The sequence below is a fragment of the Lissotriton vulgaris genome, chromosome 5 (genome assembly GCF_964263255.1).
Source record: "Lissotriton vulgaris chromosome 5, aLisVul1.2, whole genome shotgun sequence".
In the NCBI taxonomy this organism is placed as follows: Eukaryota; Metazoa; Chordata; class Amphibia; order Caudata; family Salamandridae; genus Lissotriton; species Lissotriton vulgaris.
This window is the reverse complement of record NC_141693.1, coordinates 1,304,089,254-1,304,233,432: the sequence shown is the minus strand read 5'-3', so window position 1 is coordinate 1,304,233,432 and position 144,179 is coordinate 1,304,089,254. Positions and strand designations below refer to the sequence as shown.

The window sequence follows — 144,179 nt, the reverse complement described above, 5'->3', positions numbered from 1 at the left end:
ATGTAAGGCGGCAAAGATCCTCCGGGGCTGCGGGCTGCAATGTAAGGCGGCAAAGATCCTCCGGGGCTGCGGGCTGCAAGGTGAGGTGGCAAAGATTCTCCGGGGCTGCGGGCAGCAAGGACGTCGTCACCATGGATACAGGAAGCTTCCCAAAGGTCCTTTAAAAGTCAGCTGTAAAGCGCTAGTTACAGCTGACTTTTAAAGGCCCTGTGCTTCGCGCCGGCCGGGTGCCGCATGTGACGTCACGGATGCAGGCCAATTAGAGGCAAACAGTAAACAGAGACGACGGCCGCAGTCGCAAACGTAGTGAATAGGTATTGTATACGTATTCACTACGTTTGTTCCTGCGGCCATCTTCTCGGTTACTAACTTCTTGGGGAAAACGTTTGTATAATGGGAAAACGGTCCGCGGGCCGCCAAGGAAGGCCAGGCGGGCCGCCACTGGCCCGCGGGCCGTACTTTGAGTACCCCTGTTGTAGAATAATGGGTGTTTACCCTCCCCCGGTAAGTACATTGGTGGCACGGCGGCCCACATCTCCAGCAACATACTCATATTTTTTCACCACTAATTTGAAAAATGCACAGGTCTCTCTCATTGATGGCCAGCACCGACATACACTTTTAGACACACCTCCCGCCATAAATTCTAGAACTGCAAACTTTAGAGCTGGGGAGCTACGTTCGAATCTCGGCATCAGCTCAACATCCTGTGATTCCAGGCAAATCGCTTTTTCTCCCCGTGCCTACCATAAATTAATGTGTTCTTCAGTAATGTAAATTGTGCTCATGCCATGTTGTCGAGTTTGCGCTATATAATATTGCAAGGAAAAATAAAGTAGGGAAACTCGAGTTCACACACTACTGAACGAGCACTCTTAAGTGCATCAGCAGTGCACTGTGAATCGGAGCGTTTCACAGGCCTGTCACAGATAAGAAATGCTATCAAAATGAAATCCTACAAAACAATATACTACTGGCCGGCAGCAATTCATACCCGGACAACGTCGGGACGGGCTGCTAGTATATATATATATATATATATATATATATATATACAGCCCCACAAAAGCCCTCTCCCCTTTTTTTGGGAAGTTTTGTACCTGGGGTCACCCCGGTGCCTCTAATGGCTCAGAGAGTGGCCCACCTACCCCTTAAAATAAACCTTCTGGGCGTGGGGGGGATCTCCAGGGCCATAAAAGGCTTGGGGAGGATATATATATATATATATATATATATATATATATATATATATATATATATATATATATATATATATATATATATATATATATATATATATATATATATATATATATAGCCTAACCAAGCCTTTTATGGCCCTGGAGATCCCCCCCCCCCCCAGAATGTTTATTTTAAAGGGTAGGTGGGCCACTCTCTGAGCCATTAGAGGCACCGGGGTGCCCCCAGGGACAAAACTTCCAAACAAAAGGAGAGAGGGCTTTTGTGGGGCTGTACAGGCCCCCTCCTGTTCCTTACAAACACCCTGGGGACCCCAGGGTGGGTATTTTGCAAGTGGAGGTTTGCCACCCAGCCTGCCTCCCCATTCCTTTTTTGGCCCTGGGAACCCCATCACCTGGGGCCTGACTTTAAAATGAGTGAGTGCCCTGGTGTCACAGGTGGAGACACAGGGCCCCCTCGCCCACAACCAGCTTCCTGCATGCTGCGGGACGGCATTGCTCCTTACCGGAGGGAGTGGCTTGTTATGCTGCTCCCTCTGGTCGGAAGCAGTATCTTAATCTGTTACATAGGCAGGGAAAAAAATCAAAGGTTGCTCCCAGCTGACTGGAGCATTTTTTAAGCTCCTGCGAGTTGGGAGCAGACTTTGTGTTTCCTTCAGTTTGGCAGGAGTTTTCAAAATGCTTCTACCGGACTGGAGCAAACACCAGTTTCCCTGCCCTCCCATCTTCTCCCCTCCCTTGCCCGCCCCTTTTCTTAGCATTTTGGTTCCGGGGGTGGGCTACCAGTGGCCTTCAATGGCTTGCAAGGGGGGCCCTTAGCCCCCCTTCCCAAATTAAAATATTTTGGCATCAATATGGTGTACTCAGGGATTTTAAAGACTTGGGGAGGAGGGCCACCTGGTTCCCAGCCCCTTTATTTGTGGATTCGGCCCCCGGGTGGGCTCTCAGGGCCTTCAATGGCTTCAATGGTTTGTGAGGGGGCCATGTGGCCCCCATCCCCTCATTAAAGTATATCAGCCCCTGGAGATTGGAGCCTTTGAAGGCTCGAGGATTGGGGCTGCACAGCCCTGTCTCCTCTTTTTTTTTCAAACCAGAAGGTGTGTTCCCCAGGGCCTAAAATGGCTATGGATGTGTTTGATAAATATGTATAAATATCAACACCAGAACTGAGAAAAGTAGCCCCCAACGGCATGAAAAGTAGAACAGTAGCCAAGAGAGCAGGTTCTGTAATAAAATAATCACACAAAAAACACCAATCACCATTCAAACACAGGACAGAGATCCTGTGGCTGCCTTGTGTTTAAACGGCAATTGGTGTTTTTTTGTAATCCATATATATCATGAAAATGCACATTCAAGATCGGAGTAGTGCATAAATTATGCAAAAAGTGGAGCAGGGAAGTATAGGAAGTCAAGGAAGTCTAGGTTTAGGTGGAGAGTATATATATGTATGTGTATTGCCTACTGGCGGTCGCCAGTAGGTTGTGATAATTTGGACCTAGTTTTCAGAGGAAAAGCGTTTTTTTGTTTTCCCAATATCTTTGGCGCCGTTTGACGAATCTTCGCAAACTTTTCGAAGAAGATGAGACACTCCGGTCAACTACTGTCCTAAAAGTTTCTGGGCGATTCGTGAAGCGGGGCTGAGAAAAAAGGGGGGTCCCAAAACGCATTTTCTCCATGTTATTCTCATAGGAAACTTTAGACAACGCTACAGCCCCAACTGCTAAATGGAATTACACCAAATTTGGCAGAAAGGTAGCTCTTGGTTCAGAAAGAGCCCTTTTTTTAAATGGTGTAAATCCGTTCAGTAGTTCCTGAGAAATTAAAAAAAGAAAAGTTTCGATATCTGAGCACAGAGGAGGAGTCGCGAACCCTCCTGGGCACGAGCTTCACTGTGATTGGCTGCCAACACTCCAAACCAGGAAGTGTTGACAACCAACTTGTGCCTCAGTAGAACCGAGTCACAAGAAAACAGTGAAAACAATGTGTAAAAACAAGAAAAGTGGGCTAGGTAGAAACACTCAGACCCCCTGGGCCTGCTCAGGGGCTCCCACAAGGACCCTCAGGGCCCATAAAAGCATTTATTTTAATAAAAACAGCAGAATTTGTGCTGGGTGCGCAAATCCTGCTGATAAAATAAAAAAAAACATAGCGCGGGCTCCAGCACTTCGTTATTATTGAGCTCCTATGTGGGCCAGGTCCCAGGGGGCATGTGCCAAAGAAATAGAAGGGGCCACAGGGGCCCTCGCAGCCCCGGGGACTGCCATCTCCCCAGGCCTTTATTTATATTTTGCGGGGCACGCAGTCCCTCCCGCAGCCCCAGGTAACACCACCTCCCCAGGGCTCTCCTTTTAAAAACAATAAACCTGTGGGGGGGGCTAAAGCCCCCCCCACATGCTCCAGGGACCACCACGTCCCCTGGGCTTTATTTTACTTTTGCGGGAGGGGGACACACAGCCCGAGTCGGGGTACCACGCGGGTGGACGGCATCCCCCCACTTATTTCTGAGGGTTTTTCAGGGTGGACACTGTCCACCCTGCTAAATCAAAACCGCGTCCATCATACCATTACAAAATGGGAGCGCGGTGCGCGCAAATTAAACAAAGCATTCCCGGGTCCAAGCACGCCGGTCACCACGCCCCTGCACCTACCAGGTGCACCGTTGCCAGGTTACCCAATAGACGCCAAGTATCCGACCTCAACCAATTAATGGGTGGGTCTGAAACTCGGCAGTCCAGCCCACCCGGAACATGCCCTTTATTTTTCGGGCTTTCCTGCAATTAGCTCATTTGCTTTTTCGGAGCGAGTGACCCCCTTGACTCGGCTGCGATTGTCCTCACACGGCCATCACGCCACGGTGACCCCCATCACCCACACTGAATCCGCACTGCTCTGAAGGGCCGAGGCTCCCTTCTGTTTATTTACTGCTGTGGGAAGCAACTTCCGAGCTAGTGCACTGAAGTTTGAAAAACAGCGCTTTTTCGGAAACTTCTCTTTCGATATCCTATCCTGGGCCAGTGCAGCAGCCTGCTGAGTTAATTTTAGCTTAATGATATGGCTTTCCTTGCTCTCATGCGCTCTAATCTGTACTGCACATCAATTATTTATTTACTTAGTTTTGTGTGTATTTATCTTGGTGTACGTGCAGTTTAAGTCTTTTATGGAGTGTATACCAACTGAGCAATATTTAGCGAGAAAAACCAATGCAGTAAAAAACGCTGGTGTCTTTTTTAGTAGTATTCTATTTGGCAAGATATAACCTACACAGAATTATATCTCTAACATTTTAGAAGTTCTGCATATTATGTGGTCCAAAACAAGGACTTTGCGTACGACTTATTTGATGCCCGTTCAGAAGGAATGTCGTAAATACATGTTTTCAACACTTACATCTCTAAGACTATTTGAAATCCTGCCTAATATGTGGTTCAAAACAATGACTGCGAACCATTTGCTGTATTTAATAATTTACAGAGTAAATGGATGCTGGTAACTCTATTGAGCAATGCCCTCCTCTCAAAAAATTCTCTGCCCCGGCAGCACCCCGTGATGAAGACACCACACAGGGCCACAGGGAAGATGTCCCACAGAATCTCTGACCACACTCACAGAAGTTGTAAATTTACGTTTGAAGTGCATTTCTTTCTGTTATCGAAATTCACTAAGCATTTTATATGTAAACCTGGAAAGCTGCAGCAGTCGCAGGTTCCCAGAAGTAGTTCTGGGGATCTTTTTACAAAGGTGTTTTAACATGCTTAAATGTAACAGGCATAGCTTTACCCACGCATAACCACAACACTATAGTGAAACTGCATTGCAAAACTTTTTTTCTCCATTTGGAAGACATTTTTTTCCTATTGCAAAACTTATTCCTCTAAGCATCAGCTGATTTTGTGTGCATTCACTCCATGCTGGATTAAGATTTACTCCTGTCCTTGCCAGGAGTAAATCTCTAACCATATCCAGAGTGGGAATGTCTTTTGCTAAGTTTGTGAAAATGAAAAAAAACTGGGTGTTCACAAAGTTTGTGGGCATTCCACCTGCTTTCCAAAGCATTCCCTATCATAGAATGCTACGCTGTGACCAGTCTGTATGCAGATGTGCTCACTTATAGGTCTGCATCAGTCTGTAGTCTAATCTCATCTTCAAGATTTCACCAAAAAAGCGCAGGAAATGTATTTTATAGCCCCATGTTCCACGTCGCTCATTTGCAGTAACAGTGTAAGATTATGAGCAAATAAATAGCTTTGTGAATGTAAGTTCATTTTTTGGGGAATATAAATCTATATTTTCAACCATAAATACCAATTTTATCACCAAAGTTTAACATAGCTGTACAAATGTTTTTATGCAGTAAAATCCCTCTGCGCATAATGAGGTCCAGTCTCTAATAGGACAACTGTAAGGCGACGGCCTGGGATGTAAACCCAGCTTCCCAACTTAACAAATTATTGTGTAAGCTTGAGCATATCACTCTCTATCCCATTGTCTGAGTCCCCATGACTGCTAACATTGTGAGTGCTTAGAACCCACCTGCATGTAAGTAAAATCATTAGAAACTGTCCCATTCTGTTCAGCTTCAGAGTAGTTTTCAGTGCTGTGCTACACAAGACTCCTCACTCGCAGAACCCACAATAACATGGTGACCTCACCCTAAGGGACAATCTCCAAAGAGCTTCCAAGAAAAAAGGGATCCGAAAGGATCTCATTCAAGAACCATGCCTCTTAGCACCTTTACAAGCAGTTTCCGAGCAGTGTGGACTCTGCCACACAAAGACCTTTTTGTCATCCTGCCCACCAGCAGCACCCAGACAAACAAGCCACTATGGAAGGGAAATGTGATGCAATGGTTACAATGCTGACTTTGGAAGCAGCAAACCTGGGGTTTAAACCCCTCTTCCATGCTTGTCCAAACTTATTGTGGCCTTTGGCAAATAAATCTTTATTTCTGGCATTAGTTTCCCTATCTCACATATTGGGAGCCCCTAGAAACACGAACTCATGCTTTATGAACAACACAGATATTTCTTTTAAGATTGCAAGATCACATATCTGATTCAGTTCTCAGTGTTACACTTTGCATCACCCATCCTTTTGGCACTGGCAATACTTTTTGCTAATGCTTTTCTGCAACGGCAAAAAGAAAAAAATATGATTGTTTGCTGATATGCAACACTAGCAACAAAAACACAAGAGCACTTACGTGTAAAGATGTTGCAGCTATTTTTTCTTTTCTTTTTACATTTCATTTATTGTTCTAAGATGGAAGACACCAATCTTGGTGGGGTGAATTAAAAAAAAGTCCAGGAGAAAGCATTCTAAAGAAACAAGCATTTGCAATGCAATAGGGCACGCATTCACGCAAGTTTGAGCTTTTGGAATTATAAATGACAATGCCTTTTATTTATGTTTTGGGTTTTAAAACCTAAATAAAAGGCATTGTTATTTACAATACTAATAGCTTAAACTCTCGCAAATGCAAGACCTATTGCATTGCAAATGCTTGTTTCTTTAGAATGCTGATGTCACTTCCTGTCGTGATGTCACTTCCTGTTGTAATGTCACTTCCTGTGACCACGCTTACTTTGGAGAGTCCCCCCACTTCTTTTTTTAGGACTTGTGCCCTGTCTGCAATGTTACTTGACGAATAAAGTCAGCCTTTCTGGAAGTCGGTGTGGGGCTCTTATCTTTCTGTGGCACAATTGCATTTCCAAGATCTCCATTCCTGTTCCAAGAGCCGCCCTGCAGGTCGGTGGCCCCCGGCAAAATGGAGCCCGTTTGTAAGCATTGAATGGAGGGGGCATGATCGCTCTTCAAGCATGCCAGCCAACAAAGGATTTCCGTGGCAATTTGGCAGCGCCTGAGAGAAAGGGACATGAGAGAGGGAATCCTCTCTTTAGAAACGCCGCATGACAGGCAAATCACTCGTGCATTGCTGAACATTTCTGCACTTGGCAGCAATTATTATGAACAGATAGCACCTTGAAGCATGGCAAATTATTGGTGACATTTTGGTGCAAAACATGCTAATTAGCCAAACGGAGTTAGACACCAGTACACCATACGAGTATGAGACAATTGGTGCATTCTGGGGCCTGCAGTACCACACAGGCAGCACGTGACCACTTGGAATATTGAACACACTCACCTGTGAACAAGGCGTCAACATGTCGAAACGCGTAAGGACTTAAATGAGTGTTCCCACTTGACGAATAAAGTCAGCCTTTCTGGAAGTCGGTGTGGGGCTCTTATCTTTCTGTGGCACAATTGCATTTCCAGGATCTCCATTCCTGTTCCAAGAGCCGCCCTGCAGGTCGGTGGCCCCCGGCAATAATGGAGCCCGTTTGTAAGTATATATATATATATATATATATATATATATTTGCTACGTTGAATAAATCCTTTGTCTGACCCGGAGCATGTGTCCCGCTTGCTTTGTAACAAGGTGAGCATTGGAGGTGGATAGTTATCCGGTTTGTTGAGACCGGTTGGGGGCACGCCCTCTCGTTCTGGTGCACCGCATTTGTATCAGCAAACAAACTGTGGATTTAGTACGGCAAGTGCTAAATGCGGCACCCCCCCATGCATAAAAATTGCTATTGGGTGAGAATTATCGCAAGGGGAGAGAGGAGGCGGCATTTTGCAGCCTGATTAAGGGGACAGACAAAGGTTGCAACAGAACCAACTTACTTGGGTGCTGTGTGGTAGGAGCATCGTCCAGCGCCAAACATTGGGGGCATCCTTGAGGTGCTTGGTGGACCAATCACTGTATGTGGCACCACAAGGGACTTCGTTACCCACCATGCAGTTCACCCACAGCTACCAGCAATCAGTACACACCTGCAGCTGAGAGGAGGAGTCGCGGAACTGCTTCACAGGGAGTGGTGACCGATCCAAACCCAGGGATGTGCAGCATTCTGTGAGACCTGCACTGATGACGGCCACACTTGGCCAGAAACGCGTCTGCCTGTAATCTACAGCGTTTCATGGACTGTGTGTTTGCTACGTTGAATAAATCCTTTGTCTGACCCGGAGCATGTGTCCCGCTTGCTTTGTAACAAGGTGAGCATTGGAGGTGGATATATATATATATATATATATATATATATATATATATATACTAATATAATAAAGAGAGAGCCCAAACCTTTGAGGCGGGTAATCTCAGGAACCACAACACCAATCACAACACCCAATACAGCAGTGGAAAGGGCAGTTGCAGCAGAAGGACATAGGCTATGCAGATGCCCACCATATACATCTAAAAGGTAAAAGAACCATGCCAGTAAAGTAGTCCCTTGTGGGCGTGTCTGCGTTGTGCTGTGGGGGTGTACTGGGGCGTGACAAACACATGCATGTGGTACGTTCAGCCCTTCATGCCATGTCTCATATAGTGTGCTGTGGGCATGTGCTGGGGGCGTGGGCGTGTGCGGGGCGCGGGATTACTGGAAAAAAAAGCAAGCATTGTGCCCAATATTTCATTGTTTTTTCTTCCCAGGTTCTGTACATTCCAGCTCCTAGTGTACACCCTGCTCCCTTTAAATACCCCTGCACCCCATAATCATAATCCACCCTTACTCCTTAAAATACCCCAACACCCTTAAACACTAACCCATCTTAACCCTATCAATATACCCCGTACCCCAAACCCAAACCTATCCCTAAACCCTAAAAATACCACTGTACCCCAAAACCCAAACCTACCCCTGAACCCTAAAATACCCCTGTACCCCAAAACCCAAACCTACCCCTGAACCCTAAAATACCCCTGTACCCCAAACCTAGCCCTGAACCATAAAAATAACCCTGTACCCCCAAACCCAAACTTAGCCCTGAACCCTTAAAATACCCCTGTACCCCAAAACCCAAATCTACCCCTGAACCCTAAAATACCCCTGTACCCCAAAACCCAAACCTAGCCCTGAACCCAAAAAATACCCCTGTACCCCAAAACCCAAACCTACCTCTGAACCCTAAAAATACCCATGTACCCCAAAACCCAAACCTAGCCCTGAACCCTAAAAATACCCATGTACCCCAAAACCCAAACCTAGCCATGTACCCTAAAATACCAATGTACCCAAAAACCGAAACCTACCCCTGAACCCTACAAGTACCCCTGTACCCCAAAACCCAAACCTAGCCCTGAACCCTAAAAATACCCCTGTACCCCAAAACCCAAACCTACCCCTGAACCCTAAAATACCCCTGTACCCCAAACCTAGCCCTGAACCATAAAAATAACCCTGTACCCCCAAAACCCAAACTTAGCCCTGAACCTTTAAAATACCTCTGTACCCCAAAACCCAAACCTACCCCTGAACCCTAAAACTACCCCTGTACCCCAAAACCCATACCTATCCCTAAACCCTAAAACTACCCCTGTACCCCATAAACCAAAACTATATCTGAACCCTAAAAATACCCAAACACCCCAAAACATATACCTCAGTACCCCAAAATATATACCCCTATACCCATACTTACCTTATCCAAACATTAAAAAAAAACATGCTTTTACCATTCATGCATTTACAACGAATTTTGTTGTAAATGTATGCTCGTTAAAAGCATATAAAATGTAATACCAAGCGTTATAATGGCATTGCGGAGTCATGGTACTTTCGTAATGAAAGTATGCAGAAAGAAAGTTGTAGAATAATGGGTGTTTACCCTCCCCCGGTAAGTACATTGGTGGCACGGCGGCCCACATCTCCAGCAACATACTCATATTTTTTCACCACTAATTTGAAAAATGCACAGGTCTCTCTCATTGATGGCCAGCACCGACATACACTTTTAGACACACCTCCCGCCATAAATTCTAGAACTGCAAACTTTAGAGCTGGGGAGCTACGTTCGAATCTCGGCATCAGCTCAACATCCTGTGATTCCAGGCAAATCGCTTTTTCTCCCCGTGCCTACCATAAATTAATGTGTTCTTCAGTAATGTAAATTGTGCTCATGCCATGTTGTCGAGTTTGCGCTATATAATATTGCAAGGAAAAATAAAGTAGGGAAACTCGAGTTCACACACTACTGAACGAGCACTCTTAAGTGCATCAGCAGTGCACTGTGAATCGGAGCGTTTCACAGGCCTGTCACAGATAAGAAATGCTATCAAAATGAAATCCTACAAAACAATATACTACTGGCCGGCAGCAATTCATACCCGGACAACGTCGGGACGGGCTGCTAGTATATATATATATATATGTATATATATATATATATATATATACAGCCCCACAAAAGCCCTCTCCCCTTTTTTTGGGAAGTTTTGTACCTGGGGGCACCCCGGTGCCTCTAATGGCTCAGAGAGTGGCCCACCTACCCCTTAAAATAAACCTTCCGGGTTGGGGGGGGGGGGATCTCCAGGGCCATAAAAGGCTTGGGGAGGATATATATATATATATATATATATATATATATATATATAGCCTAACCAAGCCTTTTATGGCCCTGGAGATCCCCCCCCCCCCCAGAATGTTTATTTTAAAGGGTAGGTGGGCCACTCTCTGAGCCATTAGAGGCACCGGGGTGCCCCCAGGGACAAAACTTCCAAAAAAAAGGAGAGAGGGCTTTTGTGGGGCTGTACAGGCCCCCTCCCGTTCCTTACAAACACCCTGGGGACCCCAGGGCGGGTATTTTGCAAGTGGTGGTTTGCCACCCAGCCTGCCTCCCCATTCCTTTTTTGGCCCTGGGAACCCCATCACCTGGGGCCTGACTTTAAAATGAGTGAGTGCCCTGGTGTCACAGGTGGAGACACAGGGCCCCCTCGCCCACAACCAGCTTCCTGCATGCTGCGGGACGGCATTGCTCCTTACCGGAGGGAGTGGCTTGTTATGCTGCTCCCTCTGGTCGGAAGCAGTATCTTAATCTGTTACATAGGCAGGGAAAAAAATCAAAGGTTGCTCCCAGCTGACTGGAGCATTTTTTAAGCTCCTGCGAGTTGGGAGCAGACTTTGTGTTTCCTTCAGTTTGGCAGGAGTTTTCAAAATGCTTCTACTGGACTGGAGCAAACACCAGTTTCCCTGCCCTCACTTTTCTTCTCCCCTCCCTTGCCCGCCCCTTTTTTTAGCATTTTGGTTCCGGGGGTGGGCTACCAGTGGCCTTCAATGGCTTGCAAGGGGGGCCCTTAGCCCCCCTTCCCACATTAAAATATTTTGGCATCAATATGGTGTACTCAGGGATTTTAAAGACTTGGGGAGGAGGGCCACCTGGTCCCCAGCCCCTTTATTTGTGGATTCGGCCCCCGGGTGGGCTCTCAGGGCCTTCAATGGCTTCAATGGTTTGTGAGGGGGCCATGTGGCCCCCATCCCCTCATTAAAGTATATCAGCCCCTGGAGATTGGAGCCTTTGAAGGCTTGAGGATTGGGGCTGCACAGCCCTGTCTCCTCTTTTTTTTTCAAACCAGAAGGTGTGTTCCCCAGGGCCTAAAATGGCTATGGATGTGTTTGATAAATATGCATAAATATCAACACCAGAACTGAGAAAAGTAGCCCCCAACGGCATGAAAAGTAGAACAGTAGCCAAGAGAGCCTTTTCTGTAATAAAATAATCACACAAAAAACACCAATCACCATTCAAACACAGGACAGAGATCCTGTGGCTGCCTTGTGTTTAAACGGCAATTGGTGTTTTTTTGTAATCTATATATATCATGAAAATGCACATTCAAGATCGGAGTAGTGCATCAATTATGCAAAAAGTGGAGCAGGGAAGTATAGGAAGTCAAGGAAGTCTAGGTTTAGGTGGAGAGTATATATATGTATGTGTATTGCCTACTGGCGGTCGCCAGTAGGTAGTGATAATTTGGACCTAGTTTTCAGAGGAAAAGCGTTTTTTTTGTTTTCCCAATATCTTTGGCGCCGTTTGACGAATCTTCGCAAACTTTTCAAAGAAGATGAGACACTCCGGTCAAATACTGTCCTAAAAGTTTCTGTGTGATTCGTGAAGCGGGGCTGAGAAAAAAGGGGAGTCCCAAAACGCATTTTCTCCATGTTATTTTCATAGGAAACTTTAGACAACGCTACAGCCCCAACTGCTAAACGGAATTACACCAAATTTGGCAGAAAGGTAGCTCTTGGTTCAGAAAGAGCCCTTTTTTTAAATGGTGTAAATCCGTTCAGTAGTTCCTGAGAAATTAAAAAAAGAAAAGTTTCGATATCTGAGCACAGAGGAGGAGTCGCGAACCCTCCTGGGCACGAGCTTCACTGTGATTGGCTGCCAACACTCCAAACCAGGAAGTGTTGACAACCAACTTGTGCCTCAGTAGAACCGAGTCACAAGAAAACAGTAAAAACAATGTGTAAAAACAAGAAAAGGGGGCTAGGTAGAAACACTCAGACCCCCTGGGCCTGCTCAGGGGCTCCCACAAGGACCCTCAGGGCCCATAAAAGCATTTATTTTAATAAAAACAGCAGAATTTGTGCTGGGTGCGCAAATCCTGCTGATAAAATAAAAAAAAACATAGCGCGGGCTCCAGCACTTTGTTATTATTGAGCTCCTATGTGGGCCAGGTCCCAGGGGGCATGTGCCAAAGAAATAGAGGGGGCCACAGGGGCCCTCGCAGCCCCGGGGACTGCCATCTCCCCAGGCCTTTATTTATATTTTGCGGGGGGCACGCAGTCCCTCCCGCAGCCCCAGGTACCACCACCTCCCCAGGGCTCTCCTTTTAAAAACAATAAACCTGTGGGGGGGGCTAAAGCCCCCCTCCACATGCTCCAGGGACCACCACGTCCCCTGGGCTTTATTTTACTTTTGCGGGAGGGGGACACACAGCCCCCCCACAGCCCCGGGGAGCGCCACGACCCCGGGGCACTAAGTATGCAAATAAAGGGACCAGCCCCTCCCCAGGGTTTGCACACATTGGGAGGGGGGGCCGCGCAACCCCCCTCCAGGAGCCCTTGATGGCCCTGGGGACGCCAACACCCAGGGCCGGCTCCTGCAGTGTCCTAGGGTGCCTACCCCAGGACACTGCTGTTTGCTTTGGCAGGATGGGATCCGTGCGGCCCATCCCCACATTTATTTTTTTAAAAGGAACCAGCAAATCACCAGAGAGAGGTGGTCCGAGGCCACTCCCCTTTTTACACCTCTCTGCAACGCAACTGTGTGCCGCTTACTGGAGGTGCCTGGTGGGCTAGTTGGACCCCAGGGACCCTTAGGATTCAAGGGGACTTAATCCCCCAACTTAAAAAGCGCCACAGGGTGCGTTTGCACAGGGGATGAAGGGAGGGGCAGTGCCTAATGTGACATGTGTGCAAACACGTCCTGTGGTGTTTTTTAACTTGGGGGATTAAGTCCCCTTGAATCCTGATAGTCCCTGGGAGTCAACTAGCCCAGCAGGTGCCTCAAGTAAGCGCTACAGTGTTGTGTTGCAGAGAGGTGTAAAAAGGGGCCTGGCTTCGGATCACCTCTCCGCAACACTGCCTGTGGCACTTACTGGAGGTTCCTGGTGGTCTAGTTGCCCCACAGGGCCACTCAGGATTCAAGAGGACTTAATTAACCCTGGGCTTAGTTTGCGTAGCTAGGTGAACTGTACTTCACAAGCTATGCGTAGCTACGCGAACTGCATAGTGCACTGTGCAAAATGCTGTTCGCACTGATTGCACAGTGCCGGATGCTTGTCCGCACTGTGCAATCAGTGCAAACCGCATCTTGCACAGTGCAAGCAGTCATTTTCTGCTGCTCAAGTAGATTTCAACTCGAGCAGCAGCTTTCTCAACACGGTCTGGTAGTTTCTCATCGTGAGCGGTCGCGAGCACACCCGACCCCTCGCAATGAGAAACCTGATCTCCCCATGTTGAGAATCTCACGGGGAGGTTTATTTTCCACGCTCGCAATCGGTGATTGATGTTGTTGATGGTAAATGAGGTAGAAGTCTCTCCAGGATGTCATTTTGCTCGCTCGCGGTCCCCAACTTGCCGTTGAGGCCTGCGAGCAAGCAAAAAATTACCGCTGCACTATGCTACGTGTGTGTGCACTGTGCTACGTGCAATTTGCGTAGTGCGAAGTAATGCAAACTTTGCAAACTACGCTAGCGTAGTGCTTCGCCCAGGTTTAGAATTAATCCCCCAACTTACAACGTGCTAGGGGGCACGTTTGCACTGTGGTGCAGGGAGGGGGCGGAGCCCGATATTAGAAGTTAGCAATCCTGCTGTGTGGGACTCACTGGTGGTAAAAAAAAAGGCATGGTTGTCCCCCAAGGTTGATGTTGGGGGCTACCTACTCCTCCTTTTACCACCAGTAAATCCCACACACTGGGATTGCTAAGAGATGTTTCGGAGGCCACGCTCACCTTTCTCCACCTCTCTGGAAATGCAATTGGTATGTTATAGTTAAAAATAAGCCTTTAAAAACCTTTGAAATTCACTGAAAAAAACATAGGTTTCAGGCATGTTATAGTTAGAAATGAGCATTTAAGAAACCTTAGAAATTCACTGAAAAAAACACAGGTTTCATTGACGTTATAGTTAGTTGCACATTTCACTTATACAAAACCAGAGAAATTTAGTTCAGCTAACTATAACTCCTGCCCCACAATGCACTGCTGATGACGTCACATATTACATCCTTCATGACATGGTCAGTGACATCACTGATGACATCTCAAATGACATCAGTGATGACATCAGTGATGACATCATCCATGTGAAAATCTGATGCACCTCCTCACATTCTAATATAACCTTTGATACTCCCACTGTAAAATACAGATTACCATTTTCAAAACCATCGACACACCAATACCAGTTACTACATATGCACTCACTGATTTCTAGTTCTACACACACATCCACTCATTCACCCATACAATCACACATCAATACAACACTATCATATGCACTCATACACCTATACAGACACTCACACATCGCCACTCATCCATGAAGTTACTCACACACCTAGTCAGTCACAGCAAAGAATCAATCACACTCCCATTTACTCACCTTTACAGTTATACACACACCATCTCACTTATTTATACAGATTCTATTGCATACTTACTCTCTTATATAATCACTGATACAAGTACACACTCATCCATACAGCCACTCTCACAATCACTGACTCTCACGTATACTAATTTACATACTCCAACTCTCACATACACTGCAATTTACATATGTAGTTACATGCACCACTGTGACATCCATTCACTCAACAACACACCCATACACACACTCACCCACCCATATAGCTGTTTCCAAATGCATTCTTGAACCCAAACACCCAGTGAATCAATCATTCACACATCATCACACACCTCCAACCCACCCACTCGGTCTCCCATACAAATACGCAGGGAACCAATCAATAACCCATATAGACACTCATGTAGCTACTGACCAACCCATTCAGCAGCTTACACAACAACAGACAGACTAATACAGACATTCAAACAGTTTAGTCACTAACCCACGCATTCATTAAGGCACATTTAATCACTCACTTATAAAGTCAGTCACGCACCTACTAAATACTCCATCCAGACACTTATACACCCACTCATTCTTCAATACACCTTGGCATATATATAAAACCTGTGTTTTTTTCAGTAAATTTTATATATATATATATATATATATATATATATATATATATATATATATATATATATATATATATATATATATATATATATATATATATATATATATATATATACTAGCAGCCCGTCCCGACGTTGTCCGGGTATGAATTGCTGCCGGCCAGTAGTATATTGTTTTGTAGGATTTCATTTTGATAGCATTTCTTATCTGTGACAGGCCTGTGAAACGCTCCGATTCACAGTGCACTGCTGATGCACTTAAGAGTGCTCGTTCAGTAGTGTGTGAACTCGAGTTTCCCTACTTTATTTTTCCTTGCAATATTATATAGCGCAAACTCAACAACATGGCATGAGCACAATTTACATTACTGAAGAACACATTAATTTATGGTAGGCACGGGGAGAAAAAGCGTTTTGCCTGGAATCACAGGATGTTGAGCTGATGCCGAGATTCGAACGTAGCTCCCCAGCTCTAAAGTTTGCAGTTCTAGAATTTATGGCGGGAGGTGTGTCTAAAAGTGTATGTCGGTGCTGGCCATCAATGAGAGAGACCTGTGCATTTTTCAAATTAGTGGTGAAAAAATATGAGTATGTTGCTACATATTTATATATTTATATATATATCCTATCCAACAAAAAGGGTAGGCCCGATGAAAGGAAGCCAGCCGGCAGATGGTTTCACAACAGCCACTTGCACAACTGCAGCGACCCACATGAGTTTTACTTTGTTTTTAATATTGCCCTGTAAGACTGACTCACTTGAGATTACTCTCTCGTACTACAGGAACCACAATGCCTGGTCGGCTACGCCCACTGGTGCAGGACCCTGGAACTTAATAAGTGCGGAGAATACAGTTGTGCAAGTGGCTGTTGTGAAGCCATTGAGGAAGGGAACGAAATTCCCGAAACGCGTTTGGCTGGATTTGTATGCTGATGCTTTTTCTACGCTGCTACCGGTTGGCAAGTTGTTCCAAAAAAAAGATGAAACACGCATCTGCCGGCTGGCTTCCTTTCATCGGGGCTACCCTTTTTGTTGGTGATATAATATATATATATATACAACGTTATCTTTGGTGGATTTTTTCACAATACCGGCCAGTAGCGCGTGTAAGAGGACCCATCTCAAAAGTAGCTCACAGCAATATTGGCAACGTGGCAGTTATCTCCAAGGGATTGGATACTGCGAGCCCGCCTCGGAAACAGACCAAGCTAGAGGCCACTGCTGACAGCAGTCCGTGATTGCACGGAGACTCGTGATTATTGAATCTATGTGTTACGGCCCGATTTGTAACCTGGATTTGGTGCTGAGGTGTTGGGGACCCAAGGCAGCTATGGACACTTATTTTGGGACACATTCAGCTTTTACAAAGCCCTCTCCCCCCTTTGCAAGGCACAAAAGTGCTCACTGAAGCACGTACTGATCCCGCGATCGACACTGACCGTTGAAAGGTATGTTGGGATCTGAAGTCTTCCAATGGCAGACTGCAGCTGAAAGCAATCAGAAGCGGAGCCAGCTGTACTTACACCAATGGGAGGACTGTGGAATACTCAATAGGAGAGAGCAAGTGTGAACCAGTGCAAGTGGCATCAGGAGAAGACTAACGTTGAAATGCATCATGCCAAGCAAGGTGAATATATGGTCGCCCTGTAATCCCCGCTGTGTCTTCTGGTCATTTTTAGGAAGGGTTCTTTGTTGGAAATACATAAATATATATCTATATATATATATATATATCCAGCTCTCGGTTTCTGCCAGACTTGTCCAAAGGAAAGAAACCACGCACTCCGGGGGTCGTTTTCAGTTGTTTATTTTGCAGTTTGTAACAGATGCGTTTCGGCGCTCCGCCTTCCTCAATGTCACAAACATTGATGGTGAGCGCCATGTTTTTGTTAACGTACACACGTGATCTTTGGGCGAAACAAACAAGGGACAAACAATCATTCCTCCATATTGGAGATATTAACAGTAAACGACATGTTGCGAGTCACATTACACTCCAAGGGCTGTCCTACTTGATTAAGCCCCAGAAAATGCTAACTTTAAATCCAAGCATGTTATTGACATTTGTGGTTTGAATACAGCTTGAATTACGCGCTGGTTCACTCTCGTGTTTTATAGTATCTAGCCGTGAATCGGCGAAGAGCCTCTTTGTACTGGCACCTTTCATGCCATATTGGAGTACCATAATTAAATCACAATGTCAATAATTGGCAAATTAATGTACTGAACCGCAAACGTTGCCGAGTAAAAAACCATATTGCCGTGGATCGGCAAGTCACCCTTGAATCATTTTATGTTCCGTCCCACTATTTACACTATAATCATCAGTATCATTTCTTATTTTCAAAATTTTCAAAATTCACACTCCTGAAGTTCCACAAAAAAGCAAAGTTTAACGAAACAGAATACTAATAAGCGAACCCATTATCAGTGACTTGTAAATCATAACCATAACTGCACTTATTCTTCTAATCCACATCTCATTATCACTACCCTATTGTACCTAATTTTAAAACATGTTATACATGTTGATTCAACATACACATTTGGTATCTCAGATTCATTCATTTGTATGACATTTAGCTATATTTATACATATATACATATTCGTAGTTCTTAATTCATCATAGATATGCATATTATAATAGCTTTTTTCTCTGCTACTGGCCAATGTGAGAAGCCAGTTCTTCACCCGCATTCAGACCTTTAGGGTATTTAGTCATTAAATCGATAATGTATCGAGACCCCAGTCTTCTCAACCTTTGCAGTCTATCGCCACCTCTTGGATTTTCCGGTATGTGGTCAAGCCCAAAATATTGCAGTTGGTTTCTATTGCTTGAGTGTTCCTGCTGGAAATGTCGAGCCACGGGATATGACTGGTCATTTTTGTCGATCGCTCGTAAATGTTCTAAAATCCTCAATTTCAAGGGTTTGATTGTACTCCCGATGTACATTAATCCACACGGGCACTTAAGACAATATACTGCGTAGGGTGTATTACATGTGAGGTATTTATTGATTGTTTTTGTTATCCCTATATCCGGAATCTCATAAGTTTTTACCCTTTTGCTATGTGCACAGGCTTTGCAATGGTAGCACGGGTGGAAACCCTTTAGGTCTGCGAGTCTATTGGTTTTCTTCTCGATTTTCTTTAGATGACTTTGAACCAACATGTCTTTCAATGATTTTGATTTCTTGAAAGTTACCAAAGGGTACTCTGGGATATCATCCTTGATGCAACTGTCGGTTTTTAAAATGTGCCAGTTCTTTCTCAGCATGCGTTTTAAATAATTTGCTTCCGCCGAATAGGGGGTTACCAGCCGGAATTTACCCTGTTCCTTCTTGTTATCCATGGCAGAATGATCTTGCTCTATCAGTAGATTTGATCTATTCATTGCATTCACCTTTTGCAATGCACTCTGTAGCGTTGACATTGCATACCCTCTTTGTGAGAATCTACTGATGCATGCTGCTGCTGCAATCTTGAAATCTGAATCTCTAGAGCTGTTCCGCCTCAGCCTGAGTAACTCTCCATAAGGTATGCTTTGTATTAATGCCGGTGGATGGTTACTCGTGGCATATAATATTGAGTTACCCGCTGTACTTTTGCGGAAGAGAGCTGTTTCTATGTTGTTGTTCACAATGAATACTTTTAAATCTAAGTATTCTACACAGGTGTTACTTATAGTGCCACTAAACTTGAGATTCATATCGTTAGTGTTGAGGACATCTATGTAGGCCTTTGCGGTGTGTTCCGATCCTTGCCATATTATAAACAGATCGTCGATGTAACGACACCACTTGATCACACTGCCTTTTTCACCGTCGATCTCCAGCGACTGGGTACTTGCTCCTCCCACCAGCCCACGAATAAATTCGCGTAGCTGGGGGCAAAGCAAGTACCCATCGCAGTTCCAGACACTTGTCTGTAGTAGACGTCCTCGAATAAGAAGATGTTATTTTTTAAACAGAATTCTACAAAGATTGCCAGCATCTGATTGTGCTCTAAAAACCTCAGTTGTCGTTTTTTCAAGTAGTGTTCCACTGCTCTGATGCCTTTCTCGTGACTGATGCAAGTATACAGGCTTGCTATGTCTAATACTAGCATCCTGTAATTGGAGTCCCATTTAATTTTCTCAAGTTTAGATAAAAAATCCTTAGTGTCTTTTACATAGGAATCCAATTGCTCCACTAGCGGATGAAGGAAGTGATCTGTGAAAGTAGAGAGATGTTCGGTTAGGCTATTTTGGGATGAAATGATCGGTCTGCCCGGTGGGTTATTGCAGTTTTTGTGAATCTTTGGAATGTGATAAAAGGTTGGAATAGTTGGGTTGTTGCTCCTTAGGAATAAATATTCCTCCTTACCCAGCATGTCTTTGCGGTACCACTCCGAAATCATTGTATCATATTCCTGTATGCTTGTCATATACATTTCTTTGGAGGACCGTTCATAGTTTACTGCATTGCTTAGTTGTTGCATTGCTTCTTTACAGTAATTATCTCTGGTTTGAAGAACAACGTTCCCACCTTTATCTGAAGGCTTGATTATCACGTTCTTGTCCTGCATTAAATCAAGCATTGCCTTTCGTTCATCCGCATTCATATTGCCGCTTCCTTTGTTCTTAATACCTTTACTACTTTTCACTCTGAATTTTAATAGATCATTGGTCATTGCCTCAGAGAATATGTCTATCGCATCCAATGTTAATTGCGGATTAAAATGTGATCTAAGTTTATATCCGCTTTCCTCCCTTTCTTGTGGAATGCCAGTAGTTAATGCTCTGGTTACTTCCTCCTCGGAGGTGGATGGGAGTTGGCTACCATATTCTTCCAAGGCTAGGCTCTGTGCTATTTCCACCGCTGGTAGATCTGTGCCTCTTAATGCATCAGTCACGGACGCTCTTATTTGTGGTCTTAATACATTTTGCAGGGATGGTCGTGTCTTAAAATACTTGTGCAGTTTCAATCTTCGAACGAAGTTGAAAAGATCAATACGCGTTTGCGTGTATTCCAGATGGCTTGTGGGGCAGAAACTAAGACCTAGGCTTAGAACTTTCTTCTCGGTGTCATTGAGGATTCTTGGTGTTAAATTTATAACAGTTATACCTTCTACTGTGCTTTCTTGCGATTCACCCAGTTCGATCTCTTGGGTCTCCCGCGTCCTCTTCCGCCTACTGCCCCCTCCTCCTCGTCTTGTCTTTCTTCTTCTTGTTCCGGGGGTTTGTTCTTTCCTCCCCGTAGCCATGTGTACTGTATTACTTGATATTCGCCCTGAAAAGGTGTCAGCCCAGATGTGCTTGCTTGGCCTCTCTCCCTCGTTGTTGTTTCATCCGCGGACTCATTTTCTGTCGCGCTGGATTCCGAGGTTTCTATTCTCCGTGTCTGAGCCTGTCCTCTCTTCTTGTTGAGCTCTTTTCTTGGAACATCAAATTTTCTAGCAAACGTGAGAACCCGGCCCATGGAGTAGTCTCTTTGATCGCGGTCAAATTTTTCCTGTTTCCGCGTTCTTATTTTTTGTTCATATTTGCCAAGTCTTATTTTCATCTGTGTTCGCATAGTATCAATCGTTTCTTTGCTCTCCTCCATTTTAGCCATATCTTCCTCAATGCTCCGTATCTCCAGTAACGCCTTTTCCCGATCACTCCAGGCGTACTTAATGAGAAGACTTAAGGTTCCTTTACAGTAGTGTGAGGTCAGCTCTTCCCAATCTGTTAGTAATTGCGGGTCGGGATTCTCATAAGAGGGCACCGTATACACCCTCAGTCCCCTCGGTACCATCTTCTCATCGCAATAGTGTTGAAGGCTGGTTGCCTCCCACCATTTTCTCACCTCTCTTTCATAGAGTCTTTCCAGAGATAACATGCGATCAGTTATTTTGTTAGGTGGGCTAACTTTGGAGGGCTGTGGTCCTTCCGTGTGCTTTTTGAACATTCCTTTTATGGCTTCATGCCGTGACGCTTCACAGAACATGGCGCCATCCATTATTGAGCTTGCGTTTGTAAATCTTGTGTTGAAAACGTATTACCCCTTTGTCTTGCCTGGTATGCTTAATATAATAGGAAAACCGATGTCTCCTCACCACTCTGTTGTCCGTCGACAGCCCTCTCTCCGAAGCGCTGCTCCGATCCAACCAGTCGCGAAGAAGTCGGTGTTTTAAATCCTTTACTCAGCGTGACGGTGCTCCCGAGGTTAAATCGAGCTCGAGTCCCTGCAGGTATTCAGGAGCACTCGCAGACGGGTGCGTGATGCGGTCGCAGGACCCACATAGTATCCAGCTCTCGGTTTCTGCCAGACTTGTCCAAAGGAAAGAAACCACGCACTCCGGGGGTCGTTTTCAGTTGTTTATTTTGCAGTTTGTAACAGACGCGTTTCGGCGCTCCGCCTTCCTCAATGTCACAAACATTGATGGTGAGCGCCATGTTTTTGTTAACGTACACACGTGATCTTTGGGCGAAACAAACAAGGGACAAACAATCATTCCTCCATATTGGAGATATTAACAGTAAACGACATGTTGCGAGTCACATTACACTACAAGGGCTGTCCTACTTGATTAAGCCCCAGAAAATGCTAACTTTAAATCCAAGCATGTTATTGACATTTGTGGTTTGAATACAGCTTGAATTACGCGCTGGTTCACTCTCGTGTTTGTGACATTGAGGAAGGCGGAGCGCCGAAACGCGTCTGTTACAAACTGCAAAATAAACAACTGAAAACGACCCCCGGAGTGCGTGGTTTCTTTCCTTTGGACAAGTCTGGCAGAAACCGAGAGCTGGATACTATGTGGGTCCTGCGACCGCATCACGCACCCGTCTGCGAGTGCTCCTGAATACCTGCAGGGACTCGAGCTCGATATATATATATATATATATATATATATATATATATATATATATATATATATATATATCGAGAAAAATTGCTTAGGCAGAGGGAAACCCATTTCATCCTGTCTCTTGACACAAGAATCCCCAATGGACTCAACATGAATGAGGACCTACATAATTTTCTATAGGGCCTGCCTTATTTTAGCTGGAACTATATCTTTCAGATGCAGTGGGCATCTTTTCCATCTGTGCCTGTTTATGACTCTTTGACTGTATAGCAGATACTGTTAATTTAGGCTATATATTTCATGTCTATAACTTCAGTCACTGTTTGCCCCTCCTTTTTCTTCTTTTTGAACTATTTCAGGAAGTCTGTTCATTCAGCAACCTCTACCTTGCTGCTCTTTCACTTATGCACTTTTTTGCTCTATTTTTGCACATTTTCAAAAAAACTATTTCAGAACTGATGCAGTTTAGACTATTATATTGGCGCAATGTAATTATTTGTCTATTATGAAGTTTTTTGCACTTGAGCATTAATGTATGATTAACAACCCTTTTTGATCGCGTATCAAGAGAGAGGGAGAGGACCAGAAAGCTAGTCCATAGCCCCGGGTTTATATATGGTTAATCAAAAAGAGACTAGCTTATGTATAGGAGGTTTAACAAATGTTTAAGGACTCAAATATATTTTGTCAGGGGGTAGGAGCACCTGGTGAGTGTGCTCGTGAAGCCCTCACCCACCAACCTAGTTGGTGGCATGCTTCATCATCGGGCCCACCTAGTGACACCTAGCGTGTCCCGGGTGTGCTTCGACGCCTGATTACAGCGGAGCAGGTATGTCGCTGAGTGTGCGGTGAAGAGTGTTGTGAATGTGAATTTAAAACGGCTTGGCGGGGTTCCCAGTACCCGTAGGTGAATTAAACTTTAATACCTGGGCCACCATCAGCGGTTAAAAATAAGGCTGTTGGATGTTAGAGGCGAGTTACGACCTCCCACATCCTTTGGTGGGTCAACATGTTTCAGCCAGTGCCTTATGAATATGCTGGCTTTCTTCAGGACGAAATTAAAATAAGTGTGTGTGATTAAACTAGTGGGTGTGTAATTCAGACTATGTGTATACACGCCCTAAAGTGTTTTTCTCTGTGTGAGAGGGGGATTCCCTTCTCAACCGGTTCTGCGAAGGAGGCACTACAGTTCCAGAGCCGGCTCTGCCCAGAAAAGCTGGTCAACCCCTTGCCACTTCACAACCTTGGAGAAGAATACTGCTTAAACTAGCGTGTTTTGAGAAGGGAATCCCCCTCTCACACATAGAAAAACACTTTAGGGCGGTTTCTCATTTACAAATTCATAAAGGGGTTCAAAAGGAGTTCAAAAAGGTTCAAAAAAGAATTAAAAAAAAGGGGGGGGAATTAGACCATGGGCTGAATTTGATCATTGAATATGAATTGTCTAATTTCCCCCCCCTTTTTTTTCTTATCCATTTTTTTTAACCTTTTTGCTATGCACCACCAACAAAGAGCGCCGTGACTGTCCCGCAACTGAACCACTTCTGCAGACCGTATAAAAGTGAACAGGGACAGTGGTTGCCGCCAAAGACCGTCTTTGGTATGGACTCTGTGATTTCTTGAAAGTGGAAATGTGACGGAGCAGCGGTGAGCAATAACAAATAAATTATGAAACAATGAGGCTTCACCCACGGAGGGTTTGATTACGAGGGAGCGCACCAGCATGCAGTGGGAAAGGGTCCCATCTGGGCGTCCACTAGAGGACAAAAACTATTAAATGGAAGCATGTTACTGAAGGGTGTGTTTCCTCACAGATGCCAAGGCTTACCTTCGAAAAAGGTCCTGTAGACCAAAACGCGTCAGGAATACCCACATCTTAAATAATAAAAATGGAATGGAACTTCATCGTTGTGAATGCGGCAGTGTCCTTTCCATGAGGAGGGAGTGTGAGAGATATGTATAGATATGTATATATATATATATATCTATCTATACTAATATAATAAAGAGAGAGCCCAAACCTTTAAGGAGGGTAATCTCAGGAACCACAGCACCAATCACAACACCCAATACAGCGTTGGAAAGGGCAGTTGCAGCAGAAGGACATAGGCTATGCAGACGCCCACCATATACATTTAAAAGGTAAAAGAACCATGCCAGTAAAGTAGTCCCTTGTGGGCGTGTCTGCGTTGTGCTGTGGGGGTGTGCTGGGGCATGACAAACACCGGGGGAATGTGGTACGTTCCGCCCTTCATGCCATGTCTCATATAGTGTGCTGTGGGCATGTGCTGGGGCGTGGGCGTGCGCGGGGCGCGGGATTACTGGAAAAAAAAGCGAGCATTGTGCCCAATATTTCATTGTTTTTTCTTCCCAGGTTCTGTACATTCCACCTCCGGGTGTACACCCTGCTCCCTTTAAATACCCCTGCAGCCCATAATCATAATCCACCCTTACTCCTTAAAATACCCCAACACCCTTAAACACTAACCCATCTTATCCCTATCAATATACCCTGTACCCCAAAACCCAAACCTATCCCTAAACCCTAAAAATACCACTGTACCCCAAAACCCAAACCTAGCCCTGAACCCTAAAATACCCCTGCACCCCAAAACCCAAACCTACCCCGAACCCTAAAAGTACCCCTGTACCCCAAAACCCAAACATAGCCCTGAACCCTAAAAATAACCCTGTACCCCAAAACCCAAACCTACCCCTGAACCCTTAAATACCCCTGTACCCCAAAGCCCAAACCTACCCCTGAACCCTAAAATACCCCGGTACCCCAAACCTAGCCCTGAACCATAAAAATAGCCCTGTACCCCCAAACCCAAACTTAGCCCTGAACCCTTAAAATACCCCTGTACCCCAAAACCCAAATCTACCCCTGAACCCTAAAATACCCCTGTACCCCAAAACCCAAACCTAGCCCTGAACCCAAAAAATACCCTTGTACCCCAAAACCCAAACCTACCCCTGAACCCTAAAAATACCCATGTACCCCAAAACCCAAACCTAGCCCTGAACCCTAAAAATACCCATGTACCCCAAAACCCAAACCTAGCCATGAACCCTAAAATACCAATGTACCCAAAAACCCAAACCTACCCGTGAACCCTACAAGTACCCCTGTACCCCAAAACCCAAACCTAGCCCTGAACCCTAAAAATACCCCTGTACCCCAAAACCCAAACCTACCCCTGAACCCTAAAATACCCCTGTACCCCAAACCTAGCCCTGAACCATAAAAAGAACCCTGTACCCCCAAAACCCAAACTTAGCCCTGAACCCTTAAAATACCTCTGTGCCCCAAAACCCAAACCTACCCCATAACCCTAAAAATACCCCTGTACCCCAAAACCCATACCTATCCCTAAACCCTAAAACTACCCCTGTACCCCATAAACCAAAACTATATCTGAACCCTAAAAATACCAAAACACCCCAAAACATATACCTCGGTACCCCAAAATATATACCCCTATACCCATACTTACCTTATCCAAACATTAAAAAAAACATGCTTTTACCATTCATGCATTTACAACGAATTTTGTTGTAAATGTATGCTCGGTAAAAGCATATAAAATGTAATGCCATGCGTTATAATGGCATTGCGGAGTCATGGTACTTTCGTAATGAAAGTATGCGGAGTGATGGTATGCAGAAAGAAAGTTGCGGAATAATGGGTGTTTACCCTCCCCCGGTAAGTACATTGGTGGCACGGCGGCCCACATCTCCAGCAACATACTCATATTTTTTCACCACTGATTTGAAAAATGCACAGGTCTCTCTCATTGATGGCCAGCACCGACATACACTTTTAGACACACCTCCCGCCATAAATTCTAGAACTGCGAACTTTAGAGCTGGGGAGCTACGTTTGAATCTCGGCATCAGCTCAACATCCTGTGATTCCCGGCAAATCGCTTTTTCTCCCCGTGCCTACCATAAATTAATGTGTTCTTCTGTAATGTAAATTGTGCTCATGCCATGTTGTCGAGTTTGCGCTATATAATATTGCAAGGAAAAATAAAGTAGGGAAACTCGAGTTCACACACTACTGAACGAGCACTCTTAAGTGCATCAGCATTGCACTGTGAATCGGAGCGTTTCACAGGCCTGTCACAGATAAGAAATGCTATCAAAATGAAATCCTACAAACCAATATACTACTGGCCGGCAGCAATTCATACCCGGACAACGTCGGGACGGGCTGCTAGTATATATATATATATATCTATACTACTATTATAAAGAGAGAACTGTGCCCTTTGAGCCAGGTAAACTCAAAAAGTACACCACCAATCAAAACACCCAAGACATCTTTGAAAACCTCAGGGCAAGCAGAAGGACATAGGCTATTAAAAATAAAAAATATACGTTGTTTAAAAAATGAAGAAATAAAAATAAAGTAGTCCCTTGCAAGTAGCGCCGGACGCGACGTCTGCGTGATGACATCATTTGCGCTCCCAACACTTCCTGAACACTTCCTGAAATGGCGGCGAAGATCGCGACCTGCTGGGAGGACTGCCGCGGCCCTGCTTGCTGCTGGGCGAAGTGGCGGCCTGTGCGGGCTGGGCGCCTGGATCGGGACCGGCGGCTGAGGTAAGATTGCATTGTCATGGAGTAGAGTGCGGGCGGGGCGCCTGGATCGGGACCGGCGGCTGAGGTAAGGATTAGGCTCTCCGGGACACGGGCGGGAGGGGGCCGGGCCGGGGTGGGAAGGGGTGGGGGGCGGCAGGTTGGCTGAGGTAAGGTGCAGGCTCCGGGACACAGACGATGTCGTGGCAGGCGGGGGCCGGGGCGGGAGTGCACGCAAGCCTCAAATGCTGCCCCCAGCCCCTTTCTGCCCCAGGCAACGCTGGGGCGGGCTGCTAGTATATATATAAATGAACAAATTGTCCTGTTGGAGCGGGAGCGCAATACAGTGGGTGCCAGCGTTGAGACCAGGGCAGTGTCTCAAGTTAATTCCATACAAAAAATACAGTCGCGGCACACTTCTTGGTTTTCAAGCAGTTATTTTAATCCAAACGTGACACAAAACTCCTACCCGTTTTGAACCGTAGTTCCTGTTCACGGCAGTGTTTGTCAATTGTCCCTTTTCGATTTCTGTATTTATACCAATGCACGCCCATGTGGTCCCTGGAGCATGCTGGACCATGTAGTTTTCAAGGTTTTACAGCCAAAATGCAAATATCATGCATTGCACATTGGGGGTCGTGTATGTCAGCAGGGTTTTTTTATGTTACAACACTGAAAGCGTTCCTAAGATTATAGGACACGGGCGCTTTCTTACATTCGTGTGTTACATGAGCGTTTTTGATCACGAATCAGTGTGCTTCATAACTGATCAAGTGTGTAACTTGAGACTTAATGTCATTTGACAATAACGGGCTGAGTAAATAAATATATGGAAAAGATTACGCAAAAAACAAGATCAGAGATCTTAATGCAACAACCAAAAGTGGCAAAGAACACGCATGAAACACCGAGATATATGTATATATATTTATATATATATATATATATTCACAGAACTTCGTTTCAAAATCCTGGACCCAAGCCGGGGATTTGCAATCTTCTTTTATTTTATTTTGCGTACATTCCCATGACTGCCATGACGCGTTCCGGGCCTTATATATATTTTGATATAGATATCTATATATATATATATATAAATATATATATATATATATATATGAGGAAAAGCAATGGCGGTTAGAGCTGGAGCGCTCTTCAGCGGGTGCGTGCGTGGGACCAACCACAGGTCCAATAATATTTTTGTCGCAAAGTTAGACGCCGCAACCTGGGAGTACAACAACGGAGGTATCTGATGAGGTTACCGCCGAAACGCGTCATGCCGTACACCATAGAAGAATCCTGTGAAGCCCTGCCGCGTCCCCTCATCTTTTTCTAACTGGGAAAGGAAGTTTTGGACATAATAGAGTGAGACCAATGACACGCAGAGGGGACCCTTCCTTAAGTGGCCTTCCAGTAGTGTTCAGGGTTCATTGGCGTAACCCAGACCACCCCGCACCCGACGAAAGCGAAGGCGTTGCTGCCAGTTGATAGTCCGTGACACACACGGAGAGAACACGTTACTTTAACGATGTCTCCAAGCCGAGCCAATGGAGGAACTGCGAGGATGGAAGCGCAGGAGCAGGAATATACAATCACTCTATACAGTTCTACTATCCCAAGCCGACAGCCCTCTAAACTCAGCCTCTCACCTTGAGAATAGAAAACACTCCGGCTGTGTAGTGAGCACTCCTCCATGCTGAGATCCAATTGCATGCTGGAGCATGCAGTCCTTAACCATGAACTGGGAGGAGCGCTCAGGTACGAGATGCGGTGCAGGTGAGCCCCTCACTACTTCAGAGGAGGGGCATAACGAATAAAACAAGAAAAGACAACCTTGGGAGTACAACAACGGAGGCATCTGATGAGTCTACCGCCAAAACGCGTAATGCCGTACACCATAGAAGAATCCCGTGAAGCCCTGCCACGTCCCCTCATCTTTTTCTAACTGGGAAAGGAAGTTTTGGACATAATAGCATGAGACCAATGACATGCAGAGGGGAGCCTTCCTTAAGTGGTCTTCCAGTAGTGTTCAGGGTTCATTGGCGAAACCCAGACCACCCCGCACCCGACGGAAGCGAAGGCGTTGTTGCCAGATGACAGTCCGTGACACACACGAAGAGAACACGTTACTTTAACGATGTCTCCAAGCCGAGCCAACGGACGAACTGCGAGGCTGGAAGCGCAGGGGCAGAAATCTACAATCACTCGATACAGTTCTACTATCCCAAGCCGACCGCCCTCTAAACTCAGCCTCCCACCTTGAGAATGGAAAACACTCCGGCTGTGTAGTGAGCACTCCTCCATGCTGAGAACCAATAGCATGCTGGAGCATGCAGTCCTTAACCATGAACTGGGAGGAAAGCTCAGGTACGAGATGCGGTGCAGGTGAGCCCCTCACTACTTCAGAGGAGGAAGTTTTGGACATAGATATATATATATGATCAAGGCAGGGATCTGCCGAAACGCGTTGTGACGATATGGCAAGCACAGAAAATAAATAATTAAAATTTGCACCGAATTTGGGTCTTCCTCGTCTTTTTCGTTCTCCTGAAGGCGAGCCTCGCAGCATATATATATATATATGTGTATATATATATATATACATATATATATATATATATATATATATATATATATATATATATATATATATATATATATATATATATATATATATATATATATATATATATATATATATATATATATATATATATATATATATATATATATGCAAGAAAACCAGAGTTCCGGTAAATAACCAGTCACGCTCACGGATGGGTCAGAGTAGGGCTTCCAGTCACCCACTGTATCCACAAAAGTACTCCCTTCATCCGAATAGACGTCTCCGACACTCAGAAATTGCTGTGCACGTAATTTAGCAAAAGTTTAAAAGTGTGATTCGTTTTAATTAAATGCAGTATTAATTTTTAAAATAATGTAACATTTAATAATACATGTAACTTAAGAAAAATAATTACATTTTTAAATGTTTGCTAAGAATTAAACATAATTTAAATTAGTTAAAAACAGTTTTTGACTTAAAAAAAAATATATACATATATTTCATTGTGTAAACACATTTAATTTGATGAACTATTGTGCTGTAATAATGTATTTGTTCTAGATTCAAAATACAGGTTTATACTTAATATTTGGTTTATACTTAATATTTAACATTGTTAAATGTTATGTTTTTTCAAAGAATAAACTTTTTAAAATAATGTTCCCTATACTCTCCCATGGGTAGGTCTGTATACAAAGTTTGTATCTTCTTTACACTTGTAAATCCTGTTGTAGGAGACCCCACCATCTGATTTGAGAGCTGAAGACATATATGTCTACCCCTAAATGTAAATGTATACTGGAAAATGGTGATTAGCAAAACAATGTAGTTACACCTATGTGTAGTAGTAAATATTCACATGAGTGTACACGTGTAAATTCAGGAAAAACCTTCAGGACAAAGGGTAAGTTTTAATACACATTAGAGGACGTTGCACAATTGTATAAAAGTAAGTAAATAGACAACCACTCGAGTAGAAGTCAAAATAAGTTTATATTAGGTTGAGATAATCGTGCACCTCACGTTCTTTTGGTATGCGCGCAGCTTTGAGCAACTGTACAGGTCTTTTTGTGGTATTACATATGATGATAATCTATTGATAGGGTTAGTGCACTGGGTTGTCCAGTCTGATATTTTGCTTACAACTCATGGTCCCGAGCAGGCATGTTAGGTGAGAGAAGTGGTCAGAAAGATCTGATATAGACATTTTTACTAGCATCTCATAACTGAGTTCCATTGTTATATGTAAAGCGAAACACATAGGTGAACTAAAGGGAAGTTTGCTGTGATGAACCCACTATAGGTAACGCATTATTGGTGTTTCAGCAAGTTGAACTTAAAATATGGTATCTGACTTTGCTTATGGGGGCTTGGCAAAGAGTTGCACTAGCTGACGGAAGTCACAAAAGTGCTTTTTCCTGCAGATTTTTTAAAGAAGGCACTGTCGATTTGTGATTCCTTGCCTATTGCTACAAACACAATATACATCTCAAGTACAGCTCATAGCTCTATGAGGCTCTCCCTAAAACCGTACACCTAAAACAAAACATGCACACATTTACAATTACTAGTGTAACATTCAACTAGCAGCTAGGTGTCAATCAAAATGTCATATGCATGATGTAAAGATCCCACACATAAGCACACAGCAAATATAGAATACATAGGCAATGGAGGAACCAGAACATGTAAATACCTCCCACTTTGAACTAACGCTCTTATGGCACCAAGAATTTGGAATTTGGAATTTAAATTTACTTATCCATCCAATGATTTACCCTTTAACCCAAACCATCCTTTCTCTCATCAATCCACTATTCCACCCATCCATCCCTTCACTCATCCATCCAACCATTTACCCTTTCACCCATCCAGCTATCCTTTCACTTACTAATCCATCCACCCATTCACTCATGCGACGACCCATTCAACTTTTCACTCATCCATCCTTTATTCCAGCTCAGCACCCTCCCTTTCACTCGTATGCATTCTTTCACTAATCCATCTTTACATTCTTCTTTTCACTCATCCATGCACCCAGTCGCCCATCCAATCTGCCAATCAATCACCCATGCTTTCACTCATCTATCCATCCATCCATCCATTCTCCCTTTCTCTTCTCCATTCCCCTTTCACTTAGCCACCCATCCTTCTATCCACCCTTCTCCCATACGCCCACTCATCCATTTACTCATTTAGACATGAATCCATCCATTGACCCTATCACTCATCCATTCATTGACCCTATCACTCATCCATCCTTGCACTCCTCCATCCATCCTTTCCCTCATTCAACACCCTTTAACTCATCTATCCATCCTTTTATCCATCTACCCTCCCTTTTACTCAGACGTCAATCCTTACATCCACCCTTTCACTCAACCATCAATCCATTCATTCACCCTTTCACTTATCATTTCATCAATCCATCCATAATTTCTCTCATCCATCCACCCAGTCACTCGCCCATCATCCACCCTTTCACTCATCCATCTATCCTTTTACTGATCTGTAGTTCCGTAGTTTGAGGGTCTGAGGTTCGGTGGTTCTGAACCCGTTCAATAAAGATCGTCGGAAATAGACGATTTTGGTGTCAGCGGACCGCAAATCACGAGTGCGGTGTGTACGAGTGTTTTCGCATTAATTGACCAATGAGAACACTACGTATTCAGGGATTTCGTTTGAACCCTCGGGTTCCATTTTGTATACGGCAGCCATTTTGTGTGGTTGCCCTCACATAGGCCGATGACTGCGGCCAAGCGAGTCCTTGGGACACGTACACCTTAGCTGACTTCTGAATGACCTGGCCGAACTGACTCCCTTGCCCGAGGCTGGCCTCACTGAGCCAGTTCCTTGTTAAGCAGCTGGTAAGATAAAGATCAAAGAGCAGGACATATCGAATTTACAGTACACTGCACCCACCTTTCTAATTTGCTTGCAATCTGTTTCTGCTCCTTCCTTTATGACATAATCACTGATTTGGGTTAAGGTTTTATGATGGGTTTGTCCGGCCTGATCGAACAGGAAAGTTGGAATTTGCTTGGTCATTTTTGGTGGGCTGGACAACGGAAAATGGGATTGTCGTCATGCCTACTTTTGAAATGTCACATTGTGGTTGATTAGTTTGTGTGTAACCGATGCTACTTTGGAATGTGATTTTTGGCATAAAAGACCATGCTCCGGTCATTGAAATTATGCAGTCTCTAGCGAACCACCCGTGTTGTGCTTCGTAGATCTCTGTTCCTGGTTGCAGCCAATAAACTTTGGTCTTTGACGTCATCAAGAAGTGTCCCGTGTCTCTGTTTGCCGAGGCAGGGGAATCCGAAGACATCGGGCATTCTCCCTGGCGTCGCTTGGTACTAAAACCCGGTTCTTCAGTTGGTGCCCAACGTGGGGCGACTTCAGCGGTACCGGTCCAAGCCCGAAGATCGTGGGGAGCTTTGTGTGGAAATTCTGGAGGAAGGCCTGCCACTTCATCGACCCCTGTATGTCGTCGTGGTCCGAAAGTCTTTGCTGCGAGGTTCCCCGCTTTCCGATGGCTACGAAGGACTCCTGTCCTGACTGTCGCCCTGTCTTGGAGCCATAGACGATTTGTAGAGCGAGACGATAGACGGGTCTTCTGGTGACGCCATCGACATTTCAGTTAAGTATGAGTGGAGCATCTCCCAGTCCTTAGTTTGTTTGGTATCCCTTCGTGGATCGCTTTGATTTGGTACCTGCAGGCCCCAAAGCCAAGGGACTCGTGTATTCGCGAGGCTATCGTTTTGAGATGTCCCTTGAAGTTTGAAGCTAGACTGGTGAGCGAAAATGCCTGGTCTTAGCAGACTTGGAAAGATATTTGGGTGTGGTTGTTCTAAGGATTCCCGGTTAGAGGATTCGTGTCCGGTTCCTCCGATTGGAACTTCAACATATGAGCTTTACGTGAAGCATGGTGTGGGTCCCATTGGTTATAATGACATCTGGGTAAAATATACGAAGAAAGACGGTGTCCTACAGTGGCCCCGTTATGGTAGCTTTGAAACAGAGATTTTAGGCAATGTTTGACTCTTTCCGCATATGGCGCAAAGAAGCCAAACAGAAAGAAATTAAATTAGCGAAGAAGAATAAACGAGAACGAGGTTTGTCAATGGTGCAAGCTGCTATAGCGTATAGCGATAATGAGGAAGAGCAAGAGAGCGAACAGATGCTTAGGGTTAGGAAGTTAGGGAGGCAACAAAATCAGAATAGGGTATAATAACCTTCTACAAGAACTTGAGGATGATATGGAGAAGACAGAAACTACCCTAGCTCATAAAATTGAGGACCCAGATGTGGATTTAGATTTAGCCCTAGTACTGAATAAGAAGATCTTTCGGTCCTCAAATTTGAAGGCTCAGCACTATATGACCCTTTTTAACCTGTATTTCACTCCAGCAAAATTGTTCGCCTGGGGCGTAAGAGATAATGACAGGTGCCCTAGGTGCAATACGGGTCCAGCAGACTTACTCCATATGTTTTATAACTGCCCGAATCTAACGCTGACTATTATGGAGATACAGTTATTTTTGGAGGGGCTGCTAGAACAAAAGATCGTTCTATCCCCTAATGTGGTTTTAGGAGGCACGGATGGCAAACTGAAGGCAGAAGGTGAAGCCGAAGCCCTGGTCTTTATATCTGTGGCTATATTGCGCTTGTTAATCTCCGCTGGATGGAAAGATACCACAGCACCCACATTTCAACAGTGGTTAACAAGACTTTTAGGAATGCATAATATTGAGGAGTGCCTGTATGATTTTAAGGGAAAGAAAACACGCGAATTGGGTAGAAACATATGGGCTCCTGTCAGAAAATGGAGGGAAACTAGGTACTGAAAAAACAAGCGGAATTGTGTATAAGATTGGATGGTTTTTATGTCTACCCATGCCTATCCCAGTGGTTTTTTTTTTAATCCTGCTTTTTAACCTCTTGTATTTCCTATTTATTGTTGCCAATGTATTATTTATTCTGATTGTGTAATGAATTGTGTAATGAATTGATATATGTAATGAATTTTTTACCTCAATATACCGAAACATCTCAATAAAAATATCTAAAAAAAAAAAAAGGGTTAGGTAGTTAGCGGTAGATAAGTGCTACCCAGTTTTGCCGCCTAAAGAGCAGAAAGACAAGAAAGATCTTGTGAAAGATCCTTTAATGTCGCATCTATTGAGTTTGCCACCCCCTTATGCACAGAATGCTATGGCACCACCGCCACCAGTTGTAGTTGCGCAACCTCCGGTTGTTGTGCCACCTGCAATTCCTCCACAGCCAGCTCCTCCTCCGTTGGCTACTATTCCTTTGGCGCAGCCTCCTCAGGGGCCGCCAACTTTGCCTCCCCCTTCGTCTGCTAGTCCTACGCATATCTATAATACTCCTTCTGTTCTGACTTTGGATTCTTCTACTATTGTTCCGTCTTCTCTTATTCTTTCACCTTCTCTTTCTACTAGACAGAAAATGACTGCTGCAGTTTCTAGTTTCTTTTGTCCTTTATTGGGACAATTGGGTATGTCTCCTGTTAATGAGCGAAGACAGTCACGTAGTCAGTTGCCTGATGCTAATGAGCGTACAGTTTTGGATCACATGGCGCGTAAATGGGTTACGTACGCTACACAGTATGATCTTGAGGGTGTTATGGATGTTTTCCTTCAATGGGAAGCACCAAAGCAACTGTACGTCTTTAAGATGATGTGTGTGTTCCTCCATGAACAATGGGTTGAAGAAGTAGGTCAAGCTCCTTCTGAGTTGTACCGAATACGTTCCGAATTTGCGAAAGGGACCGATGTGGGTCCTCAGGATGTTGAGAAAGCAGTTGCGACTTTATTGTCCTTTCGTAGTGACACTCCTTCTGAGTGACTGTTTGAGCCTGATTCGTCAGTTAGGAGAGCAGCGCGTGAATATCCGATGCGGGAGGTTCCTCCAGTTTGAAGACCTGCTGATCCTAATGCTGCTCCACCTGTTGTTGCACATTTTCAGCGTGTCTGGGTACATGTTCCTTGGAAGCGTGTTGAAGTTTTGGCTATTAAGCAGTCTTTGCCTGATCCGCGCAAAAATCCGGCGGGATATTATAAAGAGCTCACTCAGACTGTGGGTTCGTGTATCATGAATTTGGTGGACATAGATATGTTGTTTGGAAATGTTGTTCCACAGCCTATTTGGGGTACGATTCGTCACACGGATCATCCACGAGAATTGGGCGATACATGGAATAATCTTAGTGCTGCGAATGATAGACAAGTAGGCGGTGCTAAGCCTGAGGATATAATTACTAAACTTCCTGGTAGGATAATTACTTATATGAAGACTTTGATGCCTGAAGTGCGTGTTAATTGGGACAAGTTGTCTGCGTGTAAGCAGAAGAAAGATGAGACGGTGTCTGACTTTTTCACGCGGTTTGAAGAGACCTTTGTAGACCACAGTGGTCAGGACATGGCTACTGAGGGTGGCCAGAGATTGTTTGTCCACAAATTTGTACATAATCTGCTTCCTGAGTTGCGTAATAAGTTGAAAGATTCTGAGAGTGCTTGGGCTGTTTCCACGTCAGCGCAAATTTTAGCTGCGGCCCAGTACTATGAAAATAGGCATATAGATGAGATAGAGAAATTGGATAAGAAGACTAAGGAATTGAGGACTAAAGTTCTTCTACAACAAGCTTATCCACCCCGTACTAATATTCAACGCGATTATCAACAGACTCAGCAATATTCGAGAAACTCGCTAAGGAACGAGTCTTCTTAACAACGTTTTCCGTATGGGCCTAATCAGTGTGCGTATTGCAAAGAAGAGAGCCATTTCAAGAATAGTTGTCCGGTTTTGTTACAGCGCATGAATGGTGCTTCTGGTGTGAGAGGACGAAGTGCTCAACAAGCGCCTAGAGGTAGAGGTCGCGGACAGAATGTGCGTTGTTTGCGTCCACAGAACTCGATGAATAGTTTTGATCAGCAGCAGGGTTCATCTGGTAGGACAACTCAGTACTATACGGACGATTACTACGTGGAAGGTGAGGGAGTGGATGGTAATGATTGCTAGGACAGCCATGGACAAAGAGAGGGAGTTGTTTCAGTTTCAGTAGATCAGAGTGGACTTTACGTTGAAGTGATTGCATCAGGTGTGTCAGAGCCTTTTCTGTTAGATACTGGTGCTACGAAGAGTTCTATAATGCACTCTAACCTCCCTGGCACACCTTTGTCTGGCTTTGAGAATGTTTCTGTAGGTTTTTTCTGGCGCCCCGGTTACGAATCCGATTTCTACTCCGTTGCCTCTTTCTGTTAGACCTCGTAGATTCGAAGCACCCCTCATTTTGACTACAGGTTGTGGTGAGAACTTGTTGGGATTGGATTTGTTGAAGAGATTGTTCTCCGTCAGGAGTACATCTTACGTTGGGTGAGAGAGTGATTTCTCCGATGTACATATCTAAAGATGGACTTCCACCTGAATTGTCTTCTTTACCCGATTCATTGTGGGCTACTGGTCTGAATGATGTAGGTCTCTTGGAGATTCCGCCCTATGTTGTGACACTGAAAGCGAATGCTAAGTTACCGCGCATTCCACAGTACCGTATCTCAAGTGATGGCAAGCGAGCACTTTTAGCGATCATTTATGATCTGATTGAAAAGGGTGTGATTGAGGAAACGAGAGATAATGTGTGCAATAGTCCCGTTTTGCCTGTTCTGAAGAGGACTGATTCTTCACAGCCTCCTGTATATAGGTTTGTGATCAATCTTCGTGAAGTAAACAAGATCGTTGTTCCGCAATTTCCTGTTGTGCCTGATATCACAGCTTTGTTGACTTTGATTCCGGCTACAGCCACATGGTTTTCGGTGATTGACTTGAAGAATGCTTTCTTCAGCATCCCGATTGCCGTGGAGAGTAGAGATATCTTTGGATTCTCTTTAGGAGGACAAAGTTTCCGCTTTAAGCGTGCTCCTCAAGGCTATTGCGAGAGTCCATCGATCTATAGCCAAGCTTTGAAAACGCAACTTGATCTGTTGGTTTTACCAGATTGTGCTGCCCTTATTCAATATGTTGACGACTTGCTAGTTGCTGCTGACAATGAAGAGATATGTAGAGAGGGTACTTTGTCGTTGTTATGCCACTTGTCTGATTTTCATCACAAAGTTTCTCTCTCCAAGTTGCAATATTGTCAACAAGAAGTAACCTACTTAGGTCACCTCTTATCGAAGGAGGGAAGGAAACTGACCCCAGAAAGAAGTCAAGCTATTGCGAAAATGAGTGTGCCTACGACACAGAGAGAAGTACGTGCGTTTTTGGGTATTACGTCGTACTGTAGACAGTGGATCCCTAATTTTTCTTTGCTAGCAAAGCCTTTGATAGCTCTTACTGTTAAGGATACTCCAAATCCTATTCCTTGGACTGACGAATGTCAAAAGAGCTTTTCCGAATTACGCAATGCGTTGTGTTCGGCTCCTGTGTTGGGTACCCCCGACTACAGTAAGCCTTTCACATTGTATGTCCATGAGAGAGAGGGATGTGCATTGTCAGTGTTGACTCAACAGTTCGGCGATAAGCAACGTCCATGTGCGTATTTTTCTTCGACTTTACATCCGGTAGCTAGAGCGTTGCCGAGTTGCTTGAGAGCAACAGCAGCAGCGGCTGTTTCAATTCGACAGTCTGCTGGTTTGGTTATGGACAATACATTAATTGTAATGGTTCCACATGCAGTGGATACCTTGTTGAATTGTACCAAGACACAGCACTTAACTAGTGCTCGGTTGTCGGGTTACGAGTTAACCTTGTTAGCGAGTCATGTGCACATTAAACGATGCAACATGTTGAATCCAGCCACGTTGTTGCCGATTTCAGCTGAGACAGATAATGTTGAAGAACAGCATGATTGTTTCCTTAGGACTGAGGAAGAAACGAAAGGGAGGATAGACCTTAGGGATATTCCTCTTCAAGAGTGTGATGGTACTTTGTGGGTTGATGGTTCGTGTTTTAAGCTGCCGAATGGTGATACGACTGCGGCATATGCTGTTACCACTTTGCATACGATTGTTGAAGCTGCGCATATCCCACACAATTCAGCGCAAGCAGCAGAGTTGATTGCATTAACAAGAGCATGTGTGTTGGCAAAAGGAAAGCGAGTAAATGTGTACACTGACAGTCAGTATGCGTTTGGTGTGGCTCATAGTTTTGGACCTTTGTGGCGTGAACGTGGGTTCTTGACTTCGCATGGGACGAAGATTCAGCATGGGCAGTTGGTGGATGAACTTCTTGAATCACTTACTTTGCCATAACAAGTAGCGATTGTGAAATGCAGTGCCCATAGGAAAGTTACGGATGATGTTGGTCGCGGAAATGCGTTTGCGGATGAAGTTGCGAATAAAACTGCGAGAAATGTGATGAGCCAAATGTATGTTGCAGGTCCGGCGAGATGGGTTCCAGAGAAAAGTATGTGTGAAGATACGATTGAAAGTGTGAAATCCATCCAAGCTGAAGCTACAGAGAAAGAGTTGAATGAATGGAGAGAAAGTAAGGGTAGACTGGACTCGAATGGTTGTTGGACTGATTTGTCTGAGCATCAAAGATGGTTGTTACCCGACACGCATGTGCTTCCAGTTGTTGCAATGGTTCATGGGATGGCACATATCAGCGTGAAAGGGATTTGCAAGTTGTTGGCTCCGGTTTGGCAGAATGCGGGAATCCCCAAATGTACAGAGAATTTGGTTAAGAACTGTATGGCGTGTTTGATGTACAATCCTGGTAAGGGAACTCCAACACCAGCTGCTCATTTTGCTCCTCCTACGTATCCGTTCGAGGCTTTGCAGCTAGATTCCATCCACATGGAGAGGTGCAACAACCTGAAATATGTTTTGGTGGTTGTTTGCTCCTTTTCTAGATGGGTGGAAGCTTACCCTTTGAAGGACAATACTGCCTTGTCCACAGCAAAAGCCCTAATCAAAGAGTTTTTCCCGAGGTTTGGTTTGCCGAGAATTATCTGGAGTGACAATGGTAGTGAATTTGTGGGACAAGAGATGAAGAAAGTATGTGAGGGATTAGGTATCCGGCAGATGTTCCACGCTGCAAATCACCCCCAATGAGCTGGGTTAGTCGAGTGCTATAATGGCACTTTGAAATTAAAGTTGGCCAAAATCCAAGCAAGCTCTGGTTTGCAATGGCCAGATGCTTTGCCTTTAGCGCTCTTGTCCACAAGAATGACTGTGCATTCACGAATGGGTTTGAGTCCGTATGAGGTTGTGTTTGGTCGCCCGGCGAATATTTGGGGCGTACCAACACCAACAAAGTTCAGTGAGATCGAATACCCTGTGCTGCTTGATTACTTGCACGAACTGACGGCTAAACTGCGTGTTTTACACCAACAGGTTTATGATAGCCTGCCACAGGCTTCCGAAGATCCAGGTCACACCATTGAACCCGGTGATTGGATTTTCGTGAAGATCTTCTGCAAGAAGCTGTGCCTTCTTTGAATCGATTGAACACTACTGAGCCTGAACTTTTATTTAAGGAACAGACATTGCCTGGGAAAGATCGTTATAATTTGCGACCAAGAGTCGTGGGACTAATAAAGAATAAATGAAGTTTTTATGATTTTGCTGTTTACAGGTTAACTCTCCTCCGAGGAACTACTTATTTTTGTTTTTTGAACCGCCATCCGGGTTCAGCTGTAGGGTCGCGGTAGACAAGTCTTTGGAGTGCAAGCCCGAGACACTAGGTCGAAGGTCTGGTTGGCGTAAGGGAGTTGCCCTGGGTTGACAGAGGCATTCCTTAGCATAGAACACCCTACCACCGCGAGCAGCATATTTAGTGAGAATGGATTTCTTCGAGTTGGAGAGACCTGTAGAGACAATGAATTTTAAAAGTAAGATACACAAACTGATCACACGAAAAAGATTTTTAATATTGTGCTTATTTATGCTACTGAGTTTAATGATATTTTTAATTGGTTATGTGACATTCTCTTTTAAAGTGACGTTTATTCCCACTGTGCAACCTACACTTCCACCTACTATTTCTTCTCATTCTTTTCACCCTTTGCCTGAACATGAAGTAGTTAGATTTGTGGCCTAATGCCCCATACGACCGATAAAGGTATTCCGTACTTGGTTTTGCCTTTCAGCCTTAATGGTTCTATTTGGGCATACAGAATGATGTCCATCTATGCCCATAGTGTCTATCCCCTACGTTCACCGAAAGACAATCCGAAGAATCGTCGGAAATAGACAATTTTGGTGTCAGCGGGCCGCAAATCACGAGTGCGGTGTGTACGAGTGTTTTTGCATTAATTGACCAATGAGAACACTACGTATTCAGGGATTTCGTTTGAGCCCTCGGGTTCCATTTTGTGTACGGCAGCCATTTTGTGTGGTTGCCCTCACATAGGCCGATGACTGCGGCCAAGCGAGTCCTTGGGACACGTACACCTTAGCTGACTTCTGAATGACCTGGCCGAACTGACTCCCTTGCCCTAGGCTGACCTCGCTGAGCCAGTTCCTTATTAAGCAGCTGGTCAGATAAAGATCAAAGAGCAGGACATGTCGAATTTACAATACACTGCACCCACCTTTCTGTCTTGCTTCCAATCTGTTTCTGCTCCTTCCTTTACGACATAATCACTGATTTGGGTTAAGGTTTTATGATGGGTTTGTCCGGCCTGATCGAACAGGAAAGTTGGAATTTGCTTGGTCATTTTTGGTGGGCTGGACAACGGAAAATGGGATTGTCGTCATGCGCTACTATTGAAATGTCACATTGTGATTGGTTGGTTTGTGTGTAACCGATGCTACTTTGGAATGTGATTTTTGGCATAAAAGACCATGCTCCGCTCATTGAAATTGTGCAGTCTCTAGCGAACCACCTGTGTTGTGCTTCGTAGATCTCTGTTCCTGGTTGCAGCCAATAAACTTTGGTCTTTGTTGCCATCAAGAAGTGTCCCGTGTCTCTGTTTGCCGAGGCAGGGGAATCCGAAGACATCAGGCGTTTTCCCTGGCGCCGCTGGGTTCTAAAACCCGGTTCTTCAGATCCATCCACCCTTTTACCCATCCATCTACCCTTCCATCCATAACATCCATCTATTTACCCTCCTCCATCCGTCCACTCTTGCATCCATCTATCCTTTCTCTCATTATCCATCCATTTACCCTTTCACTCATCCATTCATCCTTTCACTAATCCATCAAGTAATTTACCCATTCCTTCACCTATTCACTCACCCACCTTTTCACATTAATTATGAGCTGAGCATTTGTCTACTGAGTTGCAGACAGAAGAGGCCCATAAAGAACTTCACACTTGCTGTAGTTCCTAAAGCAAGGGGTGGGGTGGGGGATGGTTCACTATGCCCCTGTACATATGCTATCTGAAAACTTGGAAGCCATGAGTCTTGCATGATGCACAGTGCCAGGACGTGAGGTGACTGTGACATGGTGTTGTTTCTAGGGCTTTAAGTTGGGTGAAAAAAACTGGGGGTCTCTCCAAGTGGTATGTCTGATGTAATAAGGGGCGCAGCTTAAAGCACCTAAGCTAAAAATATGTGCTCAGCATAATGTGCCACCGACTGGTATTTTGCTGTTTTTATCATTGCATCCAGTAACATTAGACAAACAACAAGCCATGACTATTGGCTTTGTCAATGGATGTTGGTTGCATAAAATAAATAAAAAAGCAGCAACTATGGCTTCGTTTTATATAATATTAAAAATGTTCAAGCTCTGAAATGATGAGACTGTGTAAGGACTATAACCTCTTCTTTTTAACTTTTTTCGCCAGCTTCTTTTCATGCAATGGCACATAGCAGCATGGACGTTTTTGTACATTTGTTTTGTACATTTCTTCCATCTAACCCTAACCGAATGCCCTGCCCTAGACAACAGCAGGAGGAGGCCACCACATGCTGTAACAGCTCAAACTGGCCCATTGTTCTTCTGCAGTGACAATCAGCCACAGACAGAATGACAAAAGGCAGGGTGGGGCTCTGCTCTTGTGCTCAGATGATGAGTGTGAGGCGGCCCCATCAGGAAGCTGCGGCCTCTAACAAAAGGCGTCTGTAAAAGGGATCTCACGGAAAACGGAGGAGAGGTCCAATTTATGGAAGGTCCGTGAAATATACTTACGGTTGGTCACTCTATTGTGAATAGGCGGGCCCCTTTGTGTCTAACCTGATATAACCATACTGGCTTTCTTTTGACAAATGCTTCTTATAAAGGGCAGCAAGTATAAACTATAAGGATGTGCACCACAACATCCCTACTTATTTAATGCAAAACGTCATACCCTAAGGAAAAAAGAAATTCCAGAGCGGTACACCGAATCACATGCCATTCCTATATGAAATATTAAGAGCCCCTTTGAAGTACTCTTCTGTTCCAATCCATCCTCTGTGATAAATAGTATCTGTATGATTGGCTTTCAAAATGTGCACAAAATTTGCTTTTGCATTTAAGTATTATGTGTCCTCCTTGCCTAGCACCAATGTGCAGTGCTCCTACGTCGACTTGATGTTGTCCACGCGAGATACAACCTCAATTAAATAAATAAATTAAATAGCAGCATTCCCTTGCTAGTCCCAGCCAGTATTACCTCAGAGAGAGTGAGGTCAGCGTCGAGGTGTCGGCGCATGCAGCCGCCGCCGCCGCCTGCTAATTCCCACCGAAGCGTGGCTGGCAGCCTCCATGCAGAGCTGCCCCATTAGTGCAGTGCGCGCGTGTTCACGGGGAGACTGGAGGCCGCTAATGGAGGCGCGCAGGTACAGCACAGAGCAGGGTAATTACATCAAATATTAACTACCCGCTTCCAGGCAGCGCTGCGACTCCGACCGGAGAAGCGGGCGAGAGGTGAGCGCAACGACGGCAGTGGAGGGAGAAAGAATACGAGGGAAACAGGACGGAGAGAAAAAAACAGGAGGCAGGGAAAGACAGAAGGCGAAAAAGGAACGTACGTGCGGGAAATGGAAAGTCGAAGTTTAAAAGTGGGGAATGGTGCAGAGGAAATAAAAGATTGGCGAGAGAGAATGCTGGTGCAAACTAAACAGAGCTCAGATAAAAAGGATGGGACAGAGAGGACAGGTATATAAACAGGGCGAAACGGCCTAAAATGGAGGGGTATTGGGAGAAGAAAGGGAACCGAGATGGGGCAGTGGGTTTATGACAAAGCACAAGGAATGCGTAGCATAAAAACAGAAGGAAAGAAAAACAAAGTAAAGTGATGGGGGTTTAAGAAGGAAATTAAAGAATGTTGGAGAGAAAGAGAAGTATAGAAAGTTGAAGATACGTTAAAAGATGTAAACCAAGGTAAGAGAAAATGAAATGCTGGTTATGGATGAATTGTTAGGGCAGTGGGAACCACACTCCTTTTTGGAGAAAGTAATTTAATTTCCCATTATCAGACTTTAAACCTAGAACAAACTAGAGAGAGGCAGAAAAGGAAGAGGAGGGGAAAGGTGAGAATACAGAGACAAAGGAAGAAATTGGGGATGAAAATGAACCTGCAAGAGTGAAATAGCTAGACACAAAGTGGAGAAAAGAGACATGAGGTGGAATCAAGACAAGGAGGCCTTGGTATTCATGAACTTCAGCATTCAGAGGCAACCAAAGCTTTGGATCTTTGTATTTATTTCTGTATTTTAATGAAGAAATGGAGACAAGTAAGAAACAAATAGAGAGTTGTAAGTAGATGGAAATCAAGAATTATATAGAATTGGCGAGAATGCCCACAGTCCGTGCCCTTGACAAGAAATCTATGAGTTTGAGACACATTCCTAACCTTCCCAAACACATGTATGTATCTAGCTATGCATGCACAGCAAGGAGCTCAGGTATGTCTATGTGAATAATTGCACTAATATCCGTTTTATTGTACTCGTTGTTACTGCCCGAAGGAGACTTTTGAGCGACCTTAGAATAATGAAAAACTGAGGAAAAACAGTAATGTTCTACACCTACTCTTTGCAGTTTGCATAAAGCTCCTTGTAGGTTAAAAACTTACTAGGCAGTATTGCAAAGATCATAACTTGTGAAGGGCAGGGAACCTTAACAAATGAGAAATTTAGAATGTAGTCTATGACTAATTAAGTATTTCAGAAGGCCCGAACATATTTACTAGCAAATGTGTCCTTGTTGCCAATTTCTTTGTGGTAGAGTGTTTAAAAAATGACTGTGTAAGTTCTGTCAGATGCCTCGCCTCATGACTGCGCCCCCATAGCACCACCCATTTCCGCTTCCACTCCATGATCCCCATTTTGTTGGATCCTGGAGTAATGTTTTCCCATTTCGTCACTGCTCATCACCCTCACATTCCTAGGCGGCCAGGCAGTGAGGCTGCCCTCCGGGATGGTAGTCCCTACAGTGCCTCGGTGGCACTCCCTCTCTGGCATGTGCAGGGCACCAAGCCTGGCAGGAGGTTGCTTCACATGCTTCCAGATGGCCCACATTTGAGACCCTCTTTGCGAGCCATTTCTTCAGATGACTTTCTGCTTGGCAACGCATAAGAAAAATCTGTGCCTTTGTTTATTATTTTTTCCACATTTGTGATTCCGTGATGCTGCTTGTAGCTTTAGTGGTGTTTAAGGGAAATGAGAAAAATAATACTTGAATGCGGGTTAATAGTGAAGAATGAAAGAGTCAGCAAATGTCCTACCTGCATTAGCCACATTAGGCGGGAGGCTGGTGTTCTTCATTCTCCTGGAGGTTGAATCAAATTATCTGGTGCTTGCGGAGTTGTACACATAGAGGGCTGGACTGGAAACCGAAATCAAAATGTTCAAACCAACCCCACTCACCGAGGAGACTGTGACTAGAACAAGTTGTGGACAAGTGGTGTAACTCAAAATGATGGAGCACTCCTGAAGAATGGGCTCAGTGGGAGCTTTCTGAATGGTTGGGCCCCCTTACTGCACAGGCCTGATCAGTAAAGCGGCTTTCCCTAGCATTTAACTATTTCTTTTTCCATGCAATTGCACACATTCTGCAAGGCATGCAATGACTTGGAGGGTGAGGGGACCCCCTTCAAAACAAGAAACCCAGTAGGGTACCCACGGCATCACAGGGGCAGCAGGGTCCTCCGTTACTCCCTTGTCACGGGCCTTCATGGTTGAGTCATATCCAGCAACGAAGTAGCCCCCACCCTGCAGCCCACTGGAAAAGTGGCAGAATGCCACTCCTGCCCCATAGACATACACTTCCTAACATATTCATTCTAAGCTGAGCCAATGGAATTATGTGGCTGGGGAGGACCAAATTATGCAGCAGGATTGACTAAATTATGCAGCACGAAATGGCAATGTATGCAGCATAATGTGGCACATCTTGCAATAGTATTGCGTCATTATTTTGTCATTTTTACACATTAACAGTGGACAAATATTTAACCTCATTGTTACTAGTTTAACTCCCAAATACAGTAATGAGACACAGAAAAGGGACAAGTCAACCTTTGCAAAGGGCCTTTCATTGTGTAGCCCCACATGTCCTGTTTTTAGTAACTTTTAATCCGTTTAAGGTAGAAACTATTTTGTTTGTTAAAATCTGCAGATTTTGCAGCAGATGATGAATTATTTGGCAAATGTGGCAAACCAACAATTCATATAGAAAATGCCTATGCTGCAAAAACACATAATTCCACCAGCCCTGATTACAAGCCACAATGGTTAACAGAAAGATCGAAAAAGGGCGCAGGGAAATTGGTAGAGTGAAAAATGAACAAGTAAGCTAACTCAGTAGGTTTTGTCTCTTTAGCAAGTAAATGTGAGAAACCTGTAGGTCACAAAATAGGGGTGAATAATCCTTTTGGTCTATGGCTAAAACAAAGAGACTGTAACATCTATTGTTAAAGTAAAGTTCTAATGTGAACAATATAAATGGTCATTTCCAGTGGTCATTTACTCACACACATTTTCCTCAGCCCCACTGATACTTTTTTAATAACATGGCTGTATTTTGGGTGTCCGTGGACCCTTACTTAAGGCTCAGCTGCAGGAGGTTTACCAGACTTCGGGTTGTGAAAATTGAAATGCAGCCAGGGATATAACACAAGCCCCTGCCTTGCAGGGAGATGGCCAGCCATTCAGAGCCCCCCAACCTTTGAAGTCACTCTGGTGGTCCTGGGTTCAAAAGATTCAGGTCCAGTCCTTCTTAAAAGCAGCAAGTCAGCACAGCAGGGGTGCTGTCCTTCAGAGCAGAGGTTCAGCAGAGTCTCAGTCCTTTCAGCAGCACAGCAGTCTTGTTCCTGGCAGAATATTCACAGGTGCAGACGTGTACTGAAAAGTTGGTGTATGAGGTCCAGTATTTATACCCAGTTGCGCCTTTGAAGTGGGGAGAAGCTTTTGGAGGCATGCATTTGAAGTGCACAGGTGCCCTGCCTTTTTTGCCCTGGCTCCAGACTAACTACATGGGGATGTGCAGCCTTTGATGTGGCGGCAGTACACAGCCTATTCAAAAGTAAGTGGGGCTGTGCCCAGCTTCTCCCTCCCATCCTGTCAGTAATGGGCTATCTGAGCACACCTAAACTTCCTATGGTGTGTGGCTGTCTAAGAGGAATATACAAAGCCCAACAGTCAACTATTTCCAGTCATGTGACCCAGAGACGTGGTGCAGGCACCAAATGCTGAGACAGGAAAATGCTAACTTTCTAAAAGTGGCATTTTCAAAATTGTAATTTAAAATTTGACTTCACCAGAAGTTAGGATTTTTATAAAAATTCCAAAGACACCTACATGGTTACCTGTTGTCATTTGGAAATTACAGCCTATTAAATGTAATAAGATAACCCCTATGTGATCCTATGGAAAAGTGTTAGAAATTGGGTTACTAGTTGGCTGGGGTATGAATCCTGGTCAAGTAGCAACTACAATCTTAGTCAGGGCAAGGCACAAGCAAACGCCAAATTATCCTGTGTTCACCCTCTGGTAGCTTGGCTTCAGAGCAGTAAGGGTTAACTTGAAGACAATGTCTAAAGTATTTCTGCAACACTTCAAACAGTAAAACAGTGAAGAACAGTATCACACAAAAAGGTTCCTCAGCAGGTTTAGAAAAATAGAGTGACTTTTAGTAAATAAAAGAAGACTAAAACAACAAAAAAACAATTATTAAAACAAGATATATTCTATTATAAAGTTTTAGGTTGAATTAGCGCCAAAAAGCACAAAGCGCCAACAAGGGACAAAGTGCAAAGTTCAGGGCTGGACAGACTACAGGGACCCAGTTAGGCCCACTGAACAAAGTACATTAAATCCTGGTTGCAGACTGTTGTGTGGATCCGAGGCAAAGAAGCTTTGCACAGCCGGAGCGATGCATCGGTTCTGAGATGCAGCGAGGCTGCAGTGCGAGGGATCATGTTGCCTCATCGTCGAAGATCCTACCATTGGGGTTTTGAGATGTAAAGTCTTGAAATGGAGATTCGGTACCCAGCTGGAGATGCATTGGTTTCGAGGAGCTGCAAGGCTGCTTTGTGGAGTCCGTCATTGTTGTCAAGGCCGCCGTTGACAAGAGATGCAGCGGCCTAGGCTGGAGATGCACCGCGCCTTCGGCAATGCATCAGTTCCGAGAACTGTAGGGGTGATACAGACATTCTGTGCTGGGTCCATTCTATGCAGCAGTGGTGATGCGTTGGTTCTGCTTGAGGATGCACTGCTCAGCCAAGAGGATGCATCAGGTTGGCTCAAGGATGCACCACTTGGCAGAGAAGATGTGCTGGTTTGGCTGGTAAGCACCTTAGGCACACTTCCAAGAGTCCAGGACGGAGTGGCACAACTTGGCAGGGAAGACTCACAGATGGCAGAGTCCAGGTGACGATGTAGAGGTGCTGGAAGCCCGTTATGTCCCTGAGACTTCAGATAAAGAGGCCATCCAACTAGCCCTTGGAGTCACTCTGGGTTTTGGAGTCAAGAAGAGTTGCAGGTCCAGTCCTTCTCACCCAGGCAAGAGGGCAGCAGGCAGAATGTCAGCATAGCAAAGCAGAAGTCCAGTAGAGTAGCAGTCCAGAGTGGCAGGCCTTTCAGCAGCATAGCAGTTCTTCTTATTGGCAGAGTATCCAGAGGTTCCGATGTTTACTGAGGTGGTGGTGTCTGAGGCTCTTCTTTTATACTTAGTTGTTCTTTTTGATGTGGTGAAATCCTTCTAAAGGCATGCCTTTGACATGCACAGATGCCCTGCCCTGCCAGGCATATCGCCAGTCTAACTACAGGGAATATGCAGACTTTGGTGTGGGGACAGGACAAAGCTTATTCAGGTGCTACTGAGGCTGGGTACAGCTCTTCCCATCCCATCCTGCCAGTGAAAGCTAACTCAGCCACATCTAAGCTCCCATTGTGTGTGGCTGTTTAGTAGAAATAAATTAAGCCCAACTGCCAACCACACCCAGTCATTTGACCAGAGACAGGCTGGGGACACCAAAAAGCTAAGGGCCTGATTACAAGTATGGTGGTCCTACAGCGGACGGTGCAATGTGCCGTCTGCTGTAGGACCGCAAAACCTGTGTTGTGACCCCCCACCCAGATCAGAAATGTATTCCTGGTCTGGCAAGTAGTTTGTGGCTGTCTGACAGCAGTCATCTGGTAGGCTCATAAAACAGCCTACCATACAGACCGCTGCTCTCAGAGCACCACCGACACCTTCCTGGATGGTGTGGTATACATACCACACCATGCAGGAACTGGGGAGCAAATTTAGGGGGGCACTATATGTGCCCACGCATGCATCCCCTGGGCACTGATGCAGCAGGGGACTCTATTAATGCTCGCTTTAGTTGCCTCACCATAACCTTTTTCCTGGCAGGCTCACCACCATGAAAAGTGTGGTGGTGAGGTAACTAGAATATGCTCAGTGGTGCCACTGAGGCACAGCCAGCATATTTCTTAGCAATTTACCACTACTTACCAGTGCTAAAGCGCATGTCCTATCTCTCCCCTAAACATGGCAATATTGACTCAGTCCCAATTGGCACGTTCAATTTACATATAAGTCCCTATTAAAGTGCACTTCACATGCCCAGGGCCTGTAAATTAAATGTTACTAGTAGGCCTGCAGTTCTGATTCTGTCACCAACTTAATTAGTTCCTCTAACCATTTTCAGGCCTGCCATTGCAGAGTCTGTGTGTGTGCAGTTCACACTGCCACTTCGACCTGGCAAAATAAACATCTGTCCAGGCCCAAACCTCTTCTTTTTATACCTACAAGTCACCCCTAAGGTAGGCCCTGGACAACCCAGAGGGCAGGGTGCAAAGTATTTAAAAGGCAGGACATGTACTTTGAAGTTTTACAAATCCTGGTAGTGTAAAACTCCCAAAGTCATTTTTCACTACTGCAATGCCTATCTCCCCTATAGGATAACATTAGGATTACCATATTACATCCTATAAGTGTACTTCACAATCTTGAAGAGATTAACTTTTCAAGTTTGGTGTCTCTGGAATCACAATTTAGAGGTAATAACTTACGGTGGAGTCATTTTTAAATAGAAATTCTGAAAACGCTGCTTTCAGAAAGTTTGGTGCCTGCTACCTGTCTCTCATCATTTGTCTGGGGTGGTTGACAGCTCAGCTTTGTGTACTCCCCTAGACAACAGCACACAATAGGTGCTTAGGTATGAATTGATGAGCCATCCTGGAAGGATGGGAGGGAGGAGCTGGTCCCGGCCTCACTTTCACCGGATTAGGTTGCACAAAGGTTTGCATCGCAAGAGACGTCAACAGATCTTCGATGTTGACCCACCAGAATCTCGCACTGCCACCTCGCTGGGTCTTGGAACCCGAGTATCATCTCCGCTGCGCATCGAACACTCGACCCAAACACACACAACGCTCTGCAACCACAGATTAAGGAACTTTTGGTCATACAGCCTAACTGGGTCACTGTATCCAGCTAGCGCTCCATCGTGGTTAGCCAGTACTTTTGACTTTGTCCTGGTCTGGTGCAACCAGATGTCCCACTTTAGTTCTTTACTCTTCTTAGCGCTATTTTTACTTAAAACCTTTAAAAACAATATCTCAAGTTCTATTTATAAGATATTTTGTGGTTTTGCTCTTATTTCTTTGCCAAAGTCAGGCCAAATTTTTTTTACTTGGTATGGTATCTTTTTGTTTGGTGTTTTAAGTGTTGCGCAAATACTTTACACACTGCCTCTAAATTAAGCCTGACTGCTGTGTGCCAAGCCACCAGAGGGTCTGCAAAAGGTTAATTTAGGGTTTGCTTGAAATCTACCCTTACTAGGATTGTGGTTACTGTTTGACTAATATTTACACCCCAGTTAACCAACAACCCAATTTCTAACATAAGTTAGGATTTTAAATTAGGATTCCAGAGACACCAGTCATGAATCAGCCATATCTTCCCATTTTGAAATTAATCTTATAAAATGTAATAAGGTAAACCCAATGTTATCCTATGGGAGATATAAGCCTTGCAGCAGTGAAAAACGAATTTAAGAGTTTTTCACTACCAGGACATGCCTTCCATAGAGATACACAACCTGATGTAGGAGGATATGTTTACACCTGTACCTACCATAAATCTTAATTCAGACTTCAAATTTCATAATTTATTTTTCTTCAACTTAATATTCAGAGTTTACTTACTTATAGCCCTTTTATGTTCCTGATCACTCAGTGCCCAGTATCAAATATGTAAACAACCTGATGATGACCTCCTTTTATTTAATCCCATTGCAAAGAAATTAGAAAAAGCATCAGTCGCAAAAATGAGGGAGCTTGGACGAATGTCTGACACTTGACAAAGATCTACCCGTGTATGTGGTATCTCCAATTAAAAGTATTTTCCCACAAATGTGTGTGACATTCTTCATCATCAGGTCTGCTTACAATACGCCCCCGCGTAGCCACGCAGGGGGCAGAGCATAGGGAGGGGGAACACTAAACACACATCACAACACACATAAGGACAAACACAAAAATGACTCACAATAATCACAAAGTGTTACCCTTACAAGACTGGGTTACAGATAGACAAACTAAGGAAGTGCTCATTAAAACTGGCTCGTGGATACCTAGACAAACCCTTTATTAGTAGGTTCCCCGGCCAGGATTAAAAATAAAGTGAAGGATGGACAGTGTTTAGGCAGGAAATTAAGATCCTAAAGCAGTCCTCCCTTAAACTGCGGTAGTCAACATGTTTCGACCGTCTTGATGCGCCCGCTATTTAGTGGGTCACTGCGGTCTTCGCCAGGACAATCAACCTGTCCCAGTCCAAATCCACCTCTTACCTCAATTAGGCCTATTTAGAGGCAGTCCACGTGGAGAGACTTCCACCAACATGGAACAATATTACGAGTCTATATAGTTATAAGGCTCGTACTGGCGTCAGGCGGGGGGTCTCCCAAAGAACACAACTGTTCCGTCGGGTAAGACCGTCTCCTCTCGTGCCCGCTTTCTCAGATGCCGCGACGTCTTTGTGTGTTGTGATGTGTGTTTAGTGTTCCCCCTCCCTATGCTCCGCCCCCTGAGTGTGTATTGTAAGCAGACCCGATGATGAAGCATGTCACACACATTTGTGTGTGAGTGAGGGCAGTTTTTTTAATACTAATTATTTTTCATTGTCTTCATTAGGTTTTGTTTGTTTTCTTCCCACCCCTCAGTGTGTTTGAATGTGATGAATAGGGGTTCGGGGTGGCGGAGTGTAATGATTGACCCTCTCCCCTTCTTTGAGAAGCGTGACATATGTTTATTTGTGTCTTTTTATTTGTTGTAATGTTTTTATTTGTAAACATTCATTTTGTGCAATGTACATATATTGTCAAATCTTCTTGTTTAAATGTCAAATATATGTAGAGTGCTTATACCTCCTCAAATAACTCTGAAATATGTGAAAATAATACATATGTATGCACATGATTAACATTTTCTTGTGCTGATTTGTTATTAATACTTTGAATTTGTGGTGGCTGGGGAATTTTCTCCTCATATGCTTATATATTGACCCCTCCCTTTAAGTTGTACCGGATCAAACCCTGTACACTCTAAACCACTGAAATTATTCAACGTTATTACTGGAGGTGAGGAATCTTTCAGCTCTTTCTTCTCTGATTATTTAATTTGAGATTGGTTTATACTGTGTCACATGGCAAGAATGTTCTGAAAGTGGCAAGCAAATCACCACCAAGAAACATCTATTTCCCACTATCTAAATATTTTAATTCAGCTTTTTGTTGAAAATCTTTTCCCTGTTCAGAAAAAGTGAAAACAAATTCTCTCATATCTCCTTTTTTAACTCTTAATTACTTCTTGATGATTGACACCAGGTTTTCTCCTGCACTTTAGAACCCAACCCACAGGCAAATAATGGTCTGGTATTTATTCTGTATGATTAAATCACACTAGGCCAGTGTTTACTTACATCTGTGCTTTGTCTCTTCAGTGAGAAAAACAAATGAGTGATGGGTGGGATGCTTGGATTAATCTCAACTACTATTTGGAATTACTCTGAATTTCATGCCTTGTTTAGCTCAGTGTGCCACAACGGACGGGGAACCAAATATATGCAGATTAGGCTTGGTGCTACCCCAGGAGGAAGAGATCAGACTGAACAGCCTGGCCACAATCGCTCTAACTCTGAACATGAGCGATCCCATACTGTCTTGACATCACTCAATTTGATGACTACAGGGAAGAAATCTCAGAGCTATTATAAGTTTAGCTTTACATTAACATAGTTTTCATATAGTGCTATCTTCCGTGCCTGAGCTAAAAGCAACAAGCATTTACAATGCAATGGTCTCGGCATTGTTAAAGTTAGAGCTATTGGCATTGCTTATGACATTATTTATGTTTTTGTTTTTAAAACATAAATAAATGGCTTTGTCATTTACAATGCAAATAGCTTAATCTCTCGCAAATGCAAGACCTATTGCATTTGCACACACTTAGAGCCACACACACACAAAGCCACCCACACACATACAGAGTCACCCACACAGTCACCCACACACACACAGAGCCACCCACCCGCACCCACCCACACACACACAGAGTCACACACACACAGAGCCACACACAACTCTCTGCCCAGTAACGCCCTAGGGAACAGAGGAACGAAAAACTGGATCACAAGCAGGGCACAGAGGCACAAAAACTGGATCACAAGCAAGCGCAACCAACAAGGGGGGGGCAGGAGAGCAAGCACAACCAACGAGGGGGGGGGGGCAGGACAGCAAGCACAACCGACAAGGGGGTAGGGGAGCAACACTGAAAGCGCAACCAACAAGGGGGCAGGGGAGCAACACAGCAAGCACAACCAACGAGGGGGCAGGGGAGCAACACAGCAAGCACAACCAACGAGGGGGCAGGGGAGCAACACAAAAACCGGATCACAAGCAGGGAACAGAGGCGCAAGCAGGGAACAGAGGCACAAAAACTGGATCACAAGTAAGCACACGAGGGGGGGGCAGGACAGCAAGCACAACCAACGAGGGGGGGGGCAAGACAGCAAGCACAACCAACGAGGGGGCAGGGGAGCAACACAAAAACCTTAGCGTTTAAATGCTCCCGTACCGTGAAGTGGGGTACTGGAGGATTTTTGTGGACGAGACTATTGATTTTGTCTTCCATTAGCTCAAGTAACTCTGAGTTCAGGCTTAACCTCCTTGTAGGCCTGCTGAATAATAATCCCTATGAGAATAGCAAAGATGTGCCTCCAGTTAGCACCATCGACACATAAGGACAGTTGTGCATAATGTGCCCCACACTGATTTTCTGAAGTGAAAGTCTTTTAAATTGCAAACCTGTTCTGAACCCTAGCAGGTCACAATATTATAGCAGCTCTGACTTCACCTTCCAGGTAACGCAGATGGTATAGGCCAATTATCACTGGTGTAGGTTGTGCCTTGTGTAGTGTGACTTATGCATGACTATAGTGTGTACCACACAAAGGGTGTGGATGCTAAGAAGACGAAAACTCTGGCGGAATTTCAACAACTGCGCCAGCTTCTGCAAGAAGAGGAAGACGCCACTCTCGCGAGACTGGAAGAGATTCAGAAAAAAATCACTAGGACATAAAAAGCAAATACAATTAAACGACTTCAGGAAATTTCATACCTCGATGCCCTGATCAGAGAGGTAGATTCGAAGTGTGCGCAACCGGCAGAGGAGCTGCTAAAGGACGTCAGGAGCACCCTGAGAAAGTGTGAAAATGAAACGTTTAAAGAACAAGAAACCAGATGGATTGGGGAAAGAGGCATGTGACTCACTGGATCGCAGACTGGGGAGGGGTGTCTGCAGCTGCACAGTAAGAAGAAGGGAAAATGAACGAACATGCAGAGAATGACGGATGGGCTATGGGCAGTTCTCCAACATGGTACACAGGGAAAGGTCGTGCCGATGTGCCCTGGTGGTTGAAGTGAACAGGGTGTGACTCGCCAACCCATGCAGCTTTTTTCCACGGGTGGCTGTACCTGAGCAGTTGATCCCCTTGCCGCCCTGGCCTGCTAACTAGAGGCTAACCATGTGTCCACAACAACCAGTTCCCTCGGCGCTGAAGAGCGTGCTGCTAATGGAAGAAATGAGAAGAACACCCAGGCGTGCTAGGCCTAGCCGCTACACTGCCTCTAGGTGCTAGGTGCAGAGCTTAAATGCCACTAACCCTGGGACTTCTAGCTGTTCCTTCCAGTCTGGATCGGAAGGTCGAGTACACACAGCAAGAGAAGAAAGGTCGACTGTGTGCCTGTAATATGTCATGCGCAGGTACGGGGTGGGAGTGATGTCGGCATGGCGTGTACAACTCTCATCAGCCCAGCCAATGCTGCTTCCTGGAATTGTGCACTCAAGGCCCTTGACGAGTCTGACACAGGCTTTCATTTCCAATCCTGTGAAAGGCTCCCAGGCCAAAAGTTGAGTTTCCGGCACTATACCTCACCCTGGCATTCCAGCCGTTTTAATCAAAGGTGTTGTGGCATTCGTTGTTGGACGCCAGGCTGATGGACACGCAGGACACGGCCAGCACCAGAAGCACCCAGGTGAGGCACATCGGTGCCTCCGCCATGGTGGCCCGGAGGTTGGGGCGGGGCTGTGGGCCTGGGGTCTCAAGCTGAGCACAGAGCACCACCGCCTGTCTCCTCCTGCACAGGGTGGCCCTCCAGTATGCCCGGCCCACCCAACATCCTGTGTCAAGGTCTGCCCTGAGCACCCAGTGCCTCTCAAGGGCATGTTGGTCACCGCAGCTGCAGATTTCCTGTCCCCGTCTGGGAGCCGAGGTTTGGGACGCAGAGTCCTGGCACCGCTTTGATACTGTCACAGTGAGCGAGTGCAAATGAGCGGAATTCCCAAACTCTTGTTTTTGCCGCCCTCTCCCTTCTGCCGCCCTAGGCGACCGCCTAGTCTGGCCTAATGGTGGAAACGGCCCGTGCTTTGAAGTGGTAAAATAAAACCAGCCTCACAGAACACCCACGCAGGTACACATAATATGGGTGGCTTGCAACATTAACCACACAGACCTGATTGGCGAGAACACGCACATGCGGAAGACAGGCACCACCCAAGTCTGTCTCCGTATAAAATGAACTTATGTTCTGCTGAAATGCAAAAAGGAGGAATCCTCAAGGAGAAGTGGACGCACTATCTAGTGTAGCCCCAAAAGTGAGAAAAAGACCAGTGGGGTTACTACAATGGAGTATCAAAAGAAAGCACATTATTTTCACATGTAAATAGATTTTTAATACATTCAGAGCGCTTTACATAGCACCAATTACGTTACACAAGGACACACATTCATTTTGTGAGGCACGGGGATTTGCCCAGAATCACAGGAGGTTTTCGCGATATTCCCGAGACTCGAACCGTGTTCCCCAGGTCTGAGGTCAAGCGCCCTAGCCGTTAGGCCAACTCCTCTCTTCTTACCACTGAATGCAGGAGCAGGTTAACTGAGTCATGCCTTTCGTTGCAGAAGCAGCATGTACTATCTATGTTTGGGTGATGCTACAATGACCCATTCTTATCACATGTGGTGTACTTGTAGGAAGAGAAAATAAACTTAAGCACTTTCCCTCCCTCGATGCTTCGATGCACCAGAAAGGCTTTAATATCAACGGGAGGCAGGCACGCGTGGGTGAAATAAAAGAACCAGCGTTTGTCGGGCGATCCGCCCATCCTGCATTAAGTGAAGACTGCGACCTATGTACTTTTGAGAAGAGGGAGGAACACTACAAGCTGCTCTCCCAAGTCGCACAGATGAGAGAGTGCGTGCCCTGGGAGCAGGCGTGAGCACGAGCAGCGTTCTGAGTTGTGGAAGGCTGCTTTCCAGGAGGACAGCACCTGGCCACTGCGAGCACGTTCACACGCGCGTGGCCGGCGTAAATCACCTCCTTCGGCAGAAATGCACGCGGCCAGGTGCTGTACTCCTCGGAAGCTGAGCCGATAACTATAGGTCTCTGGCGAGAGCGAGCTTCGCTCGCTTCTAGCCGAGACCTAAAAAGGAATTAAATCAAATGGCAATTAGGTGCTCATCAGTGGCATTATTCAATCTAATGACTGGAGTCAAGAAATCTTTCAGCTCTTGTGCCTTTACGAGGTTTTGACGCACAGCATTGCCGCAAGGAATCTTGCTGTGCTGCCCTGTGTCAAATGAAAAGGGCGGGAATGTGCTGTATATAAGAAATTCTGTGCATTCCTGTCCTTTTCCACTGCACTGGTGCACAGAGGGCTGCCATGCACCAACGCAGGCATCCTTGCGCCATGATACAAGGGTGTATTGTAGGGGTGACTGTTTTGTGCATCTTCCTACACAGAAACAATCACAAGAGGGGTCTTCCTGTTTCTATGCATGATTCACAATGCAGCACACATAGAAGGAGAAACAAGCATTTGCAATGCAATAGGTCTCGCATTAGGAAAGTTTGAGCTATTGGTATTGTAAATGACACATTTTTTATTTATGTGTTGGTTTTGAAAATAGCAAAATTAATAGCTTTGTCATTTACAATGCCAATAGTTATATCTTTTGCAAATGTGACACCTATAGCATTTGTAATGCAACATGTTTTGTATTTACGTGACTTAGATGTATTGATATTACAAATAACAATGGCTTTTATTTATTTTTTATAATCAATACTTAAATAAAAGTTATTGTAATTTTTAATGGCAATACCTTAAACTTTTGTAAATAACTTTTGTGAAGATTATGTTCAGTGTATTTTATTGTGACGAAAATCCAAGAACAGAAGTGAAATATTAACATATTTTTGTGACATTTGTAATAAAGCTTGAAAGATTGAGAGAACATATTTGAACCAGTTGTTGTTGAATGGTTGTGCAGCTGAGCCCCCCTCACCAAAAAAAACAAATAAGGCAACAGTCCACCACAATTAATCAACAGTGGGAGAAGCTTAACAGCAGCAACCCAAACAATGGGAACAACTCAAGCCAAAATGAAGGACTGTGGAAAAAGCTAAACAGCTGGGGTGGCTATAGCGACAGATGGGGGATGGGGCAAAGCTCCCAACTAACACATATGGGAGGACCTAAGAACCAATAGTTGCCTGGGATGAGGTCACAGGCCAAAAGTCGATAGCCAGGGAGGGCTCAACTAGAGTAATAGAGGCTGAAGACAGACTACAGAGAGAAGAGAAGTGCCACGAAAATAATTCAAGCTGGGATACATACCCGGTAGTTTATTAGTGAGGCTGATGGTGGTCAAAGATGAGGTTAAAGCAGCCATCTCCTTGTAAACAGAAGCACCAACACGCAGGAAGCCTAGCAATCAAAATACTGTTTCTTTTGTAAACCTTTATTTCAGTTTTGGTGGGGTTTCTGTGTTCACACAGTGGGTCTTTCCAAGTAACTCTAAGGAGTATGTTACTGTTCATCTATATCACGTTCAAGTGTCTTATCAGGTGACGTTTCTGTATTTAAAACAAACCGAAGAGACACAACATGTTTGGGATTCTTCGTGTGCCCTCTTGAAATAAGTACAGCTTTGAGAAGAAAGTCTGATATAGTTTCTGCTTTCACCAGTGTTTCTGTGAAACTAAAACAACCATTTTCATGTCAAAGGAGGACTCGTTTTCCCGCCTATTCCAGTTTCTTTAAGTATGCCAGGGTTTTGTTTCCTGATCCCGTGTTCATAGGCGAAATGTAAACACTTTCTAGGACAAGTTCATATTATAGGGTGCCGCCGCGCTGCCTGCGGCGACCCGGAAGCTCTTGGCCGGCCGGCCAATCCGCTCGCGGCCGACCGGAAGTCCCGCCTCCCGAGGTCCGCGAGCTGCCGGCGCATGGAGCGCCCTGCCGGTCCGGGGTAGCCCGGGTCCCCAGGAGGGGGCCGGGGAGAAGGAGGAGTGTGGCGCCTGTTGCGGGGCTCCTCTGACCTGAGGGAGCCCCGATTTAGAAGAGGAGACGCGAGGAGCGGAGTGCGAGAGGAGCCCCGCCGGAAGAGCGCAGTGGTGAGTGGGGCCCACGGCTGATGTGAAGTCCGTGCGTGCCTGTGTGTATGCCTGTGGGGGAGGGGAGGGAAGGGGGGGAGTGTGTGCGTGCGTGTGTGCGCGAGGGAATGTGTGTGCGCATGCATGACTGTGTGTGATTGAGAGAGAATGCGAGGCGGGGGATAGTGTGCCGTGTGCCTGTATGTGTGCCGTGTGCCTGCGTGTGCATGCGCGCGCCTGTGTGTGTGTGTGCGTGCGTGCATGCAGAGGGGTGGGGGCTGCCTGTGTCTGTGTGTGAGCAAGGGCTTTGCTCCGCGCAAGCGCAGCTCTGACGCACCCTCCCGAGGTGAAATCTGACAATGGGAAAGCGCGCGTCTGATTGCTGTCCACTTTCCTAAATACGGGCAGCATAAGTTGTCGAGCTGATGCATTCATGCTTTGCATGAATGCCACAACAGCTCCACCTAAAAACGAGAAGAAATAAGGATAGTTCTCCTTGTTGCGCCTTCGTGTCGTTAGAGTCTGACACATTCCCAAGTTTACAGTACCTTGCAAATCTCAGAATGCTTCAGAGTCCATGGGTGTTGAGTGGGAACACCCACAGTTACACCCATGCAACACCCCTTTTACAAGGCCATGAAAAGCCTCGCAAAGTGGCTTTATGTGGCCTTGTAAATATGCTGCTGCACATTGTGCTTCTGGAGCATCAAAAAAGTGATGCTCCGGTAGTGCAAAAGTGCAGCGTGGGGCCTTATAAATGAGGTGCTGAGTTTAAGTTTAATTTGCCTGGAGCTAAATATCAACAGTGCCCTGAGAGTGGTAAGGAAGGAAGACAGACCACCGCTAAGATGTGTGTATTTACAGCTAGCTTAAAATGTTTGTGTTCATCTTTTTGTGAACTATATTTTCCGTTTGATAGGACTTGTGAATAATCTTTTCTCTCATGTCTCTATTTGTTTTGCTTACATCAGTCTCCCCGTACACTTTACAACCCAGTCAATAAACATCCATTAGTCTGTTATTTTTTGCATTACAACTAAAATGTCGCCATCCAGTGTTTACTTACCAGCTGTGCCTTGTCTCTGTAGTCTATGGAAGGAAAATATAAGCCTTGACAGCATGGTCAGTAAACCATGTGGCAAAAGGTGGATCTTTCATTTCTAGCCAAGTATCAGTCTAAGCTGAAGCTAACTGCACCTTTAAAAATAGTGTGTTCCCTTGGTGTTAGAGAGACAAAGGTCTTTGCACTGCGAAAGCTGCCCTGCCATTCTGAACTTTCTACACCTTTCTGGCTAACCTTGTCTGCTTCACCCAGTCAACTCTACTACATATGTGAGTTCAGCAGTGGTAGACTCACAGAGTGCATTGCACTAGCCTTATTTCTTGTACCCTTGGCTTATGTAGTATTGGGGTTTTCTCTGTCTTTATTTGTAGTCAGATCTTGTTCGTACTGTTCTGATTATTGGGAATTATGAATCAGAACAGTCCTCAGTATTTCCTGTATTTATAATGTTGTGGTGGAATGTTGGGGCGGGGGGGGGGGGTCACAGGTTGCTGGAGTTTGCTGTGCTTGCATGGCCGCGCTCTGGGTTGTCTCAATAAAGATTCTTTACTACAGATCATCCTGCTTCCATCGCAATCACTTCAGCCTAAAAACACTCTGTATAAAATCCATCAAGTTCTCACAAGTGTGGTGCTGCGTCCCTCATGTAGAGTGTTAGGTATTTGGGATCGTGTGTGGTGTGCTATCAGCCATGATAAGAATGGTGCTCTTGGCTGAGAAATATTGCACAGCAGGAGATAATGATTTCCTGAAAAAGATAAGCCTATTCCACCTTTCATGTTCTTGGAAAAGCCCCTGGGTCAGTATCTAAAAGACCCTGTTACAGCCTCTCCCATGCCTGATTTCTGGCTGCAAAGTATTTTCTCCCGAGAACCCTGCTCGGTGCCATCTGGGCAGATCAGTTTGCAGAACTGCCCTTAGGCCGCCTACACTCACATATGGCGTACAATTTGTGTAAAGGCCATTCCATTTCTTGTGGCCGCCTGTGGCCTCCCCTTTTACTCTCTGTCAGGGATTCTCTGGAACATGCACTGAGGGAGGTTACACACCTGTGAACACATATATATTTGACCAATTGGATCCAGTCCTTCCACTCTTTAGATTGTGATACAAAGAAAGCCCACACAAACGGTCAATGCTATGCTTGAGTGGCGTTGTGATGCACTTCCTCACTCCACACGCGCTCCCCTCCAAAGATTACATCCTTCTGGGAGACCTCAACTTTCACCTTGAAAAGAACAACGACCGCAACTCCACCACCCTGCTGGACAACCTCGCCAACCTCGGACTTAAACAACTGGTCACCTCCCCCACCCACATCGCAGGTCACACTCTCGACCCTATCTTCACCTCCAGCAATCATGTCTCCTTCAGCCACACCACGAATCTCCTTTGGACTGACCACAGCTGTGTTCACTTTACCTACAACACGCCCAAACCCAACAACCACCCCCAACCAACTCTACAAAGAAACTGGAACAAAATCACCATCGACCAGATCTCCTCATCGCTTCTTCTAAACCCCCCAGCCCACTCCTCAAACCCCGACCAAGCCGCCACCAACCTCACCCTATGGCTATCCAACAGCGCCGACATCCTAGCACCACTGAAAAAACGACAAAGCAAACTTGGCAGCAAGAAGGCCTCATGGTTCAACGATGATCTTAAGAAATCCAAGAAACTCTGCCGCTCCCTTGAGAAGGCCTGGAAAAAAGACACAACCACCAGCACCAAGGACGCCTTCAAAAACGCCACCCACATACACCACCAACTGATCCGAAAGGCCAAGAAAACCGCCTTCAAGGAACGACTGGATAACAACGCCCACAACAGCAAGGAACTTTTCAACATCGTCAAGGAATTTACCAATCCCTCGGCCAACTCTAACGACATCACCCCCTCTCAAGCCCTCTGCGACTCCCTAGCCTCATTCTTCCACAACAAAATTGCAGACATCCACAACAGCTTCGACAACCAACCCGGAGATCAACTCACCCAACCATCTGCTGGACCTTCACCCCCCTCAAACATCCTTAATGACTGGAACACAATCTCCACTGAGGACACCATCCGCCTGATGAACTCCATCCACTCAGGATCCCCCACAGACCCTTGCCCTCACCACATCTTCAACAAAGCAGACTCCATCATAGCACCGCACCTCCGAGACGTCATCAACTGCTCCTTCAAATCCGCCACCTTCCCGGAAAGCTGGAAACACGCCGAACTCAGCGCCCTTCTGAAAAACCCACAGCGGACCCCACCGAACTCAAAAATTACCGCCCCATCTCGCTCCTTCCATTCCCGGCCAAAGTCATCGAGAAAGCTGTCAACAACCAGCTCGCCGCCTTCCTCGAAGCCAAGAAATCCCTCGACTCCTCACAGTCCGGCTTCCGAGCAAAACACAGCACTGAAACCGCCCTCATCGCAGCAACAGACGACATTCGAACTCTACTGGACAATGGAGACACAGTCGCCCTCATCCTCCTCGACCTTTCCGCAGCCTTCGACACAGTCTGCCACAGCACCCTTCTTCAGCGCCTCAGAAACATCGGAATCCAAGGAAAAGCACTGGAATGGATCACCTCGTTCCTCACCGGAACAACCCAGAAAGTCCGCCTCCCACCATTCAAGTCAGAGGCCACTGAAGTCATCTGCGGCGTACCACAAGGATCTTCACTCAGCCCCACCATTTTCAACATATACATGAGCCCCCTCGCGGCCATCGCCCGCCAACACAACCTCAACATCATCTCCTACACGGATGACACTCAACTGATCCTATCACTCACCAATGACCCTAGCACCGCCAAAACTAACCTACACGAAGGAATGAAAGAAGTAGCCGAATGGATGAAACACGGCCGTCTGAAACTGAACTCAGATAAAACAGAAGTCCTCATCTTAGGTACCTCCCCCTCCGCATGGGACAACTCTTGGTGGCCAGAAGCCCTTGGAAAAGCACCCATCCCAACAGACCACGCACGGAACCTGGGCGCCGTCCTGGATTCCTCACTTTCAATGAACAGACAAGTCAACGCCGTCTCCTCATCCTGCTTCAACATTCTTCGCATGCTCAAAAAACATTTCGCTGGATCCCCACCGAAACTAGGAAAACGGTCACCCACGCTCTGGTCACGAGCCGACTGGACTATGGAAACACCCTCTACGCCGGGACTACCGCTAAACTCCAGCAAAAACTCCAACGAATCCAAAACGCCTCAGCCAGGCTCATATTAGACATCCCGCGTAAAGAACATATCTCTGGTCACCTGAAAAACCTCCACTGGCTTCCCGTCAATAAGAGGATCACTTTCCGGCTCCTAACCCACGCACACAAAGCACTTTACGAAATCGGACCAGAATGCCTCAACACACGACTGTCCTTCTACACCCCCTCCCGCCAGCTTCGATCTTCCAACCAAGCCCTTGCCACTGTACCTCGCATCAACAAGACCACCATGGGAGGTAGATCCTTCTCCTACCTGGCAGCTAAAACCTGGAACTAACTTCCCACTTACCTTCGCCTTACCCAGAACCACCTAGCATTCAGAAAGCAACTTAAAACGTGGATATTTGACAAGTAATTCCCCACCCCCCCCTTAAGCGCCTTGAGACCCTCTGGGTATGTAGTGCGCTATATAAATCCTCTGACTTGACTTGACTTGACTTCCGCTTGACCAGCAACAGATAGAATCGTCGACTAGTGGATCGAATGTCACCCATTCATCATGGAGAGTCCTATATATCGGCTAGTCTATGGCAAATATACACAAACTATACATCTGAAACACACGCACAAACATCTGCATGCTACCACAGGGGAGGGACTGTATGGCCAGCAGACGCTGTAATTGTAAACAAGCATTGAAAAGGGTGGCGGTGGGGTGCTCTGCGTCGATTTATTATTTTGTGGTTAAGGTTCACTTTGTTTGCTCTGACTTCGTCAACTATATGGTTATCCCCAATGGGCTCTTAATGGACCTGGTGAACCCTAAAATGACGCAACGGCCTGTGTGTCTTGATCAGCAGTGATCTATTTGCATTCGCGACAACAACTGAGATGTACAACGTATATAAAATGCCTACTGTGTTGAAAGTATGTAAAAAAAGGAGTTTGGCCCAGGCGGACAGAAGTGGGGAAAGGGCCCAAGATACTTTGCTATAAAGAAGGTAACCCACACTTCAAATTGTATTACACCATTCTGTTTTGGGTGAAAAGATAAACAAAACTTAATATGTTTATCAAGGCGATTATTTGCGCCGTTTTTATTTTTCAAATTTTGTAGAAAAAATGTTTGTGTGTACAGAGAAATCACACTGCCATTTACGTAGTAACCAACCAAGTTTAGCTACACAAATCATCAATTTACAAACATAAACAATATGAAAACAGTGTGTGAAAAAGTTTTTTGTATACAACAAAGTGAACATATATCATGAACGTGGGGAGGGAAAGATGTCAAATTGTTTTTTCAAAAATATCAACAAACGCAATTAAGCAAACATTTTTCAAACCATAAAGAAATAATTGCCCAAGGAGCAGCCTTTCAATGAATCTGCATGAAAACAAAATAACCTCTCGGAGACAATGTTTGTAAGGTTATAGATTCCCAAGTATTTTAACGTGTTTCCAAACTTAGGACGTAATCCTGTTCGCCTACGCGTTTCGAGTTTGCGGGGTATCTTCACAAACTCTCTTCAGGGCCAAGTGAATTCTTTCCCCTGTTTCTCAACCTATTAGTGAAAACACAAATGATTGCGGACACTCATTATAAATTGCTCTCCTCAGCCAACTCATACCTTCTCCTATGTACAACTTAAAAGTAGGGAAACGTACCTCAGGGGACTTGAGGTAAGATCGATTTGTCCAGAGTATAAAAACAGGATTTTTCGAGTCTGTGCGTGTTCTAAAAATACACAAGTGGTTGTGTCAGAAACTGTGCTATTTGAGATTATTAGCCAGCTCGTTATGCCAGTAGAAGTAACCAAACAATTCCTACCTGGATACGTGACTCAGGAGGAATCAAGTGGATTCTTCAATTCTGTGGTCAGTGTTTGGCGTTAATTCACTTCTCAAACTTTTTTGTTGAGGGAGGGTCCTGAAGCGGACCGGTTCCCCTTTACTGATCCTTATCTTTATCTGTAAGTGAGAAAAGAAAGACCGAGCGCCCTTGTTTAGAAACGCACCCGTTTGGTAGTCTGTGGGTTGCGCGGCTCGTCTTGTGACAGCACGTACCTGCTAGTGTGTCAGCATGTTCTACTTCCTCATTCCATCAGTTAGAGTGAACGGCATACAGCTCCAACAGTCTCTCTAAGAGGCTCGCTGTTATGTAGCCAATCACGGGAGGACAATTTTGAAAACCAATCGTGGTGCATTATGGGACCTGTAGTTAAATTACCTCTGAGTGAACTTCAAAGTCTAGAAATTTCACTCATTGAGTTAAGGCCCGTGTTAATGGTGTCAAAGCGGAGTATCAGGTACGCCTCTTTGCGCAAAAGTGCCTGCTCTATATTGGGCGATCTATGTTGTGGATCTAATCCAGACAAGACCGTCCATTTAAAGTCCGTTTCTTTATGGCTGGCAGCTAGAAAGTGCTCCACCATTGGGGCATTCTGCACCTTTTTCTTTAGTCTCGAGCGGTGTTGCGTTATTCTGACATTTACTTGTTGACAAGTTTTACCTATGTACAATTTGTTGCACGCACACAAAATCCCGTAGATCACATTTTTACTCTTACAGTTGGTATGTAAACTGTGTCTCCATTTGATGCCATTGAGGCAGAATTCATCTCCTTCTACAACATTATGGCAGGCCACACAAGTACCACATTTATGATGGCCTGTCACAGGTTTCAGATTCCATTTGGATCTGACGTCACTCTTTGGTTTGTCTAGAGAGCTATCAGCTCTGATGATTTGTTGTCCGACGCTTGGATTTTTCCTCATTGCAAAAATAGGTTTTTGCAAAGGGAATTCCATCCCCTCCAGTAAGTGCCAATTGCGTAGGATGATTTGGCGAAACTTGTTCGTGTGCGCCCCATAGGTAGTCACACAGACCAGTTTCAAGATTCACCACTTTCTCTTCGACCTCGTCGTCAGGGTCTTCTAGTGATTCTAACCAAGGTCCACAAAACAAAAAGGGCTCAAATCAACCTTTTTTAGCAAGGGGCGGACAGCAAAACGTCCGCTTCAAAGAACCATGGGAAATGCGAACAAGGAACAGGTATTACAAGAGTTAGACACATCCACAATAATCAACCTCTCAGATAGAACCCTCACTGCAGACGAGAGTACCATCCTAAACTTGGGTTTAAAATTTGTACCTAACCGACAAACTGATTTCACCAAACTCAAACTTGAGGCGCTGGACTTTTGTCGTAAGATTAGACTAAAAACTTATTTCGCTAATGCAGAGGCCACCACAAGTAGCGAGACCACAGGTCTCAGAGTTAAATCGAAATTCCTGCCCACTACAAATATACCTAAACAGGTGTATGCTTTTGAACAGGCTGTCTTGTCATCTTTAACGAAATTGGAGAAGAGCAAAACATACATTCATCACAATATCAGTAAGGGTCAGCTCAAGGCTATAAAAGATTTGAAATCAGATCCATCAATCATAATTAAACAGGCTGATAAGGGTGGTTTGGCCTCGTCCCATGTATCTCTCAGAAGGAAGGACCCACGTGGATAACCAAGAATGGTACCTAGTGGTCAAAGATGACCCAGTAATAGAAATCCAAGAAAAAATTGCCCGAATTACCACTGAGGCACCAGAGAATGGATTTCTTGGTCCAAAGGAGTACGAATTCTTAAACAAAAAGTCTCCCAGAACACCAGTCCTTTACTTCTTACCGAAGGTTCACAAAAACAGCACAACACCACCGGGGAGACCAATCGTCTCCGGCTGTGACTCAGCCCTGGAGCCTGCGTCAAAGTACATAGATTTCTTTTTGAAGCCTTTTTTGCCTGAAGTCAAATCATATTTGAGAGACACTATTGACTTCATCAATAAAATCCAGGACATGACCTTCGACTCTGACACGCAATTGATGGTGACGTTAGACGTCACTTCATTATATACCCAAATTCCTCAAGATGAGGCTCTTGAGGTGATGGAATTGTATCTAGAACAACGCGTAAGACCACATAGAGTCCCAACTGCCTTTGTCTTAGCTCTGGCCCACATCACTCTGAAAAACAACTATTTTAAATTTGAGAATGAATTCTTCATCCAAATCAAAGGTACAGCCATGGGATGTCCATACGCACCAGAAATGGCTGTGCTGTACATGTCCCAATATGAAGAAAAGTTCATTCATAAAGACAACCCCTACAGCACAAACATCATACAATGGTTGAGGTATATTGACGATGTCTGGCTCCTGTGGCAGGGGAGCCAGACGGAGCTCATAGCCTTCCACAAGTGGCTAAACTCGAGACACCCCGACATTAAATTTTCTATCAACCACAGTAATCAAAAAATGACGTTTCTTGATGTGGCCGTCTGCATTCAGGGAAATAGGTTAACCACTACTCTGTTCAAAAAGGCAACAGACAAAAACACCATTTTACACTACAAGAGTGCCCATCCACAGTGTTTAAAACAGAACCTCCCTTATGGCCAACTATTGCGAATCAGGCGCAATTGCTCTGAACTTGAGGAGTTTGATACCCATGCGGACAACTTCTGCCAAGAACTAACCAAAAGGGGATATCCTCACAAACTCCTAAAACACTCTAAGAAAAGAGCACGATACACTCCCAGAGAAGAGTTACTGAAAATCAAGGAGAAAAAGGAATTGGAGAAACTGGTCTGTGTGACTACCTATGGGGCGCACACGAACAAGTTTCGCCAAATCATCCTACGCAATTGGCACTTACTGGAGGGGATGGAATTCCCTTTGCAAAAACCTATTTTTGCAATGAGGAAAAATCCAAGCGTCGGACAACAAATCATCAGAGCTGATAGCTCTCTACACAAACCAAAGAGTGACCTCAGATCCAAATGGAATCTGAAACCTGTGACAGGCCATCATAAATGTGGTACTTGTGTGGCCTGCCATAATGTTGTAGAAGGAGATGAATTCTGCCACAATGGCATCAAATGGAGACACAGTTTACATACCAACTGTAAGAGTAAAAACGTGATCTACGGGATTTTGTGTGCGTGCAACAAATTGTACATAGGTAAAACTTGTCAACAAGTAAATGTCAGAATAACGCAACACCGCTCGAGACTAAAGAAAAAGGTGCAGAATGCCCCAATGGTGGAGCACTTTCTAGCTGCCAGCCATAAAGAAACGGACTTTAAATGGACGGTCTTGTCTGGATTAGATCCACAACATAGATCGCCCAATATAGAGCAGGCACTTTTGCGCAAAGAGGCGTACCTGATACTCCGCTTTGACACCATTAACACGGGCCTTAACTCAATGAGTGAAATTTCTAGACTTTGAAGTTCACTCAGAGGTAATTCAACTACAGGTCCCATAATGCACCACGATTGGTTTTCAAAATTGTCCTCCCGTGATTGGCTACATAACAGCGAGCCTCTTAGAGAGACTGTTGGAGCTGTATGCCGTTCACTCTAACTGATGGAATGAGGAAGTAGAACATGCTGACACACTAGCAGGTACGTGCTGTCACAAGACGAGCCGCGCAACCCACAGACTACCAAACGGGTGCGTTTCTAAACAAGGGCGCTCGGTCTTTCTTTTCTCACTTACAGATAAAGATAAGGATCAGTAAAGGGGAACCGGTCCGCTTCAGGACCCTCCCTCAACAAAAAAGTTTGAGAAGTGAATTAACGCCAAACACTGACCACAGAATTGAAGAATCCACTTGATTCCTCCTGAGTCACGTATCCAGGTAGGAATTGTTTGGTTACTTCTACTGGCATAACGAGCTGGCTAATAATCTCAAATAGCACAGTTTCTGACACAACCACTTGTGTATTTTTAGAACACGCACAGACTCGAAAAATCCTGTTTTTATACTCTGGACAAATCGATCTTACCTCAAGTCCCCTGAGGTACGTTTCCCTACTTTTAAGTTGTACATAGGAGAAGGTATGAGTTGGCTGAGGAGAGCAATTTATAATGAGTGTCCACAATCATTTGTGTTTTCACTAATAGGTTGAGAAACAGGGGAAAGAATTCACTTGGCCCTGAAGAGAGTTTGTGAAGATACCCCGCAAACTCGAAACGCGTAGGCGAACAGGATTACGTCCTAAGTTTGGAAACACGTTAAAATACTTGGGAATCTATAACCTTACAAACATTGTCTCCGAGAGGTTATTTTGTTTTCATGCAGATTCATTGAAAGGCTGCTCCTTGGGCAATTATTTCTTTATGGTTTGAAAAATGTTTGCTTAATTGCGTTTGTTGATGTTTTTGAAAAAACAATTTGACATCTTTCCCTCCCCACGTTCATGATATATGTTCACTTTGTTGTATACAAAAAACTTTTTCACACACTGTTTTCATATTGGTTATGTTTGTAAATTGATGATTTGTGTAGCTAAACTTGGTTGGTTACTACGTAAATGGCAGTGTGATTTCTCTGTACACACAAACATTTTTTCTACAAAATTTGAAAAATAAAAACGGCGCAAATAATCGCCTTGATAAACATATTAAGTTTTGTTTATCTTTTCACCCAAAACAGAATGGTGTAATACAATTTGAAGTGTGGGTTACCTTCTTTATAGCAAAGTACTGTGTTGAAAGGACATTACTATTTTATGCTGTGACGATTCTGTAAAGTCCTCCGGCTCATAAAATGTAACAATCGTGTTCCCCAAAAAAATAAAAATAACAATCATAGTACAAAAATGTATTCACAAAGTTGAAAAGTTCAATAAAATGTATCTAAAAAAAGGAGGAAGTCCTATATACAGACTGCAGTAGTCCTCACCCACCTAGGTGGCCGGCTTTATTGTTGGGATAGCTGCTCATTGGATGGCACTGCAATACCCAGCAGGCTCTTGGGTCTCTTTCCCAGAGAACTCTTCTTCTCCTGCCCTGGCATTTGACAAAGCTCAGGTCACTGCCCTTGTAGAATGAACTAGGAAGGGAAGGTAAGGGCGCAGTTAAAATTGGCCATGGGCTCTCCCTTGACAGTATTTATTCCTGGCAAGTGTCCGTGCCAAGATTAACAAGCATTTTCAATGCAATAGGTCTCGCATTTACTTGAGTTTGAGCTGTTGGCATTGTAAATGACAATGCCTTTTATTTATGTTTTATTTTTTTTAAAACAGATAAATAAAAAAGGCATTGTCATTTACAATGCCAATAGCTTAAACTAGCGTAAATGCAAGACATATTGCATTGCAAATGCTTGCTCTCTTCTGCACACACAAAACATCAATCCTCATAGTGATGGCCAGGGACAGCTTTAGTGTGGTGGGGCACAATTGGGTTGCAGCTGAAGGCAGTGTGAGTTTCTCTCAGTGGGGCAGTATGGTGTTCAGTGGGGGAGAGGATGTGGCACTCTGCCGATGACAAAAACTGCAAGGCTTTGAGACAAATGGATTTGTGATAGCACTTTTAAACATATTTGGGACATTTTGCAAGTGGCAAAGTTTTCAGATGAATGTATAGTGTTGACCAATGACAACTGAGCGCATGTGTGGATTGTCAATTTAAATATATGCGGAAAGATGTGGATAAATGCAGACGGAAATGGAAAAAAAAATACCATAAAACCGGGAGCACTATACATAACCTGTCCTTAACGTGACAGAGGAACCCATTTTATGGCGCTGCACCTACCCCGCAGAGTGGACTGCCTTTCTGGAGAATGGGAAATCTATGGCCATCATAAGTGAATAGCGATGCACACTGCCACGATCATCTGACATCCCCGTGACCCAACCCATGCCCGGCCAGTCTTTAAGTAGTCCCAGCCTCACGTGAACTCTCCCTCTCTCGCTAGTCAGCCCATCTCTTTACATGCAAACTCATCCCCCTTCATACGGTAAACCATCACAGTACTCCAAAGCTAATCTAAAAAGTGTTAACAAAGGACACTTCTTAATAGTGTCGGAAGTGGACATAATATGCAAGGACGGCCAGCTATCCACCTACGCTCGAACAGGTATCGTGATAAACAGCGTACTGTTAAAAACGTAGGCCTTCAGTATTCTCAAAATGGCCCTTCTGAATTTGTCATGATGGCTGTAATCTGGATTGACCATGCAAATCATATTCTGACCATGGAAATCATATTCTAAAGATAAAATATTTCACTATATTCTCCTTAATCTGTTACAAACTGTTGAGCGGGGCTGGTGGGACAATATCTCAGAACGAAGCCTTTCATATACTGTTGCCATTCGTGCCTCACCTTCCTCCATGGTCACCCAGTCAGGACTTAAAAATAAATATTCTATGGATGGAGGGTTACTCTCTTTGAGGCAGTCGCCATCCTAGTGATGCAAAACTACGTGCCAGCATGTGTAGGAGAGCACTGACACACTGGCTGGAAAGGTGTTCCGACCCTCCAGGAATAGACTGTGGCAGGGGCACTGCGAAGCACCCACCCTGGTTTATCCCAAGACCATGGTGGTCAGCAGCTACATGTGCATACAATTGGCCAGATTCTTTTAAGGACTCACTTGTGTCCACCAATCTCTGACAATTGCTTCCGTCCCTAGAGTCAAGTCAAGTCAAGTCAGAGAATTTGTATAGCGCACTACATACCCAGAGGGTTTCAAGGCGCTTAGGAAAGGGGGAGGATTACTTGTCAAATATCCAAGTTTTAAGTTGCTTTCTGAATGCTAGATGGTTCTGGGTAAGGCGAAGGTAAGCGGGGAGTGAGTTCCATGTTCTAGCAGCCAGGTATGAAAAGGATCTGCCTCCCATGGTGGTCTTGTTGATGCGAGGTACAGTGGCGAGGGCTTGGCTGGAAGAACGTAGTTGGCGGGAGGGGGTGTAGAAGGACAGTCGTGAGTTGAGGCATTCTGGACCGATGTCGTAGAGTGATTTGTGTGCGTGGGTAAGCAGTCTGAAAGTGATCCTCTTATTAACGGGTAACCAGTGGAGGTCTTTAAGGTGACCAGAGATGTGTTCGTTGCGTGGGATGTCTAATATGAGTCTGGCTGAGGCGTTTTGGATTCGTTGGAGTTTCTTCTGGAGTTTTGCGGTAGTACCTGCGTAGAGGGTGTTTCCATAGTCCAGACGGCTCGTGACCAGAGCGTGGGTGACTGTTTTCCTTGTGTCGGAGGGGATCCAGCGAAATGTTTTTTTGAGCATGCGAAGAATGTTGAAGCAGGAAGAGGATACGGCGCTGACTTGTCTGTTCATTGAAAGTGAAGAGTCCAGGATGACGCCTAGGTTCCGTGCGTGGTCTGTCGGGATGGGTGCTTTTCCGAGGGCTTCCGGCCACCAGGAGTCGTCCCATGTAGATGGGGATGTACCTAGGATGAGGACTTCTGTTTTGTCTGAGTTCAGTTTCAGGCGGCTTAGTTTCATCCATTCGGCAACTTCTTTCATTCCTTCGTGTAGGTTAGTTTTGGCGGTGCAGGGGTCATTGGTGAGAGAAAGGATCAGTTGCGTGTCATCCGCGTAGGAGATGATGTTGAGGTTGTGTTGGCGTGCGATGGCCGCAAGGGGGCTCATGTATACGTTGAAGAGGGTGGGGCTGAGTGAGGATCCTTGTGGTACGCCGCAGATGACTTCAGAGGCCTCTGACGTGAATGGTGGAAGACGGACTCTCTGGGTTCTTCCGGTGAGGAACGAGGTGATCCATTCAAGTGCTTTTCCTTGGATTCCGATGTTATTGAGGCGTTGTAAAAGTGTTTTGTGGCATACTGTGTCGAATGCTGCAGAGAGGTCAAGGAGGATGAGGGCGACAGTGTCACCATTGTCCAGTAGAGTTCGAATGTCGTCTGTAGCTGCGATGAGGGCGGTCTCAGTGCTGTGTTTAGCTCGGAATCCGGATTGTGAGGGGTCGAGGGATTTGTTGGCTTCGAGGAAGGCGGCGAGCTGGTTGTTGACAGCTTTCTCGATGACTTTGGCCGGGAATGGAAGAAGTGAGATGGGGCGGTAATTTTTGAGTTCGGTGGGGTCCGCTGTGGGTTTTTTCAGAAGGGCGGTGAGTTCAGCGTGTTTCCAGTCGTCCGGGAAGGTGGCGGAGTTGAAGGAGCAGTTGATGACGTCTCGGAGGTGCGGTGCTATGACGGAGTCTGCTTTGTTGAAGATGTGGTGAGGACATGGGTCTGTGGGAGATCCTGAGTGGATGGAGTTCATCAGGCGGATGGTGTCCTCAGTGGAGATTGGGTTCCAGTCGTTAAGGGTGTTCGCGGGGGGAGGATGATCAGCAATTGGTAGGGTGGGTTGGTTTCCGGGTTGGTTGTCAAAGCTGTTATGGATGTCTGCAATCTTGTTGTGGAAAAATGAGGCTAGGGAGTCGCAGAGGGTTTGAGAGGGGGTGATGTCGTTGGAGTTGGCCGAGGGATTGGAAAATTCCTTGACGATGTTGAAAAGTTCCTTGCTGTTGTGAGCGTTGTTGTCAAGTCGATCCTTGAATGCTGTTTTCTTGGCTGTTCGGATTAGTTGGTGGTGAATGCGGGTGGCGTTTTTGAAGGCGTCCTTGGTGCTGGTGGTTGGGTCTTTTTTCCATGTCTTTTCAAGGGTGCGGCAGAGTTTCTTGGACTTCTTAAGATCATCGTTGAACCATGAGGCCTTCTTGCTGCCAGGTTTGTTTTGACGTTTTTTCAGTGGCGCTAGGGTGTCAGCGGTTTTGGATAGCCAAATGGTGAGGTTGGCAGCGGCTTCGTTAGTGTTGGAGGAGAGGGCTGGGGTGTTTTGAAGGAGCGAAGTGGAGATTTGGTCCGTGGTGATTTTGTTCCAGTTTCTTTGCAGGGTAGGTTGGAGGTGGATGCTGGGTTTTGGTTTGTTGTAGGTGAAGTGAACGCAGCTGTGGTCAGTCCAGAGGAGGTCTGTGGTGTGGCTGAAGGAGACGTGGTTGCTGGAAGTGAAGATGGGGTCGAGTGTGTGACCTGCGATGTGGGTGGAGGTGGTGACAAGTTGTTTAAGTCCGAGGTTGGCGAGGTTGTCCAAAAGGGTGGCGGTGTTGCGGTCGTTGTTCTTTTCAAGGTGAAAGTTGAGGTCTCCCAGAAGGATGTAGTCTTTGGAGGGGAGCGCGTGTGGGGTGATGAAGTCCGTGATGTCTTCACTGAATTTTGCGCAAGGTCCTGGTGGCCTGTAGAGGAGAGTGCCTCGGAGTGTGGTTTTGGGGTCGATGTGGATCTGGAAGTGAAGGTATTCGGAGTTGGCGAGGTTGGCGTCCGAGCTGGTTGATATGCGGATTGATTTCTTATGGACGATAGCGATTCCTCCTCCTGTGTGGCTGGTACGGTCTTTTCGAGTGATCTTATAGTCTTCAGGGATGGCAATGGTGATGTCTGGGGCGGAGGAAGCGTTCATCCATGTTTCCGTAAGGAAGGCGACGTCTGGAGAGATGGTGTCTAGTAGGTTCCATAGGTCAATGGCGTGCCTGTGGACCGATCGGGTGTTGAGAAGGATGCATTGTAGGTGGTTGGGGTCGGGAGTCTGTGGTGTGGTCGTAGTGGTGATGTTGTCTGTGCCGCAGAATTTGCAGGAGTAGCAGGAGAAAGGTCCATGGGTTTGTCCAGGGGCGGCTTGGACGCAGGTAGGGGCGCGACCGGAGTTAAGGGCTAGGAGGGATGCGGCATCGTAGGTAATGCGGGGGGGCTGGGTGGCACGAGGGGCAGGGGGTCTGGCGCTGGGCGCGGTCCAGGCGCGGACGGGCGTAGACGGGCTCACCTTTGGCGCACCGTATTTGGGTCCTGGTGCGGACAGGCCTGAGATGCTTTGCAAGAGGAGGAGACCCGAGTATCATGACAGGGATGAGATTTAGTACAAGTGGGTGTGTCGTGGTCCTGATGCTGCGAGGGCAGAGATACCCTGCTAGAAATGTGTGTGCTGGTGGACTGATGAAGCAATAAGTTCTCCTCCAAGCTGCAGTAGCCGTGGTCCTGGCAGGTGTTGGAAGCTGGTCGAACTTACTGAGCTGCTGCAGGAAGTCCAGGCGCTTTATGCGGATCAGTTGCAGCTCTGGGATCGCCTGCTATGTGGCATCACAGTCCAAGGTCAGAGATCCAGGGCCTTCTGTCACAGCCTGGGGAGGGCATGCCCGGGGAGGGGTTTCATATTGTGTTACAAGGGACAGTGGGACATGATCAGAGCTAGATAGCTGTAGATCGGTAAGCAGGACAGGAGGGTCTAATCCACTGATATCACTCAGAAACACCTATGTTCGACTGTATTTGGTCTCTGGCATCTATAAAGTGCTGTTCCCAAGCAGTCACGGCAGGCTGTAACTTCTGGTCGGCATATGTCAAGGGGTCTGTTCTGCTGCTGGATTCGTGGAGCTCGGCCTTTTTATTTCCCATCATTGGCGATTCCGTTCACTGGCAGGCTGGTCTGTGGGGCTGAGTCCTTTTATTGACACATTCTATTGACTCTGACAACTTACTGGAAGGTTTGGGGAGCTCAGCTCTTCTGCTGACAAACTCTGTGGGATCTGTCCACTTTTTGTCCGTTTCTGAACCTAGTTTGGCAGTAGAAGTGTGCAGCTCTCTGTCTAGGCTTTGCCACAGACTTGGTTTGCCACAACCCGCTTCCTTACATTCCTCTTCCTGGCTATATGCCTTGGGAAAGGCACCGGTGTCTTTACCGCATGCCTGATACTCTGTCCAATGCACTCCCAGCATCCACGACACTAGGCCGAAACTGGGGAAGGTCTGGATCTGCAGCGGTCCCTCATCGGCCCCAATCATTTTCAGGTGACAGTGCATCAACTCGGCGGGTAGCCCCCCCCAGGAGTTCAGTGGGGATCTCTTCCAGAAGCTCGGGAGGAAGCCCCTCCAAGACATCTGCTGACATGCCCTTACCCCCGGACTCCCAGAGCAGAGGTGCCCAGGTAGAGACCCTGAACATGCTTCCCCCTCCGCCCAAGGCCTGAAGCATCTCCTGCCACTCGTTCTCCTCCTCAGCATGCAGCAGCAACCGGTCCCTGCCCAGCAAGGCCCCCCTGGCTAGGGCAACTAGCTGCAACCAGCGGGCGGGCAAACCAAGCAACAAGTCGGGTAATGGCTGAAAAAGCTGGGCCAGAGATTGGAACCAGGCCCCAGGGTGCCCAGGAGAAGTGCTGGGGCCATCCATTCTGTCACCTCTCGGAGCACGTCCAAGCCGGCACGCCTCAGACCCGATAGCCTGGAACTTCGGGATTTTGCTGTGGCCCAGCCGGGCACTGGGGAGTCTCGGGAGAGAGGACGAACAAGGTGCTTAAACGGGTGCCCTCCATGCTAAGGCGACCTCAATGCGCCTTCTGCGTAACCATAGGCCTTTCTCAGGAAAATGAACGTGAGGCACCTCCGAGGAGCGCTGCTTCCGATTGGTCAATTTATGGGCTTGAGGCGACTTATCCTCAAGTTCCGTAGCGGTCGCGAGGCTAACTGTCACCAACAGCAGGGGAGCCAAAAACACTATGTTCCGAAGATGCGAGTCCAATTACTGAGAGCAGCAGTTTGGAGGTCAGCATACTCCCATGACAAGGGTGTAGGGCAGCTTTCTTCCTTGTTGCTCTGTAGGTTGCTTAAATAGCCGCGTTCCAGTATTTTGAGGGACTTAGATGGCGCCTCCTTGTAGCGTGGCGGGCGGCTACCCAGGCTCTAGGACAGATGTATCCGACAGCTGCTGGGCCGGTGCGAAGAGGAAGATGGCGTCGCAGCTGAGATAGGCTGTCGGGAAGGGCCAAGGAGTGTTGTGGGCGGAACTGGTGCCTATCAGTTAAAGCGAGAGAATGCGGCTCAGCAAAGAAACGAACATCGACATAGTACACATTTCACTGTGATATAATAGTGATGTTTGTTAGCATAAAAGCCCATTCACTTTCTCTGAACGAATGCGAATTTACCTTGATGTTATTTCTTATCTTTTTGAAACAACCTATCCCTGTGAGGTAATTTCAGGTAGCCCGCCAACCACACGCTCAGTCAGGTCGACCTATTCAGGCTTTTGCGCAGCATTTGAAAGTCCATTTGTAGCTGTGTACATTGTGTATTTGGCTGTCCACACTTGGCTATTCCAGAGGGGAGTAATCCCAAGCCATAAAACTCCACTTTCAAACTTCAAACAAGCTCGCGCGGCAGCAGAGGGGAGGAGTGGGGCCTGCACGATTCACTTGCGGGAGCGATAATTGCTACCATATCGTGGCGCTCGCTCCCGCAAGTGAATCTCCACACGTGCACGCGTTGCCATTGAAGGCAATGGAACGCGTGCACGGTTGTGGGTGAAAAAGGGAACCGATGGCTACAGGTCTCCTCCTATGCAGCGCATGTGCGCTGCATAGGCGAGACCTAAAAAACAGAAGTTGACCAACCAGGCATTGTGATATGCCCTTAGCTTTAGGGTGTGGTCGACGTGTTTCATGCCCTAGTCACCTGCTGCTCAGGGTCGCGTGGCAACGAACGGTAGCACCTTTATGTAGGCCTACAATATAAATGCCGGTAAATGTGCCTCTTACCTCATTTAATGTTATATACCCCGCCTCTCTCCTGTCTCACAAATCCCTCTAGTGCTGAAGTACGAACTCCACGTGCAGAGCTTTACACTGATACCGTTAAAGAAATGAATTTAACACTTCTCTAGTACATAAGATGTAGGTAAAACCTGCACTAGGACACCTGGGCACTAGGACACACTAGGACACGTGGACACTAGGGGCCCGATTTACAAAGGTAAAGTTAGACGAAAGGGCATTTACTACTCGTATGTGACCAGTGCGCATGAAAGCCAATGGTTCCTATCACAATAAAACACTTCCAGTTTCAAAGTTCATTCACAAAGGTGATATTTCATCTACTATGTGATCTTACACCATGAAAGCTCTGACCATTTTGATTGTGTTAGGGTCATATCAATAATAAAGGGCACTGTCTCTCTGCCAGCTCACTATGGTTAGGACACGTTTGGGGCTCCTGATAACTGACTAATACAGTCCTTTCAAACTTTGGCACTGGCCCAGAAAAGGTTTGATATTTTAATCCTCTCCCAGCACTATGCACATCCGAGCTAGATCACAATAGCAAGCAGGAGACGGCTGGGCTGTCTCAAGAGTTTGTGCACTTATGACAATGCTACTTCGCCATGCCAGTCTTCGTGATATTGAACCCATATTATCTGTTCTTGGAGTAGTGACACTATACCAGCTCAAGGAAGGTCGGGATCATTGATTCATTCCTATCTGACTTTCAGTCTTAGTGACTTGGAGTGTGGGGGGAGTGACTGCATTGTGCCGCAGCCAGCCAATCACGGAAGTGCTTCACTATTTAATTGAGATTTGATAGTGATGTGATAGTGAACAACCACGTGAATGCGTTCAGGTCGAACATGACCATTGATGCATCAAACAACGACTCTCTCCATCCAGGCGCATCTTTGCAGGGAGACTTTGAACCTTGTTGATTTGGGAAGGTTCTAAGAATTGCTGTGTGTGACTTTCCCTGTGGGGGTGGCGCCAAAGTTGATCCTGTGCTTGATTTACCCTCTGCGGAGGACTTTTAAAAATTGTCGGTATTTGTGATTATTCCCTAGTGAGAGTGATGCTAAACCAGAAGGTGTACAAGGGTCTCCAGTGTTGCTCGGCACTAACATTTTTGGTGCATGACTCTCCTTTGTCGAGGGTCACTAAGCACACTTGTGCTTGGTATTTCCATGTGAGAGAGCCGCCAGATATTTCTGATGCACACGAATCCCCCCGCTGGAAGTGCCACTGGGCATTGCTGGTTTGAGTGACTCACGTGAACCTCAGGCAGAGCAAGTTGGAGTTTATCGTACGATCTCGAAGTGATAAACTCAGAATAGTGAAATAAACTGTAGCATATTGTAGATTTGAAGATTTAAGATTATAATTTGAATTGTGCTCTTGACCCTTTGAACATTATCATTTCTTCTTCAGTTTCAAAGGTATTGCACTTTGTGAACACAGCACTGGTGAACACCACCACGTCACTGCAATGCTGACCACCACTCATTTGAGATATAGATCGTCTCTGAATGCAGCTCTTCAGGCTCCTGGGTCCTGATGTTGCAAGCATCAGTGATTTGTCGTCTACCTGTGAGGCATGGTGCTCACTTATTACTGAACGTTGGTCTTCCAAGCCAATAGCACAAGCAGCACAAAAAGCCCGAGGGGACTGCACACTAGTCACTGGACAGATCTTTCAGTGAACACACAGAGGGTTGATGCTGGCACACAGACTGTGTAGAGAACTCATAATGCATGTGTTTTTGCACAGAAAGGTTTTTCGTCTGGGGCTCTGTGGGCACACCCGCTGCTACAGGCTGCTGCCAGAAACTTTGGGAGGGCCAGACTCTGGTTGTGGGCTCCACATGGGTCCATGTCTGACTTTCATACCTGCTTTGTGGCTTCTGCTGGATTTGACGCTGTTGGAACTGAGAATAATTAATGAACAGAGAGCAGAATCACTTCCGGGGTTCAGGTGTTGAAGTTCATATGTGTGTGCTCTGTGGGTCACTGCCCATACCAGTGCACGCACACACACTGTAATCATGTCTTCACGTGTCCAGTCACTGCTACCACCAAACAATCACGTTCAACTTAGAGTGGGCATAACAGCAACAGATATATTCAATGTTTTCTTTCAAGCTAAAATGAGACTATGTTATTGACAACCGTTGTCTCGCCAGCTGCACAAAGTCCCACACAGAAAAGGTTGGCATACCACTCTTTTATTTTGGATAGACTCACTATTCGACCAGAACCCCAGTAAGGGGCTCCTTAGCAGATAATATTGGGCCATACTGGGGTCTGAATTACAGAATCCATCCAGTATCTCTCCACTAACAGTGGGCAATCTGAGTTTAAGTAGAGGCCCTGGATTATCTGGTCCTTGCCCACAACATTTGCCACATTTTGGTGACTATTCCACTAAAAATTACCACTGTACAGGTTAACGAAGAACATAGTACCCATGATGAGAAAATGTGTGAATTCTAAACTTGCGCCGTGTGATCTCACGACACTGCCCCTCTTCCACACTAAGAATATCTTTCTCATATGTTGAGCATCGGAGATGCCAGTCAGCCCTTTCCCCTTTGATGGGACATCTGCTGTCCCTAAATATTGCTTGCTGTTTAGAAATGAACGAGACTAAAATTAGGCATTTTACCAATTATTGTCTTTTGGAAAGCTGGAACTACTTATAATTAAGCGTGCTGCTCTCCTGTGTTGCTGTGACACATTATGGGGCTTATTTTCAAGCCCATTGCTCCTGCGGCGCAGTGTGCCTGCCCATATTTACAACACCACTCAAAGCCACTTTGTGTGGCTTTTCATGGCCTTGGATATATGGCCCCATTTCAAACATTACTCTGCGTGAAAGGGGCGTTCCATGGGTGTTGCTGTGGGTGTTCCCGCACAACATCCATGGAACCTGATATATTCCCAGATTTACAAGGTTTTGTAAATCTGGGAATACATTAGTTTGCTAGACATAGGGAGGTGCAACACGGACAAATACCTTTATTTCTCCTCGATTTTCCTTTTTCTATGTGTGCTGCATTCTGCGGCACACATAGAAAGAGGAAAACACTTCTTGGTTTTGTTTTTGCACAGGAAGATGTCCCTTTGTGCACAAAACAATCACCCCTACCAAGCAGACATCCTTGCACCATGGCGCAAGGGTGTCTGCGTTGGGGCGTGGCAGCCCATTGTGCGCCAGTGCAGGGGAAAAGGACAGGAATGCACTTGTTGATAAAGGCACATTCCTGCCCTTTTCCTTTGATGCATGGCAGCGCAGCAGAAAGAATTACCCCTCTGCCATGATTCAAAATATTGTAAAGGTCTCAAAAATGGGAAATAGTATAGAAATGTATAAGGGGTAAGCTTTTTTTGGCAAAGGCAGAGGTGGTTATGAGGTTCTCAGTTCTAAGTTTTAAGCTGTTGGCTCAAAGTGCTAGGTTCAAAGTTCTAGACTCAAAGAGCTGCACTCAAAGCGCTCAGTTCAAAGTGCTATGTTCAAAGCATTGCGTTTGAGCTTCTGACTTCTATGGGTCCTAAGGTACAGTGCGTCAGGTATGAGTTAGGGTACAGCATGTAAATATAAAATACATAGGGGCCTATTAGGATGGCGGGCGGATCGCCCCCGACAGGCAGGCGGGGCGAAACACCCGCAAACCGTCCCGGAATGACCCCCCACCATATTAGTATGGCTGGGGGGTCCGTGGCGGACGGAAAGACCGTCCGCCGCTTTTCCGCCCCGGTGGCCTTGCGACCGGGGCAGAAAAGGGTTTCTATGGTGACGGTGTCTATCAGACACCGCCAGCCATATTAGGATGGGCTTTTTTAATTGCCTTTCCGTGGGGGCAATGCCACCACGGAAAGGCATGCGGAGTCTGCATATGCACCCCCCCACGCCCCCGGAGTCCATAGGGGCCAGATGCGGGCCCCTATGGACTCCGGGGGCATGGGGGGTGCATATGGGGGTACCCATGGCACCCCCCAGCAGTTCCTGCCATGCTGTGCATGGAAGTGCACTACATGCCTTCCTGCGATTGTGGCGGGCGGTGCTGAGTGCACCGCCAGCCACAATGGTAGGAATGCAGGATGCGCCTGCCAATGTGGCGGGCGCATCCTAATGCAAGGCATGGACCCCCGCCCTTATGGCGGGGGGTCCTTGATACCGTGAGGATGGTGGGTGGGCAAAGTCCGCCCGCCATCCTAATGGGGGCCATAGTGTCAGGTATGAATTGTGAGTTCTGAAAGTGTATGAATCAGACATTAATTGAGGATAAACCCAATTACCAGTCTGAGCATCGAGTTCAGTCACGTGTTCTCACAGGAGGTTTGGTTAATATTCGACCCTATGGAGGAAATTTATGTTTAATCCTAAAGCTCCAATATTCTTATTTTCTTTCTTCTTTTTCGTCCCACAATGAACCGTGTTTGTGCCTTAACTCTAGAGTGATACTTAATGGATCAGTGTAATGCTATTTAGCAAGAAACATCACACCTTTCTTGTAGACCTGCCTCACCTGACTCGCGGCGTAGAGGGGTGGGTGGGGGATTGGCGTGGGGGTTGACTCGCGGGGAGTTGAAAAAATGTAAAAAATGTACCTTACCTGGTCCTGCGCTGCCTCTGCTCCTGGCTGGGTCCCGCTGTCAGCAGAAACAGAAAGCATGCATCCTCCCTTCCCTGCCCTAAGCCAATCAAAATACTGTAATGGCAGCGCTGTGATTGGTGTGGACAGCGCCCAGCCGGGTGCCTATAGGGAGGCCATTTTCTCTATATAGGCTACATGCAGCCTACATAGAGAAAATGTAGAGTGTGCATGACTGGTTTGGTCGGCCCCCGAGGGCCGACCAAACGGTTCAGTGACTTAATATCGAGGGACATAATATAGAATGCCCAAAATATCGAAGTACAGAATATAGAATCCCTATCTACAAACAGGTAAGTACTAAAATATCGAATCCAAAATATCGAATGCTAAAATATCTATTTCCAGTGGCGTCACTAGGGTTGGTGTCACCCGGTGCGGGTAACTCATGGTGTCACCCCCTCACGACTTACCGCATCGAACTCCTCCGCTCCGAGTCCGCCAGTGGACACAGTTGGCAAATAACAGGACCATGCCACCCTATCAAAAATTATGCCACATTACACCAGGTGATTTCCCTTTTCTTTCTGCATAATTTAGTCAACCCTCCCACATAATGTGGCTCACCTCTGCTGCATAATTCCAGTGGCCCTAGCTACGAGTGGCATTAGGATACTAAATGGCCACAGCCAAGGTGAAAGGCAGTCAAGGTACTGGGGAGTTGCTTGGTAATGACTAGCAGCTCCAGCTGGTGTGAAACTAATTTCTAGTTCTATTAATTTTAAGGATGTTTACCTTATGTGGATAGCCTGGAAATCTCCTAGACGTTAGTTTGAAAACCTCTGAAATATAGGCATTTAATTTATTCCATCTTCTAGTCTGTATGAATCCCTGAAATTGGAGGAGTTGGCATAAGCACTTCACGTTGAGCATTGTATAGCCCTATACAAATATATTTTTCATTAGATGTCATAATCTGTGGGGGACATGAAAGCTGAAGCCTGGTTCTCACTCATCATTAATAAGCAAATATACATTTCTTGATAAAGCTGGTTCGTTTATCATAGCTCAGATCGCAACGTGTCGGAATATTGCCTCAAATCTACAAAACAGAATGTGAAAACTATTGGTAAAGAAATTAATAATGAAACTCTCAAAATAGTTTGAGCAGACAGAGTTGAATTGTTATGGAATAGAATGCACGTTACTCAGCCCAGAGTGCTTCTAACGACACCCTCAACTTCCTACTACATTTTGACTAGTAGAGATGCTCCTAACACATAAGCAAATTAAAGGCTATTTCCTCTTGCATCCATCTTTCTTGTTTTGGCATTCTCTTCCCAACTTTTCTTGCTCCTTTTCCAATCCTGCTTTTAAACTTCCTGCTGCTCCTTCCCTCTTGCAAGCTCCCATCTCTACCTTTCCTCACCTCCCCTTACTCTCACGGCTCCTAATTTTGACATCATGTCTACACATTCACATCCTGTCTATGTGCCCCGTCATCCACTTGCAATAAATTACTCCAAAATCGGAAATTACAACTTTTAGAACATTCCTGTGCCTGCAGAATTAAAAAGGAAAGACATTTTAATTGGCCTTTAACATGTTTCATGCAATGTTTCCATTTTTGCGTGCTCCAGCAGCTAAATTACAAGATGTGGGAACAGGATACTTTAGGGCAGATTTACAATAACTGGCGCATCCCTGCATATCAGCAGGGATGCACCAGTAATTGTGCCTCACGGCTCCGCCACCATGGATACAGCGCATTTACAATGTGGCGCACCATGGGGCAAAAATGGACAGATGCGTAACACATCTGCTGCCGTAAGGCGGTGCATTGCTGGACGCAGCTCCAGCAAGGCTCGGGGGTACCCTAAACTGAAAATACTGCGTTAATCCTTACGCCTGCTTCAAGCAGGCGCAGGGTTTTGACGCAGGATGGCCTTAAAAGTGGCTGAGTGAAATCCTGTAGATTTTACTTAGTGACTTTTAGGAGGCGTTCCTGCTCCGGAGCACCCCCCCCCCCCTGCAATGGAACGCTTCCCTCTGGCGCAGGGCTTTACAACGTGATGCATCTTGGAGATGCGTCAAGTTGTAAATACCCTGCACCATGGCACATCTTTTGCGCCGCCGCTGCCTCACAAAAGTGACGCAACAGTGGCGTAAAAGAGGCGCAAGGGGCTTGTAAATCTGCCCCTTAGTTCCTAATCCCAATTTCACCAAATTGTGTGATTCTGGGAGAACTGCATAATTCCCTTATCTGCCCAAAGTTCGATCCCTGTTTCCATTTATTTGTAAACGCTGAAAAATACTGGACTATGTTATTGTTGCGATACGCTTGACGGATGGCCGGCCGATAGCTGCGCATAAGGGAGATTAAAAAGAGATTTCCAAATGAAGTTTACATAGCTGCACGTGTGGGGATCTGTTAGTACTGTTATGCTAATATTTTCCTGTATGTGCACTGTTGCACTCGGATTAAAAATAACCAGGGTTATGCTAATATTTGCAGGCGAATATATGTGCCATCGTGCAAGGAGGGAACCTTCACTTCAACTAGCTGTGCACTTTTCTCCCATCTCCAAGTGCAGGTTCCAATCTCTCAGCCGCACTCTCTTACATCACACTGCTCCTCATAACTTCCTGCTCCCCACCAGAATGTGCACTGTTGCTTTATCCCCCTGATGGGCCACAAAAAACAACAAACAAGGTTATGTAAACCATCCTCCACTCGGATTAAAAATAACCAGGGTTATGCTAATATTTTCAGGCGAATATATACTTTATTGTATGTGTCTCCTTAACACACTAAGACACCTGTACACGTTTATCACTCAAATAAAAGTGAAAATATACTACTTCCAACTTAATTTCTTCACCACTGAAAAATATGGATAAATGCCAATTGGAGAAAAATAAATGCGACCGAATCCAGTCTGAAATGTCAAACATCCATACTTTAGAAGCTGGGTCTCTACTTATAACGAGAAAAGGAAAACTGCAAGAGCCAGAATGTAAATAAACCATTAAAGCTGGAGGAGGGGGGGGGGGGGTCGGGGCGGCTGTGCGTGTGTCTGACTGTGTGTGCCCGTGTGTCCTGACCCCTGCATCCTTTGTCTGTTTCCAAGCTGTGTGGGTGGGGGCTCTAGCAGTGCACGGGCCGACTCTGTCAGGGAAGCCGAGCTTAGGGCACACTGCAATATTTTCTAAGCAGGTGCGCTTGCAGAGTAGAGGCGAGGCTGCAGAGCTGTGTTACACAGCGTAACCAGTCAGATTGGTGTCACCCTATGTATGGTGTCACCCGGTGCGGTCCGCACCCCCCGCACCCCCCTAGTGACGCCGCTGTCTATTTCCACTCCAGAGAGTGCAACAGTAGGGAAAGCAGTGGATGGCGGGGGGTACAAATTACTATTCCCACTCTAAAGAGTGCAACAGTAGCGAAAGCGTTGGATAGCTTGGGGCTAAAAATGACTATTCCCACTCCAGTGAGTGCAACAGTAGGGAAAGCGTTGGATAGCATAGGGGTAAAAATTACTATTCTCACTGCAGAGAGTGCCACAGTAGGGGAAACATTGGATAGCGGGAGGGTAAAAATTACTATTCCCACTCCAAAGAGTGCAACTGTAGGGAACGCGTTGGATAGCAGGTGGGGTAAAAATTACTATTCCCACTCCAGAGAGTGCAACAGTAGGGAAAGCGTTGGATAGCGTAGGGGTAAAAATTACTATTCCCACTCCAGTGAGTGCAACAGTTGGGAAAACGTTGGATAGCGTAGGGGTAAAAATAACTATTCCCACTCCAGAGAGTGCAACAGTAGGGAAAGTAATGATTTAATATTAAAATTAATTAATTATCAATACCCCCCCAAAAAAATTGCAAATAATTACCAATTATTAAAAATGAATTAACAATTGAAAAAATGTATTACCAATTAAAAATATTAATTGCCAATTAACACAAATTAATTACCAATCAATAATTACTTTTCAAATATTTAGCAATTCATATAAATAAAAATAGATATTAACTTTATTAAAATTAAATTAATTCCCACCCTATTCCCCTATAAACCCACAGCCCGCTCAAAATAAATAATACAATTAACATAATTATCAATGAATTAATTAATAAAAATGAATTACCACTTAATGAAAATTAATGACCCATTAATAATTAATTATCAATCAATTAATTATCAATACATATACATAAAAATGTATATTTAAATTACTATAATTAAATTATTTCCCACCATATTCCCCTATAAACCCACAACCCGCTACGGAATTAAATTATGCACAGTTTTGGTTAAATGGCACTGAGTATGAAACTAGATCCCTCCAAACGATTTTCAGCAGAGCAAACCTTTGACCTGAGTAAAATAGTGGACTTAAGAAGAGCCTTATGGGCAGTGAAAAGAGGGGCCCAGCGGATTGCAAATCTTGTTGGCATGAAGAGACCTTAAAGAGATTGCTGGAGTCTTAAGTACAAAGTCTTATGAACTTACAGGTAAAAATTAAATGAATGGGTGAAATATGAAAAAGAAAAATGCAAAAGAGACTTGACTGATGACAATGTAACAGAGAGAAACAACAACAGCTTGAGAGTTAGGCCCACTGCCCTGAGGTATCCACAGCTTAAAGAAGCCCCTCTGCCTGATAATGAGGCCCCTGAAGATGTTGATTTCTTCACAGGGTTACCTCCTCGTCCTACAACCATTTCTTACTTGCACTCCGGAAATCTCAGCTCCCCATAGGAGCCAACCCAGGCCTCTTTCTGAGGATGCCAAGGCCATTACAACCCGCATGGTGCAATTCCAAATTCCCCCATCTTGTGCCAAAGTACAGATGATTTGTAAGTCATAAAAGATTCCTGCCTTATCTCTACTTTCCAGGCCCCACTAAGGTATTTTGATTGACTGATGCAAATCATGCCTTAGTGATGGTCTATGCCCTTTGAGTTCCAGGGGGTAGCAGGAATGTTAGGAAAGAACCTCAAAGGTTCCAAGAGTAACTAGTGACTGTCTTCAGCTATTACAATCCTACTTGGACAAACGTATATCAACTACTGAGAACTGTCTTGTCTCCAAGAGTGCCCCAAAGACTTGTGACTGCAGACCCCAGAGTATGGCTAAACGAAGCACACACAAAAAAGAGGAATGTGAAGCCACTGTTTACCCTCCAAAACACACTTGGTAAGAATGGCAGGAGGTGCAGGCTAGGGGAGAGGAGGCAGATGAGGCAGAGAGGGACAGAAAGAGGAGTGTTAGACAAAGAGCTCGGAACAACTGCAGTGGCATAATGAAACTTTGTCATGAAAACATAAAGAGAGTAAGGAGTTACGTCCGTAGTTACTGGACGGGGAATACTCCTGATTCCCTGGTCAAGGATTAGAAAAGAACAAATGAAGGAGTATTACCCGATGAAGAGGATGAAGGCTTTATCCAAAGTGAGGAAGCACTGTTCCTTTGTTAGTAAACCCCTCACTCACCACCTAGTGGTGACTTGCTTCATCATCGGGGCCCACCCAAGTGGCCTAGCGTCACTTGGGTGTGCTTCAACACCTGTGTTACAGTGGAGCAGGTAGTGAAGTGTGGGATGTAAACAAAAAAAGGTGTAAGTGTTAAAATTGTCCTGGTTAATGCTTTTGTATAGATTTTAATAAAAAAGTAACTGGACAATGTTAAAAATATTGGTGAGATAGTAGTAGGAGGGTTACGGCCTACGTATCTCAACTTATGTGTTGGTCAACATGTTTCTACCTTGTGGGGCAATCCCCGGTATTCTTCAGGACCAAAACAAGGAAGTGGGAGGTGTGCGCCCCCTAAAAGACGCACCCTGTCCTAACTCCTTGGTCATCCAGAAGGAAAATATACTTCTGGGCAGACACTCCTAAAATGTAGGGTGTCAATAAAAACCTATGGAAAAGAAAGAAAGTAAATGAAATAGTTACTATCCTGTAACGTAGTGCAGAATTAGGGTGCAGAGTACGTGCCGTTATTCTTGCTTTCCACAGGGGTGAATGAAACAGTGCCTTCATCAGTCGAGAGCGTGTCTACCAGTGATGTGGAAAACGTGCTCATTATTGTGGGAGTAAAAAATGCAGCATGGTATATCTGGCTAAGGGATCTAGATTGGCGTCCTCAGTGCGTGTCTGAAATAGCATGCTTCAGGGTGGTGGTAGACCCCATATCTGTGTCAATGTTGGGTCACTGGTGGTGATGTTGTTTTTGGGTCTAGTGTTGACCAAGGTGTTTTTCAAACTGCTCGCTTTCCTGTATGAAAAAAGAGGTTTCTCCCAGTTGAATGATCCAGAATTAATTATTGACCAGTGCTTTCTGATGCTTTTGCTCACTTCGTTGGAAATCACATTGTATGTAGTCACACAGGTCAGTGGTATAGTGTCACTGTTTTTTGCGGTTTCTTCCAAGAGAGCTTGGCGTGGTTGATTTCTTGCTCGTCGTTGGCACTTCTTAGTGATTTTTGTTGGGTACCCTTGTTGCGATAATTTTTCGGTGAGGTCTTCAGCCTGTTCTTTGAAGTGCGTGAGGTTGCCGCAATTCCTACGGTTGTCTTTATATGTGTATCACTGATCCTGATTAGGACAACCTCGAGCCTTTATAAAATACAAGGTAACTACCCAGTTGGCACAATATGCTCCACAACGGTAATATTATGAGCACTCCAGTTCAGTGCACCTTTATGTACGGCTGAAGCATGCTATTTCAGGCACGCACTGAGGACGCCAATCTAGATCCCTTAGCCAGATATACCATGCTGCATTTTTTACTCTAATTTCTAATTCTAATTTAAAACATTTGTAGAGCGCGGCGTGCACCTGACGGTTTCTTGGCGCTGGTGGAGGGTATTGGCTACAGAGACAAAAGTGAGACCGGTAATAGAGCCGGGAAGGGAGGGTTACACAGGGAAAGCCTGTTTAAAAAGAAACGTTTTCAATTCCTTGCGGAAGGATACGTAATGGGTGGAAGCACGAAGGTGGTCAGGAAGGGAGTTCCAGAAAGTGGGGGCCAAGGTGGAAAAGTTGGACCCACCCCACTTTTTGCGTCTGAAGCGTGGGATTTGAAGAAGGGACTTGGTGGAGGATCGAAGTTCTCTTGGGGGAACGTATTCTTTTATAAGTGAAGAAATGAAGGCAGGGGCGGTGCCTTGACGGGCCTGGAAAACCATACAGGCGGTTTTGAACAGAGAACGTTCCTTGACAGGTAGCCAATGAAGCTCCCTGAGGAGGGGTGTGGAATGGTGAAAGCGTGGGAGACCAAAAACCAGCCGAGCAGCTTGGTTTTGAACCAGCTGTAGCCTTCTTAGGCTGTATGCTGGTATGCCATTATAGACGGCGTTGGCATAGTCCAGCCGTGATATCACGAGAGCGGCCATGATCATTTTGAGTGCCTGGGGGGTGAAGAAACGGGCGACAGTGCGGATAGTTCGAAGGGTAAGGAAGCAGGAGGAAACTACAGAGCTGATTTGAGAGTGAAGGGTGAGCTGATTATTCATTTTAACCCCCAGTGTTTTCACCGTGGTTGAGGGGGTGGGGGCGGGGCCAAGGGTTTGGGGCCAGAAGAGGGAGTTCCAGGGACTGGAAGAACCACAATACTCCCACAATAATGAGCACGTTTTCCACATCACTGGTAGACACGCTCTCTACTGATGAAGGCACTGTTTCATTCACCACTGTGGAAAGCAAGAATAACTGCACGTACTCTGCACCCTAATTCTGCACTACGTTACAGGATAGTAACTATTTTATTTACTTTCTTTCTTTTCCATAGGTTTTTATTGACACCCTACATTTTAGGAGTGTCTGCCCAGAAGTATATTTTCCTTCTGGATGACCAAGGAGTTAGGACAGGGTGCGTCTTTTAGGGGGCGCACACCTCCCACTTCCTTGTTTTGGTCCTGAAGAATACCGGGGATTGCCCCACAAGGTAGAAACATGTTGACCAACACATAAGTTGAGATACGTAGGCCGTAACCCTCCTACTACCATCTCACCAATATTTTTAACATTGTCCAGTTACTTTTTTATTAAAATCTATACAAAAGCATTAACCAGGACAATTTTAACACTTACACCTTTTTTTGTTTACATCCCACACTTCACTACCTGCTCCACTGTAACACAGGTGTTGAAGCACACCCAAGTGACGCTAGGCCACTTGGGTGGGCCCCGATGATGAAGCAAGTCACCACTAGGTGGTGAGTGAGGGGTTTACTAACAAAGGAACAGTGCTTCCTCACTTTGGATAAAGCCTTCATCCTCTTCATCGGGTAATACTCCTTCATTTGTTCTTTTCTAATAATGAAACTTTGTTGCAGGGGTTAATGTTACACCACTGAGCAGGTAGTGAGTGTGAGTGGTAGCTGGGTGTCTTGGACTGGTGCCTTTATGAAAGAGAAGTGTCCACTAAGTACGTGTACTGAAGGTCATATCAGGTAGATCATGCTCTCCGCAAGGGAAAGTGGATTGACACTAAAGAAGCTTTGCCTGTTCATTTCTCATGTGGAAAACTACAGGAAATGCAGCCCTTGTACATTCTGTCTGGAAAGCTCCCCTACTCATTATCAGATACAAAAGCACTGACAAAGCTTGGATCGGAACTTAGAACCTGATTTCGAGTCTAGTGGTCCATGGACTGCCAAACCCACGTTGGCAGTCTGGCCACCACTGCACCGGTGGTTCAATCACCGTATTACAACTTGAGTGGTTGGACTGCCCTGGGACTGCCACAACTGCCAGGGATCAGAGATCCTTCACAGAGGCACAGGGTCTTGAGGCCACAATGTGCTTGGTGGTGCCCTGCTGCACTGCCAAGCATATTCAGACCTTCCTCATCACCAGTGGTCTATTGGAGGTTCTAACTGCTAGTGGTGAGGAAAGGAAGGGTGCCCCCTCTTGGCCCTCTGCATGGGGCACTTGCATGGCATGAACTTAACAGTACATGCCGTGCTGGAACATGGACTGGTGGTCCCGCGGTGGTGTAGTTTAAGGCTCACATATATGCCTGTAAACTGCACTGCCACAGGACTGTTGTGCCGCCCGCCCACCCGCCAGACCACATAAATACTCGTAATCTGGCGGGTGGGCGGTGGTGCAGTTTGGCATCCTGGAGCGGGCAGTGATGTGGCGGCCTGCTCCAGGATGGCCGAACTCGAAATCAGGCCCTTATGATTTTCTGAAATTTTGCACACACACAGCACAGGCTAACATGTAAATGAAGGTGATCCTATAAATAAGCAACCTATTGGTACATGCTTTAGGTTGGCATAATTTTCATTTTTGCAAATTAAAGTATTGGTAAAGACATCCCCAACTTCAATGTTGTTAGACATAAAACCGGTGGGTATGTTTTCAGATCAAAACATCTATATGTAAATTTTCCATATTTAAACAATCATTTTATAGCTTCTTAATTTCATAGGGTGCTCCCATGGTGCTGCAATACCCACCCACCTTGGGTATAAGTCCACTAGTACTGCACACTGAAGTCTAGAACAAATTGTCCAACATATGCATCAAAGCACACCAAAACACTGCCACTTTTATCCCCAATCAGCAGTTTAGCGAAGGAAAAAAAAAACAGTTTTTGAAGTCCCGTTGGCAAACTTCCAATAAATGATCCACAGAAGGTGATGTATCAGGTCACTCTATTTCATTCCAATCATAGACACAAACCCAGCATCAGACGCGCGGAAAATATCCAGCGATAGCCAGCGATAAAAAAAAAGCTCTAAGCGCATTTAGCGATAAATACCTCTATTTGTTGCTAATATGTCCCTACGAGTCTCCCTCAACAGTGACCTCTCACTGAAAACTCAGGTTGGTGCGGTCATCTCTAAATGCCTTTTCAACTCCAAAATATCAGGAAGATACATCGCCTTCTCACTCAGGAAGCTCTGATCCATGTCATAATAGCCATCGTCCTGTCGCAAACGCTGTGTACTTGGGCATGCCACTCTATTTGCTCACACAGTTGCAGATGGCCCAAAATCATACAGCCTGATTAGTTTTTCGCCAACCTAGGTGGCAAACAGCAGCCCCGTGGCTGAGGAAACTGAGTTGGCTCCCCATTCCTCAATGCTGCGCCTTTAAAACAAATGCAAAAATAACCGGTGATGGACAGAATGCAGAACAATGTCATACATTCACCCCGGTAAAGAGATCTGGGCCTAAATCCATCGTTTTTTTGCTCACCATGCCTTTCCAGTTTGAACCCAGCAATATGCAAATCAGTCTTGACCCTGTGCCCCATGGGAACAGTCCAGCCGAACTGCCAAGCCAGGTCCTCCCTCGACTGGAAACAAGCATCCAAGGACCGGTTTCGGGCTTTCAGCCCTCATCAGCCTGGATAGCTTGATTCCAGTGGCATGGGGAGCACGGGACTCACGTCTGAGCATACCCGTCCCACTCAGGGTGACAAATGCAAAAATAACCGGTGATGGACAGAATGCAGAACAATGTCATACATTCACCCCAGTACAGAGATCTGGGCCTAAATCCATTGTTCTTTTGCTCACCATGCCTTTCCAGTTTGAACCCAACCATATGCAAATCAGTCTTGACCCTGTGCCCCATGGGAACAGTCCAGCCCGAACTGCCAAGGCAGGTCCTCCCTGGACTGGAAACAAGCATCCAAGGACCGGTTTCGGGCTTTCAGCCCTCATCAGCCTGGATAGCTTAATTCCAGTGGCATGGAGAGCACGGGACTCACGTCTGAGCATACCCGTCCCACTCGGGGTGACAAATGCAAAACTAACCGGTGATGGACAGAATGCAGAACAATGTCATACATTCACCCCAGTACAGAGATCTGGGCCTAAATCCATCATTTTTTGCTCACCATGCCTTTCCAGTTTGAACCCAGCCATATGCAAATCAGTCTTGACCCTGTGCCCCATGGGAACAGTCCAGCCCGAACTGCCACGCCAGGTCCTCCCTGGACTGGAAACAAGCATCCAAGGACCGGTTTCGGGCTTTCAGCCCTCATCAGCCTGGATAGCTTGATTCCAGTGGCATGGAGAGCATGGGACTCACGTCTGAGCATACCCGTCCCACTCGGGCGCCTTTCAAAGCAATACCAAATGGGATGATGGATGGAGCGTTTGAACAAACCAAACACTCACCCCCAGTCAACTCATCTGGGTTTAATCCATCACCATACTTTAGCTCACACCACCACCCAAATTCAGACATGGCCATTTCAAATCAGTCGGACCCTTTACCTCATAGGAACAGTCCAGCCCGAACTGCCAAGCCATCTCATCCCTGGACCCTGAACAAGCATCCTGGGACTGGTTTTGGATTCATAATCCTCATCAGCCAGGCTATCTTGAATCCAGTGGTAGAGTGGGCAAGGGACCCACTTCTGGGCATACCCTGCCAACTTAGGGCGAACAAAGCAATACCAAAGTGGATGATGGACGGGGCATTTGAGCAAATCAAACTGTAGTGTAGTTCCTATATTCCCAATAGGCTCTGCACATTGGAATAACGTAAACAGCAGTTTAGACGTAGGACTGAGGTCGACTAGGTCTCTACTGAATATGTTAGACTAAATTAGGTATGCCAGCTAGCTCAGAGGTCACTAGAAACTTTCTCGAATGAACAGGGAGGAGTTAACTTCCCTGATTAGACAAGAAGGGACTAGCTTCTGACAACCGCATAAACATGACAACTTTGCTCCCCAAGAATAAGGAGTATATCTCCAGAGTCGTGTGAAAACAATAGATATCTATTTCACTCAGTCAACCGTGCATACTTAGTTTCACCAGAGTGCAGAGAAATAGAGAGACAGGTGTTTTCAATAAAAGGTGTTATTTATTGAGCAGTCTTCTTTCTCATGCAAAAGAAATGAATTGCCACAATTGCAATACTTGTTATAAAGTAAAGTGCGTACAGTAAAAGGAGTATTATGAAATAATACTGTAAAAGCATTGATATGGTTTCTGAGCCATATGATACTTAAAACAGATAAAATATATACAATTACATACAATTGTAAAAGTTGACTAAACGTACTCAACTGGTGCTTCTAAATACGCCTACCCCAGTGTACCTAACCTAAGCCTAGTACGTGGGAAGGAGTAAGGAAGTTGCAGTTTGAGTTAAGTTAGTTTTGCCAAGAATCTGAATAAAGAATTCTCTAAGGGTCTAATCAGCTCTGTACCTTGGTTTTAGAATAAAGGAGGTCTTGTATCTCGTTCTCAGGACTCGATCTCCCAGTAACCCGCAAAGGTGACTGGAAACACTGGAGCTGGATTTTCTCGGCCGGAGAAAAAGACAGCGTCTTTCTCAGTGCGTCAAATGGGAGGGACGGCTTCCTTCGGCACTCGCATCAGCTGGACTTCGAATAAGTAGATAGCATCTCTACTCCAAACCACCGTGTGTTGATTAAGGCAAACACTGGTATATTTATACCTGGAAGGTGCCATGTTTGACGTAAGGTTGGGCATAAGACGTCAATAAAAGATGTCACTAAAAACTGGCCGTTCTTTCGGACTCGCAGGAGTTCTATGACAAATCAAAACAAAAGCATGGGGAATTCCCAGGTTGCTGGAGGTTTGGTTTGTTTAAAGAACTGGTTGTGCTTTCTAGGAGTCTAAGGAAGTAGCCTTGCCATATTTGGACTGCATTGGCTATTACTAAATATGGATATGATTCTTATGCCTTTATAAGGATTTGATTTGTTATAACCACATAAGGGCATAAATCGGGAATATTTAATTAGGGTCCTACATACGTTCACAACAAAACACTCACCCCCAGTCAACTGATCTGGATTTATTCCATCACCATTCTTTAGCTCACTCCACCACCCCAGTTCAGACATGGCCATATGCAAATCAGTCTGACACTGTGCCTCATGGGAACAGTCCAGCCCGAACTGCCAAGCCATGTCGTCCCTGGACCGAAAACAAGCATCCTGGGACCGGTTTCGGATTCATAATCCTCATCAGCCAGGCTATCTTGAATCCAGTGGTACAGTGAGCAAGGGATCCAAGTCTGGGCATACCCCGCCAACTTAGGGCAAACAAAGCGATACCAAAGGGGATGATGGACGGAGCGTTTGAGCAAATCAAACACTAACCCCCAGTAAACTGATTTGGGTTTAATCCATCACAATTCTTTAGCTCACTCCACCACCCCAGATCAGACATGGCCATATGCAAATCAGTCTGACCCTGTGCCTCATGGGAACAGTCCAGCCCGAACTGCCAAGCCATGTCTTCCCTGGACCGGAAACAAGCATCCTGGGACTGGTTTCGGATTCATAATCATCCTCAGCCAGGCTATCTTAAATCCAGTGGTAGAGTGAGCAAGGGACCCACGTCTGGGCATACCCTGCCAACTTAGGGTGAACAAAGCGATACCAAAGGGGATGATGGACGGAGCGTTTGAGCAAATCAAACACTCACCCCCAGTCAACTAATCTGGGTTTAATCCATCACCATTCTTTAGCTCACTCCACCACCCCAGTTCAGACAGGGCCATATGCAAATCAGTCTGACCCTGTGCCTCATGGGAACAGTTCTGCCCGAACTGCCAAGTCATGTCTTCCCTGGACCGGAAACAAGCATCCTGGGACTGGTTTCGGATTCATTATCCTCATCAGCCACGCTATCTTGAATCAAGTGGTAGAGTGAGCAAGGGACGTATGTCTGGGCATACCCTGCCAACTTAGGGCGAACAAAGCGACACCAAAAGGGGATGATGGACGGAGCGTTTGAGCAAAATCAAATACTAACCCCCAGTTAACTAATCTGGGTTTAAATATTCACTATTCTTTAGCTCACTCCACCACCCCAGTTCAGACATGGCCATATGCAAATCAGTCTGACCCTGTGCCTCATGGGAACAGGGCAGCCCGAACTGCCATACCATGTCTTCCCTGGACCAGAAACAAGCATCCTGGGACCGGTTTCGGATTCATAATCCTGATCAGCTAGGCTATTGTGAATCCAGTGGTAGAGTGAGCAAGGGACCCAAGTCTGGGCATACCCTGCCAACTTAGGGTGAATAAAGCGATACCAAAAGTGATGATGGACAGACCGTTTGAGCAAATCAAACACTCACCCCCAGTCAACTAATCTGGGTTTAATGATAATCCATCACCATTCTTTAGCTCACTCAACTACCCCAGTTCAGACAGGGCCATATGCAAATCAGTCTGACCCTGTGCCTCATGGGAACAGTTCTGCCCGAACTGCCAAGCCATGTCTTCCCTGGACCGGAAACAAGCATCCTGGGACTGGTTTCGGAATTCATTATCCTCATCAGCCACGCTATCTTGAATCAAGTGGTAGAGTGAGCAAGGGACACATGTCTGGGCATACCCTGCCAACTTAGGGCGAACAAAGTGACACCAAAAGGGGATGATGGACGGAGCGTTTGAGCAAAATCAAATACTCACCCCCAGTCAACTAATCTGGGTTTAAATAATCACTATTCTTTAGCTCACTCCACCACCCCAGTTCAGACATGGCCATATGCAAATCAGTCTGACCCTGTGCCTCATGGGAACAGGGCAGTCCGAACTGCCAAACCATGTCTTCCCTGGACCAGAAACAAGCATCCTGGGACCGGTTTCGGATTCATAATCCTGATCAGCCAGGCTATTGTGAATCTAGTGGTAGAGTGAGCAAGGGACCCACGTCTGGGCATACCCTGCCAACTTAGGGTGAACAAAGCGATACCAAAAGGGATGATGGACAGACCGTTTGTGCAAATCAAACACTCACCCCAGTCAACTGATCTGGGTTTAATCCATCACCATTCTTTATCTCACTCCACCACCTCAGTACAGATATGGTCATATGCAAATCAGTCTGACCCTGTGCCTCATGGGAACAGTCCTGTACGAACTGCCAAGCCATGTCTTCCCTGGACCAGAAACAAGCATCCTGGGACCATTTTCGGATTCATAATCCTCATCATCCAGGCTACCTTGAATCCAGTGGTAGAGTGAGCAAGGGACCAAATCTGGTCATACCCAGCCAACTTAGGGCGAACAAAGCAATACCAAAGGGGATGATGGATGGAGCGTTTGAGTAAATCAAACACTCACCCCCAGTCAACTGATCTGGGTTTAATCCATCACCATTTTTAAGCTCACTCCACCACCCCAGTTCAGACAGGGCCATATGCACATCAGTCTGACCCTGTGCCTCATGGAAACAGTCCAGCCCGAACTGCCAAGCCATGTCTGCCCTGGACTGAAAAACAAGCATCCTGGGACCGGTTTCGGATTCATAATCCTCATCAGCCAGGCTATCTTGAATCCAGTGTTAGAGTGAGCAGGGGACTCACGTCTGAGCATACCCTGCCAACTTAGGGCAAACAAAGTGATACAAAAGGGGATGATGGACGGAGCGTTTGATCAAATCAAACACTCACCCCCAGTACACTGATCTGGGTTTAATCCATCACCATTCTTTAGCTCACTCCAGCACCCCAGTTCCGACATGGCCATATGCAAATCAGTCTGACCCTGTGCCTCATGGGAACAGTCCAGCCCGAACTGCCAAGCCATGTCTTCCCTGGACCTGAAACAAGCCTCCTGGGTCCGTTTTCGGATTCAGAATCCTCATCATCCAGGCTATCTTGAATCCAGTGGTAGAGTGAGTAAGGGACCCACCTCCGTCCATCACCCCCTTTGGTATCGCTTTGTTCACCTTTAAACAGGCTGCCTCTCCTTCAAATCCCTGCATGGCAATAGTCCCGAATTCATTAACAACCTGATATTCAGATACACTCCCTTACTTAACCTCCACTCTGCTCACCTCTCACTCCTTTTGCTACCCTCGCCCTCAAATTGTGAAACTCCCTCCCATTGGACATACAGCCCTGCACAGACCTTCTGCAATTCAGGAAGTCCCTTAAAACATGGCTATTTGCACATGCCTACAATTAATGTCTTTGCCAATAGCATATAGAGCCTTTACAGCTCATGAAACCACCCGGTGTATGCGCGCTTTATAAATCATTTTTAGCATTAACATTAACATTAACCTCTAGTGATATATAGTGCCTTATAAAATACCCATGCAAAGGATGTTCCATTTGCACAAAAATCATCAGTAATCCACGTGTACTACACATGCGATTTATCATCCAGTATGTTAGTTCTGTGAGGGGAGGAATGTTTCATGGAAGTGGGCCAAATGGTTTCACCCATCCACTAATTAAAACCCTGTTTCAGTGAAGGTGTTAAACACATAAAATGTGGCCTCACCTTCTCTCAGTATTCAAAAAGCAGTCATTCTTGATGTGTAACATAAATCGTTCATGGGAAAAAGTATCACAATGAGTAAATTGTATATGACTCTCTTGATTCTGTATATAAAACATGAATAAAAGGAAACAAGAGCAGGGGGGAGAGATAGACAAGTCTCTTTATTTGAAAGACTAAGGGGCATATTATCAAGCCCAATTTCGCTGCGGCCGTTTTTGGCCAAAAAGCTGCGATTTAAATATTTCTCTAATAACAAGGACACTCTAATGCGTGTTTCCTTGAGTTAGAAGCCGTCTTTTCTCCACTTTGAATGTCAGCGATATATATCGCTAAGCACATGCAAAGTGGGGGTTCCTCCCTAAACCGACATAGAAACAGTCGCAGACACACCAACTCACTATTTACAATGTGGCCCTGGACCCGCGACGCGATAAAAAAACTCATGCTAACTGGGTTATCGCAGGATTTTAACACCTGCTTTATTCTTGACTTAACCATCATTTGCATGGGAGTTGGATTGAATGGTTAAGTGCACACTTGCCTATTAGCAAGCTGTTCAGTAGCGATGTACAATTATCGCTGCATTTCCAATGTTATTGCTGGTTGTCGCAGTCTATCGCAGGATTTTACATCGCCTGTGAGCTAAGCGTTGCTGATACGCCGCTAACACGGCGATGTATTCCAGTAATGGACAGCGATAATGAAAAATGCGCTAAGCACGTTTAGCGATAATTATTACTTGTCCTTGTTAATATGCCCCAGAGTCAATAATCTGATTCCTAGTTAGGAGAAACTTGAATGACAACACCTTCCCCTTTGTTTACGATTATAACTTACCTAAAGCAAAAAGCTCTTATAACCGGGGTAGACTTAATGACATTCGTTTTGCAATTGTGTGTCATTCCAGTTCCACGGGCCATGTATTGTTCAGAGTAACCCTTCTATCCATATAATGAGCTCTTCCATCGTGATAAGTCAGCTGAGTACATGGAGAAGCAAACACAATAGGAATATAAATTCACCCATACTGTGTCAAGAGTTGCCTCTAAAGCAACTCAAAAGATTACGGAACGAAATGCAAATTAAAACAGGCTAAACCGTTAGCTTAGAGAGAATGTAAAAACAGGAGCTCTCTAGGTGGTGGGATGCAACAGTCCTGGCAAATATATTGAAAAGGAACAAGTACCAAGGGGGTTGTGAATACTTATTTTTCCATCTTTTGAGGATTTGGATAAGTGTCACTTAAAAGAGTGGTCAAAATTATTGTTCAATTTATCCATTGGTATGATGGACATATTAATAAGGGATGCCGATTTTAAACGAAACAAACTATTAATGGAAATTGCCATCTTAGAGAAAGAACTCAATCTTGCAATTTTGAAGGAAGAAATACACAAACACCAACTATACTTAAGAGAGAAAAAGTCACAAAAGTTCAGGCGGAGAGTCTATCCGTTTGCAAAGAAATGGACAACATCAAAGCAGACACACATTCAGAAATGACAGAAACGACAGAACGTACTTCACATAGACCTGACTTAACCAGTGTCTGATACATCAAGTGTCAGTAGCATAATGAATGAACAGGGTAAAGCATCAGGAAGCATCTCTGATCGTTTTTTTTTTAGAATTACAAAGATTCAGAAAGGGGAACACACAGGCGTACTAAAAAGAGCTGGGTTCAAAAAGACAAGGAGGGGTAAATCAAGATTCAGATCCAAAAACAAAGGTAAAAGTGGGTGTGACGACCAGGTCAAGGTCATGGAATCAAAATGTGAACGAAAGAAATACTACTGATATGTCTGACAATATCATTATTGTGAATTTATCGAGCCAGGATTTGACCAATGTAGAAATAAAACTGTTAAACAAGGGATTGGGTTTTTGTCCTAGTTCATTGCCCAATTTCACATTGTTACATGTCAGTTGCTTTAAGTTTACTAGGAAACTTAAACTACACAAATTATTTCAAGACAAACAACACTGAGTTCCCTACACCAGAGCACCAGTGAGCATAGATACAACCCCCACCATCAGGGACATAAAAAATAAATGTACAACTATTATTTTCCCTGGAGGATCAGGAGGAATCTCCGTATATACAGACTGTTGTAGCAGATCTAGATCTAGACACATTTTTTGATGTGGACAGTGGACTGAGGAATAAATCAAGATTCACTCCTTGCCTTCCAGGAATTGGTGTATCAAGACTTGTGTAAACTGGAGGATAGATTCCTCTCAAATAATAGGAACATCAAACATAACATTACCATTGAGGAAAGAAAGGCGTTTAATAATCTTAAAAATGACAACTCCCTTTTCATCAGAGAACCTGACAAGGGAGGGAACGTAGTGCTCATGGATAAACTGGCCTATCTTCAAGAAATAGCAGACACTACTGCTTATATGAAACTCAGCAGAAACCCCATGAAAGCAACAATTGAAACAGTAGAGAACAGATTAAGACATTGGAAGGATTTATGTCTCATGTGGGACCATGAATGTAAATATCTTTTGAATAAGAACCCAACAAGTGCCTGTGTTTACACCTTACCAAAAATACACAAGTGGGTGGGTTTCCCTCCGGGGAGACCCATCATTTCAGTAATTGGGTCTTCCGCAGAGAGAATATCTGAATACATGGACCTGTTTTTCCAGCTTTTGATCACAAATTTACCATTTTATATCAAGGACACTTGTGACATTATGAGTAAAATTGTGGATGTGGAGTGAGTGGAAGGACATCAATCGGTAACTCTTGATGTATGCTCATTATACACCAGCATACCAGGAGGGCTGGGTCTGAATGCTGTTCAACATCTTTTGGATACACGACCAGTGAATATGTTTGAACATACCAACATGTTATTGGACCTGATTGAACTGGTACTGAACAACAATGTGTTTACACACAATAATGGTGACTGGTTCCGACAGATGATGGGGTAGCCATGGGGGCGAAATTTTTCCTGTTGTTTACAAACTTCTACATGGGGATGTTTGAACATATGCATTTATGGCTAAAAGGCCTAGTGCCCTATTGGAGAACATACTATACTGAGGACGTTTCATTGATGATATCATCATGTTCTGGGCAGGGACCAGTGATGCCCTAGAACAATTCTTCACACACATAAATGACAACCCCTTTAATTTTGCCTTCACTAAAGAACAGAGTACCACTCAGATATTTTTTTTCAGATATCACCATTCAAGTGGACAGTAACAGATTAATAACAATGCTGTTTAGAAAACCAATGGCATGCAATGCCACACTACATGCAAGTAGTTCTCATCCTCCCTCACAGGTTAGGACAATCCCCTATGGGGAGATGTTAAGAACCAAAAGAAATTGCAGTGATGAAACAAGACTGGAACAGGAACTTAGGGCCAGGTGTAGGTAAATCACATTTACCGATTTTGAAATACCGAATTTTACCGATTCGGTATTATAAAATCGGTAAATGGGATGTAGGTACCAACATCTGGATTTGTTACCGAATCCTTAAAAATTCGGTATTTACCGATTCGGTAAATACCGAATCAGTATTTGCTATTGAATCCTATGGGCCTTGAAGCCCATAGGATTCAATTTAAATACCGATTCGGTATTTAACGAATCGGTAAATACCGATTTTGTCAAGGGTGCAGGGGGTGTCACTTTGACACCCTCTAGCACCCCCAAAACAGGCATGTGTGCAATGTGGCACACAGACATGCCCTAAGGGCACGTCTGTCTGTCACATGGCACATGTGTACATGCACAGATGTGCATGTACACAGGAATCGGTATTTTACCATGGATTTGTATTCCATGGTAAAATACCGATTCTGAAAGCCATGTGCCAATGGAAAATTGGCTACCCACATATCAATCTAGCATTTTCGGTAATTTTACCGAATCGGTAAATATTACCGATTCGGTAAAATTACCAATTCGGTAACAATACCGAATCGGTAAAATTACCGAATATGTGCACCTACATCTCCATAGCCCTTTACCGATCGGAAACGGCCGAAAATCGGTATTTTCGGCCGATTCCGATCGGTAAAGGGCTACCTACTTCTGGCCCTTAATATGTTAGAAAACAGGTTTAGGGCCACAGGTTATACAAAAGAAACCATAAGAGAGGGTCGATACAAGGCCAATAGAGTAAAAAGAGAAAGTCTTTTGGCCACTATCACTAAAAAGAAAAAAAAGAAAATAGGAGAAAAACTCCCTTTACCACACCATATACAACTCTAAGGGGCATATTACCAAGCAATAGCGATAATTATCGCTATTGCTTGGTTAGAGACAAACATTTACCGCTAAGCTGGTAAACCAAGGTTTATCGCAAATGCGATAAAAAACAGCCGCAATGCATGAATATCGCTGAAAAGTCAGCGATATTCATGCATTACCGAGCTAATGCTCTTAGCCATGTTATCCACCTCCCATTGGATAACATGGCTAAGATCTGCTCAGGGCAGGTGTTAGCTTTTGGAGATATTTGCGCTTAGCGCGAATATCTCCAAAAGTTGGTAATAGGAGATAGCAATGTTAGCGACTGTTTCCAGTTGCTAACTTCTTGGCACGCCCACTTTGCATGTCATTAGTGATAAATATCACTGACATGCAAAGTGGGGCCCAAGATGGTCGCTATATCCTACTAGCTGTCGCTAACTGGTGTTTTAGCGACAGCTAGGTAATAGGGAGATAATTTTACCTCCGGTTTCTTGGCTTTTAAAGCCAAAAAAGCGGAGATAAACCCCCTTGATAATATGCCCCTAAGTTCGGATGTTTATAAGATTCTTAGTAAACACTGGCATTTGCTTACACATAATGTCACTCTACACGAGGTGGTTAGATCCAAACCAATAATCACCTATGAGAGAGGTAGAATAATGAGACAACATTTGAGTCCCAGTTTTATACCACCAACAGTTAACACAACATGGTTACCATCTCCTCCTACTGTTGTTTTCAAATGTGGATCATGCAATATTTGTTGATTTGCTATACTCAAGACCAGACATTTAAGTATAACACAGAGAAATTGTATACAATGCGTAGCCTTTTTAACTGTAATACGAAATATGTTATCTATTGTATCAAATGTATCAGTGGGAAAATCTACATTGGCAGTACAGTGAGACAGTTAAAGGAAAGAATACAAGAGCATGTAAGAGCCATTAGGAACAACAATGAACACTATCCTTTGGCCATTCAGTTCAATACAGTACACAAATCTAATGAAATTCTGAAGTTAGGCTTCCATGGTGTTGATGTGCTACGTCCTGGATTAAGGGGTGGTAATAGAATGACTAGACTTCGGAAAACTGAAAGTGAATGGATCATCAAACTTAGAGCTTTAGAAGAAGACATAAATATTGATAAAGAGATGTTTGAGTTCCTTTGAACATAACAGTGTTTGTACCCATGGGTCATACCAGTCTTAGGAAGAAGCTGTCTCATGCTCTTGAATACTCCTTCTATTCCTAGCACATTATTTCCAAGACTAACAATTTCCCTGGTCCAAAATGATGTTTAGGTAACTGTGTTTACTAACTCAGGCTTCTGGTGAAAGGAACAGGTTCTGTTATAACAACACATTTTCTGCATAGATAGATTTCTCATCTTCGCATTCATATAATTTTTTCCTCTTAATTGAGAATGGAACGAAATTATCAGCCTTTCATTGCTTTGAAAACTTAGTCATCATACAAGGAGCAAAAGAACTTGTGACTAAGCTAGTATGGCCGCCACGTAAATCATCAAGGAGCGTTATTTCTTTTAGTCTGGGTTTTAATCGCTTTCAACAATCTCTGCCTTAATATGGATGTTGTCCCCTACACTTATTGCAATTGATGGAGCGAGCTTTAGAAAATATTTTATTCTAGCTCGTGATGTCATACTCTCATAACTTGAAATAACATATTAATGAGTGTTTGCATGATTTGTTTGATTAACTCAACCTAGATTAAGTTTGCACCACACATGAACACGCGGGAAACTAATTACATGTGCTCTTGTTGCATTTGCAAGTTTGTTTTTGTAACACATGATTAATATTGTCTTGTTTGTTATGTCTGTCCTATTGTCTTTGCCACTATTAATATGCGGCTGATCATTCATGGCATGTGCTTTTTATATGTGCTTACATGTTTGTCCTATGTTGTGATTGTCTGTTTGTGTATCATTTAATCATCTTTTACTCTTTCAGAAACATAGAACTGGACTATATGAAGAATGGTAGATATTATATGTGTTGCTTTATTTGTTTGCTTCTGCTAGTTGTCATTTATTAATGGGTTAATTACTAGCAGGGAAAGGGTGGGTAAGAGAAGGATTTATTTTACCTGAATTAATTATTCTTTTGTGTTTGTTTAAATAATAGTTTTTCTGGAAAGTGACGCAAGCTAAAAGTGGCGCAGTGACACAATCAGAAGCGGCGCAGAAAAGGCCTGCTGTTGTTGAAAGCCACATGAGACAACTTTATTTTGAAGTGGAAGAAAAGCCTTTTATTGTGAAATGGTTTAAAAAGAACCGCAAAAGGCACTTTGTGGAGTGGTTTGGTTGTGCCACGGAAAGCTCAGAACGGACAGGCTCAAGGTTGTATGGAAGAGACGTGATTGCTTGAACATCTTTGCTACAAAATGTAGCAGACTAAGGAACTGTCGTCAGGATTCTGTGCATGAACAATGGCTCTGTGTAAATCCTGGTCTCGTGGTGGAAGATGTCACAGTTTACTGTGGCGTGAGGTGATTCAGCCAATGGGGAGCAATAATTCAGCTGCTGGAATGTGAAATTAGATAGATTAGCTGTAGTTTTAGGGTATAAGAATGAGCTCAAGGAGCAAACTTTTGGCTTACGCTTCTTGATTCCAGAGGGACGTTCTGCTGTCCGATGATTACACGTAAGGAAATGTAACTTTTTAAGACTTTGTTTTCAGGCGATGAGGGTAGAGACAGAGAGTTAGTTAGGTTTTGGAAATGCTCTTTTTCACTTATTTCCGCTAATGAATAATATTATCTTGAATTAAGCTCTCTTTATAAAATGCTGAATAAAACTTTCTTATGACTTTTTCTAATCCTTGCTTAATAAAGTTCAAAACCTAAGATTTCCTGAATATGTTTAAGTAAACTTTTAAAATGACAAGCTGGTCTTGTTAATTGTGAGAGTTCAATTTCAACATATATTGATCTATTCACCTCATGATTTCTTATGGGCCTGGTATTGATTGGTAGGTGTAAGTGTGATAGTGGATTATGACATCATTTATAAAGAATTTTAGTTGCTGCGCTGCATCAATTTGGTAGCTTCAGACGGTTATATGTTGTTTTGGACATGCATGTTACATATATGTTGGTATAGACATAGGATAGATGTTTAACAACTGTTAAGTTTTTTTGATTATGTCAGATTGTGATATGTAGTTTTAATGAATTTTTCCAGTAGTGTGAAAAGTTCCTGGTTAATTGTCGGCAAGGTAGTGTGACTAGAAGAGTTACACAGTGCATTTGTCTGTTTCAAAATTGTGGTATAGAATATATCACGTGTTGTGGATGTACAACACAAGTTTAGGGACCTTAGATTGCATGGTTAAATGTATAGTGAGGATTGCCTATGAAATTGTAGCATTAAGCAGAGGGACCTGGTGAGCCTGTTTTAAAACTTTCTGTGTAGAGAGTATTAGGATTTATCCAAGCTTGAGAGAAGGGTGAGATAGCGTTGTCTATTCTTATCAACGCTTGACGTATTCTGTGGTTGGTTCAAGTCCTGCCAAGAATTCTTGTGTGTGTATGATCAGGGTTTTCTTGTTTGAAAGTGTGTGAATGGTTAGTAAAACTGAAGGGTAGGGTAAGAATTACTCTATTAGAATTTGAAACTATTCTGTGAGAATAGCGTCGCCTATTCCACACTGAGAATACTTGAATGAATGTGTAAAACTATCCCTTTGTTTCCATGTTGTTATTAATTGCGTTTTTAAAGAAGTAATTGGAAAGTGTTTTAAACCCTTCTGGGTAAAGTAAAAGTATTAAAAAGGTGTTTGCGCTATTTAAATACCTTCAAAAAGCATTGCGCGTTATTTATTTATTTATTTTTATTTTTTTCAGTTTAGTAAAGTTTTATTTTGTTTAAGAAGAATAGTACAGCATAATATAACAGTATGGCAAAAAACAGAACCAATATGAGAGAACCATGAGAGATAAATGGAGATGAAAAATGGTTCAGATAAAATATGAAAAGGAAGAAAATGGATGAAAGAAAGAAAGAGAAAAAAAGAAAGAAAAAAGAGGGAGAAAGAGAAAGAGGAAGGGAGGGTTAGGGAGGGGGATAGGAGGATAAGAAGGTAGAGAAAGGTAGCCAGATAAGGTCAGATTTAATTTTCAAAGAGACAGAAGAAGAAGATGCAATTGCAATTCTGTGCTCATCACATATGAAGTTCCACCATGTATGCACAGACAATTTAGTGTTATCCTTCCAGCAAGACAAAATTACTTTGAAAGCTGTTGCAATGAAAAGATCAAATAATTTAGCATTATACGAGTGTAAGTCCAGAACATCAGATAGAGAACCTAAAAAAGTATACAACGGTGAAAACGGTTCAGAAAAATGAAAAATAGGCATTCAATAATCCCAAACTGAGCTCCAAAAAGTAAGAACAGAGGGGCAATCAAACAAGAGGTGTTTGAGTGTACCAGGGTGGGAGGAACAGGACCAACAAAGGGGGGAGGAGGAAGGGGAGAATTTAGTTATGCTTACAGGGGTAATAAGAGCTCTATGGTAAAGAAAGAAAAGTGACTGAGTAATACGAGCTGAAATCGAAGTCTTAAACAATTTACACCATAAGCGATCCCAGACATCAACAGATAACGAGAAAGATAAATCAGTTTCCCAAACAGTTTCAGTAATGGTTTTAGGTCTAAGGCTAACATTCTCTAATAACAGTTTATAAATCAGAGCTGCTTTGGGGATTTGTTGAGGAAACATAGGATATAGAGGAGTGGAAGGAGTAAGGGAAGGAAGGAGATCAAAAGTAGGAAGGGTAGATAGGTGAGATAAAATGGCAGAAGTAATGATGTCATATTCTTTGCGAAAATGTACAGGTAAATCAAACATAGTTTGCATTACATCAAATGAAATAATGGAGGAATCAGAGAAAAATTGGTATACAAACATAATATCCTTTTCTTTCCAATACTTGAAATAAAAAGATTTACCCTTGTACTTAAGGTATTTGTTATACCATACGCTAGAAGAAAGAAAAGTTTGTAAGGGGGACGAGTCTTTCGAGAATACATTGTGCAGAAGAGTATGTGAGTATTTCAGTACAGGGTGTGTAGTCAAGAATGAACAATTTGACATGAAAAGAGATTGTTGGAAAGTAAAATCTTTTAACAAGGACCGTTCGACAGCAATCCATCTGGGGAGAGGGGTATCATTGAAATCAAACGCCAATGAGAAGGCTTGTTTTATTAAAAAGGCAGAGTGGTACGATTGAAAATCAGGAAAGCGAACCCCACCTTCAGATTTTGGGCGTATAAGTTTATGTAAGGCAATACGAGGTCTTTTATTATTCCACAGAAATTTGGAACAGATGGAGTTCAGCCGATTGAAATACAATTTAGGGATTTTCACAGGAAGCATGGATACAGTGTATAAAATATGTGGGGAAATCATCATTTTGATGGTGTCTAAACGACCCCACCATGAAAGGAAAAGAGGAGACCATAATTGAAGGAGTGATTGAATTTTTTGAGTAAGGGAGGTAAAGGTCAGTTTGAGTGTTTCACGTAAGGTAGAGGAGAACCAAATACCCAAGTATTTGATCTTGGAGGGACACCATGCAAAATCAGTTGATGCAAACATATATTGGTAACAAGATGAGTTGAGGGGTAGGACCTCCGTTTTAGAGAGATTAAGTTTATAACCAGAGACAGAGGAGTATAAGCGGACTTCTTCTAAAAATGGAGGAAGGGAAGAGACAGGGTTAGCCATGTAGACCAGGACATCATCGGCATATGCTGAAATTTTTGTCTCAATCGATGACAGTTTGAATCCATGAATTAGGGGGTTAGAGCGGATTTTAATGAGGAAGGGTTCAAGGCAAAGAATAAAAAGTAAAGGGGAAAGAGGGCAGCCTTGTCTCGTTCCTCTGGATAAGGGGAAAAATTTTGAGAATTGATTATTAACAAAAACACTTGCACAAGGAGCAGAATAAAGTAGTTTAACTAAGGAAATGAAGTGGGGACCAAACCCAAACCATTGCAATGATTTAAACATGAATTTCCAATTAATTCGGTCAAACGCTTTCTCAGCGTCCAGGGATAGGGCAGCTATGGGGGCTTTAAATTGTTTACTGTGTGAAATAATATTGGCAAATACACGGGCATTGTCAGCGGCAAGTCTACCTTTCACAAAGCCAACTTGATCGGTGGTGATTAGTAGAGGGATAAGGGATTCGAGGCGGGCCGCTAAAATTTTGGCAAAAATTTTACAATCGTAATTAATTAGGGAGATGGGACGATAGTTTTTACAAAGGGAGTAGTCTTTGTCAGGTTTGGGGATCATGATTATCAGGGCATCCAAAAATGAGCCAGAGGCTTTAGCATTTGCAATAAAGGAGTTAAAAAGTTGTAAAAGATGGGGGACAAAAATAGAGTGCATGTTGGCGTAAAATTCAATTGGGAGACCATCTGGACCAGGGGCTTTTGCTTTCTTTAGGGAGGTAATTGCCTTGAGAATTTCCTGAGGGGTAATTTCAGACTCTAGTTGATGGAATTTGGTAGGGAGTGATGGGGGAGGAGGAAGGTCTTTGAAGAAACGGGAGAGGTCATCATCATCAGGGTGCGTATCATCAGTATACAGGAGTTTATAATAGTTATGAAATACTTGTGCAATATCCTCATCAGAAGAAACCGTTGTGTTGGTTACTTCATTGAGAATAGAGCCAATTGATTTTCGCTCAGATTTAATTTTGAGATAGTTTGCTAGCATTTTCCCAGCTTTATTCTGACCCCCATGAAATTTAGATTTAACCTTCAAGAGGGTGTTACAAGCTTCAACTGTGGCAATTTGATTGAGTTCAGATTTGGCTTTGATAAGTTGGAGGAGAGCGTCAGGATTCTTGGACGAAAAGTAAGAGTGTTCTAGGGTCTTAATGTTGGAGAGTTGGGCGGTGTATTTGTCACGGTTGAGTTTCTTTTTTCTAGATACATAAGAAATTGTGAAACCTCGTAAAGCAGCTTTAAAGGCATCCCAATTATTCGAAACTGACGTGTCGTGGGGTAAATTGAGGGAAAAGTATTCAGAGATGAAACCTTTAACTTTAGACATAAATACAGAATCGGAGAGAAGGAAAGTGTTAAATTTCCATCGATTGAAAGAGGAGGAGGTTTGGGCCAGGTCAAAAGTGGCATAAACAGGTGCATGGTCCGAGAGAAAAATAGAACCAATTTCGGATTTCTGAATCGCAGGGAGAAGGGATTTGCTGACTAGAATATAATCAATCCTGGACCGGGTGTGGTGAACATTAGAGTAGAATGTATATTCGAGTGTGTTCGGATTGCATGTTTTCCACACATCGAAAAGGGGACGTGAAGCAATGGCTGATTGGAAGGATTTATGTGTCTTATCAGGCTGGAATTTGGAGGAAGATAGTCTATCTGAAAAGGGGTCTAACCATTGGTTAAGGTCACCAGCTATGACAATGTTAGGGCAGTCAATGGAGGAGATGAGGATTTTGACGTCAGTCCAAAATTTAGGGTCTGGTCGGACAGGGCCATAAATATTGAGGAGCACCATAGTTTTGTTTTGTATAGTCACTTTTGACATAACCCAACGACCTTCATCATCCGATTGAGAGGATAGAATTTGAACATCCAAACCTTTACGAAATAATATAGCAACACCACCTTTTTTATCAACAGCAGGAGAAAATACAACTTGACCCACCCATGCCGTCTTAAGTTTCAACGATTCGACATCTGTACAATGCGTTTCTTGGAGAAAAGCAATCTGAGCATTTAACTTGGATAAATGGGACAGTACCTTTTGACGTTTAACAGGGTTGCCAAGACCACGAACATTCCACGTTACAAAGTTACACATGATGGAAGGCAAGGGAGGAGGGTAACAACTGGGTCCAATACACTGCAGGTAAGGAACTACAAGGAGAAGAGACAATGGAGACAAACATGTTAGAAATGAGAAATGAGAATCAAATACAAAATATGAACAGAGGCAAGAAAAATCGGGTAAATATAGAGAAACAATAGACGAAGGAGCATCACAGTCATGAGGAAAAGAGAAGAGGAACAATGAGGAGTACGGGAGTTAATAATAAGAAAGCAAATAAGAGATACAAAGAAGAGAACGGAACATAAATGAGCAAGGGAAAAACATGAATGGCCTGTGAAAAGAAGAAAAAGAAGTGAAAGAAAAAGAAGGAAATAGATAAGAAACAGATCAAGGCAAAGAATCCAGATCTGAGAAAAAAGAGAATACCTAGATATTAGGAGCATGGAGACACCAACGCGGGCGCCTACCCTACAGAGCGAGGAAAACGCGGGAATATAGATAGGATATAATCAAAAAGAAGAAAAGTCGTAACAAAGAATGACAAAGAAGAGACCGGGACAAGGCCACAACAGTCGTCAAGACAGAAGATAAGTGAATGCAGGAAATAGAAAAGAGTTATTTTCAGTCATTAGTGTCCATCGTGGAAGTAGAGACGGTTTGGAGATACTCTCGAAGCTTCTGAGGATCATCAAAGGTACGGGAACGACCATTGTGAGTTATTTTGCAGAGACAAGGATGTAGGATTCCATATTGAATGCTCAATTCCCTCATCCGTGGACGCAGATTAAGGAACTCCTTGCGACGTGCATTCGTAGCGTTCGATAAATCCTGGGCTATAAAGATGGTGTGGCCCGACCAAATGAGGCGACGTTTTGATCTTGCAGCTTTAAGAACAGTCATCAATTCGGTGATTCCAAGAAAAAGCAGGATAATACCTCTAGGTTTGGTCGGGTTAGACGTTGGACGGCCCAAACGATGAGCACCCTGTATGTTTAGAGGAGTAGATTCTGGTTGGAGTTCCAAAAGTTCGTAGAGGAATTTGCGGATGAAGGATACCATATCGGCCTCCCCAAGGGACTCCGGAACACCATAAATACGGAGGTTATTCCTCCTGTTACGGTTTTCAAGGTCCTCTGTGTGAAGTTTCAACTGCTGTATCTCCTTTTCAAGAATAGGAATTTTCGTAGACACATCCTGGACGTCACTGATGCGTTGTTCTAGTTGCAGGACCTTGTTCTCCATGACGACCCATCTATCTTCTATCTGCTTGAGCTTCTCGTTAGTTGCCACCATGAAAGGTTGTAGGCCACGAACCTCTTCTAGAATAGAATCCAGCACGGGGTTCTGAGAGGTGCGAATTGGAGATGGAGGGTCATTCTTAAGGCGTTTCGGTTTGGTACCGGTGACAGACGATCTCGCATGGCCTGCGTCCTGAGACATGATGCCAACAGAGGGGCAAACTAGGAGGACCGCAGGGATGGAAGCCACACCGCAATAGTCAATATGTTAAGACCCTATATGTAGAGGTATAAGAAGTACTGGAAAGAAGAGGTCATATAAGAGGTAACACGTAGCAATGGAGAAGCAATACCTCAAACCAACATGGCATGCGTCGAAAAGTAGCAAAAATCAATTCCATGCGTAGCCAAAAAAAAACATCCAGGAATATGGCATCAGAGAAACAGCAAAGCGTCCATAATATATGGGACCCAAGGGAATTATTTGATGTTCCAGGAAGGATTATCAGCAGAGGAAAGGAAGGTATTGAGCATTGCGCAGGGAGCACCACAAAATGGCCGCCCCTAATTAGTATTGGTAGAATTAGAAGTTCTGAGGAGAGCTTTGGCGCAAAAAGTCAAGAAAATATAGTGGTAGCCTGATGCGCAAGTCTTGGCACATACCTTGTCACAATATGAGCATTTGTTGCAGCAGACGGGCTGTTATGGCGGTAGAGATGACAGAAAACGGGACGCGAGCGCGGCGGCACAAAATGGCGGCCGCCCGCGTCCCGCAGTGGTTGGAGAAGATGCAGCGGTGAAAAGAGATGAAAGCGGCAATTACGAGAGCCGCTGCAGCTCGCAACACACGGGGACCATGTTCCGCCGTGCAGGAATGCCGTTTGCCGGGCTCCGTATGCGGGGAAAATACCAAATAAACAGTCGGGATTCCCGCGTCGTCACGGAGCTCACGAAGGCAGCGCCATCACACGCCGGCGCGTAAGCCACGCCCCCATTGCGCGTTATTAAAATCCTTTAAAAAGTGCCCCGATCGAAATTTGTAAGGGAGGGGCTGTTTAAGGAGTAAAAGCGTGTGGGGGAGAAAGCCTGCAGCCACAGCTGCTGCATGCGTCAGAGCCTACCACGCTCTGATTGGTTTATGTCTCTGGACTGTCAGAGCAAGCGCTCTCATTGGTTGAAGCGCGATCAAATGTTTGAAATATTATTCATATTGTAAATATTTCATTTTATTCATTGCGCTATTTAAGAAATGGGTTTGACCCCATCCCTACGAGCTTTCTGCTATTTGCATTTGCGCTCTCTTGGCAAGTTTCTTAAATAAGCGAGCCTTTTAACAACCCGCCTAACTACAAGCGCTCTTCTCGAGTCGATCTTATGTATTGCTCGTTTAATTTTACTTATTCTGTGGTTAGCCGGTAGATTGCTATGTTCCTGTGTGCCGTGTTTGTGAAGGAGGAGGGGGCTGCTCGGAGCGAGCGGGAGAGAAAGGAGAGCTATCAGCTGCAGCGGCTGTTTACGTCAGCCGCCGCGCTGCCATTGGGTAAAGAGCCGACACGTCATACACGAGCCGCGCTCTGATTGGGCAAAGCTCCGTGTGTTGTGCGAGGTCTGAAGCTCTGTGCAAGTCACGAAGGAGAGCCGCGCTCTCATTAGGCGAGGCTCCGGCGAGGCCTCTGTGTATTCATATGCTTTGTTAATTGTATTTCCTTGGCCTGCTCGCTTTGCTCGGTTTTAAAATATTCACGAAGGGGCCGCGCTGTGATTAGTTGAGGTCCCGGCGCGTCATACAAAGGTCGCGCACCCATTGGCTATTGACGCGCAGCGTCACACAAGGGCAGCGACCCTATTGGTTAAGGCTTCGTGAGCCATTGGGTGAGGCTCCGTGAGCCGTGCTTTGATTGGGCGAGGCTTTCCATTGTAGTGCAGGTCCCGAGTATCACGATCACGGAGGAGCTGGCTGTGATGTGTACAGTCACGTGTAAGAAGCAGTGACCTGATTGGTCATAGCTTCATGTAGATAGACTTTCTCATCTTCTTTTTAAGGGAAAGCTGGTGAGCGTAGTGGAATCGCGCTATACCTGAAGAGTTTTTAGATTTCTGATTGATTGAGGCTAACTTGTTTATTGCACAAGAAGAGTTGTGTTTTGATTGGATAAGGACACTGCAGTGTCATAGGCAGGCCGCGACCGGATTGGTCAAGACTCGGTGGGCATTCTGGTTGGTTGAGCATTGTGCAGCCACACGCTGATTGGCTGAAACACTCGTGTTGATGCACATTGTTTACTTTCTGCCAAGGATTTAGTTTTTCCATGCCCAAAGCTTCATTTTTATTAATTGTTTGATATTTACAACAACACATTTTGCTATCAATTAGTGAATAATATAGGGGATATATTAGGACAATAGCAGCAAAGGTAATTAGAGTAAGGACATTGGTATTATTAATTAATACAATATTAAGTAGTAGTGCAACATTAATAACTGTCACCAGAGCATAGCAAATAGAGCCATAGCAGAATTAGCTTCTTCTAGAATAGGAAAGCCAAAATTAAGTTCAGAGAAGACTGATTTTAAAGTTGATTGACAAAAGAATTAATAAAAGGATTGTGCAACATAATTAAATAAATAAATATTTCCAAGCATTTTGTTAGTTACTGTAATTACTGGTGTAATTAGGAAGGTTGCGCTGTGTTCAAGGTGGCAGCAAGACATTATATTTAAATTAAAGGCAAACACATCAAGTTTTCTTTTTCCACAGCTGATGATGCAGAAAGGTGTGTAAGTGCAAATAAAATACATTTTAAACATATCTAATCACATTTAGGTGTTTGTTGTTGCAAAATAAATGTTCCACATTGCTGTTTTGAAAATACATATTTTTTTCTTAGGTTTATTAAAAATAAAGATACAGGTAAATTAGGAGTTATATTAAATTAATAAGGTTATAAAGTTTTCCTTCACCTGACCTTGTCAAAATAATTAATTAATTGATCAGCAAACGCTATTAGGCCAATTAAGTGTACGCATTTACTTATTGTAATTACTTCAAATTGAAATTAATTTTAATAAAGGTAAGTATTTCTAAACATGGATCAAAATTATTCAAAGAAGAAGAAAACGTTTTTCTGCCATGAGAAAATGAAAAATGTATTTAAAAAGGTTAAAAAGGTTGTTGCTACATGTGAGAGCAAACTAATGAATAAACAGGTGAGTAATGAAATAACTAGTAAGCATAATGAAAATACAGATGCTAAAGATGTAGCTTTAAAAGACACATATTCTGAAAGAATACCACCTCCCCCAAAAGAAATAATTTTTAACGAAAATCCAATTCCTGAATTAGCAAATGTAAATAATGAACCTGACAGAGAAGAATTTATTGATCAGTGTAAAAATTATGTTGTAAATACAGATAAGGACAGAAATAAAAGCAGATCTTCAGAACAGATTAATGTGACGCCAAGAAAGCAGATTAATGTAAAACGAAGAGTCCCAGTTCAGATTAATGGAGTCCCAGTCCATACCTCTTCTCAAGGTGTCACAACAGGTAGGTATAATGAGATGCCTAGTACTTCTGGAATTATTATTCCTGATCATGTAAGTTCTACAAATGATTTAAAGGAGCAGTTAACGTCAGACATGGAAGCAGTGCCAGTTCCTGTGACAATTGGATCTGTTCCCCCAGTGGTTAATAAAGATGAAACTAGTCCCACAGCTTTAACGGTCCCATTGAATTATGAAATTCAAAAGTTTGCTGAAAAACATTATTCTAATGTACCTGAAAATGAGTTAGTAATGATTCCAACTCAGCAAGAGAGAGTGATGACTCTAGTTTCACCTAGTGAAAACACTGACATTGACCTGACACAGCCTGGTGAGTATAAATTGCTGGATAATACAATCAGTACAGACAGATTAAAAAGATTGCAGGATGATGAGGACATTGAAGGCTTGAACAATACAGGTAGGTTTGCCTCTGCCCATATAAAAGATTTAATTTGGGCTTTGAGAAAAAGGGGTAGTCTGAATAAATGGAAAACAAAATGGACAAAGAAAAAAGAGAAGGAAAAAGCGACTTTAGCTTTTGTAGGAGAGTGTAAAAATGCACAGATGCAGAATGAAATAATTCAGCAGCAACAGTTACTGAATGAAGAGCTACAAATACAGCGACAGGTGGTGATTCAGCAGAATGAGATACCTTCGCCGCCATTTCTAAATTATGTTAATGAGCAGAAATACAATACAGATACAGGATTCAGTGGAGTCCAGGAAAACAGACGTGATCCAGTTAAAATTGCAAACAAGCAGGGAAACTCATTTTCTAATGTTCCGCAGTACAAGATGAAGCCAGAAACAATTCCTTTTATTGAAAATTTCGATAAGCAGGGTGTCCTAAAAGAGATTGAAAACAGTCTTTATAATTCTCCAGATAAAACGTGCAAAATAGTACAAGACTTGGGAAAGGTTAATGAGATAGTTATCCCTTGTTGTCCTACTGTGCGCAAACCAGCAGAGATCTTTTATCAGATACCACATGATGCTGAGTGGTATTGGGTCCCAATGCACCCAAAGAGTGAAATAATTTTTGCTTTCAGGTTCCAAGAGAGAATTCCCAGACAGGTAACTATTGAGAGAAATAAAATGATTCAGGCAATGGAAGCCCCAAAGTCACAAATAAGAATGTTCCTAGGCATTGTTGGTTACTTTTGCCAATGGATTAGTGCTTTCTCAGTATTTGCAAAACGATTGCAGAGACTGACAAAAGCAGATATGAAAGAGTCAATTGTCCTGACAGAAATTAAACTTGAGGCCTTTGAGCAATTTAAAAAGAGTTTGTGTGAAGCTCATGTTCAGGGTATGCCAGACTCCAATGAAGAGATTCTGCTTTTTGACAAAATGGCAGTGATAAAAAATGTTGCAAATGGAGAGAAAAATGATCATATCTCAAAAGGCGATGAGTACGCAGGTACCATTGCTAAGTTCAGTGCTCAGGAGTGGGTTGCAATCAATGGGGAAAAATTCAATGAACATGTTTCAAGCATTCTCATACTAATCTTTGCAATTCAGACATGGCAAGAGTTAAAACAATTACAAGATGAGGCACATGTTGATGAGAAAAACACATGGCTCAAAGAAGGTTGCAGACAGCGAGAGGAAGATGAAAGGGTTTACAAAGATGGCGGACCTGTTATGCCCAATTGCATGATTGCTGACATGGCACGGATGTACAATGGTCCAGGTCATTTAGCAAGAGACACAATGATTCAACTGTTCAGGGAAACATGTCTGACATGTCAGAAAAACACATGCCAGAAAAACAATCCAGATCAAAAGACATTTGAGAATTTGGGAACCATAGGCCGGGAGGGTGGTCCATTTGCAAAAATTAAAACAGATCTTTTTGAAATGCCCAAACATAACAAACTGAGATATGTCCTAGTCATCATTTGTTTACTTTCAAAATGGTTAGAAGCTTTTCCAACAAGAAAGAATGATACAGTTTCTGTATTCCATCAGTTGGGAACAGATATGGAAAAGGAGCAGGCTCATGATCTATTGCCAAGAGACTTGCTCAGAACAAAGGTTCATCGGAGGAGAAACTGTCTAGTACCCAGGTGGCAGAAAGCAAGTCAGGTGACAACAGATACTGGATGGATGCATATCAGTAATACCCTTTGTGTACCTGAACCTGATAACACTGATGAAGACAGTGAAGACACTACAACTGATTCAGACTTTGAAAAAGAAATTCCTGAAGAAAATAAAGATCTTGAAGATCGACAAGGTGGTCGACATCTGGATGATGATGTCAAAAATCCAGATCTTGAAGATCGACAAGGTGGTCGACATCTGGATGATGATGTCAATGTGAATGAAACATTGAATGAAGAAGATCTAGAGATTGTGATTCTAGATTCAGAAAATGATGAGACTGTGCCAGAAAAAGAATCTCAAGAAAAAGAAGAAGATTCAGAAGTAGAAAATTCTGAGCAAGAAGTTAATCAAGTCCAGGAGAGTATTGAAAAGCAGAAGAGTAGCTCTGTGTGCGGTAACAAGAATCCTGAAACTGGGAAGCTGAAGGTGATCCCTGAAGAAGAGGAAGAATTACCAAGTATCAGCTGTAAGGATGATGTTCCTAATGGAGTGAAGCTGCCGAGTAAAGAAGTTCCTTGGTACAGATTTAAAGTCTCAGAAACAAATACAGATGGGAGTGATGAAGAGTCTGAAATAAGAAAATTCAGAAAAAGGGCTTGGAAATCTGAATGTAAAGAAAGCAAGCCTAAGAAGAAACTCTTGAGAAAAGGTGATGTCTGGTCTAAAGATTTAAAGTTCAAATTCGAAGTGTCAAGTCAGAAGAGTGATTCAGACAAAAAAGAGCAAGCTGGAGAAAACATTGAAATGATTACCAAGAAAAGCAAAAGACCATTGAGACCAAATGTAAAATACAAGTCTCCAGAATGGGCCTACATAACTATCCCTCCAATAGTTGAGGAGCGCAGTAGCAGTCAGGTGGTCTTGAAAGAAAATGGTGACAATGACTAGGTTTAGTTTTCTTTAAGTTGAGGTTTATTTTTGGCATAAGGCTGAAGAAATTTTGTTAGGGTGACACAAGGTCGAAGAAATTGTGTTAGCTGGAAATACTTTTATGTAAGACGCAAGGTCGAAGAAAACATGTTTAGAAATTGAAAAAAAAAGAGGGGGTATATACTATGTACTAGATTTTCAAAATTTTTCAAAAATTTACTTTTTGTTTTTTGTTTTGTTTTATAATACTCAGATTGATATTTGTTTTGTTGGTGCAATTCAAAATGTAGTTATGCAATTTAAAACTTACTTACCTAAATTCATTGGGGGTTGGGGATTCAAAGGTGGAAAGGATCCAACTTAGCTGAATAAAGAAAGGGTAAAGGATACAGAATTAGAAGGATGTAGACTCAATATGAGAGTTGCAGAAATATAGATTAAATTAGAGTTTAAATACTAATCCTGAGTAAGCCTGAAACATGTTCAATAGATAACATTTTTAATAAAAATTTGTTGGGTGTTGTTTGGTGATTTTTTAATCACCAGATGAGGGAGTTGATGGAGCGAGCTTTAGAAAATATTTTATTCTAGCTCGTGATGTCATACTCTCATAACTTGAAATAACATATTAATGAGTGTTTGCATGATTTGTTTGATTAACTCAACCTAGATTAAGTTTGCACCACACATGAACACGCGGGAAACTAATTACATGTGCTCTTGTTGCATTTGCAAGTTTGTTTTTGTAACACATGATTAATATTGTCTTGTTTGTTATGTCTGTCCTATTGTCTTTGTCACTATTAATATGCCGCTGATCATTCATGGCATGTGCTTTTTATATGTGCTTACATGTTTGTCCTATGTTGTGATTGTCTGTTTGTGTATCATTTAATCATCTTTTACTCTTTCAGAAACATAAAACTGGACTATATGAAGAATGGTAGATATTATATGTGTTGCTTTATTTGTTTGCTTCTGCTAGTTGTCATTTATTAATGGGTTAATTACTAGCAGGGAAAGGGTGGGTAACAGAAGGATTTATTTTACCTGAATTAATTATTCTTTTGTGTTTGTTTAAATAATAGTTTTTCTGGAAAGTGACGCAAGCTAAAAGTGGCGCAGTGACGCAATCAGAAGCGGCGCAGAAAAGGCCTGCTGTTGTTGAAAGCCACATGAGACAACTTTATTTTGAAGTGGAAGAAAAGCCTTTTATTGTGAAATGGTTTAAAAAGAACTGCAAAAGGCACTCTGTGGAGTGGTTTGGTTGTGCCACGGAAAGCTCAGAACGGACAGGCTCAAGGTTGAAAGGAAGAGACGTGATTGCTTGAACATCTTTGCTACAAAATGTAGCAGACTAAGGAACTGTCATCAGGATTCTGTGCATGAACAATGGCTCTGTGTAAAGCCTGGTCTCGTGGTGGAAGATGTCACAGTTTACTGTGGCGTGAGGTGATTCAGCCAATGGGGAGCCAGAATTCAGCTGCTGGAATGTGAAATTAGATAGATTAGCTGTAGTTTTAGGGTATAAGAATGAGCTCAAGGAGCAAACTTTTGGCTTACGCTTCTTGATTCCAGAGAGACGTTCTGCTGTCCGATGATTACACGTAAGGAAATGTAACTTTTTAAGACTTTGTTTTCAGGCGATGAGGGTAGAGACAGAGAGTTAGTTAGGTTTTGGAAATGCTCTTTTTCACTTATTTCCGCTAATGAATAATATTATCTTGAATTAAGCTCTCTTTATAAAATGCTGAATAAAACTTTCTTATGACTTTTTCTAATCCTTGCTTAATAAAGTTCCAAACCTAAGATTTCCTGAATATGTTTAAATAAACTTTTAAAATGACAAGCTGGTCTTGTTTATTGTGAGAGTTCTATTTCAGCATATATTGATATATTCACCTCATGATTTCTTATGGGCCTGGTATTGATTGGTAGGTGTAAGTGTGATAGTGGATTATGACATGATTAATAAAGAATTTTAGTTGCTGCGCTGCATCACAATGAAAATAGTAATTTGTTACGGTTGCATAATACACACTATACGCTATGAATTATTACATTTTGGCTGCCATGTAAATCATCATGACGCAGTATTTTTTTCTTAGTCCGGAATTTAATCACTTTAAACACTCTTTGTCTGAACATGAATGGTGTCCCATATGAGTATTGCAATGAAAATACTAATTTGATGTGGTTGTATTATACGTCATGAATTATAGAATACTGGGTCAGAACATCATGGCCACCGTGAAAGCTTACACGGAGCGGTGTTTTTGCTGTCCGTTTTCCGTACCTATGAAACTGTCGATCATGTACATAATGCAATGGCGACGACAGTCATACTCGCGAGGCAGTTCGGGAGTCCAGGTGAGGCTTTGGAGTTTTGATACACCTGCGGTAAGACCCTTTTAATGGTTGAGCTTATTTTAATGTGCATTTTGTTCCCTAATATTTTGAGTTGCTTTAGAGGCAACTCTTGACACAGTATGGGTGAATTTATATTCTCACTGTGTTTGTATCCCATGTACTCAGCTGACTTATCACGGCGGAAGCGCTCATTATATGGATAGAAATGTTACCGTGGACAATACTTGGTCCGTGGAATTGGAATGACACACAATTGAAAAACGAATGTCATTAAGTCTACCCCCGTTATAAGAGCTTTTGGCTTTTTGTAAGTTATAATCGTAAACAAAGGGGAGGTGTTGTCATTCACGTTTCCCCTAACTAGGAATCAGATTATTGATTTTGTCTTTCAAATAAAGAGACTTGTCCATCTCTCTCCCCTGCTTTTGTTTCCTTTTATTCATGTTTTATATATAGAATCAAGAGAGTCAGATACAGAATTGACTCAGCAAGATACTTTTCCCCAAGAACCATTGATGTTACACATCAAGAAGGACTGCCTTTTGAATATTAAGAGCAGGTGAGGCACATTTGTATGTGTTTAACACCTTCATCGAAACAGGGTTTTAATTAATGGATGGGTGAAACCATTTAACCACTTCCATGAACCATTCCTCGCCTCACAGAATTTACATACTGGATGATAAATGGCATGTATAGTACACGTGGATCACTGATGATTTTCATGCAAATGGAACATCCTCTGCATGGGTATTTTATAAGGCACTATATATCACTAGAGGTGTATTCCCTATCCCTTTCTTTTAATCACATCAATGTCGGGTTGGTTGTGTGCACTCAATTTTTCTTGTCTGATTGGGGCACAGTTTTTAAACTTAATTGCAAAAATGCAAAACACGAATACAAAAAAAACCGCCATGAGGCCAATTGCGATACAAATCGCAGTGAAAACAAGCTGCAGGCCTGCAAGTCCCACGCATCTGGTGAGAAAATGCACCATACAAGCTACAAAAACAACACAAATTAATCCAAAGTGCGTAGCAACATGGATGCACGTGGACCGAGCGCAGAGGTCAACGTGAACCCCACAAGCCCCACAGACCACCAGCAAGGAACGTTGGGGTCGGGAAAGACCAGGAAGAAGACAGAGGAAGATGGGGTGCAGTCCGCAGCAAAGCCAGATCAGTGTCACAGAGGTGACAGAACACTACCATCAACTGACCCCCAATTAGACTACCCGGAATGCAGTCAGAGTGTCAAGGAGGCCAATCGAGGAGGCCAAGCTGTGCTGGCATGATGTGAAAATCTAAACCAGGCACAAAGCAGCTGCCAACAGGAAGGCAGCAACGGTGACAGGAGGTGGGAGTCCTGCACCACAGGAGGAGCTGGAGGAAATGGAGGCTACAGTCAACAGTGTGGAGACGGTGCAAGGAGTCGGAGTGCAGACACAGCTCAGGAGGACCAGACACAACATCAACAGGGTGAGTAACGACCAGGAACCTAGGGGACGGGGGAGATTGGCACAATGGCACACATGCACAATGATGTGTAGCACACTGCACACCCACAATTACCCTGGATCATATCCCTGATCCCCGTGTCACACACCAGCACACACACATAGCAAGAACAGCATAACCATATTGACAACAATGTGATACAATGCGCAAACCCGACTCTGCATAACAGAGTACACAACTGGGTCCGCACACACGCAGAAACAGGCCTAATACATCTGACGGAGCTGGAAACTGTGAAATGGAAATGTACGCATACAACCTCACATCCGTCATGTAGTTCAAATGTACACGGTCCCGCATCTAAATCCTGCACCTCCCAAACAGTCACAATGTACACTGTCATATAGTCTGCATGTAAACAAGAACAATACGCCATCATACATACCAACACAATGTCAACACGCATCTCCCCTTCACATTGCAGAGGGACACACATCACCTCCAGCAGAGCAAAAAAGACCACACATCAGTGATGCCAGATAGGACCACCACACCTTCGACACCGACGCCCTACAACAGCCCATGGACATCCCACGCAACCCACCACCAGGAACAGGGCAGCCAAGCAACATAGAGGAAAACACAGACCCTGCAACAGACCACACAGCAGAAAGCACCCGCAAGCACGGCTGGCTCACAACACTTCACCAACCCACACATGGCACCCCAATGCCAGCTGTCAGAATGCCAAAATGAGGTGGCCGAACAGGTGCAGGTAGGGTCCAAACCCATGAAAGGCGAACTAGATCACATACGTGGGTATCTATCATCCTTCAGGGACCACCTACACCTGACAGAGGAGGCCCACACTGCCATAGAGACCCATGCAGATGCACATTCCCAGTGCAGAACCATGCCCGGGGGCACGCAAACATCAGTCACACACCCACGTTGGCTCAGCGTACAATAGCCCAGTCCAATCCTCTTACGAATTGAGTGGGTGACGCCAAAACTACATGTCCAAGCTGTAACCTGCTGCCTGCAGTGACATGTCTGCGTTCGCTGTACACAGCACAATGTAAAGTGGTAGGCCCGAGGGCCCTCATGCATACAACAAGACCACAGGGACACACACAGATATTATGTTAAAATGGCTACGGGCCGGTGTGCCCGGCCCCTTTATTGGCAGGGCCACATGTACAGTGACACTTGTGCTGGATGTGTGTGGGGTGAGTGTAAGCCAGCCTGCATGGAGTTAGTGGCCCCAGATGTGCAGCGGCCGGCACAGGCACACTGCCACGGGATGGTGACTTACGGTCCACTGAGGTAGGGCCACGCAGACTGAGCGGGTCCTCGTCGATGTGGAAGGTGAATGTGGCAGAGGGTTGCGGGGGACAGTGGAAGGAGACCTCCAGTGCATGATGCAGAGAGCAGAAGCTATCCAGATGCAGCAATGGAAGAGTGGAAAGCGACAGCCTCGTTGCCACCACCAATTCAGTATCAGCTGCACGAGGATGAAAACTACCCCCTAGTCCACAGACTCAGACGCCACCAAAGTTTGACCAGAGAGTGTCCATGAATGTCAGGGAACAGACTTAGTGGCACCGGGCTGAGAGGGGATGCAGTCTGCGATGATGCGGGTACACTGAAATGAACTCCGCCATTGCTAGATCAAGACTTTGTGACTTACTGGACCGCAGTGTAGGCGGAGGCAGCGGTCAGCAGTGGCCCAAAGCCATGTGTTGCTGGCTCGCGATGCACAGAGTTACTGTCGTGACACCAGGCAGTTGTTGGTAGTGTTCGATCACCTCCGTAACGTTGATCCTTTTTTCCTTCCAAATACACCAAGTCATCCTCTTACGCCTCTTTCGCTTTGCGCGCAATGATTATGTACTCTGCCTTAAAATAATCAATGTTCAGTTCCAATTCTGTGACCTACTCGAGTACAGCGTAGGCTGAGAGCAGTAGTCCGCGTGGGCCCATAGAATCATGCAGTTGTGATGCATTAATAAGACCTGATGGCACCACATCGAAGGGAGTATAGTGACATAAACTCAGCCATAATTTATGTGCTCTGCCATGGTGTAATCAAGACTCAGTTCCAAATGTGTGACCTACTTGTCCGCTGTGCATGCCGGTTGAGTACATCAACGAGAAAGGAGTACTGCTGGCCTGTGTCACGGAGGCCGTGATGGTCTGAGGAGGCTGCCAAAGTTGCGGGCCTCAGGCTTGCAGCTTGCAACAGCACATGGTGGGCCCTCTTCGACACACGCGTGTGTCGGCAGAGGGGCATTGAGGGCAGAGTGCACAGGGGTGGGCAAGACTGGTACGGGGACCAGCGTGCCGGGGTGCAGCAGGCGCACAGGATAGCAGGCAACTCCGCTCACAGCGATTGCCTCATGGCGGGGTGAGAGGCGCCACCCTAGCAGAGACATTGGTCATTCCGGAAGAGGACCACGCCCAGAGTTAAGTGCCTTTATTCATCCCTCTACGCTGACCTGGCATATGCCGGGCCAGCCCTCTCCGCTCACACTTCTAGGGGGGGGGGGCGTAACAAGCTATATTTCTGCGGTCTTCCCCACTGGCTGGGGTGAAATGGTTGCATCCACTGTCCACTACACTCCATACACCAGCGTGTATGTCGACATGGATATGTGTGTGGTCTGCATATTGCAGTCTGGCCAGCACATCCACGCCACACTTGGCATTGTGTACATTCTTATTCATCGGTCACTTGCCTCCTTCGCACATGTCTGATCTCCACTTCTTCCCACATCCTGCCATTGTGTGGCTGAGCTGCCATGCCGTTGATGGTTAATGTACATGGCTTGCCCAGGTTCCCACAGTAAGTTGTGCTGTTGTGTTTGGTGGGTGTGCATTAAGCATGGGCGAATTTTGCGAATCTCGCGTTCGCGAATTTTGCGGATTTGCGAACTCGCAATCCGCAAAATCCGCGAATTCTCGCAAATTTGCGGATTTTTTTTTTTTTGTGTTTGCGCGGGTTTCTGCCAGTTCGCGAGGGTTTTGTACAATGTCGCAAATTGCGAACTTACCTGTCGGGTCGCAAGTTTCGCGAACTTGTTGTTTCTACGTGTCCAGCCTGTTTGGGACACTCTTCTTCATCACTGCCACTCTCTGTCACCACTGCCACTCTCTGACTACTCATGCCACCCTCTGGCCCACCCATGCCACCCTCAGTTTCATCACAGCACCCTCTGGTTGTCCAGTCAGTGTACATTATTGTGGCAACGCAAGCACACCTTCCCTGCCTCAAGTGACCTGAATTAATTTGGGGCTGATTAATGTGTCACAGAATATTTTTTTAGCTGGCACCTGCTTCCTTAGTGCTTCCTGATTAGTGATCTTTTGCACTTGCTAAGTGCTTTCATTGTTGCAAAATTAGTTACAACACCTGCCCTGCCCCAACTGACAATAATGAATTAGGGGCTGATTAATGGATTTGAACTTCCAGCCTGGCTCCTGCTTGTCTCCCTTAGCTGTAATTCAGGACCTTTGTGGCATATGTGTAACTATTCTGAGGTTCAGAGCAGGGTCACATAATAGTTGCAACTGGCAACTGAACTCTGGAGGGGCCCCTCAGGAAGCACTACAGGAAATGGCTACTAATGATGAGCCTGAACTTTTGAACCTGGTAAGTAGTTTCAGTTTTGCTAAGATCGTATTTCTGCAATTTTGCACTTATTCGCAGGGCGCGAAGTTGTACTGGGAAGCGGCGAACTCACGCGAACAGTGCGAGCAAAATCCGCTGCTCGCGGATTTGCGGATTTTGCGGGAGATTCGCGAATCTCGCGGATTGCGAATTTACCGAAAATCCGCAAAATCCGCGAGCGAAACGGATTTTCCGCCCATGCTTAGTGTGCATGTTGTTTGTCATGTTGTGTGTGAGCTTGTGACGTGTGTATTTCCCGTGTTGTGAGTTGCATGACTGTAGAGTTGAGGTGTGTGGTGTGTTCATTTGGTATTGGCCAATGAGCAGTCCATTTCTGTGGGTGCCATCCTGGTAGCTCAGGTTGATGATGGACTTTCGGAAGGTGTAGGAATCATGCACACTGCCTGGGTGGTTGGCAAAGATGTTGGTGGAGATTCCCCGGTGGTCCAATATTGCCTGGACATTGATGGAGTGTGTGCGCTTTCTGGTGCGCTTATTGTGTGCCGTGTTGCAAGAGGCCACTAGTAGGACATGTGTGCTGTCAATTGCCCCCTGACACGTGCGGGAAGCCAGCTGTGACGTAGATGCCATGCTTGCTCTCCGGCTGTTTCTGCACAGTGTGTGGGAAGTATAGATGGTGGTGTACCAATCTGATGGTGTCATCCGTGACCTTTGTGAGGGACTTGTATTGGCCTGCTGTGTAACTCCTCCGTCTCAGGTGGTTGTTGGTTGGAGGGTACCAGAGGCCGACACTTACTGCATGGCCAGGAGCTTGTTCTTAGGTGGGATGTTGGTTGTCCACTGTGTTGGTACCATCAGCCTGTGGACAATGTTGGACAGGATGCGGAGGAGGTTTATTCCTTTGAACATGTAGTGGGCAATGACATTCTCTGGTGCTCGGTCTGTGAGGTTGGTGCATTTTTTGAGGGTCACTGTCTTTGTCTGTGCTGCCTCAGTGTTGGGCCGGGGGGGGGGGGGGTGGAGTCCAGGTGTTTGGGGGGGTCCTGGAGGTGGTGGCGGTGGGTGGTGCGGCCCTCTTGGGTGTCCGGCCCACATGTTCAGTGGCTCCATGGCATCTTTTTGTTAATCAGGTGTGGCTCTGGGCTGGGCTCCCTTTTGAGGTGCAGGCTGTCGTCCGACTTTGCACCAGGTCAGAGCAGCTGTTAGTTTCCTGCTGCTAACGTGCCTTAACGCATGTTTCGTGGTCTTTTCCCCTATCTGGCTGGTCATTGAGAATGTTGCGGAGTGGTGTTTTTGCAGCTTTTGGCAAGGGATTGCCTAGTCTGCATATCATTAGCGATAGTTGCCGGGGTCATCTGTGGAGATGTTTTTTGCAGCATCTATCACAGTGGTGATATGGGCTGTTAACACCAGCTGGTGAATAGAGCAAAAAATGTATCGCCACTTTGGCTGCGATAAAGTGCTGTTAACTCTGCGATAAGTCCTTGAGAATATCCCCACAGTGTTTTGGTGTGCCTTGGTACATATGTTGCATATTCAATATTCTTAGACATGGCCTCGAGTGGACATGCACTTTTTATCTTGTCAGTCTGGCACAACACGGTTCTCAATGAGCTCTGCTGCAGTACAATCGAAAGGAGGCTCTGGTTCTCCTCTACTTGGCAGGGATGTTCCAAGCACAATGCCAAACAAAGAAGCTTCACTGTTAGAGAGCAAACATCATGCTTTCAAAAGGCAGCTTCACATCAAATAGGCAGCTCCCTCCCCATTAATACATACTGTAGTCATTATCAGAGCTGGTTTAACACCTCGCAGTGAGGGTCAGGAGCACACTGAGCTGAAAGAATTAAAGGTTGTCCCCTTCCTGTGTGGGAGTAAAGGACTGAGATAATCACCAACATGTCTGAATAGTCTTTCTTCTCTCCTGCGCCGCACCAGGACGACACACAATATCCTGTTAAAAATATAGGACTCCAGAGCACCTTAAATTAACCCGATTCTGTTTGAACTTAAAATCGGTAGGTATTTGTGTACAATCTGCCTGGGATTTCCCATTTCTGGGGAATAAATAATGGTCTGTTTACAAAAGTGTGTGGCTAGCACCACCACAGACCCTGAGCACACAAACAGGACCAGCCAGTGGAATGTATCAGCAAAGCTACCCATAGGTCTGCGCATCCACAAACTGCACACCTGGTAAATGAGATGAAACAGATGGAAGCATAAAAAGAGTACTATAGGCGAAATGAGCCCTAAATCCTTTTTATTTTTTCTTTTCCGTGTATTTTTTATTTAATATTGGTTTATTAATCAGGTTACAATCTAGATTTGCAAGCAATCTTAAAAAGAAAGCAATGTTCAGCAACGTCTCAGAGCTTACCAGAATCATTAAATCTCTCCGACAGCATCTGGCAATGAAAGCAGTTAACATAAAATATTTTATTTCATTTCAGCATTTGAGGTTTCCAGTTCGTGTATTGGGGCTGATTAGTCATTTAACTCGTCCCGTCGCTACGCAAAACAAGACTTAGCAATGCTGATAGCTTTGGCTCAAAACTAAACGTTTATCTTCAGTCACCAATAAGTTTAGGCGTCCTTGCACTCAAGCATTCATTCATCCATTACTGACTCACTCTTGCATTCTCCCACTCACCCATTCACAATAAAACACGCAAACTCAACAAGCAAATGAAAGATACATTCAAAGAATAAAAGTTGAAAAACAAAATGCCGCTGTCAATACTTGAAACCTTTTTAACACTGTCATTAGAATGAACGCGTCGTTACGACGCAATCCTTTTGCACGCAAGTCGTTACAACAACTTGCCTTAGTGGGGACGCTGTACTTTGGATTAGTATAATTTACTAATCCAATTGCAGTCTGAGCAACATTAGGGAAGGTGTTGGACTTTAACCTTTTCCGTGCTGATGACGGAACCGCTCCGTCATCTGCCGCGGTGGCGCTGTGCTGATGACGGAGCGGTTCCGGCATGGCCCGCCCGACGCGCCTGCGCGGCGCGGATTACACGCCTGCGCTGGGCGTTCTATTGAGCGGGCGGGGCCATGACGGAACCGCTCCGTCATCCGCACAGCTCAACCGCGGCTGGTGGCGGAGCGGTTCTGTCACCAGCATAGACCCGCCGCGCGGCCTCCCCACCCCATTTGCGCTGCGGCGGAATAGTCGCCGCAGCGAAGGGGTTAAATCCAACACCACTCCACCAACGCGCCCCCTAAGGCAAGTCATTGTAATGACTTATGTTCTAAACGAATGAATGGTAACAATCCATTTGTTCTATTGTCAGCACTGTAAAGACACCGTGATTTCGACTTCGCACTTAAGGATGTTTCCCCTTACAAGATAGCTGAGGGGTTGAGTAGCAGCGGGCATATGGGATAAAACACAGTAAGCGTCCTGGTAACACACTCTGGGGTTCTACTGGGGTCTATGAAAAAAAGAAGGAATTACATGAAAGGGGGTAATATTAAAGGAGAAATAGAAAGCTGGCCCATCAAAAGTCACACTGTGGCACACTAATCTTCAGGAGAACGTGTACATGTATACTTGTAAACAGGTCAAATGCCATCACTTCCAGAGCAATAGAGCCAATGGCTGAAGAAGGTTGACTCAAGCCCATCTATGTATGCATGTATTCTATTATTCATTAAAGAAGCAGAGAAAGACAGTTAAAGGTGTTAAGCCGCACCTAAAAGGTACATAATACATACTCTGCTAAATACTATGCATAAAATTACAATTGCGCTCAAAATTACAATGAGCAAAACAATATACAAACTCCAAAATCTGATGAACTCCTTCCAGTAGTACTGTACCAATAAGGGCCTTGAGATAAATTCCAGCAAGACCAAATACATTTCTATTAATCCTCATAGATCTTTCAAAAAGACCCTAGAGCTAAACCGCCAAAAAATAGAATATGTAAATAATTTAAATTATCTAGGCATCACATTGGACAGGAAACTGACTTTGAAGCACCATCTTGAAAAAAAAAAAAAATTTGCTCCAAAACTGCACTCCTATTATAAAAAAGCATGGGGGGGAGCACTTCTAAAGCTGTATCCTCTGCCATTGAGGTTTTTTTTTTAAATTTTTATTTTGCAGTATATCAGTTAAATAGAAAGGGGGGTGGTAGACAGTAAGAGGGGAAACAGAAAGGAAAAAAAGAGAGAGATAGGCGACATAACGCCACGAAACCCCACACAGGGGGCGCAAAAAAGGGGAGGGGCTCATCCAAAGAGGAAGGGCGATATGGCTCCATAGTCCGCAGGCAATAAAGACTCTAGTCCAGTATAGGCACCCTCAGAGCGAGAGGACCGCCCAAACTCCGCTCAGCCATTGAGGTTTTTAAATGTAAGGCTCAGGCAGCTGCATGGAGGAGAAGATATATGGGGGCCTTACTGCAAACGCAATTTTGAAATTGGAGAAAATAATTTCCTTCGGAAATTACTTGCTCTCCCTAATAGGACCCCGTTGAATCCAGTAGTCATGGATCTGAACCTGAAATGAACTGATAATTATGCTGCACTACGCCCCCTTCTATTTTGGGTAAGAATTTGGTCAACAATGGAGCTTTCACATTATAAAAAGGGTCTACAGGAGATAATGAGCATTGGACCCTTTAAGGCTATACCATGGTTCCAACATGTATCAACTTGGTTTGGGAAAATAGGGTTATCACACTACTGGGAGGAGCCTCTTGAGTTGACCATGACATGTAGCAAGATATTAAAGTCAGCATTTTGGGCTTATATCAACATCAATCTGCTACGTGATTCTAACCAAGGTCAGTTAACATCATCATTCCTCCTGTTCAAAGACATAGCCCACTTCGAACCGTTTTTAGACGAGGTGTGTCCACAAATTGTGAAATCCCTATACCTGAAATTTAGATATGGGGTTCTACAAACAAACAAGAACAAATCCAAATGGGGATGTAACCGTGCTGATAAGGATTATGATAAGTGCATGTTTTGTATGGATGAGACCAAGGCCAAGGGAGATGATGTACATATTTTATTCCTTTGTCCCTTATACGATATACCAAGGAAAAAAATGAATTAAACCTCTCTGCAATAATTTAAACATTAGACATTGTAGAGAGGCGGCGCGTATATTGAGGCCGGATACTACACAACTAGTGTTTTTTTGTGTAGCCAAATTCTTGTTCAATGTGAAGCTCATTAGAGATAAAATGGGTTTGAAATTGTTAAAGAGTATTAAGTAGCCTTAATACATTTTGGACATATTATTGCACTTGCACTTTAAAATTGAAAGAATCGAGCAATGAACTCTCTTCAATATTACGAATAGAAAGTGGCGGCGTTATTAGATATCAATAATTTGTAGATTGTAAATAGGATGAGGGCGACCAAAGGTTTTTAATGGGTTTTAAATTAAATTGACTAATTTTTAATGTTTTAACATATTTTTATTAATATTTATTCAAATCAGTTTTAATTGTATATCAAGACTGGATCATGAAATTGTGTTTTTCAAATACCGAATCCATGTGTTAACATCAACTGTTGAGTATGTGTATGATGGGAATGTTCTTCTTTTTATGTGCTTTCAGGGTCCTAGAGACCGAAATAAAGCTAAATTGAATTGAATTGAATATACAAACCCTACTAAAGAATGCCTAACATCAAGTATTCTCATAGTGTAAATATATTTTCACGGTTTATCAGAAAGGGTAAAAAACACAAAACCTCTGGTGTACTAAAATAATATGTGAACTTCCATGGAATAAAATACCTACCTACAGGCTTTACACAGTGTAAGTGCAATCCGCCCTAAAAGGTCTGTTGGTTTTAACATAGGCTTTTCGCAATAAATAAGCCAAGCAGGCTACTGCTGTTGTAACATTTCCAAATAAACAGATCAGACTTAAGGCATCTGACATAACTTTTCACAATGAACTAATCAGGCCCATAACTTTTATCATTGGTTTGTCATCATAACTAGTTCAGAACTAAAGCACTGGGCATATGCTTTCCAATGAGGTGGCTATCAGACTTGCAGGTATAGCATAACAAAGGGTGATCTGAAATTAGGACAGAGCGTCCTGGATAGGGTTAGACATTTTGATTTCCTGGGCTTGAAGGTATCTGAAACCTTATCCAGGACTCTTAATGCTATAAAGAGCCAGATGGCATTAACCCACAGAGTAACTTTCTTTTTTTTGTGTGGTTTTCATAAAACTTTATTTAGGATATTGCATCTTACATCTATGCATTCAATTACCCAGGTTGATCTTTTGTACATTAATAGGGCATTGCATATGGCAATGGCACGTCGAGGATACATAGCAGCTTAATAAGTATCATGGCATGCAAACATAATTTTAGGCTAGCATGTATGTTAGACCCTGACGTCTTCCAGTCATGGGGGTGCAGATCCGGCACTGTTAGTGACCATGTCAATGTCAGCAGCTGAGGGGCCTGGGGATCGGTCGGGTTTTCTTCAGCATCATCTAATTGTCGGAGATATGTCACCAGAGGAGCCCAGATGTCATGTGGCCTACTCTCAAGAGGCATCAGGTTCCAGTATTCGCTCAGGTGTTTCCACCAGCCAGTATTTCGTCAGTGGTGCCGGTTTGCTGCCCCAGTGAATTGCCACCCTGCGCCTGGCCAGCACCAGCAACATTGAAACCAGTCTGCGGTTAGCATCTGGGATATGACATATCCCATAAGGCTTGTGAGGGGATCAGGTGCGATGGTTGCAGAAGTGATGGCACTAATAGTGCCGCACACATTCTGCCAATAATGCGCTACTTTCGGGCACAACCAGGCTAAGTGTGTGAATTTTGCGTCAAGGGCCGAGCAGTGTACGCATCTAGCATCTGCCGCCAGACCCATTTTGTGAAGTGCTGTGGGGTTGCAATATAATATGTGTACACAATTAAAGTGCATCAGGTGCAACCGCTAATTGGGGGAGAGCTTTTTGGACTGATTACAACAGTATTGCCACTGTTCCGATGAAGGTCCGTCAATGAGATCTGCCATCCATGCACAACGCGCACGTTCAGTGTCCACCGGGGAGGCCGCGAGGGTCAGCACATACAGCCTAGTGAATAGTTTGCGTGGGAAAGTCGCAGTGTGGATATATTCAAGTGCCTCGTTTGGTGTTGGAGGATCTCTCGTGTTTTTCGGGTTGCTTTTATCTGATAATATAGCAAGTTGTCTAGTGGAGTTGTGTTTCCCTGGAGAGGGAAAAACTGTCCATTAAGGTAGAGGTTGGTGTTAGTGCGTATGCCCAATGCCGCAGCCCGGCACGCCTTGCCGGTGGCCTACAGTGGAGGGAAGGAGGGGTTATTAGCAAGTTGTGCCACCAGCACATGCAGGGGTTTCATGTTTCATGTTTATTTATTTGTTTGATTAATTAAAATCCTACAAAATATGGATAAAAAATGTATACACTACTTAAATATTAATGCATTGCTTATATACAAATACTTCTCATAAAACAAGAAAAAGTACTCTGACCCATAAAATTATTCCATTAAGCAACTTGAGAGTGGTTACACAAAATCAAACACAAGCGTCCAACTTTTTCTTGGCTAATATAAGAAATTTCACAAATGCTGAGTTAATTGTTAGGTCTTCGGGATCTAAGCTTGCCATAAGAGCCTGTCTACAGGTTCTTATACCACGTTCATTAAATAATTTCTTAAGTACCGCTTTTCTTTCGACTTCCAGGTTCGGGCAAAGGCACATTAGGTGTATGTTTTCTTGACCAGATTTACAAAGCGTACACGCCTCGAATTCTTCAGGTCTTTTCCATGGTGCCAAATGACATGAGCCTGTAAAGATACCAAACCTAGCATTCATAAAGATTTGTTTATTTTTTTTGGTCCAAGATGTTTCCAAATAGGTTTGGATCTACTTTTTCTTAAAACCATTTACTATTGGCCACGCATGGTGTCTTTTAGTGAAATTATCTTTGTCCTTTATCAAAGAGAGATAATCCGTGATTTTGTTTACTGTCTTCTTGAAGCTCTCCTGTTTGACCGTGTTGTTCCAAATAGAAGCTAAACCATAGTCCTTGATTGCGGAGTTTAAATAGGCGGCAATAGTTAGGGAACGGTTGGTGCTTATTTCTTGCCATAGAAGGCGGGACATTTCGTTGTCATAATCATTTTTTATTCTGTTCCACACCTTCATTATGTTTCCTTTTCTTGCACAGAGATTGGTAATTCAGACCAAATTCCAACCTTACTTGTGATTGTGAGGCATTCTTAGGGAGTGAAAATAAATGGCGATAGGTTTTTGCTACCGAAATATTTATAATCTCTGCATCACTCCCATTGAGCACCTCACTCCCATATGTTAAGGAAGGCAATAGTTTAGCTGATAATGATTTTAATAGAGGGCGATAAGACAAATCTCCAATGGATTTCTGGATAGATCTAAATGTGGAGGTAATGGAATTTGCTTTCCTTGGAATCTCATTTTTCTGATGAACGAATTTTCCATTATCACAGAAAGTTACTCCCAAGTATTTATAATCCTTTACTTGTTCCAGTTTTTTACCTTCCAAAAACCAGGTATGCGCATGCTTTAATCGAACATTTTTGGTGATTACCATCATTTTAGTCTTGGCGTCCTTAATGTGCATACCGTTTACCTTGGAGTATTTGGATATGCCGTCGATCAGTCGTTGCATCCCCACCTTTGTATAGCTCATTAGAACAACATCATCCGCGTATAGCAGGTTTGATATCGGAGTTTGAGCCAGCCTTGGTGGGTGGGCGTTGATATCATTAAGGTCAGAAGTGAGATCAGATAAAAATAAGTTAAAAAGTAGGGAGGCTAACACACAGCCCTGTTTAAGCCCATTCGATGTTGGAATAATTTTAGTTACAGTTGAGCAATTACCCATCCTCACTCTAACCCAGGTATCAGAATGCAAAAGTTTAATCATTTTTAAAAGCTTGACTGGAATTCCTTGTTTTGCAAGCTTGGTCCAAAGAAGCTCGCGATCAACACAGTCGAAGGCAGATTTAAAATCTACAAAACACAAATATAAAGGTAGATTTGCAATTATTGCCTTTTCGATTAATATTGCTATGATTAAAAGATTTGTTGTTGTACCAAGGCCTTTGACAAAGCCTGTTTGGTTTGGGGTATTACCTGCACTTCTTTTGCCCACTCAGTTAAATTCATTAAAAGAATATTGGCAAACAACTTTGCATCTGAATCCTGTAAGGTAATTAGACGGTAATTTTCTGGCTGTTGCCAGTTTCCTTTTTTAAATATTGGGATTATAAGCGAACATTTCCACGAGGTTGGTATTTCCCCTCTCTGGACCACATCATTAAAAACAGCTGTAAGATGATCTGACCAGAAGTCGGGCGATTCTTTAAATAATGCAAAGGGAATGCCATTCGGCCCAGGGGCACCATCTTTTTGTTTTTTTATCAGTCTTGCCACTTGGCTGGGTGTTATAGTCACGTCTTTCACTCCTTCTTTGCAATTTTTTGTTAGAGAACTTTCGACTTTAGGTTGTATCGAAGACCGTTGGTTTGGATTGAGATGAGTTTGTAGAAAAGTTACCCATTTTTCTTCGGATAAACTTGATCCAATTCCCAGATTCTTTGGTCTAGATAAGCCATTAATAAGTCTCCAGAACTCCCTTGAATTTTCCATTGAGCTTGCATGAAATATCTTTGTCCATAGGTCCTGTCTTGCTTTATTCTTTTCATTCCATATCAGTTTCCTTAGTTTACAATTGATATCCGCCAATGAGGCTCGTATATCTTTGTTAGACGGAGTCTTCTTTAGGTGTCTTCTCAGTCTGTTTCGTTGACTTCTAAGTTTCCTTATAACATAAGGTAAAAAGATAATATTAACTGCATCTTCCCCTTTTTTGCAATATGAACTTTTCCTTTCTTCGGTGATTACAGATGGTATGTTATCAGTGACTACTTTGTGTGTAAAGTTTTCCCATTGTTCAATGGGATTTAAACTTTTTTCGACCATGCATTCCATCACCAGCTGTTTTGCCCTTGCAGTGATCTTGTCCGTGTCTACAGTTTTCCATGTTAGTTTTGTATAATTAACAGAATAGATTTCTCCAGGTATTGTCAGGAAAGATTTAGATTTTGGACATATTATGTTGATGTCGATAATTTGCTGGCTGTGGTCACTTTCCATCACCTTGATTAAGGAATAGGATATCACCTTATGAAATATAGATAAAGACGTCAGGGTGTAATCAATTCGGGAAGAGCAATTTTTTGAATGAAATGAGCAGGCCGGTGGAGAATCAGTAGGAAATCTGCCATTCAATATTCTTAAACCTAACGCTTCCATATCCCTCACCAACTTTATCACGGTTTTATTAGATCGACTAATGTGATTAGGGTCCATTATTGGGTCAGGGATTGCCCATTGTTGATTTTGAGATTGCACAAATTCGCTCCGTGCTAGGGGTGTTAGCAAATTGGCGTTAAAATCTCCAGTAACAATATAGTCGGCCAGAGGCTCATCCAATATTTGCTCTAGTAATAGTTTATTTAAGGCACTGATCAGCGTATTCTTTAAAGACCTGTTCGGAGGTAAGTATACATTTACTGGTGTCAATACTTTATACGGAATATTTCTACCAGGTTTATAATGGATTTTTACTGCCAGAAAATTAGGATTGTTCGTGAAAATTAGCTCATGTTTCGCTTTAACCCCTTGTATGCTGGTGACGAACCCCAGCCGTCACACTCCGCGGTGCTCGTGTGCTGATGACGGCTGGGGTTCGTCACGGCCCCGCCCTGTTCGTTTGTTTACTGCACAGCGGCGGAAACGGGCCAGCAGCGAAGGGGTTAAGGTCATTTGAAACGAAAATTGCTAATCCTCCACAGGGCCGGCCACATTTCTGATGTTTTACAGCAGATTCAAAGTAACCCGTATGATGTTTTAACATAAAGGGGTCTATTGCCCATGTTTCCTGCAATAGAATTATGTGGGTTTCCGTTGGGATACTTTGAATTTTTGCTTCCTTCCACTGACCGAAAATACCATTAATATTCCATGAGCATAACTTCAAGTTGGACACTACCCGTAGTATTCTTGTGATTGAATTCGGGGTAAGTTTTGTCAATGGTCCTTGGAGCCATGAAGGGATACCTTAATCCAGGAGTCATTTACTTCATTTCTGTCTGCTTTCTTCGTTATTACTGAAGAAGATTCCACTTCACGGTTTATTGACCCCTGGGGATTTTTTAATACGGAAAACACCGCTTTAGGTTCATCGGGCAGAGATTTTTTTGAATTACTTTCAGTATGTAGGAGAGGTGTTGGATAAACCTTTGGAACGACTTGTCTTATTATTATGCCCCAATCACGGAAACAACTGTGCTCCTTCATTATGGATTCTGCAATTGGGCCTATGGGTACTGTTATCAGAGTTATTGGCAAAGGGCCTTCAGAATTTGATTGAAAACCTACTGTTTCGATGTCTTCTGTTGAAATATTATTTAGGCTTGGTAAGTTTTTCATAAGCCGGAGGATATTTCCTCGATTTAGAATGTCATGTGGACCTCTGGATTCATATACTGGTTTGAGGGCTATTTGTGTGGGGTTGTTCCCTTATATGTCTGCGGATTCCCTCCCAAGCCCAGCGCAAACATTTAACAGTTTTAATTTCCCCTCTTTTGGCCTTGTATGCAAGGAACAGTGCTGTTTAAAGCAGTCAGGGTGAAGCAAGATCAGTCTCAACCAAAACGTGTGGCTGGAAGGGCTTTGGGTGCAGCCAAAAATGTAGGAAACTGCTTGAGCGCAGGATTCATAGAGCTTGATGTTCCGAGCACCCAGCCCGCCTCGCGAGAAGGGCAACGTCAGGTTATGTATGCAATGCGCGGTTGGCGGCCTGCCCATAGAACGCTGATCATGTTGGAGCATAGCCTTTAGAAAAAGTGGGAGGTGAGTGGCAGCGGAATATTTAAAAACAAGTAAAGAAACTCAGGCAGAATCACCATTTTGGTGATAGCAATGTGTCCGACCAGGGATAAGGGTGGATTTTTCCATGCAAGGGTTTTGGGTTCCAACCATTCCACAGTCCTGCCGTAATTCGCTTTTCAGAGCTCCTCCGTGTCTCTACTCAGCCAAATGCCTAGATACTTACTGCGTCCCGTCGCTCATTTTATCGGGTAATCCAAGGGGAAAGGCTGGGTCGCATCTGTTAAAAGAAACAGTATAGATTTACTCCAATTTATTTGTATCCCAGAGTAACCCCTAAACCTGACTACCTCTCTAGTCATTGGTGCTAGATTTACTTGGGGCTCACTGAAAAACAATGCAATGTCATCTGCATTACATGGAGGCCACCAAGCTGCGAGATGAGAACCCAATTACTCACTGCATGTGGTGTTGCTGCAGCCAGGCTGCGAGTGGCTCCTTCGCTATGGCAAATAGCATAGATGATAGCAGGCAGCCTTGACTATACCTCTGGTGGTATGTATGCGTTGTATGAGTTGGCAATGTATACAATAGCATGATTTTGTGTATGAAGGATGAGTTGAGGACCAAGCGGCCACGCAGAGAGAAAAGGAAAGGCCACTCCAATGAATCAAATGCCTTAGTGGCATCCAGCAAGGCTGCCACCACCGGCAAATAGGGGTTGATTTGATGAATAATAGAGAAGATGGTGCTCAAGATATTGGACATGGCATGGCCTGGGATAAAGCCAGACTGATCTGGACGAGCTATTGAAGGTATGAGAGGGAGAAGTCGGTTAGCCAACAATTTAGCATATATCCTATTATCTGTGTTCATTAATTATAGCGGACAATACGAATCACAGCATTCAGGTGCTTTATCAGACTTGAGGATGAGTGTGATCAATGCCTCGAGAAAGGGTGGTAGGGAATTGGCCTAGTATGATGGACTCATTGTACATTTTGGCGAGGGAGGGGTAAAGCTTTATGTGTATTCTTTATAAAACACAGGCGTCAGCCCATCTGAACCGGGTGCTTTGTAGCTCGGAAAAGCAGTGATTACCTTTGCTATCCCTTCAGTAGTCAATGGTTCATCTAAATACTCTCGGTGCTGATCACTGAGCCATAGCAGCTCAATTGATTCAAAGTACTGCTCTATGATTTCCGGTGGCGTCTCAGGTCTGGCAGTGTAAAGCTGGGAATAGAATGATGGAATTCTAGTGGTTATTTCGCTGGGGGACGTGGTATTCCCCCAGCTTCATCTAGTAGTTCTGTGATGTATGAGGAGGCATGCAGCTTCCTCAATAGGTTCGCTAGGCTTGTGCTTTACGACCGAGGTATGTCGCCTCATGCTCAGCCTCATACTTGTACTCCCACATCTTTAGTCTGATGTCTGCCTATGTAGCAGGGGAAGAGTCATTAATGTACCTCTGGTCGAGCATTTCAATTTCTGCCTCCAACTTTCCCAGGGTCCCTCTAATGGACTTGGGCACTCCGGATTGCCTAGCGACACATCCACCCCTGATCACCACTTTGAAGGTCTCCCAGAGGGTAGAGGGTGAGTTCACTGATCCAGTGTTCAGTTAAAAAAATATGGTGATGGCGCTGCAGAGTTCTCCCCTGAATGCTTCATCGCGAAGAGCATTCGGCGGGAGGGGCCACCCAAACATGCACTAAGGAGTTAGGGGGATTCGTGCGGTCAGGTTCACTGGGGAGTGATCTGATAAGGTGGGCGCTAAGTGTTCGATGGATGTGGTCCAACAGGAAACATCGCAAGTGACCAACCACAGGTCAATGCAGGACCAAGAGCTGTGAGTATTAGAGATGCAAGTACCCTCGTGCCCGTCCAGGTGTGTGTGTTTCCAGGCGTCAACCAAGGTGTTTTCTTGTATAGGGATATTCAGTGTAGTGGTGGCCTGAGGATGGTGTAGATGTGTGCCTGAGTGGTCAAGTGTGCCTTGCGGTGCAACATTAAAGTCGTTACCCCATACCAGCAGCAGTGGGCCGATCGAGAAGATGAGCCTCCATATATGGGTGAAAAAATCATGGTCGTCTGTGTTCGGGTCATAGACAGCTGCCAGTATTAGGGGCTGGGCGTAGAGGCTCAGTGTCAATATGGGTTTGCGTAGCATGCCAGGGCAGGCCTTTCCTAAATAAGATGGTGATTCCCCTTGTGTAATTAGAGTAGAATGAAAAGTAGCTGTCCCCCCCAGTGCGTCAAGCACAATCTGGCCGCACTGGCAGCTGTTAGGTGTGTCTCTTGGAGAAAGCAGGCGTCCGTCTTATGCCTAATGAGTTATGTATGCATAAGATGTGCTTTGGGGTAGTCGTTCATCCCTCTAATATTCCATGTTAAAAAGGTCAGGTCAGCCATGATCAGAGTCTAGTGAAAGTGTGGGGACGTGTCATCTGTTGTCCGTCCTAGTGCCAAGATATAGTCTGCCATGAAGCATAGTGCGGGTGTCCTTGAATGCAAACAGTATCAGATTCCAATTAAAACAGGTGCAACAATTAAACAATTTCCCCTTTAGAGCTGTCTCTCCTTCACCCCCTCCCACTCCAACCCCCCAAATAGGGTGTGAATCATATCATCCCCCACCCAAGGAACCCCAAGTTGGTGAATACCAATATGATATAGGAATAATCCCTATCGGGTATTTGGGCTCAGCCAGACCTCACCAAGCCATGAGGCTGTTACAGTTCGCAACTAGGAGTATAGGTAGGGTTGGTTAACAACAGTTGGACTTAGGCAAGAGAGTGATATAGAGCTAAGACATAGGTGCATATTTGTTTTCTCGGCCTACTGCAGGTAGGACATCGCCAGAAACGCTGCTGCTCATTCAGCTCAGGGAATCATTGTCACTAGCGTGGACATCTTCTGATGGTGCATGTTGATCTCTGGGGAGCATCTTTTGAAGTTGTTTAGCAAATGCAAGGGCGGCTTTCGGGTCTGTAAAAAAAGGGGTTCGTTTCCAGAGTCGATGCGTAGCTTTGCAGGGTCATTAAGAGCATACGTAATGTGCATTTGCTGAAGCAGCAGTTTAGTCAGGAGGAAGTCTCTCCAGGCCGCTTGCACAGTCAATGTAAAGTCCGGGTAGAATGAGAGTGTTTTGCCTGATGTCTGACTTCCCCTATTTCTCTTTCCTTCAGGAGAATGGAATCCTGGTCGCAATAGTTAAGCAGGCATGCTATTATTGGCTGCAGGGGGGAGGGCCTTGGTGGTGGCCACAGGCCAAGCAATCTATGTACCCGCTCAACAATGAAGAGATCTGATAAAGCTGTGCCAAAAGTTTTGCGTAACAAGAATTCAAGATAAGTTTCCATTTTGTGCGATAGCAGTGGACTCAAGGATCTATGATACAGATATTATTTCTGCTGGAGTGGGATTCAAGATCTTCATTCTTTGCGTGGATGATCTTCAGCACTTTATCCATTTTCAAGAGTCGTTTGCAATTTTCCGTGCCGGTATCATCTGCGTCAGAGACCCTGGACTCTAATTGTGTGATGCGGGTGTCATGAGAGTCCACCAGTTGTTTGACCTTGGTCAAGGCGGGATGTTAGGTTGCCTATCTTGGAATCAATAGTCTTTAGGCTGACCTGACCTCGAGTAGCAAGGAACGTAGGCTGTCATCCTGCGGTTCAGCTTTATCCGTCCTCTGTGGCCAGTTCCGCTGCCTCCTGAGGTGGATCCCCAGCCCTGCCAGTCCAGCGGCCCTCAAATGTTAACTTGGGCTGTTTTGCATCAGTTTTCCCCATTGCAGCAGCGTCTAGGCTGCCCGAATCCAGCCTGAGAAGCTTCAGCAGTGGCACAGTGCAGAGATTTTAAGGCAGGAGTAAAGTTGGCCATGTCAATCAGGCAGGTCGTTCGCCCCACCGCAGTCCACTGGTGTGGTGTGTGTGCAAGAGGTAGCATTAGCCTGATAATTCCCACCCGGGCAGATGCAGGATTCCCATCATATGCCTCCCACAGCGGGTCCGGCCGGGCTGCGTCACCCGCAGGTCAGGGCCAGCAGCAGTGGTCAGGGACATAGTCCTGGCCCGGCATACCTGCACAGGTCAGGTATGCAGGTGAGGGGGTAGTTACCCCAGAGCTTCCAAGAGTGGGCCATCGGTAACCTCGCAGGGTGTTCAAGCACACTGTGTCATAGGTGCTATCAGGCAGGTGTGGGCCATGGCGCGGGGTGCCACAAGGGCAGTCAGGCAAGCAAAGGGGTCGTGTAGGGCATCGCAGTGCCAGTTTGCAGCAATTTGGTGTCTGCGATCCTCAGGGCCCAGGAATCCTGGCTCCTCACCCTTTGCAGCCACCAGGTCTCAGTGGCATGTCACTCCTGTGCCAGCACCTTACTTGTTAGTGGCCAGGATTCACAGTGCCTCTTCATAGTCACCCCTCGCATCGATCATCAGCAGCCGTCTGGATCGCAGTTCCTGTCTGTCGGCTCAGGCCCAGTCACCGGGCCACACGCACAGATGGGCCGCACCACTGGAGTCCAGGCCATCGGCTCAACCCAGAGCAGCACAGGGTTCGCCCCAACCAGCTTCAGGGTCCGAGGTCAGGCAGGGGTGTCCATACAGGGCCAGGCATGCAGCGGACCCTGGAAATTTGTTTTGGACAACAATAAATGCCTGGTTTCTGCATTCAAAACCAAATATGACTGCAATATTCCTTTTTTGCCCACTGTATTGCAATTTGTGAAGAAATTGGATTGATCCTCTATGCCAAAGTATGGGTTTTAGATTTTACAAAGATTCCGTAAGAGCTTTCAGTTACGATACTAATGGTGTTATTGTATTTGGTTTGTCTCATTTTTTGTATTTAGCATGGAAGCTCAGGATTATTTTTTTGGCTGAGCATAGAGGAATTGAAAGTTTTCTTAATACGTTATATTTGCTATTCTGCTTATTTTAAATCTGTATGAATTTTATTCAACATTGTTGTGTGTATTTTTATCTATGGATTTTTTTATTGGACTGTATGCATTTATGTTTATTTATTTTTTGGGACGAACCCCGAAAATAATTATATTTTTATGATGAACATATCAAACATGAACAAAAATGCAGTTAGCAAAGCAATATACACGCCTACCTAAATGGGCCGAATAAGAATGATCACAGTATGAATTTTCTACCCCCAGGAATCCCTGAGGGAATAACCTACACCAAAACTCTCACCTACTAGGGCAATTAACGAGATTCTATGTAGCCAAATACCTGTCTGCAGGCTTTATCGTGGTGTAATACAGGCCAGCCTTAAAGGCTATTGGATTTAATTATGCTTTTCATAGTAAGTAAAGGAGGCCTTCTGCTACTGTCATTTCCTTTTCATATTAAATGAATCAGTCTTAAATCATTTGATACAACGTTCTATATCATTTGCTTGTCACCATAATAAGCTCAAACCGTTTTTATTGAACTTATGTTTTCCCATAAGCCAAATAATACATTTCAAGTGTTCTTTTTAACTCTGGACCATCCAGGACACAGCGGCCAGACTCGTCCTCTGTATTCCACGACATGAGCATATCACCCAACACCTGCGAGACCTCCACCAACTCTCAATTTATTACCACCTGTGGAGCCTCTGCAAGTGGTTCAATCATTGCAGCATCTTCTTTTGTCCGTGGTTGTAGGAAGTAATTGTATTTCTTACCCCGGAAAATCAGACGGAAGTCATAGCATGGATGTTGAGTCACCAAAATGCCAGGGGTAGTGGAAGTGGAAGTGCATCTGTAGGAGAGTAGGGTCTGGTTCCTATGGTTACCCCCACATTTTGCTGTGATTTTCTGGTTTTTCTACTTTAGTGTGGATGTGGGCCTGCTAATCAGACCCACAGCCCAGCTGTTATCTCTCTAAATTGAAACCATGTACTTTAGGTACATACCTGATTGGGTATTGGGTCACCTCTGTGAGCCCCTGTATAGTGTACCATAGGTACCCAGGGCATCGGTGGATCCAAGGCCTACCAGGGGCTGCAGCATGTATTATGCCCCCCCTGGCTGGCCCTCCAAACTGATACCACAGGCTAATCACTCAGCTTGGGTAAGGTGGTGTAATCACCCCTTACTTAGATATAGTATATCTATATCGACCTTATATATATGGACACATATGCACCTATAAGTCACTCCTATGGTAGGCCTCAACAATCCTGGAGGCAGAGTGCTTGGTTTTATGTGAGAGGGTGCCCTAGCATGAGCCGAGCCCCTCTGCAGCTTTCGGAACCATCTCCTTATGTAAATGTAAATTGATACTTGTATAGCACACTACTCACCCGCAAGGGTCTCAAAGCGCTTGTACGAATACCGCTGTGGAACCCATCCTGGGTTTCCCTGTGAGGCGTCCACTCCTGGGCACCCCCAAGGTGGAGGCCAGGCATCCTT

At 44.5% G+C, this 144,179-nt stretch overlaps 1 pseudogene; it reads right to left on the bottom strand.

The window, feature by feature from the left end:
* Positions 1-71,559: 71,559 nt before the first annotated feature.
* LOC147712511 (uncharacterized) lies at positions 71,560-112,067 on the bottom strand (annotated as a pseudogene).
* Positions 112,068-144,179: the final 32,112 nt, after the last annotated feature.